Here is a 144,179-nt window from a genome sequence, read left to right on the forward strand (position 1 = left end):
TTAATGATTTTGGAGTATGTTATTGATTGGAATGAGTATGTTATTGATGTAGATAAAGTGTAATATCAATATCTTCAGGCTACATCAATTGGAAACGAAGAATTGAGGTATGTTGCGACCGGATAACATACGACAGGTATCTGTATTATATGATATATTTCGGATTGATTTGATTGATTGGAATGAGAATATGTGTCTATATGCCTTATTTGTTGATTGATGTGGCATACATGACATTGAGATTGAGATATCGATGTATAAAATAAATGTTTTGTTAACACACATCATTTTATACATACATCGATACATGACATGCATGTTGAGCTATGATCCCTGGATACCCTGATATGATTGGATTGGATTCCGGGGTTTGTGAACACAATCGCTATGCCGGTATTATATGACCCGTAAAGCATAGACAATTGTGGCCCCATATGATTGGATATGAGATTTGGGATTTGATGGCGCTTTGCCGACGCTATCATACGAGTATCCCATATTGGCCAGTGTGCCAGCTCGATCATTGATTTGATAGCGATTCGATTGATTCTGATATGTGCTCAGTGGATGGGCATTTGACCTGATACCTCCACGACTACCATATATCATTGTTTAGATATCTGTGGTATATATATGATTGGTTGTTCCATACGGAGCTTTGCTCACCCCCAAGGGGGGCTGTTGTTGTCTTTGTGTGTGGACAATGGCAGGTACTCTAGGATATCAGGAGACCGGAGATGGTACTTCTGGAGGGAGCCACAGCTTGGGCTGAGGTTTTATGTTTATGTCTTGTTCCCAGTATATATGTATATATATCTATATACCGGGGCATGTCCCGAGGATATGAGTTGTTTGTATGTGATTGGCTTTGATTACGTGTGGGCGTGTTTTATGACTTGAGATAAAATACTATTTTCAGTATTCAAATTATAAAAGAGATATTTTTGGGCTCATTGTAAAGAAAATTTAAACTCGTTTTCCGCTGTAATTAGTTAACCCTAATCAAAGTGCATTGTAATAACGATTAGGAGCTAAGGGCCCCACATAGGATGTTGTGGAGGATTAAAATGTAGTGGCTCAACAGAATTTTCTGACGGTCTCCACCCAAAATTCGGATGATTCCTCCAACCTGGATTATATGAGAAATTGTATGGATTATATTGCTGACGACCCTGGTTTCCCACATAATTTACTGAATCCCCTCCAAAGCACTATATTCCCTCACAAGAGATATCTGGCATGAATGGCATGTCACTAGATGAACCACCAACCATTTCAGCACTTCCTTGAATCTGATTCACTGACTTGACTGGTATTGACTTCTGTGCTTGTAACTGTGCCATCTGATGTGTCAATCCATCAAGTTTCGCTGTAATCGCTGTTAAAGCATCCATCTCAAGGAATCCGACCTTCTTCTCCCTTCGGTTATCTTGCCAACCCACATTGTTTTCTGCCATATTCGAGATGATTTCAAGTGCTGCGGTTGGCGTTTTCCTGTATAAGCTTCCGTTTGCTGCCGCATCGAGCATAGATCTCACAGAAGGATCCATCCCATAATAGAATGTCTCAACCTGCTGGCCTATTGAAAAGCCATGTCTCGGGCACATCCTCAACATCTTCTTAAACCTCGCCCATGCTGAATTCAGTGATTCCCCATCTCTCTGTCTAAATGATGTGATTTCGTTTCTCAACTGTGTAATCTTAGTTGGGGGAAAATACCTGTGCATGAAGACCTCAACTAGCCCATCCCATGTAGTAATAGAACCAGCTGGAAGGTCTCGAAGCCACTCCATAGCTTCTCCTTGCAGGGAGAATGGAAATAATCTGAGCCGAATGGCATCAGTACTCACCCCATTGCACTTAATCGTATCACAGATCGACAGAAAGTTCTCCAGATGTGCATTGGGATCTTCAGATGGTGATCCCCCGAATTTAACTTGCATTTGAATCATTTGGATGATGGCGGGCTTAAGTTCGAATGTATTCGCCTGAATTGTAGGGCGGACAAAACTAGAGCCATAACCTCCAAATGCAGGATTATGAAGCTCCATTAAAGTACGATTATCCTCTTCTCCGGCCATGTCTTCAGATTCTGGTTTACGGTCTATTTCAGATTTTGCTTCAGATTCAAATTCAAGAGTCAAGTTGTTATTCCTTCGAGCTCTGCGGAGGGTGCTTTCAATCTCAAGATCAAGTGGCACCAGGTTCCTAACGTCTTGAGCACGGCTCATATAACACGAGCTAACCCCTGAAATCAAAAATTTAAGTGCACAATCTAAGCTCCGAAAGAGTATAAAAATCTGAAACAAAATTAATTAAAATGCTAAAGAAAAAAAATTGAAAAATTTAAAACTAAGAATAAAAGCCTAGTCTCAAACAAATAATTTATCCTAATATTAAATAAATAGTCCCCGGCAACGGCGCCAAAAACTTGACCGATGATTTCGGTTGGGATTAATTCTAGCAAGCGGACTAGGTCAAGTTATAGTAATTGGACGACAAGTCCAAGTATCGATCCCACAGATACTACTATTTAAGTACTAAGATTTAAATTATTTAATTTAATCTAGGAAAGCGATAAAAAGAGATTTGATGATTATTTAAACTAATTAAATCAAACTAATTTATGCTAAATTAATGACTAAAATCAATTTGGCAGAAAAACTTGGGACTTGGGGATTTTCAAATTTAAATAAAATGACCGGGAACACACGACGGTAACAAACTCTGATTATTATCGTGCACTGGAATTATTTAACTACAGATTATTCGAAGTCACGATGCAATCCTCTAATTTAACTATAAACCTATTTCTAGAATTTATAATCCTATTTTCATTTAACAGTCCAATTATTTTTAATTGAATTTAATTAAACAAAAACGCATTTATCAACGATAGAATTACAGCTGTCGCCTAAAATCGCACACTGAAACCGAATACTATTTCTAGTCGGTTTAACCGTGTGTTGATTAATGTTTTTGAAGCTAATTTCAATCTATTCCCTTTCGAGTCAAGATCGAACGACAAACATGCAAATAATTGACCAGATTAAAAGCACGAAGATTACGCAAACATTAATCAATAACATAAAATAATTTTATAAATCAAACAATCCGATGAATAAACAAAATCAATTGTTTGTCCCTATCGTGGTCCCGATCACAAGAAAAACTACTCCATAAACTCGAAACTAAAGTCAAATCTAATATTCGAATTCATGACTGAAAATAAGAAAACGAAAGAGAAGAGAAAATCTCAGTGATGGTGCGCGGTTCTTGCGTGAGAAGTGCGCGAATTCTCTTCCTTTTTTCCTAAGTCGTCGCCGTCTTCAACGATGCCAAAGTTCTCTCCTTTTTGGCTCCCCCGTCCTCGATCTGGAAAAAGTCGGCCCCCTGTAAATAATTCCACGCCTCCCTTTTTTTCTCTAGGTTTTCCCTTTTTATTCTCTTCCAAAAATCACGAGCAAATCTTCGTCGAAATCTGATTCTGATCTCAAGGACACGGACCCCGTGCCTGCATCAGGATAAGGGTCCGTGTAGACTCGGTCCAAACTTTCTTCCGGAATACTGGATACGGACCCCGTGTCGAGGTCCGTCTCTAGGTCCGTGTAGACTCGGTCGATGTCTTCCTTTGGTTTCTGAGGTACGGACCTATACACGGAGTCCGTGTATGGGTCCGGGTGTTCTTTTTGTACTATTTTTCCGGGGGTTTTCTGATATGGCAGTGCGAAGTTTGACTTCTTTCCATTTCTTTGGTTTTTATCATCTTTTTGGTCAAACCTACAAATTGCCATAACGAGACGAAATAAGCGCGAAACTCGGAATAAAAACGCCAGATAAGCACGAATACGACAAAATAAAGTCCCTAAGATGCTATATAATTCGTGCTTATCAGTCATCCATCGAAGAAGCCCCAATCCTAGAGATGAAACATCTTCCTTCGCACTTAAAATATCTGTTTTTGCTTGATAATAATAAATTGCCAGTAATTGTTTCATCTACGTTGACAGGTATGGAGGAAGAAAAGCTGCTGCGAGTCTTGAGAGATAACATCAAAGCCATAGGTTGGAGTATTGCAGACATAAAAGGGATCAGCTCCTCCATGTGCATGCACAAAATTCTGATGGAGGCCGACCACAAGACATCCACCCAACCTCAAAGACGTCTAAACCCGGCTATGCAAGAGGTGGTGAAGAAAGAGGTGATAAAGCTACTGGACGCAGGTACTATTTACCCGATTTCTGATAGTAGGTGGGTTAGTCCAGTGCAAGTTGTTCCGAAAAAAGGTGGGATCACTGTTTTGAAGAATGAAAATAAAGAATTAATTCCTACCAGAACTGTTACGGGGTGGCGTGTTTGCATTGATTATAGAAAACTTAATGACGCCACCCGTAAAGACCACTTCCCCCTCCCATTTATTGATCAAATGTTGGAAAGGTTGGCTGGACATTCTTTCTACTGTTTCCTGGATGGTTATTCCGGTTATACGCAAATTCCCATTGACCCTGAAAATCAGGAGAAAACCACTTTTACTTGTCCTTATGGGACATTTGCATATAAACGAATGTCATTCGGTCTATGTAATGCACCAGCGACTTTCCAACGATGCATGATGGCAATTTTTCACGATATGATTGAGGACTTTATTGAAATATTCATGGATGATTTTTCCGTCTTTGGCTCTTCGTTTGATACATGTTTGTTTAATCTGTCTAAAGTCTTGGAGAGATGTGAGGAGTCAAATTTGGTTTTGAACTGGGAAAAATGTCATTTCATGGTGAGAGAATGAATAGTGTTAGGACACAAAATTTCTGAAAATGGGATCGAAGTTGATAAGGCAAAGATGGAAGTAATTGAAAAACTCCCAGCCCCAACAAACATCAGAGGAGTGCGTAGTTTTCTAGGACATGCAGGGTTTTATAGACGCTTTATCAAATATTTTTCCTGCATTGCTAAGCCTCTGACCAACTTACTGATAAAAGATGTGCACTTTGATTTTTCTGATGAGTGTGTGCAGGAATTTAAGATTTTGAAGGAGAAATTGATCACCGCACCTGTGATGATAGCACCTGATTGGGGGTCGCCATTTGAGGTGATGTGTGACGCAAGTGACACAGCTCTAGGAGCAGTGTTGGGCCAAAAGAGGGATAAATGCATTCATGTCATCTACTATGCTAGCATGACACTGTCCGCTGCCCAACTGAACTATGCTACTACAGAGAAGGAGCTTCTTGCTGTGGTTTTTGCTCTGGATAAGTTTAGATCGTATTTGATAGGGAGCAAAGTTGTAGTGCATACCGATCATTCAGCCTTGAAATATTTGATGGCTAAGAAAGATGCAAAACCAAGGCTAATTCGTTGGATTCTTCTTTTGCAGGAATTCGACCTGGAGATAATCAATAGGAAGGGGACAGAGAATCAAGTTGCAGACCATCTTTCGCGTCTGGAGAATCCTATTCAAGGTAATGACTTTATTCGCGATGACTTCCCGGATGAACAACTCTTTGAAATCAACAGTTTGCCGTGGTATGTCGATTTTGTTAATTATCTATCAAGTAAGTTCATTCCTCCCCATTTCACCTATCAGCAAAAGAAGAAGTTTTTCTCATATTTGAAATATTATTTGTGGGAGGACCCTTACTTGTTCAGAATATGTGCAGACGGTATAATCCGGAGATGTATCCCCCAAGAAAAAGTAAGAGAAATTTTGTTTCATTGTCATGCTGGTCCGACTGGAGGCCATTTTGGGGCAACTAGAACTGCGTCCAAAGTACTCCAGTCTTGTTTTTATTGGCCTACTTTGTTTAAGGATGCGCATGAATATGTCACAAAATGTCCAGATTGTCAGCGCACAGGTAATATCTCCAGGAGACATGAATTACCTCTCAATAATATTCTTGTGTGTGAATTATTTGATGTGTGGGGTATCGATTTCATGGGTCCATTCCCAGTTTCTTTTGGGAACAAGTATATTTTGGTGGCTGTAGATTACGTGTCAAAATGGGTGGAGGCACTTGCATGCAAAACAAATGATTCTAGGGTTGTCGTTCAATTTCTCATGAAAAATATTTTCTCACGTTTTGGCACACCTAGAGCCATTATTAGCGATGGGGATACTCACTTTTGCAATCGTCAGTTTGACAGTCTGTTGGCCAAGTATGGGGTCTGACATAAGGTGGCCACACCTTATCACCCTCAAACTAGTGGCCAAGTCGAGGTATCGAACAGAGAACTTAAACCCATTCTCGAGAAGACTGTCGGTGCTTCAAGGAAAGAATGGTCTAGAAAACTCGACGATGCACTTTGGGCTTACCGCACTGCTTTTAAAACCCCCATTGGCATGTCCCCTTTTAAATTGTTGCATGGGATGTCGTGTCACCTACCTGTTGAACTTGAACATAAGGCTTATTGGGCTACTAAATTCTTGAATTTTGATGCTAAAGCCACAGGTGACGAGAGAGTTCTGCAGCTGAATGAATTGGACGAGTTTCGGTTGGAGGCTTACGAGAATGCCAAGCTTTACAAAGAGAAAACAAAACGTTGGCATGATCAGAACATAGTCCATCGAGAATTTGTGGTGGGACAACTGGTCCTATTATATAATTCTCGCCTGAAATTGATGCCAGGTAAGTTGCGTTCACGGTGGTCAGGACCATATACCATCACGCAAGTGTTCCCCTACGGGGCAGTAGAGATCACTAGTGAAGCAACTGGACCTTTCAAAGTAAATGGGCATAGGCTGAAGGTGTATCATGGTGGTGCCATACCCGATGAGCCGACCACAGTGGATCTGCGGGATCCAAACTGAATCATGGGAGTACAGTCAGGCTATCGACTCTAAATTTAGCGCTTGCTGGGAGGCAACCCAGTGTTTAGTTTTATTTTTCTTTCGTCTTTTATTTTAGTTTTCTTTCTTTTTGTTTTCTGCATTATTCGTGAACTAATCTCAGTTGATGGTGGTGCAGGTCATTTATTCACTGGCGATGGGATTTCTAAAGTGTGGGGATTCTATTAGGACGGGCAGATTCCGAGCGTAAAATAAACCAGGATTTGCTGATTTCTACCTCATTTCCACCACGTACTCGACAGTTTACCAGGGAAGTGTTCGCTTTAACATTCTTAATAGTGCATTTTATATCGTTTTACACCGAGGGCAGTGTCGATTTCTAAGTGTAGGGGTAGGTCAGTTTGTTACACATCGTTGCACACCACTTAACAACACTTTTCACGTAAGATGAAACTATTTTTAGACAAAGAACTCTTGTTTCACTTAATAATCGGATTAATTTGTTACATTGTGGATCACCCGGGACATAGTTTCGTGCCTAGTATTGAATGAGAGGAGTCGTAGTTTTAAGGAGAGAGTCAGACATGAACCAGTTCTGTATCAACATTTCATTCAATGCACATGGTCAAACTTTTACTCATTGATAGTGAATTGGTGAAATGTGAACTTAAAAAAAAAAAAAAATCAAACAACGATCCCTAGAACTTGTCTGATTAGCCCTCGAAGCGAAAATACGAACGATGGTGACTTAGGGATGATTTAGGCGATCTTTGGACCGTTTGAGCCTTTCAAGCCTAACCGATACATCATTTATTGTCTCTAGTAACCCTTTTTAGCCTATAAAAAAATCGAATGATGTGTGTCGATGACACACAATTAGCCCCCATTCGTAAGTTATTCAATGTCCCACATCAACTACCTGAATCTTAGCCTATACACTTTTTCCTACCTACATGTGAGAGAAATAAACCTCCTGTACACATTGACATGTTTGAAATACCCCAATGATTGAAGTAATATGTGTGAAGGAGTCGATGAATCCTTATCAATGAAAAATATATATATATATATATATATATAGAAAAGAAAAAAAAAAGGAGGAAAGTGCACACTATTAAAAACACCCGAAAAATCTGTGGGTGAAGGTTGGTGGACAATGAGAAAGAAAGGAGACGATAGAGCTCTGAAAATGATGAAAATACAGTAATTGGTGATGAGTCAAAAGTTGAATGAATGTGCTGCAGGAATATTTTTATTTTCTCTCACTTTTGATTCCCATATCTTTTGTTATAGCCGTGAACCTTGACCTTACGTTACAAGCTTGAAAAGACCTATTAACCAAGTCATCGTCGTTCAACATTTAGTAGAGAGGGGTATGAAAGTCAAGCATATGGGGCGTCTCGATAACAAATGAAAATAAGTGATCATGAAACCAAGTAGCTAGTAATGAGTACGAGTCTGACCTGCACACTACTCACATCTTGTTCTGTTGATCCTTACTGGGTAAATGTTTGAATCTTAAATTGCGACGAAAACGAATCTTGTGATATGCGAAGCGTGATCTTTTGACCGAGGGTGAAAGAGTTTGACAAATTGAGAAGTTTTGATTGTGGTCCTTGAGTTCTGAATCTGAGATAATTCTCATCTTTATTATTTGTCTGATTTGTTCGAGGACAAACAAAGGTTAAGTGTGGGGGAGTTGATAAGCACGAATTATATAACATTTTAGGGACTTTATTTTGTCGTATTCGTGCTTATCTGGCGTTTTTATTCCGAGTTCCGCGCTTATTTCGTCTCATTATGGCTATTTGCAGGTTTGACCAAAAGAGGATGAAAGCCAAAGAAATGAAAGAAAAGTCGAGCTTCGCAATGCCATGTCAGATATACCCGGAAAAATAGCAAAAGGAGGACACCCGGACCCATACACGGACCCGTGTAAGGGTCCGTACCTCAGAAGCCGAAGGAAGACAATTACAGAGTCTACACGGACCCCCTGACGGACCGGTATCCGGGGTCCGTGTCGGCTATCTTCGAGAGAAGAAAAATCCAGAGTGTACACGGAGCCCGGGACAGACCTCTACAAGGGGTCCGTGTCCAGTATTTCGGAAGAAATGTTGGACAGAGTCTACACGGACCCTTTCCCTGATGCATGCACGGGGTCCGTGTACGTGATATCAGATCCAAAAGTTTGCACATATTTGATGTAGATTTGAAGGAATAAAAAGAAGAAAATAGAAGATAATAGGGGACTTTTCCAGATCGAGAACGAGGGAGCCGAAAAGGGGAGAACTTTGGCATCGTTGAAGACGGCGACGACTTAGGAGAAAAGGAAGAGAATTCGCGCACTTCTCACGCAAGAACCGCGCACCATCACTGAGATTTTCTCTTCTCTTTCGTTTTCTTATTTTCAGTCATGAATTCGAATATTAGATTTGACTTTAGTTTCGAGTTTATGGAGTAGTTTTTCTTGTGATCGGGACCACGATAGGGACAAACGATTGATTTTGTTTATTCGTCGGATTGTTTGATTTATAAAATTATTTTATGTTATTGATTAATGCTTGCGTAATCTTCGTGCTTTTAATCTGGCCAATTATTTGCATGTTTGTCGTTCGATCTTGACTCGAAAGGGAATAGATTGAAATTAGCTTCAAAAACATTAATCAACACACGGTTAAAACAACTAGAAATAGTATTCGATTTCAGTGTGCAATTTTAGGCGACAGCTGTAATTTTATCGTTGATAAATGCGTTTTTGTTTAATTAAATTCAATTAAAAATAATTGGACTGTTAAATGAAAATAGGATTATAAATTCTAGAAATAGGTTTATAGTTAAATTAGAGGATTGCATTGTGACTTCGAATAATCTGTAGTTAAATAATTCCAGTGCATGATAATAATCAGAGTTTGTTACCGTCGTGTGTTCCCGGTCATTTTATTTAAATTTGAAAATCCCCAAGTCCCAAGTTTTTCTGCTGATTTGATTTTAATCATTAATTTAGCATAAATTAGTTTAATTTAATTAGTTTAATAATCTCCAAATCACTTATTATCGTTGCCTAGATTAAATTAAATAATTTAAATCTTAGTACTTAAATAGTAGTCTATGTGGGATCGATACTTGGACTTGTCGTCCAATTACTATAACTGTACCTAGTCCGCTTGCTAGAATTAATCCCAACCGAAATCATCGGTCAATGTCAAACAAAAAAATAAATTGTTGATCCATCGCATTTAGAAAGGGTTCGATTGAAATCCACGTATAGTCAATGTTCTAAAAAATGATAGGTGGTGGGCTGGTGGACGGGCGGTCATCCACCATCTAAATATTTAGACGACCGCCTAGATAGTTTTTTTATAGCCAAAATATCTAATTCTTTGTGTTCAACTTAATATTTCTCCAATAATTTATCTTTATCTAATTCAAACACAAAATTCATGACATACTCTTTATCTTTATTTGATACAAATTGGCGCACAAATATATCATATAATATTTTTTAAAAAAATTAAAATTATTATATATTAATCTACGCAGCCGCCGAAGTAGATTTTGAGCCGCCTAAGTTGCAATTAGGAGGTTTAGACGATCGATTAATTTAATAACACCAGAGACATCAACTGTCTAAAAATCGGAGCGGTGGACAACTGCATAACGCCTAGACGATCCAAGGTGAAGCCTTTTAGAACACTATATACACTACTACAATATTTCCAAACCCCACCATGCACCGAATCAGACAACTTCAATATATGGTGAGAAAGCTGCATTATACATTAGTTTCTCAAGCTTCAATTTTTTAATAATTGTAATTTAAAATGAACGAATCATACTGTCACATGGACAGATATCGAGTGACGATAAATGTCGAAAAAGATAATTAGAAGGCAAGAATTACAATGTTTGAAGAGTGACTGCTGCTTTTATTGGTTCTCCAATTAAAGATTATATCAACTCAGTCCACGAGGTTAGTTCTCAAATCACACTACTAACAATAACATCTAAACTTTAAAACTTTATAACTAACACATGTTTTGTTTTGTGCATGATACAAATGCTTCAACATACTAAATGATTTGAAATGCCTGAAAAAAGGTGAATACAACTTTATTTTCAAATTTAATAAAAAGACTCAGACTAATAATGCAACTTATCTTGAAAATTTTCAGAAAGTCCTTGCAAAAACTCAACAAATCAGGTCATTCAACAAAAAAATCCTCAAACCACATTGATGAAAGTAGGATAAGTTCAACAAAACAAGGTCACACCACCAAATCTCGGAGCAAAAAAACAATTGAGACTCAAAAAATAGAGTATGACCGTGCAAATGAACAAATTTAGATGGATGATAACAAGATTGTTGTTTTTGTAAAGAGAAAAAACAAAAAAAAACAGGTCCCTACGTCCAAGTCTCGAAGCCAACAGAACATAAAGAATTTAGTTGATGATGCCAAAAGAAGTACACAAATCCTGATATAAGACGATGACTAGATTTCTCCTTTCACAAAGAGAAATAGATAAGTTAAAACTAGAAATGACATACAAAATATGTCATTTGTGAAGATCAAACCAGAAAAAATTTGAACACATAATAAATTATTGCATTATGCCTTTTTATCTATGTTCTTGTGAAACCCCATTTTTTTAGAAGATAAGAATTTTTATGATAAGCCTAATTTTGGGATTAACCAATATCTAATATTTGATATGATATTGATACTAGATAAAGATCTAATATTTGATATTATATTGATACCAGATAAAGATCTAAAATTTGATATGATAATTATCCTAGATTTAAAGTTTGATTAAATTTCAAACACAAGAATAATACACGATCAGGATAGCAGCCAACCCCTATAAATAGGAGAGTCATGCCATTAGAAATTTACACCTCCATATTTTTGAAATTTCCTCTCTAGTTCTCCCTAGGAATTTTAGAGATTTTGCTCTCTTAGTGTGCCGAGTATCGAAGCTCTGAAGCAGTCCAAATCCAGGCTCAGTTTCGAAATCCTATCATCACCTGATCTCTTTTTTTCGAATTATTCAAGGTAAGTGAGTTTTTGTTATACTATAATTTGCACACTTGTCCTTCGTAAGTGGGTTTTTGTTATACTATAATTTGCACACTTGTCCTTCGTAAGTGCACTTTTATTATATATATATTCTTTCGTAAGTGAGTTTTTGTTTGCCACACTTGTTCTTTGAAGTGTGCTTGCGTTTAAAGAAATTATAATTAGTGTACGAATCTCCCTTCAGTTTTTGAAAGTTCGTTCGAGCATAATTCCTTGCTCATGATATATTTTCTTCAAGATTTGTCAAGTTATTATGTTCAAAGCACTGTTAGAATTCGATTGGATATGGGAAGGATTTCCGAACTATGACCCTTATACGGTGGGATGGTAACTATTGTATGGCCTCACTCCATAGAAGATTAACATATTGGACATGGCCTCACTCCTTAGAGGATTAACATATAGAAGACTGATATCAGGAAACCATGGAAATGAGATGACTTTCAGTGTTATATGAGTATGCTAAACAAGTATGATATACAGGTATGATATGTGATGACATGTTATGATTATGAAGTATGGGTATTCGTTATTATTCAAGTTACGATATGCTATGTAAAATTTGAATTCAAGTATATGTATATATTGTTTCATGTCTCGAACGGCCCCCACTTGCTGTATATTTCCCAAAATACTCACCCCTTACTTCCTCTCCACCCAGATAAGAACGAAGAGCAAATGGATAAAGAGGAGCAAAAACAATTTTTGGGATGGTAGAAGATCTTGAGTTATTCCAGAAGTTTTAAGGCTTAGTTTATGTTTATCGCTTCCGTACTATTAAAACATTTTTAATCAGTTTATTTTAGTATTTAAGTCGTAAAGACGATTCTTTTGTTGATTATGAGAAATAAACTGGTTTTGGTATATACTGTACTGCAAGGCTTGTTGTTTGATGATTATGTGATTGTTGAGCAATGACAGTGTCGACTAACCCCAGTCTCCGGGCGTGACAGTTCTAAATTACAATTTATATATAATAAATGTTCGTGTATATATTTTTAATACATCTTTTATTTTCATTGATTGATTATATATTACAATCACATTATCTTATGGATAATAATTTACTATTTGATTTAAGTTTAAGTCTACACAAAATTAACTTGGGCATCGAATCATCGAGCAATTATGTGTAACACACGTGCTGCTTTCTAGTACATAAAATAGATAAAAAAAAAAAAATCAAATATAATTAAACAATACAATATTCAAAGAGGATATGAAAATTCAATCATTTCCTCCATTTAATTGCCAGTAGAAGATTAATTATATTTTGCAATATATAAATTGCAATTTTTTTTAACAAATATAAATTGTAAGTGTTGAAATAAGGTTTCAAAATTATTTTACCCAAGTAAATTTTTTATTGTTAAAAACTATTTTTAAATATTTATATTTAAATATAATAGGTAGAATTTTTTACACAAAAATTTATAAAAACAAAAATATGTAATATAGGTTGTAATTGTAAATAATAATTAAATGTTACTAATACATATAAAGTAGATAATATAAAAAATTAAGAATTAATGAATGAAACCATGAACTTAAAAAGAACGAAAAAGAAAAATGGAAAGCCTTCCGCTCAAACACGGCGGCGCCACCACTACTTCCGCCACCCTATAAGATTCTTCTCATCGAATTGGGTTCCCGCACAAAAAGAGGCCCATCATTTGTATATGCTATCGAGGCCCTCGTTTTAGCTTCTTTCTGCTCTCTTTAAGGTACACCTCCTTTGTTTGAGTTGGTAAAATTTTTATTTCCCTGTGTGGTTTAGCTTGTAGTTATTCAGTTTTTTGTTTTGATCCTGAGGGGCTTTGTTAATTTTTCTTTGATTTTTTTTTTCTGGGTAGGATTCTTTTTGTGGAAATACTGCTTTGACTTTTTCCATTTGCTAGATTGAATACCGATCTAAATGATTATGTTATGAAATTAATCAGACTTTCACTTATTTGTTGATTTGTTTTAGTGAGGGTGTTTATCCGGATTTCGGTTCTTAAGAAAGATTTGATCTTTTGTTGGTTTATAATTTTTTTATCTTTATCAGATGTATGATATGACATGGGATTTTGAAATGTTTTGATGTGAAATTTTGTCTAGCAATCTGCATTATTCCTTTACACAAAATAATCCAATCAGATCTATCATTAAGAGATGGGAATTAGAATGGGATTATTTGCTCGTGTTTGCTCGAGTGATGTGTCTTTAATATGAAGTTAAGCTGCCATCTGAAGTTTAGTCATTGGCTCATTGCACTATAGCATTGATTTTCTCCTTGGAACATGCAGGCATGGGAAGGGTTAGTGACACTACAGGCATACTTATTATCCCTTCTTATGGCAATGCAAAGTTTTAAGGGTTAAGGGTGGTTTTAGTGGGTCGAAAACTGAGTAAATGAGTTGCGTAGCTTCTCCAACTTCTCCCACACAAGATATGTTGGGTATGTTTGAGCTCAATGTCTTGCTTGACTGTTTATGTAATGCACTGATTGAAACATAATGTTTCAAATATTGTGTGGTTAAGATTTGAATTACATCATTGCCATTAGTATCACATTTGGTCCTGTGTGGCATGAATGATCCTATAAGTGGTGTTTAGAGTTAAAGTTATCTGCTCAATTTTCATTAGTTTAACGAGCAATTGTTGGGAGAGATTGTTATCAACAATTACTGCCATTGTTTTGTGTGGCTAGTCTTGTGAGACAGTGATAAAAGAGTAGGCAACTGGCGCTTGAGTTACTCGACAACATTAAAGATTTGAGTTACAATGTTGATATAACTGTAGAATACGATACAACAGCAGGTGTCTGATCTTCCAAGATATTAACTGCAGAATTGTATTTTGTGATTTATGTTCGTACAATTGCTTAGAAAGATTGAAGTGAATCAATTTTTTAGTTGCAGATCCAATGAAGCACATTGTAAAGATTTTGACATTGCTGGTAACCCTGTCAGCTCTTTGGGTTGGCCTGCTTCAGGCATCCATAATTCCAAGGAGCTACACTTGGTTGGTAAGCTTCTTACAATCTCTTTTGTATTATTTGATCATACATTATGTTTCATTCTTTTCATTTGCGCGTAACAGCTGCCTCTGTACTTCATTGTATCCCTTGGATGCTATGGCCTATTAATGGTTGGAGTTGGCCTGATGCAATTTCCAACTTGCCCACATGAGGCAATTCTGTTGCAGCAGGTACGTACCAAATTTCACAGGATCATACCATTATGGATCATGATTCTTGTTCTATGGTGGAAGATCTTTTGTTCGTTTAGTTTTTCAATAGTTGATGATGGTTTAGGAGCCACGAGGTTCGTGTAAGTGGTACAAAAATTGAAATTCTGAAAATATATGGTAGGCCAGGTCATATTTGCTTGATTTATTATGGAGTATGTAAAATACCTAGACGGCTAAACCTATAGAATAATTAAGAAAAATGCCGGTTGCCCCATGCCACCGAAGATGAAAAACGGCTTGTGAGTTTCAATTTCTTAACTTTTTTCTTGGGTACAAGCCGAAACTTTGGCCTGTTTTTGAGATTTCACAGTTTGTTTTGTCATGTAGGACATCATAGAAGCAAAGGAATTCTTGAAAGAGAATGGGGTCGACATCGGTTCCGACTAATCAAGAGCATGGAGATTGACAAATGAATAGTGTGATTGTGGTTTCCTGCTGACTTATATTTCCTTTCATCCAGAAGTCCTACTGATATAGTTTCTTCTAATTTCTTGATTGAGCCTGTTTCGACGTCCGCAACAGTGATTACAGGAGAACGTAGATGGGTTAGAAAAATTTGTGCCTCCAAAAAAGCTTGATAAGTACATTTTTTTAGATCATTCAAATTTGTTAGATGTCTCACACCGATTGAATTAAAATCGATTTTGTTTCTCACTCACATGAAATTCACGGGCATGAGCTCTCTTTCATATGGTTCCGGCTATGCTTCCGATGACTAGTTTTTTCGACCCCCTTCCGTATTAGATCACTTCGCAGTTAATGTATGGTGATAAAAATTCCAGTGGCAAATAATATTACATACAACATTTCCTTAATATACACGATCCTAGTTTCCAACTAGACAGCCTAAAGAAGCTTACAAATAAACAAGTAATCCAACGAAAAATATTCTAACAATAATAATTTATTAGTAAAATAAATAAAATAAGTAAATAAATTTCGATGTTTTTTCCCCAAAAAACAAAAATTAGAAGATGATTTCATGAGCTAATTTTGTGACACAAATCTTTTATTAGATCTGAACCATTAAAAAAATATTATTTTTTAATGTAAAAATTGTTCGTTGAGCCACACAGAGAGATCAAAAAGTGTAAATTTGAGAAAAAAAAAAACTAATTTCTATCTAATAATTTAACTTTTACGATTTGCACTGAATTTATAACACTAATTCTGATCCAATATAGTATAAAGTTCCTAATATTTTTCGACAAGATGATTAGTGCTATATATTTCACATTTTGAAAGACCAATTTTTTTTTGTTCTGATTACAAGTTAACCTTCAATAATTTGATCATGTATGAGGTATGAACAAGGTATGACAAATGATTACAAGAAATGCTAAGATTATTATTTTTATAAATGAAGATAATAATGTGTTGTGTCATTGTAATTAAGTATCTACTAAATCAAAAATTATTACATTGTCATATTCGGTTAATGAGATTTTACCTATGTGGGCACTACCCTCACTTCATTTCAACGGGTAAGATCTTGTCACACGTATAATTTCAAAAAAAAAAAAATTGGTCATATATATACATGAGCAAATCTTGACCATCCATCCTATCATGAGACAATACCCACATGGGTAGGATGAAATAAACCGTCATATTCCATGGTATACATACTTCAAATGTTTCTATTTAATTCAACATCGTCTCTACAACTTCCTAAACACGGGGATCATGACCCAACCATGGATTCGACTCTGCGTGGCACGTCAACGGCGAGATGCTCTCAAGATTCAAGCACTGATACAACATTCTGGACCTTGATCAGAACCCTTCAACTTCATCAACCGTGGATGATTCCTACTACAGATGGATACAATATTAGAATTAGTAAATAAGCTAAAGTGATTGTTTCCAAAGGCAACAATAAATTAATTTGTCCAAATTAGAAACAAAAACCAAATTCTGTCTACACCATAGTATATTCCCGAATATTTCCCTTGCCTTCATACTTCATGGAAATCAAGCTCTTCAGTATTGTGCTTGTTTCCGCCTTATAGCTTTTGGCGAAGTGCTTCTCAATCTCATCGAGATATTCCTTAGGTTTGGTCACACTGTCGAACACCGCACCCCTAAAAGCCTCAGGTATGCCGAGCTTAATGATCATAAGACTCAAGCGGTTTGAGCTTTCCCATTTCTCATATCTAGCCATCTATTAAGAGGAACTAGAATTTATAAGAGTGGTAGGTTGCTCTGTGCTGATCGCAAGGTCTAGATCCCCGCATCCAAGAATAATTAGAATGTTTTAATTCCAATCCTTAAAAAATTTAATCCATAAGGATCAACACCGAACTTACATTAGCAGATATAATAGCAACTTTTGCTGAAAAGAAAACATTATAATAAGATAAATAACAACTCATCTCGAATGAAATAAAAATAAATGGTGAATCTCATCTTAAGATGCCTAGTGCAACATCAATATCAAGTCTTTGGACAATAATATTATTTGCAAGTGCCTTGATAATATCCTAATACTTCAAATAAATAAAAAAACTTTATATCAGCTGTCACTTTAAAACTCAAATTTTCGTTTTCGAGTTCATCAGACGGCGCCAATTTCGATTTGATCGAAGTTATCGTGCAAATTTTCCCGAAATTTGATCAGTGTATGCCATTAATGAATACACATTGATCAATATAATTTTTGGAAAGGAAATTTTTTTTTTATCAACTCTTAATTTCCAAATCTTGGCATGGGATGGCCAAAAAAGTCGGATCCATGGAATATCTTATGTTTTCAAATAGCCTCACATTGAACCTTAATTTTCATAAGCCAACCATATTTTAAATTTTACGAGCGAAATACATGTTTTTTTTCTTATGAGTAAATAGTATTTTAGATTTTCATGCACAAAATTTTTATATTTGATATATAAGCTAACGGTATTTTAAATTTTCACGCGCGAAATATATATGTATTTGATAAGTCAACGGTATTTTAAATGTTTACGAGCGAAATTTGATAAGACAAAATGCTGTATCTAGTAGTTACTTGACATGTGATTTAATTTCAACTAGTTTCTATAAAACTCGATCGTAAATGCAGTGTATTTTTATATCTCAGGTCGAGTATTTTTGCTGGGGTGAAGTAGAAATGGCCGCTGAGTATTTGAACAGAGCCGCGCAATTAGACCATCATGGCGCGGCTTGCCTCTTTGGAATCGCGTCGATATTCCATGGAGAGGAGTATAAAAATGATGGGATACAGATGTTGAGTACAGTTAAGAAATCGAGTTGTTTTTACAGATTGGTGACGACTTATCGGAAACTTTTAATCCAGCTTCACAGTGACACCAAGATACAAAGCCTCGGCGTTTCGCATTGTTGTCCGATTTGTTGCGACAGAGGACTTCATGGTTATTGCGAAACTTGCTTCTGCGGTTACGAATCGTCGTATATTTTCAATGCCGACATCATAATTGACCAAAATTTCCGAATCTGCGATCACGAATTGTCGTATATGGATTATGAATTTCCGAATCTGATTGTTGCGGATCATTGGTGTCACGTCGGAAAATTGACTAAAATTGTCGACATTGAAAATCAAAATCGCAAAAAAACAAACAAACGCACGCAAATTGCTATTTTACCGAAAATGGCGTTTTTGTAAATAGCCATGGAAACTCGGATTACATTTGACTACACTTTCAGTGTTTCTGTAACAGATTGTATCCATCATATATGAGAGTATGTTTCCTTTCAGTTTTTGATTGATCTTAGTTGTTCCTGTATAGGACAGAACTATCCTATTCGATTTCTACTAAAATAGTTCGATTTAGACAATTATTAAAATTAGTAATTAAAGAATATTTTGAAATATAATTTATTAACTTTTTAGTTAATTTGATTGATAAACCTTTAACTATAAAATCTAAATGAATTAAAATAATAATAGTAATCAACTAAAAAACTAACAAAAATATACTTAATTCACTAAATATTATTATATAAATTGGATGATATAAACAAAATTAAACTTCGATTTTTATCTCAGTTGATATTTAATCCCAAAATTTGAACCATATAAACATGGATTTAACATTTGTATCCATAATAATAATAATAAAAATATTGGTCTTTGATTTGGTCTCCACAACAATCAGATTTTCTCTCAAAATATTGGTTATTTCTAATTTGTCCCTTCAACAAACCAGAAATATCATATATGATATCAACACAATAATATCATGACAATTAAGCTCTTAAGTCAATTCTTATTCTAAATCATCAATTTATGACTTATTTAATTGATGACATTTAAATATTTATAATTAACCCTAAAATTCCAACATACACAACATTGAAAAAAGGGTCATCCCTGCTTGTATTATATCAAATTAATTAATAATTATTTCTATTATTATCATATAACTATTATGATAAGTAACTACAATATTTATTTTCATTGAGCTTATAAATTATTTTAAATATGTTTTGTCAAACACCCTCTAAGTTGAAATTTGTGTAGCAACAAAACGTTTTATATAGAACAAAATCTAAACAAAACTTCTTTTTTAAATCAAACAACTCTTCTAAATTTAAAATAATTTCGTTGTTGGATGCAATAATTGTCCTTGCTTGGTAGAGCGATCGAACCGTGGTGCTTGAGCTGCCGTGCAGTTTAAAAGATTTGAACTGCACCATTACTGTAACGTTCTGAAAGTCTGAAGGTCCACGTCAACCACATACATGCAAGTTATTAAATTTTTTTGGTATTTTATTAAATTGTTTTAAGGTTTTAAAAGCATTTTTATTTCGTTAATTTGTGTTTAAATATTTTTATGCATTTTATGCATAATTCATGCATGGTAGAATTTAATTCATGAAATTTTAAAGGATCATTCGTTAAAGATTTTTAAGTTTCATTTCGCGCTCGAACGAGGAACGGAGACCGGAGAATTTTCAGGAAAAATTATTTTATTACATGATTAATTTTTATTAATTAATATAAGGTGTTTTAAAGGTATTTTTCAAGAAATGGAATTTTACTGGGTATTTTGACCCGCATGATTTTAAATTTTAATGGTGCGCAAATTTTATCGAATCGGATAGCTTTTCGAGGGTTCGGCTAATATTTTCAAAAACTTTTCAACACGAAATATTTTTCGGGAGTATGTTTGGAACTAATGAACCAACTTTTAAGATCGTTGGGCTTAAAACTCTTTTAATCTTTTAATTAAATCATTTAAGTCTCATTAGCTTTTTTTATTAATAATTAAAATAAATATTATACTTGCTACCCTACACCAATTATTCCACCCACCAGCCGTTTCCCCCTTGCACCAGCAGCATTTGACGTGAGTATAGCAGCACTTTGCTGAAAATCTCGGCCATCTCCATTTCCTCTCAAGCAAGCTCCTTCCCCGCTTCTCGGTCGTCTCCCCGACGCGCGTCTCCTCAAGATTTCGAGCTTCTTATCATCAAGGCACGCTTTGTACTTGTTCTTTTCTGCATCATACACGTTTATTATGTTGGTGATTATATTTGTGCATGAAAGACGAGATCTAGCCTTGTACATGAGAATTTTCTTGGTTTCCATGGGATTATGGTGTTTTCTTGTCCAACTCTCACGTTTTCCTGGTTGCTGTGCAAGGGGCTGCTGCTGTCGGTTGTTAAGGGCTGAAAAAGGGTGTCAAGGAATTTTCGTGGAGTTTAAAACATTGGGCAGATCGTGTAGGGTGAGAGACCAAGAGCAAGGTTTCAATAGGTTGGCTCGATCTTTGGGTTCTATCGTGCTGGGTGCAACCAGCTGAGCAGGGGCTTAGAGGAGACTTAGATCAGACCCTGATGGGTCTGATACGAGGCTTGGAAGGGCTCGGCTCTTGCTGGAACCATCCAAGGAACTGTGGATCGAAATGGTAGAAGTTTGGCTTCGGTTTGGACGTTTGGGGAGAATAGCGAGTTGTAGGGGGCTGCGGCTTGCATGGAGGTGCAGCCGTGGGTTCAGCAGGTCCAGTGGGAGCCTAGGGTGGTCTAGGTGTGGTTGGTTAGGGGCTGGGCCGTTGGGTGAAGGCTAGGAACGAAACTAAGGGAGGTACATGAACTAGAGTTTGAGTTGTGTATGTTCTGAAAATCCAGCAGCATACCAGCGAGATCTAAAGGTTGCTAATGGGTTCTAATTGAGTGGATTTAAGTCTGGTATGGTGTTGTTAAGTCATGTTTTAAGTTTGGTAAAATTTGGGGAAGTTTGGGTTCGATTCGGATTAAAACGGGAACCCCGGTCCAAGTTTTAAAACGAATCGATTAAGTTTTGAATTTTGCTCGAGTTTACGTCTAGGAATGATTATAAATATGTTTTGGGATGTTTTAAGGAGTTTGGTAAGTTTCGGATCAAAATAATGAGTTTTGGTTTTATCCGGGATTTAATCGCCGCACGAAACGTTAATTAAAGGATTAATTGAAACACCTAGATTTAAGATTAATAAAATTATGAGAAATTATATTTAAGCTCAAATAATTATTAGAAGTCTAAGTTTTTAAATTGGGAATTTTATGCTAAGGTTTTGTTTAATTCGGGATTAAAACGCATTAATATGTTATAGTTAAAGATTAATTTAAAAGTCATAGATTTACGCCAAATAAAAATATGGAAAAATTCATGTAGGCTTAAATAATTATTTGGGACATGTTAGAGTCAATGGAATTAAGAAAATGTCAAAGAATTGAAATTTTACGTCCAGGGGTAAAATGGTAATTTTTGGGTTCGAGTGGCAAAATGGTCATTTTGCACCCGGGATGAGATTTTGGTCAAGGCAGCGCCCTGAGCACAAATTTACTATATTTTAAATGTTTATGGATCATGATCACGATTTTAAGATTTTATGAAGATATACGTCGCATGCTTGGATTTAAGAAAAATTGCATTTATTCATGATTTTTATAAGTGATGAAAATGGTAATGTTTTGAATGATGGGAATTAGTTGTGGCTATCGAAGTATATGTAAATGTTTAAGACGTATATGTAAATGATGATGATGATGATGATGAGGCCTAGGCACAGTGGATGGGTAATCCTGTCACTGATGTCCGACAGTCGCCGGGTACCGCGGTTCTATGTATGATGGATCCATCGTAAATGATGTACGATAGTCACCTCTAATGAACTGAATTCACCAATGATAAATGATGAACGATAAAGGATGAATGATGAACGATAAATGATAAACGATGAATGATGATTAACGATGAGCTGTTTTGACACGTCATGATTTTACACGACACGTTTATGTTCATGTTTTAATGTTCATGAAAGGTATGTTGGCATATGATTTTACACAACACGTTTACGTTATGCTTTTAAGTTCATGAAAGATATGTTGAGTATGATATTTTTTACTGTTGTGTGCTATGTATATGTACTTGTTATTCCTGGTACAGGTGTGTTGAGTCTTTAGACTTACTAGGCGTGTGTGATGCAGGTGAGCTTAATGATGAGGGGGCTGAGGTGCGGAACTCTGAGTAGGCAGACCTGGTGCGGTGACACGACCCGAGGATCACATGTTTTCCGCATTACGAGTTATGAGATTGAGAGAAGATGAATATTTTCATACGTTAATAAATTTAAGATTTTAACTCGTTTATGTTTACATATGATTTTGGATAAGTTTGGTTAATTTTTAAACGACGCTATTTTTAGTATCAAATATTTAAGATCATTTTTAAATCTTATATTTTTCTATTGAGCGCATGCATGTGAAACTTTTAAATTTTATTTCGAAAATGCGAGCTTTTATAAAAATTTATTAAAAAAAATGTCCAGTAGAATTTTAAAAATGAGTGAGACGTTACAATTACCACCAGCTATAACTTTAGGTAAAGCGGTAAGCGCTCGATCCTACATTCGTTTTAATTGTTTAGTATTATTTGATCAAATTGAAAATAATAATAATACATACAACGCATGTGCTTCTTTTACTGGTATCTAAATGTGACGAGATTCACAAATGTAATATTTATGCAACAAAGTTCCATAGCTGATTGTTCATACGTAACATCAATTAATGTTCTTGTTAAGCACATCTAGTGTAGCATAGACTGAACCGAGCTACGGGTTACCCTCAGAACCCATCAACTATCTAATTTTGCTCTTCTAGGAAGAAAAGGACCTGATAAATATTAATTTTTTTATACAGTTTTCATTCATTTATATTATACTGATCATAATATTTGATTTTTGTCACGTAACCTGTGAAAGAGATACGTGAGTTCGACTTATGCTACACCTGATATGATTTTATGGAAAAACGTCATGTTGATCCTTACAATATTTTTATTTGAATTCAGAACATCAATTTCCTCGGATATATATAGTTTCTTCTATTTTCTGGATTGAGCCTGTTCCAACTTCTGCAACAGTGATTATAGGAAATTTTGTGCCTCTAAACAAGCTTGATAAGTAGAATTTTTAGATGATTCAAAATGAAATTTCTGGGCAAGATCTCTCTTTCATATGGTTCTGGCCACGATCCCGACCCGAGGACTAGTTTTTCAGACCCCTTCGATCGGTATTATATCACTTCACGATTAATGTATGTTGATCAAAGTTTCGGAAATAAAACATAAGGTATTTTGGCAGTTTACAAATAAACAACTTGGTAGATTCGAATAAGAATCGAAGTTGTATGCAGCTTTGATATAACACAGAATCGAAGTCAGTTTTGTAAGAAGTTGATTCAAGAAAACATCCCATTTGCATTATCTGCAAGTTATTGAATCCATCTGTTCCCTGCTTGAACCTGTTGTTTGGCAGAGGAAAGATTTCGCCGAACATCGTCGAAATGAACATAAAAGTTTCACATCCAACTTTATAGTGGAGATTATTCGATGATAAATTTTTAGATTTCATGTGGATTATAACAATAAGTCGATAACATAAAAGTTTTAGTTCTGTTACTGATTCTTTAATTGCAGTTATTACTTATTAATGGTATTTTCCATTAATGGTTTCAAGGAAATTACAAATACCAACCATTTTCAGTACTCAAATCTTTGAAACTGTGTAATGTGTAGTGAATCTTCATATCTAAGTGAAAATGGGAAGCATTGCAATCTTTATGTCTTCCATTCTTTTCCTTTCAGTTTCATGGAGAGCAACATCCCAAGTGGAAGAGAGGAGAGTCTTTCTCAAATGCTTGTCACTCCAATCAACAGGTCGTGGTGAGATTATGCAAAATATTTACACCCCCGAGTCTTCTAATAAATACATATCGCTCCTGGAATTGGCGTCGCAAAATCCAAGATGGTTCAATGAGACTAGAGAAAGACCTTTTCTAATCATGGCACCCCTCGAAGAAACTGATATTCAGGCTGCCATTCGCTGCAGCAAAAAGCTCGGTATCCAAATCAGGGTCAAGAGTGGTGGCCATGATTACGAGAGATATTTAAAAATATAACCTCTATTTGATTCTCACTTAGATGTATGACCTTATTTTTTTAATTAGGTGGTTGTTACTTTTTTACCCTTTTCAAATAAATCCAATAAAAGATATATGACTTTTTTTTAATTAAGTTATTGTTACTTCTTTGCCATTTTCACGTAAATGCAATAAGAAAATCATTTTGACATAAATCTAATAAGAAACGAATGCTTCTGTTTAAAATTTGAAAAAAATTACAAATGTCAGCAGATATTTTTTGAAAAGAAACGGACTAGAATCACAAATGATGTTTTGTTCTTTTGCTTACGATATACAGTATAAAACGTATAAGATAATTTTCATTTTCAAGTTTTGGAGTGATACTCGCATGGAAACTCAAGCTCGTTCGAGTCCCCGAACAGGTTACAGTTTTCTCCTTTCGTCGTAGACTGGATCTTGGAGATGTAAGTCTTCTCCACAAGTGGCAAAACACCGCACAAAAGCTCCCGAGAGATATCTTTATTCGAGTCCTCGTACAGAAAATAGGTAATGGTCGAGGGGACGCAAGTTTCGTCCAGGTGACTTATAACGGCATGTTTCTAGGGCCTGCTGATCAACTGGTAAAACTGTTGAGAGAACAGTTCCCTGAATTCGGCCTGGAGACCGAAGATTGTTTCCGGGCACCTGTTAAAGACAGTAGCTGCAGTAGTATGCCATGCATCAAGAAAGAATGTTACGAGGTATCCTGGATTCAATCTGCGGTGTTTTTCAGCGGAGGGAAAATCGACCAGCCTGCAGACACATTGCTCGGTAAATTCAAAAACACCCGGTTCTTCAACAAGGGGGCATCTGATTTCTTGAAGGCTCCGATTCCTGATAAGGGATGGAGGATGATACAAAAGATGTTCTTGTCCAAAGATGGTCCTATCATGATAATCGATCCTCTCGGAGGAGTAATGGACAAGATTGGAGAACATGTTTTCCCTTTTCCGCATAGAAAAGGAAACTTGTTCAACATACAATACCTGATAAATTGGTTTGGTGACAATAGTGCCCAAGTTGCTGAAAAGCATCTAGGCTTGGAAGAGATCTCTCTACAAAAAAATGGCTCCGTATGTGGCTAAGTCGCCAAGAACTGCGTGCTTCAATTACAAAGATCTCGACTTGGGCAAAATCGACGTGCACTGTAACTACACTGTGGGGAAAGTTTGGGGCGAAAAGTATTTCAAGGGAAATTTCGAAAGACTGGCAAAGATAAAAGGCGGGATTGATCCACGAAATTTCTTCCAAAATGAACTAAGCATTCCAGTTTTGAAATAAACTCAAAATGAAGCTTAAAGTGGTGTAATTTCTAGTAAAAAATTGTCAATGTTCTGAATGAAGAGAATTCTGAAAATTGTATTATTTAGTCGTGTATCCTTTCGTGTGCTTGGTTGAATTGTTAACTATTGAAAGTTATGAGTGGGAATTATCTTAATACACGAACACATGATAAATTCAGTGAGAAATACCCATATAAAATTATCTAGCTCAGTTAACTTTTAGTGCAAAAAATATTACATTAACTTCTTCCGTTATCCATATCAAAGTCTTTATTGGTGAGGCTCAGGGGAGCCTGACCTAACCATGGATTCTAGGCTACGTGTGCCATCGCACGATGCCCTCAAGATTCAAACACTGATGACAACACTGTGGACCTTGATCAGAACCCTTCAACTTCATCAACTGCGGATTATTCCTACTACAACAGATACTTTCGAACAGAGGAATCCTCCAAACGCCCTCAGGATTCCAGCATTGATGATGACAACCAATGTCGACCCCATTCTCTTTCAAGAATTCCTTTGCTTCTATGATGTCCTACATAACAAAACAAACTGTGAAATCTCCAAAACAAGACACAGTTTCGGCTTGTACCCAAGAAAAAAGTAAAGCAATCGAAACTCACAAGCCGTTTTTCATCTTCGGTGGCATGGGGCAACCGGCATCCTTCTTAATTTTTCTATAGGTTTAGCTGTCTAGGTATTTTACATACTCCATAATAAATCAATCAAATATGACTTGGCCTACCATATATTTTCAGAATTTCAATTTTCGTACCTCATACACGAACCTCGTGGCTCCTCTAACAAACTAAAGGAACAAAAGATCTTCCACCATAGAACAAGAATCATGATCCATAATGGTATGATCCTGTGAAATTTGGTAAGTACCTGCTGCAACAGAATTGCCTCATGTGGGCAAGTTGGAAATTGCATCAGGCCAACTCCAACCATTAATAGGCCATAGCATCCAAGGGATACAATGAAGTACAGAGGCAGCTGTCACGCGTAAATGAAAAGAATGAAAGAGAATGTATGATAAAATAATACAAGAGAGATTGTAAGAAGCTTACCAACCAAGTGTAGCTCCTTGGAATTATGGATGCCTAAAGCAGGCCAACCCAAAGAGCTGACAGGGTTACCAGCAATGTCAAAATCTTTACAATGTGCTTCATTGGATCTGCAACTAAAAAATTGATTCACTTCAATATTTCTAAGAAATTGTACGAACATAAATCACAAAATACAATTATGCAGTTAATATCTTGGAAGATCAGACACCTGCTGTTGTATCGTATTCTACAGTTATATCAACATTGTAACTCAAATCTTTAATGTTGTCGAGTAACTCAAGCGCGCCACTGGCCCACTCTTTTATCACTGTCTCACAAGACTAGCCACTCAAAACAATGGCAGTAATTGTTGATCAAGCGGGGCCTTCTACGTATCACATTGATGAACAGTCAACTCAGACATATTCTGGGATCACCATATCACGTCTCAGACTATGCATAGGGGATGAATAGTCAACTCAGACTATGCATAGGGGATGAATAGAACACGACAATGAGATTTTACTCCAGGGGGTTGGGATCATCATATCACAGTTCTCTCAGGAGTTGATGTTGCATGGGATTCGAATAGAACACGACAATTGGATTTAAATTCATGGGGTGATGAAGAAAATACCACAAATGCTACACATTTCGATAGTTCTATTAGGGCTGCAAATATCCCGCCTTAATTACAGATCACATGTATGAGCAAGATGATTTATTTGGGGACAGTTCTCATCATGTCATGAATAGCGATGATGATTTGTATGCTACATCAATAGACGGAGAAGATGATGACCATTTTGACAATGTAAATGAAGGCACATCGTCGCGTGTCCTGATGTCTGTAATGCACCGGAGCAACATTTACGTGAAATTCCCTATGACGAACAAATTCCAAATTCATTTAGTCTTTCTTCAGCATCACGAACAAATTTTTACAATGCTAAGAGACCAGACCTCGCTGTGAAGATATTTTTAAGAGCGAAAATGATTTAATAGCTTCAATGAAGGATTTTTATGTTCGAGTTTTGAGACGTTAATATATCATTGAAAAAAATTACGCTATTTCATGATCACAAAATATGGTGAAGATCACACATGCATATCTAGCCAAGTGGGTATAGATCACCACAACCTCGACGTCAACATAATAGCCAGTACACTTTTGGGAATCTTGCATTGTGATCCTACATACGAGATCAAATATGTGCAAGAAAGTATTAAAGCAAAATATGGGTACGATAGATCGTATGCTAAGACATGGCAGAGTTTGAGGCGTGCGGTGGAGATCGTCTATGGCACATGGGAAAGCTCTGTAACTTTGCTTCCTAAATATATAGGTGCTTTGTCGAAGTACAATCCAGGAACTATTGGAAGCAACTGCGACCGTATGATCATCCACATAAATTTTAAACTTTGTATTTGGTGCCTTCAAACCATGTATAGATGGTTTTCGACATTGTCAGAACGTAATCAGTGTAGATGGTACCATATGTACACCGAGTATAAGCACAAACTACTCATAGCAGTAACTTTGGATGCCAATAATCAGGTTTTACCTCTAGCATTTGGGCTTGTTGATGAAGAAAATTATGAGTCTTGGCATTGGTTCCTAAGTAATGTTGCACGACATGTTACAAGAGGGTGTAGAGGTGTGTGCCTTATATCTGATAGACATGCGGCTATAACAAGTGCAGTGCAAGATCTCTGACTTCAAGCCTCCCCGTGGTGTTCATCGTTTTTATTTGAGACATGTTCGCTTTAATTTCAACAGTAAGTTCAAAAACATTCATTTGAAAGACTTATGTTGGGAAGCAGGTATGCAACACCAAATAAGAAAATTTAATGTCACAATTGAAGCAATTAGAACAAATAATGCAGCAACTTTCACTTATTTGTCAAACATCCCAAAAGAAAAAGTTCATTGGCTCATGATGGTGGATGGAGACGAGGGATAATGATGACGAACATGTCTGAGCGTATTAATAGTGTGTTGAAAGTGGTTCGACGTCTCCCAATAACTGCAATAGTGGAGTTGAACTTACAGCGATGCGTGCACTATTTCATTCAACGTCGAACACGAAAAATAAAATGATGAAAAAAAATCAACCATGGACTGATTATGTCAAAAAAGTCAAGTGAACATCGAGTAATAAAATTTGACCAAATGGATAAAACATTTGTCGCGAAATGAGCAAGACTAGGTAGTCAACATCATGTACAAGCTGTTAACATCAAATTAAAATACAAATGGAGTGTGTTAACCATACTCATATGATTGAAAGCTTGAAACCATAGGCGGAGTAGTGTATGGAGTATTTGAAGTTGATGGCCCGGGGTCACACTCATTTTGTGCCCACGTCGGTGGAGATTGCATATGATCATGACGTGTCTGTGACATAGATACATATATTATGTCAGCTATATTTACTACAATATATATATATATATATATATATATATATATATATTTACATATGTAGATAAATTAAACAGGTTTTACGATAAATTGTCGGTAGTTTGCATCTACAGGATAATAGCCAATGACGTTAGAAGATATCACTGTTGGAGAGAGAAATATATGTGAAATGCGATGATACCAACCAACATAATTCATTGTGATGCCGAGTGTACCAGGTATGACATAATCTCCATCAATCACAAAATTATATATGTCGTTCCACATATCTACAAAATGTTTGTGATACGTCGCCCAATCACAATTGTTCCGCCCTTGTCGCGTTAATTTATGGAAATTATCGAAGTTAGTAGCAAGTAGAGGTATGCCTTGACGCATTTCAAATTGTCGAAGACACCGCTCTGGTCTATGCATCTCCGCTATATGAAAATTGATCAATGCACATGCCAACCGAAATAGATGAATTTTATTTTCATCAAGATTTCTAGCAACCTCAAGTGACTCCATATCATAAACGATCCATAGAAACTGTAGCAAATAAAATAAAAAATGATTATCAAGTTGCTAACACAACATTTAAAATATATTTTTAAAGCATTCAAAAATTTAAAAAACTAAATAATTTGTCTACATATCCTTCTACCATCATGTCAAGCGTATCTCTCATGATACGGACCGAATGATGGGTCGTCTGTGTCAAAGGGAATCCACCAACTATTTAAAAAATACACAATATAGTCATTAAAAATACATAACAAAATAATATTATATTACAAGTTAAATATTTCTGATTAGTACTGTGCGTCGTATGGAGGGAAACTGGGAATGGTAGACCCTGAAGCACATCTCCAGCCTGCTCTGCTGACATAGATATTTGTTGCACTCTATCAGGGTAAAGAAGAGTAATTCTAGACCAGACCCAAATCTGCAATAACATACAACATAAATTGTCAAATCATAAGAAAAATTAAGTTGAATAAATATAATGAGCGTAGAAACGCAAACATACCGCAGTATCTAAACAAACCCACACAAATCGACCTTTAAACCCATTGATGTATTGCACAGCTCTATGTAAAGATATGCCAACACAGCAGAACATCATCTTAACGTATTCACCATTTTTATGTTCTCGAGAAACTGCAAATATATAAGTTTCACAGCAGCACCTTCTGAGTCCGGATATATACAACCACCAATGATCATTAATGCCGCACAACGGAAATATTGTGTCACGTCTTCTTCAGTGTTGTGATCATTAATCATATTATTTAGGCCGTGGTCTCGCAAAACGATAAGATAAAGGTGTGCACCTTTAATCTGAGAAGATGTAGGCGTAAAACCCAACCAAGTTGTGCAGCGCTGTTATAACATATGTTTGTGGTACGCGGTATCTAAACCTGTGATAGGCATACAATCTATACTCAACCCCCAAATAAGTGCAAAGTTCTGTAGGGTGATTGTTGTCTCGTCAACTGTAAGGTGAAATGTGTGTGTCTCGCGACGCACTCTCTCAACTATGGCTGTAAGCAAATGATTATCATAATTTTTAATAGGACCACACTGAATGACACTATAGAAACTCATCTGTGCTAGACATAAGCGGACACGGAGACGAATCCCAGCATTATGCAATCTACAAAGACATTTGCCAGAACGACGGGGATGTATGAATGCATCCATGTTTTCAGCGTTCATATTATTTGAAATGTGTTTACCTCGCAAATACGACACATTATCCGTATTTTCAGTCATCTTGCAAACAAAAAATCAAGATATAACAAATATTATATTTTTCATCAACAAAATATATATAAAAAATATAATGGTTGTTATATCCTAATTTTTTATTTTCAACATGACTGAAAATACGGATAATGTATCGTATTTGCGGGGTAGACACATTTCAAATAATATCAACGCTGAAAAAATGGATGCACTCATACCTCCCCGTCGTTCTGACAAATGTCTTTGGAGATTGCATAATGCTGGAATTCGCCTCCGTGTCCGCCTATGTCTAGCACAGATGAGATTCTATGGTGTCATTCAGTGTGGTCCTATTAAAAATTATGATAATCATTTTCTTAAAGCCATAGTTGAGAAAGTGCGTCGCGAGACACACACATTTCACCTTGCAGTTGACGAGACAACAATCACCCTACAGGATGTTGCAGTTATTTGGGGGTTGAATATAGATGGTATGCCTATCACATGTGTAGATACTGCGTACCACAAACATACGTTACAACAGCGCTGCGCAACTTGGTTGGGTTTTATGCATACATCTTCTCAGATTAAAGGTATACGCCTTTATCTAACCGCTTTGCGAGACCACGACCTTAATAATATGATATGATCACAACACTGAAGAGGACGTGTCACAATATTTCCGTTGTGTGGCATTAATTATCATTGGTGGTTGTATATATCCGAACTCGGAAGATGCTGCTATGAAACTTATGTATTTGCAATTTCTCGAGAACATAGAAATGGTGAATACGTTAAGCTAGAGTTCTGCTGTGTTGGCATATCTTTACAGAGAGCCGTGCAACACATCGATGGGTTTAAAGATCAATTTGTGTGGGTTTGTTCAGATACTGCAGGTATGTTTGCGCTTCTACGCTCATTATATTTATTCTACTTAATTTTTCTTATGATTTGACAATTTATGTTGTATGTTATTGCAGATTTGGGTCTGGTCTAGAATTACTCTTCTTTACCCTGATAGAGTGCAACAAGTATCTATGTCAGTAGAGCAGGCTGGAGATGTGCTTCAGGGTCTACCATTCCCAGTTTCCCACCATACGGCGCACAGTACTAATCAGAAATATTTAACTTGTAATATAATATTATTTTGTTATGCATTTTTAATGACTATATTGTGTATTTTTTTAAATTGTTGGTGGATAGGTGGATTCTCTTTGACACAGACGACCCATCATTCGGTCTGTATCATGAGAGATATGCTTGACAGGATGGTAGAATGATATGTAGACAAATTATTTAGTTCTTTAAATTTTTGAATGCTTTAAAAATATATTCTAAATGTTATGTTAGCAACTTGATAATCTTTTTTTATTTTATTTGCTACAGTTTTTATCGACCGTTTATGATATGGAGTCACCTGAGGTTGCTAGAAATCTTGATGGAAATAGAATTCATTTATGTCGGTCGACATGTGCATTGATCAATTTTCATATAGTTGAGATGCATAAACCAGAGCGGTGTCTTCGACAATTTGGAATGCGTCAAGATATTCCTCTACCTGCTACTAACTTCGATAATTTCCATAAATTGACGCGACAAGGGCGGAACAATTGTGATTGGGCAACGTATCACAAACATTTTGTAGATATGTCTACATTCCAAGGAAAGGTAATCATTCTATATATATATATATATATATATATATATATATATTTGACTAAATAAAAAAGGTCTCCGTGTGTACTATTTTGAAATACTATACAATATTGAATTCAAAAACAAAGAAAAACGTAAGGTAAAAAAAAAATAATAATAATAATAAAAAAAAGGGGGAGGGAATCAAGATTCAGTATTCACGGACATACCAATTACGTGGGTATCTTCAACTAATAATCTATACAAATATGGTATGTAATAATAACACTAATATTTGCAATGGAGATAAAAGTAAAATAAAAGACAAAAATCCTGCAGTAAATTTCACAAAATCTCCAAATCAACGACACTTTTGTACCAAAATCTGGACATTTGATTGCGTTATTTCTATATGAATTTTATACTCTCCATCACCTCCATTTACCTGCAGCTGCTCGAGAGTGGGGGGCCTATGATGGGTATAAGACCAATTATTTGTTGGATTAATAGAATCGATTGGGCTTAGTTATCTGCATATGTAAATATATATATTTTTTTGTAGTAAATATAGCTGACATAATATATGCATCTATGTCACAGACACGCCTAGATCATATGCAACATCCACCGACGTGGACACAAAATGAGTGTGACCCCGGACCATCAACTTCAAATACTGCATACACTACTCCGCCTGTGGTTTCAAGCTTTCCATCATATGAGTATGGTTACCACATTCTATTTGTACTTTAATTTGATGTTAACACCTTGTACATGATGTTGACTACCTGGTCTTGCTCATTTCGCAACGGATGATGTTTTATCTCTTTGGTCAAATTTTATTACTCGATGTTCAATTGACTTTTTTGACCACATATCAAATTTAGAATATACATAATCAGTCCATGGTTGATTTTTTTTCATCGTTTTATTTTTTTGTGTTCGGCGTTGAATGAAATAGTACACGAATAGCTGTAAGGACAACTCCACTATTGCAGTTATTGGGAGACGTCGAACCTCTTTCAACACACTATTAATACACTCGGACATGTTCGTCGTCATTATCCCTCGTCTTCATCCACCATCATGAGCCAATGACCATTTTTCCCTTGGGATGTTTGACAAATAAGTGAAATTTGCTGCATTATTTGTTCTAATTGCTTCAATTGTGGCATTAAATTTTCCTATTTGGTGTTGCATACCCAACATAAGTCTTTCAAATGAATGTTTTTGAACTTACTGTTGAAATTAGAGCAAACATGCTTCAAACAAAAACGATGAACACCACAAGGAGGCTTGAAGTCAGGGAGATTTTGCATTGAACTTGTTATAGCCACATGTCTATCAGATATAAGGCACACCCCTCTGCACCCTCTTGTAATATGTCGTGCAACATTACTTAGGAACAAATGCCAAGACTCATAATTTTCTTCATCAACAAGTGCAAATGCTAGAGACAAATCCTGGTTATTGACATCCAAAGTTACTGCTACGAGTAATTTATGCTTATACTTGGTGTACATATTGGTACCGTCTACACTGATTACGTTGCGACAATGTCGAAAACCATCTATACATAGTTTGAAGACCCAAAATACAAAGTTTAAAATTTTATGTAGATGGTCATACGGTCGAAGTTGCTTCCAATAGTTCTTGGATTGTACTTCGACAAAGCACCCATATATTTAGGAAACAAAGTTACAGAGCTTTCACATCTGACATAGACGATCTCCACCGCGCACTTCAAACTCTGTCATGTCTTAACATATGATATATCATACTGATATTTTGTTTTAATACTTTCTTGCACATACTTGATCTCGTATGCAGGATCACAACGCACGATTCTAAAAAATGTACTGGCTATCATTTTGACGTCAAGGTTGTGGTGATCTATACCCACTTGGCTAGATATGCATGTGTGATCTTCACCATATTTTGTGATCATGAAATAGCCTAATTTTTTTTCAATGATACTCGAAGTCCCCATCCACAATTGTCACCTTCAGACCAGTTCTTGCATTTAAACTTCCAAATTTTCGAAGAACTTTGGACAACGATATATTCACGTCTCAAAACTCGAACATAAAAATCCTTCACTAAAGCTATTAAATCATTTTTGCTCTTAAAAACCATTTTCACAGCGAGCTCTGGCCTATCAAGATTGTAAAAATTTGTTCGTGATGCAGAAGGAAGACCGAATTAATCTAGAATTTGTTCGTCATATACTTCACTGAAAAATTTGGGAATTTCACATAAACGTTGCTCCGGTGCATTAGGAAAGTTTTGTGTCAGTGTTGCTCCAGACATCAGGACACGCGACGATGTGCCTTCATTTGCATCGTCAACATGGTCATCATCTTATCCGTCAATTGATGTAGCATATAAATCATCATCGTTATTCATAACATGATGAGAACTGTCTCCAAATAAATCGTCTTTCTCAGGCATGTTTTCTGTAATTGGGGCGAGAATATTTACAGCCCTAGTAGAACTATCGAAATTTCCACCATTTGTGGCATTTTCTTCATCACCCCACGAATTTAAATCCAATTTTCGTGTTATATTCGAACTACATGCAACATTAACACCTGAGGGAACTGTGATATGATTATCCCAACCCCCTAGAGTAAAATCTCATTGTCGTGTTCTACTCATCCCATGCATACCCTTCTTCGGTGTGAGGCGTTATATAGTGATCACAAGGACCAGTGTCAATCCCAGAATTTGTCTGAGTTGACTGTTATCAACGTGATACATAGAAGGTCCTGATTGATTTAAATCTACTATTCCCAAACCTTGCATTATTACCGGCATGACTATCTCAAATTCGTAATCACTTACGTTCTGCAACATTGGCGATGAATCAACATACAAGTACATGCAATACAGTGTGAGAAAATCAAACATAAATTGTACAATATCATCATCTGTGATATATAAATACTCTTCAATGTAACGAGACAATGAGCTATAAGAATATTTCGTTGACAATTTGATGCAGAATTTTGATGGGTCGATCTCCAGCATGGGATGCACATAATTCACCAATTGGGAAAATGTAATAGACCGTGGGATTTTCATGGGCCAATGAGCTATTAGAATATTATAGATTATATTAAATTGGACGAAATTATAGCGTAACTATACACTTTTTCATACCAAACATTTAATAAAAAAATTTGACAAATGTAATATAATATTTTAATATTCCATTAATATTAAGTACACTAATATTAACTCATTCTCATACTAAAATAATATAATTATATTTAAAATACTAACCTTGAAAAATATTTTCAAAAATCACAAATTTATATTTTTTTTATTAGTATTCCTATTATTATTTTTATATCGTGATTAATAATAAAATTATAATATTTAACAAAATTATACGTATTCATATAATGCAAGTCAAAAAAATTATAATTATATTAATACAATATAAATAATACAATTAAAAAATAAAAAATTACTTAAATTACCTTTTCAAATGTGGTTGTACGAAATTTATAATAAAATCAACTAACAATGTTAATACCTGAAATAAATGACAAACATTATCAGAAATATTACACAAAACAAAATATTTTCAATATTGAAAGAAATAACAAAGATACCTTACACGAAAAAAGGCAAAAGAACTATTGAAACTTTGATAATTTAGAATTTGCTTGTAAAATTAATAAACACTTTCTCTGCAAGTCTAAATTATATACCACAATATTAAAAAAAATCAAAAAAATTATTTCCATACTAAGAGAAATTTATAATTATGATATTATCAACAAAATAAAAACATTACCTTTTAAGACCCGCTCGAATGAAATGGATGACAAAATCAACGACAATATTAATACCTAACAATATTAAAAATTATAATCATAAAATAAGATTACCAAAAAAATTTATTTCAGCAATAATATAAATATAATAATTACCTATGAAATACCTAAAAAACGCAATCCAAGTTGATAACAAAATTTATAACACACAGCGCTGGAAAAACAAAAATGGAGAATGTTATGTTCGAACATTCATAACTCTATGCTCCCGAATTCATAGTGGTAGACTCGGACATATTCATAGCGTAAAAATAACTCTCGAATTCATTTGAATCAGTTGGATAAACTAAAATGGATTTAGAATCTGTGACAGGCTGTCACAGATTCATTTGAATCCGTGAATCTTTTTTAAAAAAAAAAATCGAATCCGGATGATTGTTCTCCGGATTGTACTACTTTTATGACTCCCAAATTTGCAATATTTTAATAAATAAATTTTTAATTTATATTATTTATAAAAAAAATCCCGATTTCAATGCACAAAAAATTAGGCCAAAACAGGAAAATTTCAGAGCAAGAATCGAAACAAAATGTAGACCTAAATTAGAAAGCAGCTTGCAACACACATTAAACTACTTAACTACGAAGCATTCAAATGACTGCAGAAAGATCAGATTTGCTATGTTGATGATCTTTCTTTACAACCGTACATGACACAATGCTAAAGTTTTGAGGAAATTTTCAAAGAAAATTCTCAGTGGAAAAGGAAATGAGACTGAACATCTCTCTACTTCAGACATGAGAAACATCAAAATAAATTTGGCATAACTTTGCAGAAGATGTGTTTCGGAATCATTTGTTCGGATAGATATACAAAGGTGAATTTCAAATTCATGATCAATCTAACTTCATATCTTGTATTAGTAAGTGATATATGATGGATTCCAAACGGATTCATGATGGATGTCGTTTGATGTCCTAAGTTAAAATCTTTTCTTGAATCAAATATCTTCGTCTAAACAAAATACATTCATCCAAACACAAACTAAGATTATAACTTATTCGACAGATTTCTGTATAATAAAGAGGATGAGGATGAAACTTCAGATACTAGGTTTGACCATAAATCTCATAAGAAAAAAACTCGTATCTCCAAGCCACACCCAATAAATTTTTCTTGGTATGACACAAAAAGTGAAACAAATCAGACAAAATCCCGTGCTATTCATCGGAGCTGATGGGATGTAAGATCCTAAAACTCCTTCCACATTATCAGGAAACAAAGGAAACATCCAAGAACAACCCAAAAGTCCCATTAAAAAAAACAATCTTTCCCCAACTTTACACAGTTCCTCCTTTTAAACCCTACAAAGTTTCAAATAAATTTCAGAAACTCAGTCAAGATTCACACCATTTATTTAGTTCTCAGATAAAACATAACTAGATCTTTTAACAAAAAATTCAGTAACCAATAATTTAAGCATATTTTAAATCTCAAGATTCAGCATCACAAAGCACATACAAAAAAACAAAATCAAGAAATATCAAAAGAACCAGAAAAAAAAAACAACAGTTAAAATCATCGATCCAAGCAAGAATCGTGGTTCCAAGTCGACCTGCCGGGTCCAACTCAACCGGATTAAAATCCAACCCCATGTAAAGCTCACATAATTGCATTCAGAATTCGACAAAAAAAAAACATGTGTCACTAATCAAAAATTATGTTCCACTTACCGTAATCGAGACTGCACATAGAAGAATGACGCTCAAACATTAATTCCACGATACGACACAATTTCGGAAGAGTAAAAATAATAATTTAAGAGCTTACGGTCTGTTTCCTTCAAGAAATTTTAGTCAATTCGACAGAAATATTCATCGGAGAAAGGAAAGTTAAACATTTTCTTACCTCAAAAGAATGAACAGGAGAGCGACGGAGAAAATTGCGAAACCTAAAGCGTGAAATGTGATTTTCCGATAAGGTTGTGCTATCGACATACAGCATATTAAAGCCTAAGATTGACCCATTTCACAGATAAATATTCGTGAGACCGTCTCATTAGAGATCTATGATGAGGTAACAGCATAAGATAGTCTGACTTCCATAAAATTAAAACGAAAATTGTGTCAAAGAGCAATACTGAATCGAAAGCTCGCGGCTGCTTAAGAGATACAATGTGCAATTGTTTCAAAGATCTGTTCAGTTCTCAGGCTAGTAACCACTCTTGATCCGGTCAACCAATGAAGCAACCAAGAAAATAATCGCATTCGTGCTTCGATTTTCTACATTTTCTAGGATCAGAGCAAACACCTGATGGGTAGATATCATTAGCAATATGTAAGAATTTCTTTTCTCATCTTAAAAAAAAAAAGGAAAAAAGACCATCACAAAATAAAATGTGTAAAAAATCTCTGCAGAATTCCTATGCATTCTCGAAGAGAATTCCGACAACATGGACAAGGATGTGATGTTCAAGCTTCCCCCGAAATTATATAAACTCAAAATATCCAATGCAACAAGTGAACTTGTTAGATTACATTCTTGAAGGGAGACAAAAGAGGTCTCCAACAATACGCATACGCGCATGCATAAATCAGCAGCTAGCGTGGAGAGAATTCACAATGAACATATGTTATTTTTTCTCATCGATTCAATACTTTCAGCAATAGTTGATCCGGAAGTCCCAAAGAAACCTAAAGTAGCACAGCTGCATACAGTTTCTTCTAGAAATAAAAGTACATCAGGTAATGAAACAACATTGCACGGCTCCTCTTTCACATCAAAATTACTACCAGCAAATTGAAACTTCATACTATGTCTTGAATGTAAAACTTCCTTAGCAGTTTGGGCAACTAACTCATCTTCCTCTCTCAGAAAAAATAGCTTGAAATCATCAAAATCATTTGCCAACTCCCCCAAATAGCTTCCAGTCCAATTATGAACAGGAAGATCAGTCATCATGAACAAATGAATTGGGAGAAGGCTCTTCTGTATTAATGAACCCAACACCTGCTTAACTCCTAAAAATGTAGCTTTCTGGTGATACTTGAATTGTCCATCCAGTAATCTAAGCTGTACACAAAAAAATGGAGCCTTAATCGTCGCATGAGCAAACTTCTTCCCGGCATTTAAGATCTCAGGCACAAATGGAAGATATTCTATCTTTTGAATCAACCACTGTATCCTCTGATCTTTTGTTGTTTTGTGGATGTCAATATGGGATTCAGAGCCCTTGTATGGTGCTGTAAAAAGGCTACCAAACGCCAGAACAGTCGCCTGACCAACAGAAGAGCCAGGACCAAAGGTCTTATAGACATCTTTTCTTTTCCTCACGAATGAAATTTTCTTTTTCTTCCTAAGTTCATCATCAGCCTGAAACGAATCCAAAATCCCATCTTTGTGGTTGCTCTGGTAAGTCCATACTGTTGTTCGACAATCTTCTGGGGAAGCATATAAACATTTATTCATGTTGCTATAATATCCAGATAAAAATGATCCACATTGATGCAACTTGTCATTTAAAGATGAATGTGCACTCAAGTCCTCACTGCAAATCCAGTTGAAATTCACCTCACACCAGATAGATAGAAAGACTCTGAAATCTATAAATCTCACAGTTGAAATGGATGTTACAGATGAAAGATCAATTACATCAGCCATGGATATATATCTGTGTTCACGAATGAGCTGAATACTATGATTCCACACTTGGAACCTCATCTCATTGGGGCTCAAGACCCTAAATTTAGGGCAACTACCAAGGGCAACAGCATGATGATCAAGAATAGGAGGAATGATCAATGTCCTATTCAAAATTGCAGCCATTAAAACAGCATTCTTGAACTCAGAGAGCTGATTGCTAAACCCACTGTGAGGAGCATAAAAGAGGAACTTTTCTCCGGAGGCAGTGAAGCTCGTGCATCGGGCATGGAGGATGGATTCAGAATTTTGGAAGACAGGTGTAGGAGTTGAAAATAAGACTTTAGAGAAAATGAAAAAAACCATGCAAAAGAGGAATATGGCGGATGTGAAGAGGAGCGGAGTTCTATAATTGTGATGATTCATGGATCTCTTTTTCCATTTGTTGGTGTTGGAGTAAAGAGATAAATCCATTTTCTATGCTTGGAAAACCGCTTTTAAAGCGGAGGGATCAATGACATTAATGCATAGCTGCTCCATTTTGTCACTATACAAAGCATATATCCATTTTTCTCGGATGCTCGAAAAGATAAGAATGTGACTCTTCACTCTGCAGAAACTTTCCCTATCCCTGAGAAACACAGTTGAGAATTCAATTGATCAGATTGACTAATTCATGATGATAATATAACTTAGAAGTTAGAAGTACGATCAATATATCCAGATTAAAAGGATTAAAACTTCATTCATTCAACAAGTAAATAAGCAACATTACCATCATGGATACAGAATATTTCAATTCATTTTCTGTCAAAACAAATACTCTTCGCACGCAACAATTCACCAGATTACAAGCAATCCCAAGCTCAAAAATGGAAGTCGAAATGAGACACTCTAAATACTTGAACTAATACGAAGAACTTAAAAAAGAAAGCAACTGAGCAATAAAATGTCTCTCTTTACCACTTAGCTTAGCCTTTGTATTAACACCACTCTCATCTGGTTTCTTTCTTTTCATGTTTAAAACTAGTAGGTTCATATAAAAAATTGATGACTATATTGCATTAGTCGAGATCCAAAAAGAGAACACGTAAAATTCATAAATAAAAACAAGTCTTAAAGATTGACTCCAAGCAAGAGACTTTAGCCCCAGCCACGCATCCATTTAGTTTGACTAAATCACACTAGCATCCATAAGCCCAAATCACGAGGCGACGTCCATCTGAAATTGTAACAAGAATTGAAACGAGAAACCCTCACCAATCAAAGATAAAACACTCCTCAGACCAAAATTCCCATGATAAGCATACGTCAAATCTGCAGCACCTTTTACGAAAATTGGGAGGTACGGATACAAATTCGCCTGAATTCAATAATAAAAAAACAATTAAATTTATAGTAACACAAAAGGTACATGAATCATGAAATTACCGCCGGGCTAGGACGCTGCCACCGATTCCGCCGCCGCCGGCTACGTTGTTGATCATTGGGATCAATTTAAAAGATCAGGTGGATGTGGATACTTTCGCACGAAACAAATGGGCCTCCATCGGATCAGTTCAATATTAATAGTAATGTTTAGCCCAAAAATCGGAATCCATTGGGCCCGTTTACGAGCCCAAGTTTTTACATTTTTAAGAAACTCCAAATTTTGTAATGACTTTAATTAGGATATGTTTTGAGAATCTCGATATAAAGATTTTATATAATCTTATCTATACAATTTAAATTTGGATTTTTATTCAAAAAATAGAAAATTTTAATATATATACACGCATCACGTGCAAATGACGACGATTCTTTAATGCATATTGATCCTATTATCCAAAGGAAAAGCTAACAATATTAATGCACTACATGATCATGACAAAAATTTGTGTGATACGATCTCACATGTCGTATTTTATGAGACGAGTCTCTTATTTAGGTCATTCATGAAAAAATACCACTTTTTATGCTAAGAGTATTACTTTTTATTGTGAATATCGGCAAGATTGACCCATCTCACATATAAAGATTCGTGAGATTATCTCGTAAGAGACCTGCTCTGTGGTCAGGTAACAGCGGAAGATGGTCTGACTTCCATCAACAACACTAAACTTAAAACACAAGATTTTGGGAGCAGAACAAAAATCTATGAATCATGACAAAATAATAGTACATAAAAAAAAGACCAAATATATGGCACATTCTGTACATCGACGACGAAAGATCGTGCAAAACAGAGGAACACAGCTCCTCCACGGCATAAACAAGCCGAAAAACGAGCACCATAAGCCGACATTTTCACGCATAATCGAAAAACTTCCGCCAAATATGAAAAAGGTTTCTGCTAATCAGACCATGTTCACTCTATCAATCACATCCAATGCCTGGCTTCGGTCAAGCTCGAAGTTTATGATAGGTAGGGAAGATGGTCGTTTTACAGGGAAAGGATCCTTCTCATTTTCACATGCTGGCGAATGGCTGCTACTCTTAGTTAGCCGATTTTGCTTGCATAACTTCATCTTTGAATTGTCGAATTCTTGACTCTTGCTTATTCCGGGTGTCAATTTCCTTTTACCTACATCGCGAAGCATTTCTTGATCCTCGACTGTTAATGACGAATTCGACTTGTGCGTTAACTGGATTATTTTCTGATTTGGGGACCTGATTGGTGATTTTATCGGGGATCTGACCCCATTTGCAGCCCTCGATTGGGTGGTCAGATGATGAAGCCACACCACCAGATCAAGAATGTAAGCTTCGGTTTTCTCCTTATCCGCGTGATGCAGCGTTTCAATACGAAGTAGATCAGTCTGGCCAGTAGGTTTACTGTTCATTTCAGACCTAAGCAGAGCGAAGAATTCGATAAAAAGAAACAAAAAGAGGGTTGCTAAGAAAAAAAAGACAAGAGAATTAAACTCACCCCGTATTCGCCCATTCTCCAACCCAACCAAAGCCATGGTGTGCCCTGTTAAAAAAATTCCGCGTCATAAAGATGTGCATAAGTACCCGGGAAGGGAAAGTAGAATAGAAAACAGATGGATAACCTTCATACAAGAAATCATATGGGAAAGAGAAGGAACAAGAACAGGGATGGAACCAGTAAAGGTAGAACCATAGAAGACAAAGTTTTCACGTCCTGTTTACTTAAAAATGTCAACTTCAGTTCACCTCACTCAAATTGTTCATTTCACCTAAGTGTCGTTAGAAATCAAAGAACATGCTCTGAGATCACAGTCGATATTGTTAAATCTATGTTGTATGTTTGATACGATTATTGCAATTTAGTTATAGAAATATTTCCTAAATAATCATCCAAGATATTTTCGCACATGTGAGAATAGAGATATAGCTCCTCATTGGGCATTGTGTCGTGAATGTAGACTTTGATGATCCAGCCACATAAATCATGTAGTGTGTTGCATTCTCCATTCACTATATTTCTACTATTTTAAACTCGTCGATTATTTAGAAAAGGTAAGGAGGAACTGATTACAAAAGCAGCAGTTTACTTTGTTGTATTGGTGGCCATGGGGACAAGCCACTGCAAAGTTTTCTCCATTTCTGCTTTGATCTGTGGTACTGCCAACTGCAGAACATCAAGAAGCAGAACGCGTAATTTCTATGCAGATGAATAAAGATCAACAAAACAGTTTACAGGCAATAAACAAAAAACAAGTAGCTGGGAAAAAATTGGTTCATCAGAATGATGAAAGTACCTCTTCCTCGATATGAAACGATTGTAATCTGGGGCGCAGAGCTGATTTTATACTGGGAGGGAGTCCTTGGTATAAAGCATCTCTTGTACTTGATGGCACCGAACCTGACCTTGTCACCTGATTAAAATTGGAAACATTATCATCATCCCTTACATCCTCGAAGGAAAACCAAACAAATGTTGGATAATTATTATTGGTAGTTTGTTATTTAAGTCCATCACTTCTTGTAAATTCTGCAATCAACTCATAAATATATAAAATCTAATGAATTCACAAAGAAATGTGACAGCTCACAAGAGTATCTATCTGTGTGATTATATTTGCATAATGCAGAGAGAGTCCAGCGGATCCCAACTTCTGATGGCTGTTTTTCGCTGGCTTATCTCCATCTACAACAATTAACTCCTGATAAATATGGTGTGTTATGAATAGTTCTACCTGGACATAAAATGAACCATGATAACCGGACCATGGATTTTTTAGGAACACACTTAAGTATAAAAATAAGACCTCAATGTACAATTGCATCATTATACAAAGATATTTGATCATAAAAATGACTAGAAAATCATTTTGCCAACAAAGAATAAGAGCAACAGCATCTCTTGTTTTTAACATGTTACTTCATTTAAAAAGGATCGGGAAACATTCCCATTCTGGTCACTAAGTGAACAAGTTATATACCACACTTTTTACGTCTAGGAAGGGCTCTGAAGTAATTGATAGAAGATTCCATTCTTCGATTCCATAACGTTAAAAAAAATCACTTATGGATTAAAAATTCTTACATCAGGAGATATTTTATCACCAACCATCATTAGAGAAGAGTATACCATTTGAAATAATCCATTTTGAGGTCACTTTAAAATCATTGGCATTCCTTGTCCTCAAACTTTATTAAATGAGCCCTCTCAAAACCACTGACCATTTTAAACTTGTTGAGAACATAATCAAATTCACAAGTGAACATTTTGAAACAGACAAAAAAAGATCATCAAAATTTACATGTATACTACGAAACAAATACACAGTCAAGAGTAAATCCTTTCTCCCATTTAGCATAAAAATAGGTAGGATCTACAAAAATTGCTGACAATTAAGGGTTGCAAAGATGCTGAAGTTTCTGAACACATTACCATAGCTACCAAACGCAGAATGGATCTCCAAATGGAGAAATTGAACAATGTCAGCAAGCTTCTCCATTACCTAAAAATAATAGTAAATATGCATGTTATTAGCTCGTGTATAGATTTTTTTACCAGACTTATTAAGTTAACGTTTGTTTTCTGGTTAGAAAGCCAGTAGACATTGAACACCCAGAAGAAAGCTAAAATTACTAAGGCGATACCTCCTCCAAGATTTTAGACCACAGTGACTTCTTTTTCAAACTTTTTACATGTTTCTCTTGACTTTTCAACTCTGCTCTTAAAATTGCAAGGCTCTCACCTTCAGTGCAGCAAAAACGGATATTAAAACATGGTATGAAAAAATGACACAAGTATGAAAAACAATGTAAACTTAATGTAAGGATCAAGAAATAGATATTCATAGCGGACTCCATTAGAAATGTATACTAACGCAACATAAAGCATCAGAAAAGATTCATTAATTAAAAAAAAATGTGCGTGGAAAACTTTGCGCCACTAGGACCAAACATTCAGAAGCCAAGACTTTTCCCCACATGCAAATATCTCTATAGAACATTTCACATCAGTCACTTTGCAGAAGAAAGATATAACCTAGTGATGCAGTGTTCATAAATGTTATAGAAACTTATTAACTACATAAAGAAAAAGTGTGAATTCCATATATTGGAAAATATGATTGCTAAAAATAATCCAGATAAAAAATTACAACTTGTAAAATTTTTAGCAAGAAGGCAAACTCTGATCTTGCATGTGAGCTAGCCAAAACTATTAGTAGCCCAGGACAGTGTTAAAGTAGCCAATCTTCAGCTCGCGAACAAAAATAAAGAGAAACTTCAAGAACTAAAGGATCCATTGACACTTGGAATACTGGGATATTGTGGGATTATAAAGAGATGAAAGATGAAAGATGGGGATGTGACCCTTATTATTGATCATATTAATCTCTTTAAATCAACAGCATGTCAAGTCAAGTGAAAGTAACTGTATTCCTAAAAGTTAACAGCGTCCTAATGTTTCATAAATTTTAGAGCATAATACAGAAAAATAACTCCTCAAATTTCCACCTTGACTCAACTTATTCAAGCACCATTTAGCGGCTAAACTGTGGTGATTCCAAAAGATATAATTAAACATTATACTAAATGAACAGTCAAATCAATATGACAATAATTACCTCTCTGTCCAGTATTAGAGTTCTCCTCTTCTTGAGCCTTGCGCCGACAGTCTTGTTCAAATCGGTCCAGCGCATGCAATTCGTGGTATAGTTCCTGAAACCTAAAAATATTAAGCATACTTTCTGAAAGTAAAAATACACAGCAAAATAGTTGGCACTGAACCTATTCTCGTTCATCATTCAGTAACTAGAACTGAGCTTTAAATTCAAGAGTGAACTGCTGTGAGACTTGACATGAATGTGAATCCAAAAACAGAAAACTAACGATACACATGCATCCGACATAATAATAGCCAATTGATTCCTATCTAAGTCAAGGTTAGGGCATTGCATATTATCAGTATTCTTGAGGGCATTTTTAATGACATCATTAAAGAACTTCAAACAGTTAGTTTTCAATAATTAGCCGTCCCATATACTGATAGATGGAATTTCAATAAAGAAAATGTGCATTTGAAACGATAAGATAAACATGGAACTAAAGTGGTAAAAATATAAATATTTGAAGCGATGAGATGAAAATGGTAACAAGTTGGCAACAATGAGAAAACTTACAGCAGTGTACTGAACCATAGTCATCAATTGCTGAATCTCATTTTCTGCTTCTTCTTTCAATTGGTTTAGAGGCGTGAGTTCCGTCACCAACCTAATATCAAAAAACAGAATTAAGCATCATGCTGGAAACTAGATTGATGGATCAACAAGAAAGTAATTAAGCAACTAAAGAAATGCTATTTGAAATTACTTCTCAAAGTAGCGGTCCAAGTTGTGCCACTGGGGATCCTTACATCGATTTCCGAACCGAACAACCTCTCCAGAAAAGACTTTTAATTCATCTCTGAGATATTTGTGCACTCAAATAAGCCACAACACCCCAAAAAAACAAAGAAAGAAAGAAGAAAGCAAGAAATTCATATTGTGCAGATGCTTAATGGGAATTTATAACATATATAACCATTTATAACATAATACCTCTTGTCATATGCCGCAATTCTAAGGAGCTCATCCACATCTTTTGCAATTAAGTTATTCACACCTTCAGATCGGAGAACCACTTCTTTCAAATGGTTAATATTCTCCTTCGAAAGGGAATGCATTAAATTAGCACCTTTGACTATGGTGTTCGCTACTTCAAATGCCAGAATAGAAATTTTAATTCCTTTTGTTCCCATCCCGGCAGTAAAACCACCACTAAGGTTCAAGTTAGTCATGCTACTACCAAGTGTATCCAACACATCTACTGCTTTTCCAAGCCCAGCAGTGCCTGCTCTGCCCAAAAGCGAACTAACTTCTGAGACCTGGTAAAATTAAAAAGAATACATGTATTATTATATCCAACAGAAACAAGAAAATACTAATTGGACGAGAATCACAAGGAGCCATTTAATTCAACAAGAAAAAGGCTTACACTTTCAAAAGGTTTTCCTATTTCTTTAATTAATAATGTTGGAGTCAATAGTATTAGACAATATGAGAAAAAATGACATTTGTATAAGACAACTTTAACTTCTGAATGCGGTGGATGTTTATTATAAATGCCTTTTATCAGATCAATGTAAAGCCATAAGTCTTGGGTTTCATTTATGTTTCCATGCATTTAGCCACCGTAAAAGAATTCATACGTATGCAATTTGACAATGAATTTTAAATGCCTCTGCCTTTTCAAATAGCTCAAGGTTTAGATGAGGTGATGATTCGACAAAAAATCTGGGATGCCAGTTCGCTTATCAATTATTATACATGGGGAAGTACAAAAACAATCCAAATCATTATTTTCCACCAACAGATCCCAAAACTTTATCGTTCCAGTAGGCCATCAATTAACTAACTGTTTGCAACTCTAGCTTAACTTCTTTCAAAGCAAACTTGTCTTAAAAATGCTCTGATCGCACTGAAAAATAAGTCTTCTTTATAAAATCTTTACTGATTAGACTTGTGGATGGAACTTCATGCACTGAACATGTTCAAGCCTGACGATTTCAATTCTCTCCACGTGACCTCTATTGCTCTCTCTCACCATTTAAAATTGATCTGGACAAGCTTTTGGAAAGCAATTCTAGATTTTAGCTTTCAACAGAAAGAAGAATTCCGAGTAATTTGTCTTCCATATTCTCTACATGACTGTTCAATCTATCAGAAGTGATAGATTGAATTTATCTATGACAGCAGCACGAGACATTATGTTGGGCAAAACTTATTCTTGGTCTTACAGCAAGAATAATCTTTGCTTGCACTGGCAGTTTTTTTACCTTTAACACCAAAAAATTTACATTCGTGTAAATCAGATAATCCAATATAATGTGGCAAGATCCAAAACCAGAATGACTGGCACAGAACACAAAACAATACAAAATAATACTCATAGAGTACAAACCTTTCCAATTGCTACTTGCTTGGACTTTGTTGATCTAGATTTATGTGACAACGCCCTGGATAAACGAGGGATCCCATCACTAATATCATCAATATTTGTTCCATGAGAGAGAGGCCCCACCTCTGGGAATGAAAAGGGTTCTCTCAATGGCTTTTCTCTTACTTCCATATCTTCTGAAACATTATTATCTCGGATATCCAATCCATGAGACTGATAAACTATTCCAGAGCCATAAGAAAAGTGGCCGTTAACATGTGGAATTGCACCAGCCAATACACTGTCCTCGGTGGACCTTCTTGAGCAAATCCCACCCATTGCATACGCAATTATCACAACATTATATCCATCCGCACGATCATCCAAACAATCAGAATTCAAAGGCAGCAAGATACTCGTTCAAAAGTTATACCAGTACCAGAGCCAGTAATTCAAGGAGATGCTGAATTTAGCCCTATCCATTCACCTAATTCAAGTCTTAATTTCACCATCGGGGAAGTTAACCAGAGTTACGACCATTACAATAGGATCCGGCAAGTTCAAGCTGCAAATCAAGAAATGAGGACCGATCGAATAAACATCACATCAGAACTAATATCTAAAAGAAGAAAAGAACGTTTTACATGAATCAGTAAATGCGAGTCAAACTCGTAATACCTATCATCAGCATATGGCAAACCCAAAATCAAAAAGTGGCCTAAAATCACAGGTAAAGTCCACAATACCAGTAAAAAAAATCCAAATCAAGCAACAATCCCCAAGATAAGGTAATAAAAACCCAAACTTTAGTTCAACAAATCGAACCTCAAACAGCACGCAAGAGAAACTAACAGCCTAGAAACCAAAGTTTTCCCACTAACGAATATTTATGCACACAAAAGTTCCAAATGCATTCAAGTCCGCAAAAGGAGGGGTTCTTACTCAGTAAATATATTAATGACACACAAAGAAAGATAAAGATGACGCCTTGGATCAAATAGGGAAAAAGAAAGATTCTTGTCTGCGTCTCTTTCTATTCAACAAGAATTCTTGTACTTGTACATACAGAAGATTCAGGAAAAGAGAAAAAGATAATCACAATACAATGATGATGATGGGAAACGAAAAGGGATCGTAGATCAGCAGTCAATGATATAATATATATATATATAAGGCTTGTATCTATATCTATGCATACTTTAGGAGCAGAAATGAGAGAGACGAGTTTGGGGCCTTGACCCAATTCAAACAACCCATCAAGGGCCTCTCAAGTAAATCAAGAAAATTAAAAAATTAGTAGATTTGCTTCATAGGGGCTCTCACTTTTTCCCCATAGAATCGAACTCACACTGCCAGTAGATTTGCTTCATAGGGGCTCTCACTTTTTCCCCATAGAATCGAATTCACACTGCCAAATCAAATGCATCATAACTCAAGTAGGTTAGAAATTATAGACGCCACCAACTTTCTCTTAATAGCAAAAATTTTATTTTAGAGTTCCTTTTTTTCCCCTTGTTTTTTCACTTTTACCATTTCTTTTTCTGTTCGAGTCAACCGCAAGAAGTGTAAAATATCTTCTCATGTAACTAAATATGATGAGAAGCACCCAAGTCAAGTCTGTCATGCGCGATCACCATTCCATAATCGTCACGCGACCATTGACTATGATTTTCGAGAATAACATACAAAAATTTGGTTCGAAAACTAAAATAACACAAGAATTTGAAATCTTTTAGCATGTTTTATTCTGAGTAAAACAGACATTGAAATATACAATACGTGAATCATTGAGAAACCACTCAAATCATACATTTAAAAAAAAACTAATAAATTGTTAAATTTCAAAATATAATTGACAAATCTTTCAATTTATCATTTCATCTTTTAAAAGTTGCCCAACATGGTAAAGTTTCTTTTCTTCGGTGAAAGAATCGTTTGCCTATTCGGTTTTCTGTCCAAATATATATTAATATCGAACGTCTAAAAAAATCAAAGCAAAGGCTCTGTATGGTCTGGTTATTTTAGTTGCCATTGAAGGTTTATATCATTTTGATGATAACAAATAAATGTTTCGTCCTATCTAATCTTGGCCAGTTTTTCATTTTGAAAAATACCATCTATAACATATTTTAATACACTTGGATGGAGGATCATTTTTTTAACCAAAAAAAGATTGCCCGATTATTTTAAAAAAAATGACCAACTCTAGTTTTACAATAATCAGAATTGAAAAATAATTTTGACATCATTTCCTTTCAATTTATTATATCATTAATCATCTCATCCAAGAGTCGAGTTGTGCCGCCCAATCGTTTGTGATCCTGCTTAAATGAGATGATGCACAAAGGTAATATATATGATACATCTCACCTTGCTAAAATTACCCATGATGTCATACTATATTTCAATGCAATAACTACTAAATGGAATGTACATTGCTCCATTACATCACCCTTACTGTGACATGAAAATAATTCCCAGTAAATAAGAAACCACATAGTTCAAAGCTTCAGGACCTTCTCTTACAGCAAGGTCGAGAAGTTAGTACATTAACAATGAAACGTTCTTTAACAAGACAACGAAGCTTGCCTGGTCTTTATAGAAACTAGAGATCCTTTGATAACCAGAAAGACTATTATTTAACGGTTTGTAATGACATACACGACTATGCAGCAAAGAATATTACACCCAAAAGAAAGAGAAGAAATAGACCAGTTTATTTTCAGTTAACAGAAGGCTGGGAGTTTAACGGACAGTAAATGGAAGTGGAGTCCTCAGACAGTGTACGAGGATGATTTGAACTTTGAAGCATGAAGCTGTTAAAACTTCATCATGCACGACTTTGAGAATTGTTATCTGAAAGCATTTTTTCTAGTTCATCAACAATGACATCATAGCAGAAGAGATACTGCTCCTGCAAATTTAGCAGCCATTTGTAAGCAGAATATGTTATGAATTCACATTAGAATAAGAGATTGCTAGTGTAATACTAATCTTAACAGGGACTCTTATGCAGTAATTTTATCAACATCTCGACGCATAGCAACCCTCGGTACCTAGATGAAAACCAGAGGACTTGAATTTGCATCCGCTTTCGTTTTTAGGAGAGGTAACATTCGAAGTCCCAAATTAGAACGTAAAAACAGCCTCTTAACTTATACTTTATGAGTGTCTGATAATTGATAGTGATACACTCATACATTACATCAAATTTAACAAAGACAGACCAATTTATATAAATGAATTTTGCGTGAATTAAATATCTCGCACTGGGGGTGGTTTTGAGGAAGGAGTTTTGGTAAAATAATTTGGAAGAACTATTCGAAAAAGCTGCAAGTGTCAATTCGAAATAGCTAGAAGTGCCAAATCATGTCAGAAACAATTTTGATAAAATTGATCTAAAATTTTATAATAGAAAATTTAGATTATCATGATAAAATACATGGATGGGGTATTTTTTGAAACTGACGAAAAATTTAGGAACACTAAGAGGAAATTATGGCCAATGGACTCATTGTGTGCTTTGGTTTTAGAAATAGCCCTCCCCATATATTAAAATATACATAGAAGAAGGCTATCTATTGAAAAAAAACACACATACAGTAGGGCGTTTTAAAAAATTCTCTCACACTAACAATAATGCTGGGAGACATAGGTGGGATTGGTTCGGGGAAAGGAGGTAAAAATGAAAGATATATGTTTTCATTTAGGAGACAGGAAATTGGTTTGGAAAATGATGACAAACATTAATTTGATTTCACCCAAATTCGTCTCTCATCCATTATCTGAGATTATGGTAACTCTGAAATTGTGCAAAATTATTGGGTAAAAAGAAGCAACTTATTTCCATTATGCTGACTGCGTTGAATACAAAAAGTTTATAGGTTTATTTACAGGGTTAGAGGGGAAAATAATATAGGGAGTGTACCCATAAATGGTCAAAAGGTTGTTTGAATCGATGAGATAGACAATTTATTTTAGCCTTCATACTAATATTTTTAAATGGCGAGTATGATGAAGTATTAAGAAAATTTTACCAGTGTCTGAACCATTCCTATTCGCTGCGACCTAAAAGTGGTTATGGTGTTCACAAGATCCAAAGCAGTCATGTCTCCAGCAAGAACTCTTTGGATGGTATTGTGAATTGCACAATAAGTACCTGTTCTACCAATACCTGCACTGCAAAAAGGAATATGTGTCAGACAAAATAATTTGTGAAGGTCGCGTTTTAAATGCCACAGCTGAAGGCAGACCTGCAGTGCACGACAATTGGCCCAAGATCAGGAGGAACAGTATATATTTTATTGAAGATTTCACGAACAGCAAAAGTGTCCTTCGGAACTCCATGATCAGGCCATTCAGGATACTGAATGTGCAAAACAGACAACGGAGGCTCCTCTGACTGAAATATTAAGAAGAAACACTTATGAAATGCTTCATTTCAAACGAGAGCAAATTTGTTTTATTGGGAGGGGGACAAGGGCTAGTCTTAATTTTGGTACAGAACATAAATATATAGGATGCTCAGTGATGAAGGCTATTGGGGACAGGATTCCATCATATATTTACTGAAAGGTATAATGTCGGAGCAAACCAAGTCACACGAAATTAAACTCTCAAACATTTCCCCACCTATTTTCATACAGTGGAAAGTGTTTCAAGGTCATTACCAAAACAGTAGAAAAAATGTCAGTGAGGTTGTTGGTCCAATTATGAAATAACAGTTGTAAGTGATGATTTCTCTATCTTTATTTCCAAATCTCATGCCTGGGTGGCTCAAACCCGTGATCATACCAACTCTTCACTTGAGCTAGCCGATTGGCTACCAAAAGTGATGGCTAACGGATGATTACACCACTATGAAACTACAACTTCGGTAACCTTGACAGATGGGCATTCTGGATTTTTCGACTTAACGCTTTTAAATATTTGTATTATATGGTCTCTGATTAACATATCATCACTTGTCTTGCAATATTTTTATAATTGTTGATCACATCAACGCCAATGGGACTTTGACCTCTTTGTAGGACACCTCTAAGCATCGCACGATCAATGAAGCATCGGTCGTTTGCATCCACTTGGTGACGATGCATATGTTTCCAAATTCTTTAGGCCCATTTTCCGCTTGGAAATAATCACCACATTTCACTGTCTGCATGAGTATTACTAAACAATGAGGAATGGAACAGAAAATTTATCAAGGAGGCCACGTGAAGCAAATAAGCATTTGTGTTGATAATCAGTAGGAAAAAATGCCCCTAAACTGACATCATGCTTACAAAAAAAAATATTTTTCAACATCAATTACAAAAAAATCATTGGACAACTATAAAATTTTGTAGACGCTTAAAGAAGAATCTAAAAACCTCAAGTGGATGTCAAACGAACCAACATAACAATGTGCTTCACCCAAGAAAGACATGCATTTTTCTAAAATTCCACTGACAGGCGGAAACAGCTTCGAATGTTAAAGAGGTCCAAGTGGAGAATAAGAAAAATAATGCAACATGATCAATAATAATAACAATATAGGAAAAATCATTTGCGATGGAAACTATAGGGTCTAATCTTAGGTTATGATAATCAGAAAGAATGGATTGTTCACCTGGTAATTGTCAACCAACCGGGTGAGCATAATTATTACAGGGCAGCGGTATTGTATTATCATTTCCCAGAAGTCTTCATAGGTGTGTGGCAGTGGACCTTGAGTCGCAATAAACCCAGAAACACTTTCAGAAGTCTGCAATAATTAAAAAGAATCAATCACAAATGTATACAACTAGATACCCAAGCACTCCCATAAGAGTATTCCACTAAATTGCATGTCAAATTCCAGAAAAGTACCCTGACAAAACTGGCATTGATATATCCCCTTGCAGATGGTCTGTAATGTTTACTTTGCTTCAAAATGACCCGATTATCGTCAACTGCAGCAGAATTTCAGGAATTAACATACCACAAAGGCGAATAGACAACTTTAAGAAACTTAAAATATTGTAGATCAGCATACACGGCAATACATCAGTGTATCGGTTCTTGCTGTGATTTGTGCCGTCCAGAGCCACAGTGCATCTATTCCTCATGTCCAATGCTCTCATCCTATTTGCCTGCAGTCAAACCACCATTCTACATCTTAGAATTAAGCAAAATAACTCGATAAGATACATCAAAATTTCATTGTCCATGTCATAGCAGAAGGAAATGTACAAAGAAACACATAAAACAAAACTGATGGGATTTCCTGTGGCAAGAGATTTTTCCGAAGTGTTTCATTATATGATTTTGGAATCTCCGTCGCAGCACAAAGTCTAGTTCTGAATTGAGTTTCTTCCAGAACAGAACGCAACCAAAGGAACAACTTAAGTTAGCTTAGTTCAGGAATGAGAAAACCATCCATGCTGTGATACACTCATTTCTTTCGTCGACTCTATAACTACTGAATTATCCTTTTGTTCCCCATTTCACTACTTCATAATACCTTCTCATTTTTTGAATTATGGTCAAGGCATATCCTAAAATTTGCTTGAAACTCATATTACATAGATCATTAAAAGTTAAATTTGAGAGTTCCGAGGCCTCCACCGCTGGTATTCTCGCGCTCATCACACTATCGTATATTATCATAATTAGTGATCATTAAGCTTCAAATGAATTTCAAAATAGGCGGAATGAACGAACTTCCCAAGCATATCAAACTTCAATCTCGTTCTTTCCAAAAAAAAAAAGCAAGTGTGATCTTAAGTAACTGAAATTTGAGTACTCAATACTAGCTCAACATCGAGCTCATTAAACCATCCAAATACGATACCATAGATAACTCAAATTCAAGGAAGAAACCATATCCTGAAAGAATGAGAACGAGTAATTTATCTACCTGCAGGATTTGGAACTCCTGACGAATCGATTGGGGAGAGTTGAATTTCTTGGCGCTGAAGCATTGAAGTGCTTCAGAGCAGTAGCGGATCTGGTCGCTGGTGAGGCGGGGTCCCGGCATCGTCAAATCCGGAGAAAAATCGAAGGACTTGGCCGCTGCAGAAGGTAACGTCGCGGTACCAGAGACAGTTGTCTTGGATGAGAGGTCCTTTCCGGCAGTGGTCATCACCGAACTCCACCCACGACGGCACTTCGTGGCGGCGTTACCCGTGGATTGCTCCGAGGATTTGGAATCTACTGATTATCGGATCCTCCGTTTTCAGTTTTTCGGGTCCCCGACCGTCACTCTCTCTCTCTCCCTTGTCCTACCTTTTTTAGGGTTCGGTCGACCCTACCTCTGCGGGCGCCGCCTGCAGGGGTCGATCCAACGGCTCGGATTTTTTCGAGCCAATTTTTTTTTTTTTTTATCGGGAGGTGGGCCCGGATCACTCATGTGGAGTGATCCGGGCCGTTCAACAAACCCTTTTTCAGGGAAATTTAGCGAAACGAGATCGTGACTTATTTTTTAAAAAAGATCTACAAATTAATTTACATAAATGTTTTTCTAATTTAAATGTAAACATGTCATTAACTTAAACACTTTAATATTAAATCAATCCATCTCATTCAATCGACTCCAAATTAAGTTTCTCTTGAGTCAATCCCCTTCCATTTCCTTTCGGATGACGATTCTCAATGCAAATCATCTTCCCCTTCCCGACAATTCTCCACGCATATCCTTCTAATCTAAGCAAACTCAATCGGACAAATGGCTGACAAAAATCTGTTAATGTTAAAGTTTATTACCATTTATTACTTCTGTTTCTTCGACTCGCTTGAAGAAGAAGCGATCGACCCAATGTTTTTTGGTCGACCCAAGCGCTTGGTAGCTTGGTCGACCCACGCTTGGGCGCCTTGGTTGGTAGACCCAAAAGTTGGTTATTTCTGGGTCGATCATGTTGTTTCTGGGTCGATCCATTGGGTCGACCCTTTTTCTAACAACATGTATTTGACAAATATGATCGATAATTACTTAATTTAGACATACAATTAAACAATTTTGACCAATGTTGCATGTTTTTAACATATGAATCGCATAATTTCACGAGTATATTTTATAATGTTACATGATTATGTTATATATTATGACATATGAGTCGCAATTTCACATATGTTATATGTATTTTGACATATGAGCCACAATTTCATTTTAACATATGAATCACAATTTCACAATTATGCTGCATGTTTTAACATATGAATCACAATTTCACAACTATGTTACATGTTGTTTTAACATATGAATTACAATTTCACTACCAACTATGTTACATGTTGTTTTAACATATAAATCACAATTTCACAAATATGTTACATGTTGTTTTAACATATGAATCACAATTTCACAATTATACGGCCCAGCCTACTTGTGATATTGTCCGCTTTTGCCCGAGGGCTTCACGGCTTTAAAACGCATCACAAGGGGTTGCTACACGCTCATTTAAATGCTTAGTATCTCTCCCGTTGTTTAGCAATGTGGGATTTCGCTTAAGGGCCCTCTCACCCCCCCATTCGGGACTAAGCGTCCTCGCTGAGATTTTCCCCACCATCCCAAACTCACGCGAAGTCGCTCTGATACCAAATGTCACAGCCCAGCCCACTTGTGATATTGTCCGCTTTGGTCCGAGGGCCTCACAGCTTTAAAACGCGTCACAACGTGCGGCGCCCTCTCACACTGGCTCTAATACCGAATGTCACGGCCCAACTCACTTGTGATATTGTTTGCTTTGGCGCGAGGCTTCACGGCTTTGAAATGTGTCACAACGTGCGACGCCCACACACCGACTCTCATGCCAAATGTCACGTCCCAGCCATTTGTGACATTGTCCGCTTTGGTCCGAGGGTCTCACGGCTTTAAAACTCGTCACATTGTGCGGCGCCCTCGCAAAATGTCTCTGATACCAAATGTCACGGCTCAACCAACTTATGATATTGTCCGCTTTGGCCCGAGGGCCTCACGAATTTAAAACACGTCACAAGGGGTTGCTACACGCTCATTTAAATGCTCAGCATCTCTCCCGTTGTTTAGCGATGTGAGATTTCGCCTAAGGGTCCTCTCACCCCCCCTTTCGGGACTCAGCATCCTCACTGAGATTTGCCTCAACAGTCAACATCCCAAACTCACGCGAAGTCGCTCTGAATTCTTCTCGGTCAACCAAAATTATGTTGACCAAAAACAAGCGTGACACACCAGGTAATTATGAATTCTTCTCGGTCAACAAAAATTATGTTGGTCGACCAACTTAATTGACTGAGAAGAAAGAGAAGAGAAGAATTAATTAAGTTAAATAGTTTAATTGTAGTTAATATAATAATCAAAAGTCAACTTCTTGTTTCTTAAAAAAAAAGTTAGAGTCCTTATTTTTTAAATAATTTCTTTCTCACTCCTACTTTTTAAATTAGCCCACTTTTTTATTATTTACCTCGTACGCATTTACTAAAAAAACTTTTTTATTTATTTTATTATTAATTATTAAAAAGACATATTTAATTAAATTAACTATATTTCTATCTTATTATCTTATATTTTATTTTCTCTTCCTATATCATTAAAAATATATGACTCATTGTTAAAATGAGAATGCAACATCCATGACATGACATGATTTATTCAACATATTATTTAATTTTTCTTCGTGAATCAGCTCTGATTCTATTGTATTTGTAATTTACAGATTATAAAAGTAAAACAGAGGTTAAGTTTTTGAGAACTTAGTGAAGATATAACTCGAGTTAGTTAATTATTCAACAAGTCAAATAATAATGTATCAATGCAAAAATTCTAATATGTCATGACTTAGACACTGAAATGAGATTGATATATCCATTTATATATTAGTATATCTTAAAACACATAAAATTTAAAAGATTGAAAAAGTCGTCCTACACAATCCTTAATTGGTGAACAAAATATTTTTGACTAATTAATTAATTAATTAATTATTTTGGCACGTGCAATGCACTTCTAGTATTTTATGTCAATACTATATTATTAAGTTTGAAGCATCTACATTAACTAATTTTTGGTATCATAGTCTTTTTTAATATTATATATATTGATAAAGTGTTAAAATTTTAATGTGAGTCATATGTGATTCAGCGAATAAAGTTTTTATTTTCTAAATATTAGGTTGTAGGTTCAATTCGAGAGCCTTTGAAAAACTGTTGACGTGTCATTCACACACCAAAAGTATTTTATTCCTATTTTGCCCCAACATGCTATCGTATTTGTAGTGAATTCATTTTGAAAATTCCAAAAATGCCACATAACCCACAAACCCTTCGAAGCAATAACCACCCATAATTTTTCAACAATGGGTCACTCTTCCGCTATGGTTTTGGTATGCTTAACGAGAGAACTTTCATATAGTTGTTTGCAATATTTCAAAGCTATTGTTACTCAAAGGCATTTGGGGCGAGTGAATCTTAGGAAGTCCGTTTAAAATCACCAGTTTAGATCTTTTGGACCTTTTGTCCCGACAAACTCAATCATTTTTGTTCGTCTTTGTATTTAATTGAGATGATATAAATTGATGCAAGAGGTTTCTGCAAACGATCTTCTTGATAGTTGATTACTTCGTTTATGTTTTAGAATGATTTGGGAGTCTATTGTTGGAAATTTGAATCGAATTTAAAGTTTGAATAAAAATTATGTCTCATGAATCTGGGAGTGTCTTTTGGTTCTCTACATTCTTGAGTTAGTTGTGACTGATTATTGTGGAAGTGTCTTTTGACTTTCCACATTCTTGAGTTAATTCAAGACTTTTGGCTCTTTATATTCTTGAGTTAATGAGAAGATTAATTGAGTTAATTAATTTTGCATGACTCTTTGTGTGCATTTTAGGGCTTATAAATAGTGTTCATTTCCTCATTTCACATACATGAAAATTTTAAAAACACTCTAGATCTCTTTCAAGCTTCTCTTGCATTTCATATTGTTAGCTTTCCATTTGACTTCTGTTAAATTTCGGTAATAAAGTGAAGGTACATTTTCAGTTCGACGTCGTAGCGCCTCGTGCTAAGTCACTGTTGGTTGTTCCGTTGTATCCTGGGACAGACGCCCAAGAAGATCCTCGAAACAGACACAAGAGAGGACAAATCTGTTTTAAGGACACTATACTTCGTACAAGCCTCGATCTGGTTTACTTTAAGCTTTGCTATACTGTGTTTTCTTCATCATTTAGTTCACTGGTTTTTTCTTCTTCTTTTTTTATGAAAGTTTACTGCACTTTATCGTTCGATATATTGTACAACATCTACAAAAGGAAATATTTGTGTTTTCGGTTGATAGAAGCAAAATCTTTGTGTCTTAAAATTGATACATCAACCACAGCCTGAGAGATAACGGGGAGGGGAGAAAGCTGTTGCACCTAGCTAGAAATTGCTATTGGAAGTTAATGTTTATCCATGCACCCACGATCAAGAAGAGCAGAGTGAGCATTTCTTTGCTTTATTTATTTTTTGTCATGCCAAACATACCAACCAGTTTGTATGTTGCCCAAATTCTTTATAAAAAGATAAAATATTTGACGCCCAAGAAATTTAAATGACCGTCTAAAGCACAAGATAAATGTTTTGTGGAAGATTCAATTATCCACATATCGAAGTGAATCAATGAGCAACTACAATGAACCGGAAATTTGTCTTTAAATAACTACCGAACTCCATTTTTACAGATGTCACTCGGTGGCGGAGCCAGGAATCCGATTCTACCCGAGCTAGAATTTTAAACTCTAAAATATTTTAAATTGATCTACTCGGGCTAATATCAAATTTATCCAAAATTATAAAAAAAAATGTACATATAAATTTTTTAAAATTTTTTTGGAGCCCGGGTGAAAAATGCAGTGGCTCCGCCCCTGATGTCACTACTGTTTTTCTTACTTTGAAGTTTGTATTTTGCTTCAGAGAATACAATTTTTTGAGATTATCTGCTCAACTATATTCCTGAGATTGGCAGAAAGCAATAAGTGAAGTAGGTTGGTTATACATCAATACTTGAAGAAATGTTCATACTGGAAAATTATTCAATTTTTACCAAATTTTTCTGTCTGTCGTGCTTTTATGTGTGTAATTGTAAGCTTATTCCTTATGGTCAATTATATCATTGTTTTTTTTTCCATGTTCATGTGGATATAAAATTATATGCTAGAGAGAGGGAGCATAAAAGTGTATCTATTTTCAACAACATTTATTTACTTGATATAAAAATTATATTATGATGAAATAGTTGCTTAATTGAACTTTATTGGTTCTTGAATTGGTTCTGAATCAACTTAACATATTAACCATCAAAATTCATATATGTTGTGATAATTATTTTACATACACAACGCATGTGTATCGTCGACTAGTTTAAAATGAAAAAAACAAAGGCTATGAAATTCAAAATTGGAGGTCAAAAATATTTTTTAAATATGGAAATAAATATCCATTTTCGAAATATTATTAATAATTTAAAATTTGAAGGTGAGGAGAGTTTTTTTTTTTTTTTTTTTGTGTGGAAAAAGTGAAATTGGCTAAATGAATGAAAATAATAACTCGAGGGTCCAAGTGCAGAACCATTCTAAAACCCTGTGATGCATCTATTCCGCCGCTTTGTCTCGGCCCCTCTCCGCCGCGACTCCACCTTCCACCACCACCGCACTTCCACCCGCGCTCTATACGATTCCGCCGCCTCGATAATATGCCCCCGCGACCGCGGCCTCGACTACGCCGTGGCTCGTGAGAGGCACCTCAAACCTGTCATCAACCTCAAAGATCTCATCATTTCCGAGCCCTCAAAGTCTGCTCCACTATCCCTGGTGACACAATCGAAAGAGACCCTCCAAATCCCTTTTCGACCTATAGAGTTCATTCGAAAATATCCCTCGACTTTCCAAGAATTCTGTCCCGGCTCTCTCAACGTCAACCCCCATGTCAAGCTCACCCCTGAAGTCATTGCTTTAAGCTCAGAGGAGAGATTGATTTATCAAAGTGTGAACTACAAGCAAGATATAGCTAGCCGGCTTTTGAAGCTGTTGATGATTGCCAAGGTCAACAAAGTTCCAATATTTTTGTTGGAAAGGTTGAAATGGGAGCTGGGTTTGCCTCAGGATTATGAGACAAGTATAATTCCCGAGTTTCCTGATTATTTTCGGGTGATTGATGGGGGTCCTTTGGGTGATAATTGGAAAATGCTCGAGTTGGTTTGCTGGAGTGATGAGTTCTCTGTATCTGAGATGGAAAAGAAGAGGGATAAGGATGGAAAGATTCATTTTCCTTTGCAGCACTCGAAAGATTTCGAGATGGATAAGAAGTATAAAAAGTGGGCAGATGAGTGGCAGAAACTGCCGTATGTCTCACCTTACGAGAATGCAATTCATTTGGCAGTAAAGACTGATGAATCGGATAAGTGGGCGGTGGCAGTTCTGCATGAAGTGTTAAACCTTTTTGTAGGGAATAAGGCAGATAGGGAGAACCTGCTTTCTCTAGGGGAGTTTTTTGGGCTGAGGTCAAGGTTTAAGCGGGCGTTTTTGCAACATCCGGGCATTTTTTATATCTCTAGTAAGATTGGGATGCACACAGTCATTTTGAGGGACTCTTACAAGAGGGGGATATTGATTGAGAGGCATCCTTTAGTGGATATGAGGTTTAAATATGTCCATTTAATGAATGTAGTGAAAGATGAGATCAAATCCAAAATCGAGCAACAGAAGACTGTTGGTAAAAGGAAAGGCGTAGAGGAATTGGAGGATGAAGGAAATGTGGAGGAAGTTGATTCTGAAGTGGATGACTTATCAGATGATAATGAGGAGGATGATGATGATGACGAGGAGGAAGAGGAGGAGGGAGAAAATAAATCTAAAAGAGGAAGGTCCAAAGAGAAGAATGGAAAATTTGAAGACGAGAATCCTAAAAGAAATTTAGCTAGGAGAGCAAATGGACAACGAAGAAAGGATAGTAATTATAATGATGAACGTGGAAGATCGATAAGATTTTCTAAGAGTAAAAATGATCGTGGTGATCAGGGCATCCGTGGTATGGCATTGCGAAAATCAGACAACGGCGAAAATGCGACTACAAGAGAAAGCTTCAAAAGACAACCTGCAAACTTTGTAGATCGGAGCTTCAAAAGACAACCTGCAAACTTTGAAGATCGGAATTCTAGAAGAAAAAATGTAGGGAGAAGTATAAATGGGCAGAGCAGAAATGAGAATGATCATGACAGTTCAACAAGGTTTTCCAAGCAAACAAATGTTAGTGGTGATCGTATGGTTTCCAGAAGAGACCCAAGAAAATGGGCTGAGGATGAAAATGCAACAAATAGAGAGAGGTTCAAACGACAACCTGCAACTTTTGAAGGCAATAATTTTAAAAGAAGTACTGCAAGGACTCGAAATGGCCGAAGCACCAACGATAGTACCTATGAAAGTTCAACAAGGTTTTCTCCTAATATTCGTAGTGGTCGGAGTCTTCCAAGAAGAACAGCACCAAGTTAGATGACTCAATGAGCAGAGCAAATGTGAAGCAGAGAGGACGCCTTAAGTGCGAAACACAGCTTGCTCGAGCTGGCAATTCGTGTATTCTGTTAGTCCAATCTTGGCATAATTTTTTAAAGCATGATTATGTTTTTTAACAGCTTGTAATCAGTCTTGTCAGTTGCATCTGTTATCTCTATAGGCTGATAACAATGACTCGTTATGGGATCTTCATAGTTAACTTGGAGCAGCAGTTTCGATTGTTGGAGAATTACTTATTTACGATCAACTGATAAGCATGCTTTGACAGATCATTCTTGTCAACCTTTCATGATGTTAACAGGTTCTCAAGAAACAAATTTATTATCAATAACAAGTTGTTCTTGGTTACTATATCGATGTCTAGATCACTAGTATTTGATTTCTTCATGTAAAGCCTTGTGCTGCATATTTCTGGTGAAATAAACTCTGAATCATTAGGTCATTTCAATGTGGTACAGCATGTCTTTGGCATGTTGGGATCACTCATAAGTCGAAATCGTCATTTTTTTTTACTCAGAGAACTCTAATGTCGAAATGATTTGATTAAATATCCAAAGAAGAACATATATTAAAAAAAATTTGTGAGCAAAGAAATTTACTTTGTTGACTTCACATTGGAAGTATTTTAGCTGTAAATTAAAAAATATAGGTAGGTAATATATTTTTTTCATGGAAAATTTCATTACAAACTTGATAGCATTAAAATTGAGTTCCAAGTCTAAGTTCTCATTCAACAACCTATATATTAATAACGATGACAGAATATTACACTCAAGAGAAAGCTTCAACTCTAAGATCAATTTAACTTCCTCTAAGACCAATTCAACTTCCAGTGGTCTGCCTATATATGTACAGCTCTTAAGCATATAGAGGTTGCCAATGCCAAAACACCATTAATCTTGATGGATCTACCATCAGAAATCATTGCCAATATTCTATCAAGACTTCCACGGCGAACCATCATAAGCTGCAAATGTGTTTGCAAGCAATGGGACAAGCTTCTCTCGAGTCCGGAGTTTGTCAAATTCCATCGTTCTGTATCGAAGCCAGACGTACTTGTCCTTCAAACTGATCCAAAGGGTGAGTACCTCTGGAAACTCGTCGAACATGAAGACAACTTTCAACTAAATCAACACGGTTTTTGCAGTGATCCGGGGATGAAATTTGATCCCAAAGCATTCATTAGCTCCCCTGCAGATTACCGAATAGAGATGAAAGGTTCGGTAGATGGCTTGCTTTGCTTGCAATACATCAGCAAAATAGATGATGTGATTTATGTATGCAATCCGATCACACGTGAGTACACCTCTTTTCCCAGACTTGCACGCATTGTGGAGTATACTAACTTTACTCATTATTGGTTCGGGGTAAGCTCGATAACCGGGAAATACAAGGTCGTTTATATGTTCCAAAAGAGCGTCCACAAAGCACGACAGTGCCTAATCTCTGAAAACTTCAAGTGTGAATTCTATGATTACCTGATCTACACACTTGGGACAGGTAATTGGAGAAGCATTCTTAGAAACTCCTCATTTGGGCACGCTCACCTTTCCTTTGGCGTGTTTCTGAATGGAAATCTACATGGTTTGGTACAGAATTCTTCCGATTCAGCCATTTCAATATCATGTTTCGATCTCGAAGATGAATCTTTTAAGCCCTTTTCTCCTCCTCCATATCCACTACTGCTGGTATGGTTTGCTTGCTGTGATACTTTAGGAGTTTTGGATGATTGCTTGTGTATTTGTGACAGTAAAAGTTTGAAAGACGAGGAGGGACTTGTTTTCTGGACGATGAAGGAATATGGGGTCAAAGAATCATGGACGAGGCAATTCATTTTTCTTGTCACACAGAACTTTTCTTCTTTTCCATACGATGTTGGTTACCCCATCAAAGGTAATAAAAATGGTGACATCCTGTTTTCTTGGCAACATCAGATGGTGTTCTATTACAACAACAAGAACCAAACCAGTCATAAAGTTGATATTTCTACCCAGAATTTAGATCCTCTTTTTTGGTTCAAGACAGTGCTTCACAATTCAAGCTTTCTTTCGCTCAAAAATTTCGAAGGAGAAAATGTGATTTCATATGCTGATTTGTGAGGGATTAACCCTTGTTTCCAAGGCAGATCCATCTTCACTCTGAAGTTTTAATTTACTTTCAGCAATAAAATGAGTATCTTTATGAATTGTGAACTATGTGATGTATTCTGGTGTTTATTGAATTAGTACCAACTTTGTTGGTTAAAATCATGCTAGGTTAATGTATTCTATAAGTTTGTTTTTGGAACTCAACCATGTGAGCAGTTTATTTTATAATTTTAATATTTTCTAAGATAAGAAATGTAAGGGCATTGCGAAAATTGGACGAGGGTGAAAAATGCGACTACAACAGAAAGCTACAAAAGAAAACATGCAAATGTGGCAAGAAGTATGAATGGGCAGAGCAGAAATGAGAATGATCGTGCCAGTTTAACAGAGTTTGATAAGCAAACACATGTTTGTGGTGATCATATTGCTTCTAAAAGAGGTCCGGAATAATCGGATGCGGATGAAATGCAACTGATAGAGAGGTTCAAATGACAACCTGCAACTTTTGAAGAATTTCAAAAAGAAGTGTGAAAGAAGTCCCAATGGTCCAATCACAAACCGTAGTTCTTATGAAAGTTCAACGAGATTTTCTTGTAGAACAAATGTTTCGAAGTGGTCAGAGTCCTCTGAGAAGAACCGCACCAAGTTAGATGTCTCAATAAGCAGACGCATGGACAGGATTTGGATCAACATTTGATTCAATCCATCCCTCTGAGAAACTATGATAGTGATGATATTTGGATGTGGAGTAGGGAACGAAAAGGAGTATATACTGTCAAAAGTGGGTATAGATTGTTAGTGCAAGCCCGTCCAATGGATGCTAATACTGACAATGTCGATTGGAAGCTAATATGGAAGTTGAACATCTCTACTAAGGTTCGTAACTTTCTTTGAGATCATTATCCTCTTGCTTACCAACGACGAGAGAACTGCGAAGCTGGAGGATGGAAGTTACAGAGTAGTGCCTGGTTTGTCATGATATGCTAGATGATAGTTTTCATGGGTTGGTTGCATGTCCTTTTGTTCGATTTATATGGAGTTTGACATCTTGTGGCAGTGATCTTACATCGTTGTTTTCTTTATCAGATTGGTGGAATCATTTTGTTTACCATGGAAAACAATCCGAGATACAATTTGCAGATATTCTTTTGTGGTGCATATGGAAAAACAGAAATGAAGTTGGGTGGCAAGGCAAGTGTAAGCCGTCAATCGAGATTTATCGATTAGCGTTCATCTTAGATTCTAAAAAACTTAGGACTATCCTAAAATCATTTTCTACCGAAAATGATTCTTCAAATGATAGTAAACAATGGCTTAAACCTCAAGGAAATGTACTGAAAGTGCAATGTCGATGCATCTGTTTCTGCAAATTCACCGAACATTGGTTATGGATGCATTATTCGAAACTCTTGTGGCATTGTGATTGCAGCAATCTATGAAATCTTGATTGATAATTGTTAGCCAAATTGCTAATAACAAAAATATAGAAGCAGGGAACGAAAGCAATCTCGTAAAGACAAAACACTAAACTAAAATGAATATATTATTGAAAGTATGAATATTGTGTATAAAAGAACAACAAGAAAACAGTAACTCAAATCGAGGCTTGTACGAAGTACAATTTCTTTAAAACAGATTTGTTCCCTCCAACGGTGCATCAAGGATCTGGACGGACAACTGTTTCCTAGGATACAACGGCAAAACCTTGCAGCAACTTAGCATGAAGTAACTACACCAGCGAACTGGTGTGCTGTCGTTGTGCCACCAAACTTAAATTCCTACTCTCTAAATAAAATTAGTGTAATGGTGAGCATGGTCGAATCCACAGGGAACGGGGGGATGATTTCTTTCGAGCAAAATACAATTAAAAATGGGGATTTTACGATATGAATTAGATAAAATATTAAAACTAAAATTAGAAATCAATAAAAAATAATAAATCTAAACGAGAATTAAATTACCAAACTGATTCAAGAGAATTTTCACTATTCAATTGTGTCACTGTTCATCGGCTAACATATTATTTATTCACGCAGTTACAAGTAATTAACCTTAGAATTATAGGGATAGCCGCTAAAATCCTTGCGTTTTCCTAATTTAATTGACCAAACCCAGCATCCATTCAAAACTTATAAATAATTAACTGGGCACGATAGCGTTCCATATTAATTAAAAATAGCATTTTCGTTTTGTGAAAACAGTTAATCCTAAATCTAACAACCGAGATAGCTGCAATTGATATATCGAGTTTCGTTGATTTATTTAGATTAAATATGCTATGATAGCACAACACACCTAATCTATCGCTACTCATGTACCAATCGTTCATGACAATTACGGATCACTGAATTCATGGATAGCAGTAGAAAATTATATATCGAATTAAATTGTCAGATTAACCGAAATACAACTCTCGTATAAATAAATCATAATCAACAAATACTTGAACAAAACACGAATATTAACTTAAAATGCAAAAAGCCTCACAGTGATAAATCGAAATAGTAAAATATCTCTTGAATCAAAAATAAAACTTAGCCTAAAAGTGTGGAGAGAGTTGGAGAGAGAATTGATTGGGAGATTTATTTCTTGCTGCCGCCTCTCTTTTCCTGTGCGTGAATAGTTTTCAAGAAATTAAAAGAAGAGAGTGTCTTGTACGTGAGGTAGGGTAGAAAAGAAAGAAAATTGGGTCCAACAAGTTTAATAGCCCAATAATCTAAAAAAATGATCTAATCACTAAAATTAAAAAATACTAAAAAATATCCTCCAGTAATATAGAGTTTTTTATGGAAAAAACTCTATCTTGTATTTCTTCCTTGATATAAAAATTTCTTATCTCACTAGGTAGCCAAGGAATCGTCACAAGGCGTGGTCACGCCTTATCCAAAAACAACTTCTGAATTTTTCTGTTTAAGTTTTCCACTAAGATCATATCGGCAACTTTAATTGTGATATAAAATCACCCTTTTTAGCTCAAATTTATCGCATGAACAGAAAACTTCATCCTACAATAAAATCACACAAAAATGTGTCAATTAAACACGTTGAAAGTGGTAACAATGAGAGATATGATAATAAAAATACAAACTATTAAGAGCCTATCAAATCTCCCACACCTAAACCATGCTTGTCCTCAAGCATAAAAGAGTTCAATTCATTATCTCAACTCATTATCATCTTTCTGCTTCATTTACTTGTCCGTAAAATATTTTTTTCATGCACCAAAGAAATTTAATTGTTGAGCATCTGACTACCAACATCATGAGCAATTGCTTCCATCCGAATGTGTAGAAATAAAAATGCATAGGGTCCAAACACTCCTCACATGATTCGCTCATTTCTACTCGTAAGTGTCTAGGTATGTATCAAAGAGCTCTCATGTCAAAACACTGAAATTTTTACCATAAGTTTGCAAATATATCACATCCTCCACCAAGTGAATGGATTAAAATGCACATACAAGGGCTACATAAATGGGTTATATCGTGGCTAAAGGTCAGGTAGAAAAGAATGCACAATGGTTTTATGGAATTGAAGAAATCATACACACTTTTCACAAAGATAATTGTATCCAACTAACAATAACATCTTCAATCTCATTGTAACATTCAAGAGCATTTTTTTTCTTCTTCGTTGCTCTTATTTTCCTTCTCACTCTCTTTTTTTTTTCATCATTTTTCTTTTCATTATAAATATATATTTTTTCTCTTTTCCTTTTTTTTTATTTTTTTTTCATAAGGAGTTTTTGAGACAACGATTTCGAGCATGAATTACTCGATCTCAATAATTTACACTTTCTTGGCTCAAAGCGATGCTAAATGCGAAAATTTTGTATGATTCTCCAATTCAAGGTTCAAATAGAGGAATAACCAACAAAAAGGATTTATCATGGCTTGTATCATGGTTATTTTCCAACAAATAGGCTCAGGTTCGAACTTGGCTCACTAGGGGTAAATGACTCATGGTAGGCTAAAAAAGAACGGCACTGATGATGCGAAAAAAAACGGTTTGAACCTAATGCCCTTTACTTTGTTGATGCACCTAATCCATCACAAGTTATCAACAAAGACATGTATAACAATGCAAGTTCTAGAAAAATCAACAATGTATGACCAACACACAATCAAATAAAATGGAGCATTATATAATGTTTGCTCATAGGCTCAAAGCTCACCAAAAAAAAAATGATATGTGTGTTAGACCCTATGCACTTTGCATTTCAACACATCATCCAGAACAACTACCCATAAATGTAGCAGTAAGAATGCAAAATCAGTTGCACACAAAGAAAACATCAGGTTTTTTTTTCATATACTCGCATTAGAGGCATTCAAGATTCAAATGAGAGAGATAACGAATAAACACTAAATGCTTTATGAATCAAACGACTTCACTCTGTCGTACTCTCATTTCCTCTTTTTTTTTTATTTTCATAAATATTTTTTTCGAATAAATATGCAAAAAAATAGAAATTGAAACTAGAAATAAAGATATGTACCCCATCCCACACCTATATGTGACAATGTCCTCAATGACACATAAAGTAGATGCACAACGCAGACAGTAAAAACGCAAGGGATGTTAGAGAACTCCCCTGAAACTTGTTGGGCATCATAGAACAAAGCTTTCTATTGTTGTGGCGAGAGAAATTGTTGATCGATGATGGAAGCTGCTGAAATAAGATGTGAAAGAGGTGAGAACAAATAGGATTAAATAAAAGAAACGTAAATTCTTTTTAATTTTTTTTTATTTGCCCTTGAGACAACATCAGAAGATGTTTTCTTATAAGGCGTGATCACGCCCTGTTAAGAGACATCTTCTTCATATAGGGCCAAAATTTTTCAAAATCAGAAGATGTTTTCTCACAAGGCGTGATCACGCCTTGTTAGAAAATATCTACTGCGTGTTAGACAATTTTTTTTTCAGAAGATGTTTTCGGACAAGGCGTGATCACGCCTTGTCAAAAGACATCTACTGTGTTGGGCAATTTTTTTATTTATTTATTTTTTTGGGTACAAAAGTGATATTCTTGTAAGACGTGGTCACGCCTTGTTAGAAGACATCTTCTGGACAAAGGTAATAAAAATTGTACTATGTGAAAAAAAAATAAAAGAAATTATAAATAATAAGAACAAGAAATTTGGGTTGCCTCCCAAAAGCGCTTGATTTTTAGTCGTCGGCTTGACCCTCAAAAGCACTCATTCAAAGAGCGGCTGACGCCCAAAGTATGTGTCATATGACACCATATATGGGTCTTGGTTCCATGTGCCCTCAAGTTTGGCTTGATGTATGCAATGTAAGCTCGTCTCCTCGACAAAATGTGACTTTAAATAATAGGCATGAGATGAGATTATCATCGTTGGCTCTTGAAGAACAAAATCTGTTGAAATCGGCAATGGAAAGAGACAAGGATCTCCTAGATGTATGTTTGATAATATTATCGACGAGCTCAAATCGATAGTCTCAGGAGCTTGTTCATCTCTCAAGTTCATTGGTGCCTCATCTTCGTGTGATATTTATTCCAAAACTTCTTCAGACTGAGGCTCAACAGTTTCCCCATTCAATGTCACGCGCTTGTTTACCATGTCATTCAATCGACCTATGATTATTTCAAGACTATATCCCTCATCTTCTTGATGCTCGAAAGGTTGGTCTGTAAAATCAGATTGGCTAATTTGTGGAGTGTATTGGTGGCTCCAACTCTGCAGCGAAGGATCCCAATACTGATGGTAGTCAAAGTCGGCCATATCATTTAGCAAATATATCACACTGTCTTCACGTCGACTAAGTAGTGGACTACCAGTTGTTAGTGCTCCATTAAATACCCATCTTCGTGTAACTGCATCCAAAACTTTAAGAAAAATTTGAATAAGAACATAGTTAGCAAAATCATGATTCCTGAATGTTGTTGTTAAATAATTGAATCTCTCCCATGGTGCGTAGAATGGCTCTCCGTTTCGTTGGGCAAAACTTGTGAATACTTGGCGATGAAACATCTCGAAGTATTTCACAACAAAAAATTCTCAAATTCTTCTTTTCTTGATGAATAACCTGTACAAGAAGAATGAGACATAAAAAAAATAATAATAGCAAAACTTGAAAAAAACTAACCTTGCACCGTTCCCCGGCAACGGCGCCAAAATTTGGTGTGCTGTCGTTGTGCCATCAAACTTAAATTCCTACTCTCTAAATAAAATTAGTGTAATGGTGAGCATGGTCGAATCCACAGGGAACGGGGGGATGATTTCTTTCGAGCAAAATACAATTAAAAATGGGGATTTACGATATGAATTAGATAAAATATTAAAACTAAAATTAGAAATCAATAAAAAATAATAAATCTAAACGAGAATTAAATTACCAAACTGATTCAAGGGAATTTTCACTATTCAATTGTGTCACTGTTCATCGGCTAACATATTATTTATTCACTGCAGTTACAAGTAATTAACCTTAGAATTATGGGGATATCCGCTAAAATCCTTGCGTTTTCCTAATTTAATTGACCAAACCCAGCATCCAGTCAAAACTTATCAATAATTAACTGGGCACGATAGCGTTCCATATTAATTAAAAATAGCATTTTCGTTTTGTGAAAAAAGTTAATCCTAAATCTAACAATCGAGATAGCTGCAATTGATATATCGAGTTTCGTTGATTTATTTAGATTAAATATGCTATGATAGCACAACACACCTAATCTATCGCTACTCATGTACCAATCGTTCATGACAATTACGGATCACTGAATTCATGGATAGCAGTAGAAAATTATATATCGAATTAAATTGTCAGATTAACCGAAATACAACTCTCGTATAAATAAATCATAAATCAACAAATACTTGAACAAAACAAGAATATTAACTTAAAGTGCAAAAAGCCTCACAATGATAAATCGAAATAGTAAAATATCCCTTGAATCAAAAATAAAACTTAGCCTAAAAGTGTGGAGAGAGTTGGAGAGAGAATTGATTGGGAGATTTATTTCTTGCTGCCGCCTCTCTTTTCCTGTGCGTGAATAGTTTTCAAGAAATTAAAAGAAGAGAGTGTCTTGTACCTGAGGTAGGGTAGAAAAGAAAGAAAATTGGGTCCAACAAGTTTAATAGGCCAATAATCTAAAAAAATGATCTAATCACTAAAATTAAAAAATACTAAAAAATATCCTCCAATAATATAGAGTGTTTTATGGAAAAAAAATTCTATATTGTATTTCTTCCTTGATATAAAAATTTCTTATCTCACTAGGCAGCCAAGGAATCGTCACAAGGCGTGGTCACGCTTTATTCAAAAACCACTTCTGAATTTTTCTGTTTAAGTTTTCCACTAAAATCATATCGGCAACTTTAATTGTGATATAAAATCACCCTTTTTAGCCCAAATTTATCGCATGAACAGAAAACTTCATCATACAATAAAATCACACAAAAATGTGTCAATTAAACACGTTGAAAATGGTAACAATGAGAGATATGATAATAAAAATACAAACTATTAAGAGCCTATCAAGAACTGAAAATATACCTTCACTTTATCACCGAAATTTAACGTAGGCCAAATGAAAATCTAACAATATAAAATGCAAGATAATGCTTGAGAGAGATATTGAGTGTTTGTAAAATCATTTGTATGTATATGGAATGAGAAAATGAACACACTGTTTATAAGCCACAAAATTAAAACCAAAAGTCATGCAAGATTAATTAACTCAATTAATCTTGTCATTAACTCAAGAATATGAAGAGCTTAAAGTGTTCAATTAACTCAAAAATGTGGAAAGTCAAAAGACGCTTCCACAATCATGAGTCATAATTAACTCAAGAATATGGAGGTCCAAAAGATACTCCCACATTCATGATACATAATTTTTATTCAAACTTTTAATTTGATTCAAATTTTCAACAATCCCCCACATGAATGAAAATTGATACAAATCTTGGTGATAAAGTTCTACAATTGAATCCTGCATAGGATAGGTAGGTGTTACCTTTGAACTTTCCTTATAAAATATATTTGCTTTACTAGTTGAACAGTAGACATGATGTCCTTGAATTGTTATGCAATTTATGTAAATTAAGATGTACTTCACACAAAACTCTCCCTAATACTATTCAGTTCTCATGATCGTGTTCGTTTTGGCCATGAACACACGTCTGGTTCTGCGAGAGGGTCTAGAATTGAGCCTAACAATTCTTTCGAAGCGACCCCACTTCTCTCTTACATAGATGATTCTTTTTTGATTTTATCAGAATCATTAAAAGTTGTATGCTTATTCTCACCATTCACTGTTTCATCATAGGAATGAGCTAGGGATAACCCCTACAGTGATCTATCAAGTCAGTGCGATTAGGTTGTCCCATTGAACCTAGTTATTGGGATCTACATTCATCATAGGTTGAGTTTTTCTTCTCACCAATTTATTCTATAGGCTTAATCCACATCCCCCTAGACGATTTCGCAACTAACTCTCTATTTAATTCATTGGTTTGCGGATCCGCTATATTATCCTTTGACTTTACATAGTCAACAGAGATAACTCCAGTTGAGAACAGTTGTCTGACGGTATTGTGTCAACGACATATATGCCTAGACTTACTATTATACATATTATTTTGTGTCATTCCAATTGCAGATTGGCTATCACAATGTATACATGTAGTCGGCACATGTTTTTCTCGTTTTGGAACGTCTCCTAAGAATTGAAGTAGTCATTCAGCCTCTTGAGTATATTTGTCAAGAGCTATAAACTCAGATTCCATCATGGATCTGGCTATTATAGTTTGTTTAGAAGATTTCCACGCAATTGTTGCACATCCTAAAACGAATACAAATCCACTTGTATATTTTGAGTCTTTCGTATCAAATATTTAGTTTGCATCATTGTGTACTTCAATAACAACGAGATATCTGGTATAGTGCAGTCCATGGTGACAAGTGTACCTTAAGTATCTTAACAATCTGTTAATTGCTTTCCAGTGTTCAACTCCTGGATTACTTGTGAGTATACTTAATTTGCTTACTGCATAAGCTAAGTCTGGTCTTGTACAACTCATTAAGTACATTAGACTTCAAATGACTCGAGAGTATTCTAATTGAGAGATACTCTCACCTCGATTCTTTGATAGATATTGAATGGTATCTATCGAAGTTCTAGTCAATGCAGAGTCATCCTTATTAAATTTCTCAAGGATTTGTCCACATAATGTGACTGAGTTAGAACTAGCCCTTCTGATGTTATTTGAATTTTAATAACAAATATCACATCGGCTAAGTCCAAATCTTTCATGTTGAATCTTCAGTTTAACAACTTCTTGATGGATTTAATCATCTTATTATTGCTACCAATGACAAGTATGTTATCTACGTAAATACATAAAATGACATAATCTTTTTTTATTGTTCTTTACATATACACATTTGTCGCATTAACTAAATTTAAATCCACTTTGCATCATGGCTTTATCCCATTTTTCGTGACATTGATATGGCGCTCTTTTTAAGCTATATAGAGATTTCATAAGTTTACAGACCTTATTTTCTTGCTCAGTCCCAGAAAAACCCTCAAATTGTTCCATTTAAATTTTCTCTTCTAAATCTCCATTTAGAAAAGATGTCTTTACATTCATTCGGTGTACTTCAAGATTCTGCAAGACGGCAATTACAAGTATCACGTGAATAGATGTTATTCTCGTTACATGAGAATAAGTGTCAAAGTAATCAAGTCATTCACGTTGATGGTAACCCTTGATTACCAATCTGGCTTTATCTTATCTATGGTTCCATCTGATTTCATTTTCCGTTTGCAAATCCATTTAAAGCATATTGGTTTGTTTCTCGGAGGAAGATCCACTAATTCTCATGTATAGTTTTGTAAAATGGATTCAATTTTGGAATTGATGGCATCTTTCCATTGAGTCCTCTCAGAGGAATTGTTGCTTCCTTGAATCTTTGAGGTTCATTTTCCATCATAAAGGTGATGAAATATCAGGTATTCATCATAAAGGTGATGAAATATCAGGTATGATGGAAACATATGTTCAAAAAAATGAAGCATTCATTGACACCATTATCGTATTCTTGTAAATATCAGATATTTGAGATTCATGTACAAGAAAATGATAAGCGCTACTGTTTTGAGCATATCCAATGAAAATGCAATCAACAGTTTTTGATCATATCTTTACTTTCTTCAGAGTATGTATTGCTACCTTGGCAAGAAACCCCTACACTCGCAAGTATTGGTAGGAATGAGTTCTTCCTTATCATAACTCGTATAGACTTTTATATTGCCTCTTTCGGGGTAACTTATTTAAAAGGTAATTTGATGTTAGAACAGCTGACCCCACATGTTCTATGGTAAACCAAAACTTAATAACAATGCATTCATCATTTCTTTCAATATGCGATTCTTTCTCTCTGCAATGTCATTTTGCTGAAAAGAATAAGGTGCAGTTTTTTATGTTTAATATCAGTTAAGTACAAAATTCAGCAAATGATGATTCATATTCACCTCTACGATCACTTCTTAGTACATTAATTTCCTTGCTAATTTGGTTTTCGACTTCACTCTTGTAGTGGACAAATTTCTCAATTGCTTCATCTTTACTTTTAAGAAGATACACATAATAAAACTTTGTGATATCGTCAACAAAGTAATGAAATATTTAATTCCACCACGTGTTTGCACACATTTTAAATCACATATATCACTTTGAATTAGATCAAGTGATTCACTATTTCTTTTTGTTGGAAGGAGAAAACTTTCTCCTTTTCGAGCTTTGGACATTCTCAACAATATTTGCCTTGGCAGCAACTAGAGAAAACAATACTCTTCCAGAACTCTTGTTTTCTTCTTCGATGTGAAGTCGAACAATGAGCTCTTCAAAATTTATCTCATTTCGCTTGTGTTTCAAATAGTTTTCGAAATCCTTCCAGGCTGATGGTAGCTTCTCAACAATATCATCCAATTGGAAAGATTCGCTCAAAGTCATTACCTCGGTATAAATATCATGTAGGATCACTTGAAGTTTCTGAACCTGACTGATCACCATTTTGGACTCGATCATCTTGTAGTCCAAGAATCGACTAACAATACATTTCTCGGCCCCGACATCCTCGGTTTTGTATCTCCGATCCAGAGACTCCCACAATTCCCGAGTCGTCTTCTTTTCACTATACACATTGTGTAGCAAATCAGCCGAACCATTCATTTTCTACACAAGAAATATGAGTTGTGACATGCACCAATAGCACTAGCGGTCTGCACATCTTTGTCAACCTAAGCTGGTTTGGGAGCATCCTCAGCGAGAAACCTTGTTAGATTCAAGACGGTGAGATAAAAGAACATCTTCTGTTGCCACCTTTTGAAATTTGAGCCGTCGAATTTCTTCGTTGTATCAGCATGGCTCACAGGCACATCGACAACAATGATTTTCATAATTAGGGACTAACTTTTGGCACATTCAAGTCATTCGAATCAGTAGCAATGTCTTCAACAAATCACGTAATGGGTATAACAGAATCTGTTTTAAGATTGTTAGCCAACTGCTAATAACAAAAATATAGAAGCAGGGACCGAAAGCAATTTCGTAAAGACAAGACACTAAACAAAAATGAGCATATATACTATTGAAAGTATGAATATCATGTATAAAAGAACAACAAGAAAACAGTAACCCAAATCGACGCCTGTACGAAGTATAGTTTTCTTAAAACAGATTTGTCCTCTCCAACGGTGCATCAAGGATCTGGACAGACAACTGTTTCCCAGGATACAACGGAAAAACCTTGCAGCAACTTAGCACGAGGTAACTACACCAACGAACTGAAAACATACCTTCACTTTATCACCGAAATTTAATGGAGGCCAAATGAAAAGCTAACAATATGAATACAAGAGAATGCTTGAGAGAGATATTGAGTATTTGTAAAATCATTTGTATGTATATATGAGGAAACGAACACACTATTTATAAGCCCCAAAATGCAAACCAAATTCATGCAATATTAATTAACTCAATTAATCTTCCCATTAACTCAAAAATATGGAGAGCCAAAAAAAACTATTACATTAATGAGACATAATTTTTATTTAAACTTTTAATTTAATTCAAATTTCCAACATTAATTTTACTCTCACGATAGCAAAGACTTTGAGCATATGGGAAACATTAAGTTAGCTCAAAGATTTGAATGTTGATTATTTAATTGTTGAATCTCATGCCAAGGTTTTGATTGAATCGTTGAATTCTTTGGAATCAGATTCTTGTTTTCTGATTTTAATTGTCAAATATTGTGAGACCCTCGCCGAGGAAATATCATCTTGTACGTTTCATTTTGAATTTAGATCAGCGAATCACGCTGCACATATTTTAGCTGTCTGATCTAGTAGGTCGAGGCAATTTGGTTTAATATGATTACAGTATTGTTAAAAAAAATTGAAAGAAATATTCAAATCTTTGCTCCGGAATGTAAATTAAATAAATATATTTTTGTAAGAAAAAAAGTTTCTATATTTTTTAACAGAAAAAATAAAACAAACAAATTTTTCAAAAGACCTTCAACTAGCTTTTTGTACAAAAAATTCGATGAATGATATTTTTTTTTAAAAAAAGATAGTTATAGATTACCTTTACTTTGTTCAGGTAAAAAAAAATTGCAATGATTAACTTTTATCCAGTAATAAACATAATTTATATGTATAAATAAATGAGACGATTGAAAGTCAGATAGTCTCCTTTTATCTTCAACGGAACAAACGGATTGTGTTGCTTGCTCAAGAAAAAAAAATGAACAAAAAGATTTGAATTTTATTTTTCATACTTCTGAATTTTGATTCTTCTTCTAAAGGTATTGAAATAACTTTTTTTATTTTTCATAAGCGATTCAATATTAATTAGTTTTTATATACAACTTATTCATTAATATTTTAAAACTGATTAAATTTATACATCAGATCGAAAGAACCGAATCATAGTATGCAAAACTGAAGCGAAATAAAACGATTTAGATATCAGATTAGGCATTTGTAAAACCGAATCATCAGATCTGATCCGGGACTAGAGATCTACAAATGGATTTGAGATACCAAAGTAAACATTTGATTTAAAAAGCGGGTAAAATTTGGATCACCTCAACTAAATTCAATAACTCACATTGAATGTAATTTTTAAGCATGCATGTTAAGGTTATAATCAATATTAGAATTAGAACCCTGCAATGGAATATCCCTAGCAACATTTAGAATCAATCAAAAGACAAAATTTCCAACACAATACTTCTTGCTTGTGTCTAAATCTTGATGTGGAAGTATTCCTGATCAAAATGGTGCAGTCTCACATATCCATCTTCACCTCCACTTGAGAAACTAATGAAAGCATCAGGCCATGAGAAAATTAAGGATTATTTATCGAGGCACAACAAAGAACAGTAATAATCAGCGAGATGATCGAAGAAATGCGAAGATTAATAAAATAATAGGTTGCAAATTAATGTGTAGACATGTTAATCATATGAAACCAACACAACATAATCATGAAAACTGAGTTTAACTTGGGAAAAAAAGTTGTTTCTGTTTAGTGTTCAAGTCACAGAACAGTATGTTTCTGGTAATAAAAATAAGTACCAGGTTCAAATTAGAAATGTCCCTATTTTAGAATTTATGAGTGAATGAACCTCAGGTCGATTAGGTTCGAGTGGGATGAGCAGGTTTTAATTTGTAATGGGACAGCTCAAACAAGAAGTAAATGCATGGAAAAAGAAATCTTGAATCTAACCTTTTTCCATCTGGATTAAAAGCCAATGCATTTATCGGTCCAAAGTGGCCTTTTACACCTCCTATTTCCTCTTGAAGGATCTAATTACAAAGAAAGTAGAGCACAAAAAACTTATCAGAGGCCTATACATCGTCAAACTCCATCTGAATTTTTGCAGTGTTTAGTTAGTTTCAAACATCCAAAGCTGTTACCTTGTCGTAGAATTTGGCCTCAAATTTTCCAGCACGATGATCAGTGGTGGTGACAGAAGATGCAACTTGACCACCTCCTAGAACAACCTGAAAATGCAATGTATCAAACAAAATCAATAAATTGAACAGCCTTGACATAGACAAGACAAAAACAGATATTTTTACCATGTCCGCAAATGCACCAATTATAACATAAAAATTGGGTAGAATGTAATTACCAAGAATTAAATGCACATATTATGCAAGCTTCAACATAGTAAAAATGTTCAGAACAATGAAGCAAAAAAAAACTAGTCAAACAACTGCCACGAGCGCCACTTTTGTTCAAGTAAAAAATAGATAATAAATTAAATTGATGGAAGCCAGTAGACTTGAAAACACGGCCTGTATAAACAATATGCAAGATCACGCTAAATAAAGTAAATGAGTGAAAGCAGTTGATATGATCCATTTTGATGGCACTTACATGATCGAGGAGTGGAGACATGGTAACTGCATTTACGGGTCTCCCCGTCACATAGGTCTTGACGAGAGTCAGAGTTCTCATATCCCAAAGCTAATAAATGAGAAGAAATCAGCCAACAACATTGAAAATAACAAATTATAAAACTGGAAAAGGTAATAGTAAAAAGACAGAAGACTATAATACTTTGGCAGATTTGTCCAGGGAACCGGTCAGGAAATGTGAACCATCTGCTGATTTTGAAAGAGATGTAATAGGCTTTTGATGGCCCTCCTCCTTGTCAGACACCTCAAGTATCTTTCCTGTCTGCAGTTTAAAGTGACAACAAAAAAGAATAAAACCACATTGATCCAAAAATGAGTATTCGTATAAAGGAACTCAGAAACAATAAGTAACAAATAATGGACTATGTCTGGGTCATATTTTATGTCATAGAATTAAATCTATCATCTCAATCATTTGAGCACTATAATCACACGCCTTTAAGAAAAATAATCAACCTCAGAATCCCATATTCGAATTACTGAATCTTCACCAGCACTAATGATTGTCTTATTCAGAGGTCCCCAAACAGCTCTATTAATTCTTCCCTGGTGCCCCTTGAGAATGAGAACAGATTCACCAATTTCTGCATTTCCACGAAATCATAAGTTCGCTGTTTAACAGTAAATCAACCAGGTTAGCTCGGCAACATCAAATCGATACCTCTTGTAATGAGGTAAAGGTAAGGATGAAGTACTCACGTTCATCTGGATCTCTGGCAATTGTTTTAACATGCATAGCAGATGGCAATCCCATGAAAGGGTCTGTTGTTATAACTGCAAGTTTATCACCAACTGCAAAATCAACGGACCTAGCAGGTGAATCAAAGTTGAACGTGAAAAAAGGAGCTCCTGTTTGGACATCCCATAGTTTTGCAGTCTGATCTGCACTTCCAGTTATCAACCTGGTGGAATTCCCTGTACATGGAAGAAATCATGTATCATTCGTTCTCACATTATATTGACAACTTCACATGAATCAATGCGATAGTTCTAGTTGAACAAATTTATATTATATGTTATCTAGCATTATTCTAGCAGAAGGAATATAGGGCCTTTCACTCTGCATGCTAACATGTAGAAGGATGCAATACTAATATCTCTCCTACTCTACACGGTCCACTGATTTGCGTTTTGAAGGAGTGTAGCACATTAAACTTTGAGCATGTTTCTAGGTACTAAGGCATTGATTAATTGATTTTTTTTCATGAAAGACCGCAACATTGGCTTAAACACCCAAAAAGAAAACTTCGAGAAAATTTTGCCAATGAATGAATTTTAATTTTCAATCACACAAAAAAATCACTAGTTTAAAAATTATTCTGATAGAACAATTCAACAAATCCCTGGTAAATTTCACTTTCTCGAACTTCAGATATTTCAAAGCGATGCTCTTTGATGAGTTCATGAAAGAAACAAACAAGAGGTTATCTGCTTGAGCGCCCTCAATTCCCCTAGTATAATTTTCTTGTTTCCTCCAGAACACCCCTTCCAAAATTCCCACCAGACAAACCTTCAACAAATCAAAAGAGACACAAGATACAACAAAGAGAAATGAATTAACTGGAAATGTCACAGGACCAAACGGCCCCGTTATGGCCATGATAAGTGCCGAGGCGCTCTCCATTATCAGCGAACCACACAGTGGGGTTGTGGTCTTTCGCACATGAGAAGAGCAAATCCCCCTCTCTGTTGTACTTTATAAACGTCAATGGTCGCTCATGCCCTTTCATCAAAATGGGCCTCATCTTCTATCCTTTTATTGCTGCAAAAGAGTCAATTTAACTGGTGATGGAAAGTTGTGGAAGAACCAAACTCAAACTGAAAAATTACTGAAATTTATCTAACAATGAAAAACAAAAACAACAGTATTATCTCATTTTCTTTTTCAAAAATTCATTCACATATTCTTTTCTCCTCTTCCCAAACATACTCTACTGTTATATTACATTCTGACACACCACAAACCATAAAATAATAAATAACTAGCCAAAAGTTTGCGTGAATTGATCTATAAAGTAAATCTTGCTTCTTCAAACAAACAAAATCAAACATACAATTCATCCCCTAACATATTTTCAAAAACCTCATTTCCTCAAAGAGAAACCTCTGAATACACCGGAAAGAACAAAACATAATCTGCAGCATTCATTAGGAGTGTTGTAGCTTTACTTTTTATTGTTCTAATAGTTATTTAATAAATACAACGGATTTCATCCAAATCAGTTACTTAAATTTTGGAGATCAATTTGGTAAATTCAGGATTCTTTTCTGTTTTCTCATTGATATGAGAAATAATAGTGTTCTTTTCCTCTTATTGTTGTCTGGCACCAGAGCACAGGATGGTCTTTGAGAAATTGCGATGGTTAAAACAGCCATGACCAGAAGTACAACTTCTTCAGGGGCTCTTTGTTTTGGCAACTCTTCAGGTGTCGCTATTATTCTTAATGGATTCAAACATTGCTCCAACTGACTATTCAACTATTTAGAATGGACACTGTTTGTCAGGCCCATGGTTGATGGCAAAGAAAAGATCTTTGATAAGAGAAATAAAGAGACGTGCAAATAATGATTCAACCTTGAATGTGTAGAAATCAGAAAACTCATTGGTAATAGCATGGTCTGTTAATTCAATAAAGCCAGCAGTTGGGAACATTTGAATTTTTTCTCATACTACAAAAGAAGTTAGGAGCCCATGCAAGGAACATATTCAGACCTATAAACTGGGTGCTACTTTCTTAAGTGTTATTCATCGTGCTAATAAATTCCATGCTTTCATCCCAACTCAAGATGAAGAAACTCATTCCACGGTCACTTCTAAGGGCTCTTGTTACCAACCTATGGGATTTCACTTTGCAATAAAAATTAGTTTTTTATGTTATTTTTGTTAGTCATCATTGAAAAAAATTAAAATTTATTATTTTCCAAGATATCCTAGAATATAAAGAATGACCAAATAGACAAATTTACGGAACCAGAAAAATCATCTTCTTAGTTAAAGAAACATTAAAATAAAATATCCAACAAGTTGTTTTTTCACCTAATAAAGAGAAAATTGATTTTCTTAGCTTGCCCAAAAAATAACAAACATGTCAATGATAATTTTCTTGAAAATCAATACACACCATCATGAGGGAACTTAGTATGTCCTATCATATGAGCAAAAGGCTAGAACACAATAAAACTAACAGAATTTAAAAATTAGAAAGCAAAAAAAAAAAAGAAGGAAGTAAATAAAGAAGTCAGACAAGAATAAGTGGATGCAGACTAATCAACCAGTAATACACCTAGAAAAGCAAAGACACAAAACTCAGTTTTACAAAATACGTTATCCTTAATTTAACAACATAAATCCACCAGAAGGCCAAAAATTTATCACATATTCAGCAGAAAACAGACTCAACATACTTCCGATTCATACACTATGTTCAGCAATACAAACGAAACATCTTAGCCGAAAAAGAATAGGTCGATTGATTGAATCGTCAAAAAAATTCAAACCAAAAAATGTAAACCCAAAAACTTACGATGCCGGAAAATGGAAGCAGAAATGATTGGCGAGCTGTGACAAACAAGACCACCGGCGGCGGGGCGTCGGCGGCGGCGTAAGAAGAAGGCAGCGGAAGGGGGAATCAAGATTTAGCTGTGAGCGGTTTGGGAAGTGGTTTACACCGTTTATATCCATTTTTATTTTTAGTAAATTAAATTTTATATAAAACATAATGTTTTTTAACTAGGTCACGGTCTCACAAATCTTTAGATCAATCTTACCGATATTCACAATAAAAAATAATACTCTTAACATAAAAGATAATACTTTTTTCATGGATGACCCAAATAAGAGATCTGTCTCATAAAATACGATATGTGAGACCGTCTCACACAAGTTTTTGTCACGGTTTTTTTTATTGAAATTTAGTTTTATTAGATTCTACTTTTTTATTAATAAGATCCTAGATTTATTTTAACAATTCTCAAAGTAGTATAAAATAAATGAGAAGCCAAAAACACCTGGTTAAATAAATAAATAAATAAAAGGAAAAATAATAGCTTTTGTAATTAATTATACTAGAAGAAATTTTAATTTTTCTCGATTTATATAATTCGAATTATATATCTTTTTATCCCAAATGAGTCTTTTTCTTGAAATTCTCCATATAAAATACATAGATCCATAATTTATTTATTTTTTTATCATATTGAATAATAAATATTTTAATTCATAATTTTAGTTCTATCATGATATTATTAATACAAAAATATATAATTATAATTTTTGTTTTGTTATTACTTGAACATAAATTAACAGATTTATAATTTATAATTTTTAAATTTTTTTACTGTGTATTGAATAAAATTTAAAATTTATATTTCGTCAGTCCAACGAGTCCAATCCGAATTGAACCCCCGCGATCAGTTTCGACATATCTATACATATATATACACTGAAGTGTAATGGAGAAAAGTTCAATCTTTAAACAAATAACATCGTTTACAAAATAAAAATTACTTGTACATCGACTTACACCAGAATGGTAGCAAAAAATAAGCCGAAATAAACCCAAAGCTCCATTCTGGGGACTCCACCCACACCAAAGAACTAGCGCAGAAGTTGGCAAAGGTCTTCGTTTCCCTACTCCTCATGTTCATGATTTTCTCGATTAACGTCCCAACAAGACTTCATCAAAGTTCCAGTCGCGTACAAGGTCCCTTCTAACAGCATGACTTCTTACCAGTCGAGGGGAACCCGAAGCCATCCCAGTATTTGGGACCGTAGGTTGAGGCATCACTTTAGAGGATGTGATGCTCGGATTAGCTCTATGATGTGGTAATGAAGTTCTCTTGATCAAGCAATTTGCGATTGCGGAACAACGTCCCTCATTGTCAGAACTCGAAACAGAGTAGCTCCTGAAGGAGTGTGATGGACTATCTACACCATGGCAAACAAGACACGCCATACTCATATTCGCCTGCAAGAACTGTATCCAAGTAGGCTCGTCCTTTGATGCCCTGTACCTGATGAAAATATTTGAAGGAGTAAATAACTTGCATTGATAATTTTCTAACAAAAGAAGAACAGTAGGACGCGTACTGGGGAAAGACGTCTGTATTGACTAGAATGGATGATAAAAGGAGTAAAGGTTGTACTTGAAGATAAATGATGCAGCTGAGTTCAAGCATTTGGTTCTGTTATTAATGTTGTTAATACAAGAGTGACCATAAAATTTCATTATATAACCATAAAGTCCCAAAGTTTTGATTCGCATTGCTTCATGTTTCCATCGGCCAAAATTCAAAAATACTTCTTCAAATACAAAAGAGAACTCAAATAAGGGAATCAGTCAGTCATCACCGTATAAGCATCGAATTTTAAGATGCGACAAACTAGCAGAAAACCAAGACACAGCGGGTTTCTCGCGATACAACTGCACGTCTCGACTCGACTTGTTTATTTATTTTTAAGGACTACAATTCCCACTACTGGGTCAATCATCAAAAGGCAAGAAACATAAAAAAAGTAGGCTAATTTGTGTATATATATGAATCTTTGCACGTAGCTTTTGGATGGCTAAGCAAACGGATTCTACAAACAGCACACACTTTATATCAATTCTCAGTTGTATAGTATCCATTTCTCATTTCATAAGTCACTCAACTAACTCCCTTCCTCTCCTAAAATTACATTTTTCCCCTTCTCCTCGATGAGGGATGGTGACACAGATTGCGGAATGGATTGAATTAAACAGCTCGAAACTGAAATGACGTTATTTGTCTTACGTCAGTTGGATAAAGTCCTGAGAATTGTATATATGTACCGAGTTAGCATTTGGAGATAAGTTAGGTCCAAGTATCAATTTTAATACGACATAGAGCTCAGACCCACACTACTATATATTGGACTGCTTATAGTTCGGTCATTGATAAAATTCAATGTCCATGTGTTCGAGTTTGGGGTGGCGTTAGGTCAAAGTCTTAATTTTAAGAAATGGACTTTTGGTTAATCTGCAAATCAATTTCACAATGCAAAAAAGCCCAGTTGAAGGACAAAAACACAGCAAAGAATTAATCTGCAAATCAATTTCACAAAGAAACAAAAAGAATCACATATGGCTCACCAAATAGTTCTACCAAAATCAAATAAAATCACGTTTCAAATAATAAAGCTAAATAAAATCAGCTAACCAACAACTTAATCTATCTTCTATCAATCAAGAAACAGAAAACAAAAAGAACCCAGTTGGAAATTTAATACAAGAAGATGACAATGCAAGAAAATTAAAACCCAAGATTGGAAAGGGGAAGAGGAAACATAACTGGGATCTGGGAAACAAACCTCAAACTTCGTGAAATTATCGTCAGTAACTGTCTGAGTGAGTGATGAGTGGCTGTTAGGTTAGGTTTGATTCCTAGGCAGCGCTGAATCTTGGAAAAAGCATAGTCGGATTCAACACCGAATGTAATAATGTGTGTGTATATATATATATACACACACACAATCAGTGAGTGTGTGCGCGTGTGTGACACAGAGGGAGAGATAATTGATACGAAGCAGCATATTGGGGTACAATATAAGCCATTGATCTGATTTTTAAAAATAAAATTGGTCAAGTAGCATGTCTATATAGTGAATGGGAAATTGAAAAAAAAATTCTTAAAAAATAATGATTGTCTCTCATTATAGAACAATCGAAGTATGACATATTGAGTTGTTGTGCAGCTTGAAAGAATTGTGTTCTAATATTAACATAAGTCATAATTTTTGTATAAAGTGACAATTGTTAGATACTAAAAAAACTTGTTGACTATATTGTGTTGTGCTAGAATCAGACGTATACTATTATGTCAAAAATTATAGTTGTTACTCAATGCACAACTTTATTTTCTTATATGTGTGATAGCGCAAGGTGCACCTATTTGAGTGCTAATGGGTCGGGTTGTAAGGTCCATGAGTTCGAGAAGGTGAATGTACAACTGTTGGTGATGTCTCAAATCTCTTAAAGATTAGTTTTACTATTTCTCTAGCTAGAGACAATATTACCGTTAAGATTCGACGTTACTCTTTTACGGCTCACATAACCAACCAGATCAAGCGGCGCAACATCAGCAGCTTGACGCACGATAACTTCTCATAAGATCATTCATCTCAGTATTACTCTAACTCATGCACACTTAACACAACTGTTAGAACTTTTCAAGTTCACAATCTTGATTTTGATGATAACAAAACTTGTTAATTGTGTTACTAATGATCTACCTAAGTGTGCAGCATCTAGGATCACTCACGAGACGTTTACATCGCAAACTGAAGACCCAACTGATCGCACAAAATGAATTAGTCTAATTGATTACGTCAATTGAGCAGTCCAGCTGATTGTCCAGTTGATAGGTGATTCAGCAGGAGAACCTCAGAAGCCTGGCCAGCCGAAGGAGTGTTCAACTGATGAAGAAACCCAGCTGATCAGTTCAACTGAACAAGAGTGAAATCAGTTCAACTGACGAGTCAACTGATTTCACTAGCCCAACTGAAGAACAGTTCAACTGACCAGTTCGAAGCATCAGTTAGAATCTTTCAGTTATGGATGAAGACAAACTCTCTCAATTGGAATCAAGCTGTACGTGAAGATACAAAGCCATTATCCAGTCAAAGTACAATAATGGACGTTGCATCAGAGCATTAAAGACAGAACGTTTCAGAATGACAGTCGAAAAGTCGAGACACAAAGTCCAAGAAACGAATTCAAGATGCAACAGATACAACTAATGAGTCTCACTGTACGATCAGTTTTTCTCGCCTATATAAAGAGAAGATCAATGAAAACTCAAAAACAACAACAATCACAACAAGAACAAGAATAAGGAGTGAAAAAGCTTTTAAGCATATACTGAGAGAAAAGAAAGGGCACACAAATTGCACATCAGCTTTCAGAAGCAATCAGCCCAGAGGGAACTCCTCATAGTTATGTCAGCTTAGATTAGAAGCTTATATCCCTCAGTGTGTGAGAACATCATTGTTCAGTTCTCACACACAAACACTCTCATTCGCTCAAACACAGTCTTGCACAAAGACGTTAAACTTGTGTATGTAGTATTTCTCACATAGACATTAAAGAAGTGTTGACTGGAAGGTGCTGCCTTCAGTCTAGTCTAGGAGTTCAGTTTAGGTAGTGGGTAAGTCCTAGCTGAGTGGGTTTGTATAAAGAGTTGTATAAATCAAAGTCTTCTAGTAGATCCTACGTGGGGCCCTTAGCTCCTAATCGTTATTACAATGCACTTTGATTAGGGTTAACTAAATACAGCGGAAAACGAGTTCAAAATTTCTTTACAATGAGCCCGAAACATTTCTTCTATAATTTAAATATTAAAAATAGTATTTCATCTGACATCATAAACATGTCCACACGTAATCAAAACCAATCATATACAAACAACTCATATCCTCGGGACATGTCCCGGTATATAAATACATATACATATATACTAGGAACAAGACATAAACATAAAACCTCAGCCCAAGCTGTGGCTCCCTCCAGAAGTACCCTCTCCGGTCTCCTGATATCCTGGAGTACCTGCCATTGTCCACACACGAAAGACAACAACAGCCCCCCTTGGGGGTGAGCAAAGCTCCGTATGGAAGAACCAATCATATATACCACAAGTATCTAAACAATGATATATGGTATGCAATGCATGTATGTCGTGGAGGTATCGGGTCAAATGCCCATCCACTGAGCACATGTCAGAATCAAACGAATCGCTATCAAATCAATGCTCGAGCTGGCACACCGGCCTCAATAAGGGATACTCGTATGATAGCGTCGACAAAGCGCCATCAAATCCCAAATCTCATATCCAATCATCGGGGCCACAAATGTCTATGTTTTTAAGGGTCATATAATACCAAACATAGCATTGTGTTCACAAACCCCAGAATCAAATCAAATCATGTCAGGGTATCCAAGGATCATAGCTCAACGTGCATGTCATGTATCGATGTATGCATCAAACGATGTGTGTTAACAAAACATTTATTTTATACATCGATATTCAAATCTCAATGTCATGTATGCCACATAAACTCAACAAATAAGCCATATAGACATGTATTCTCATTCCAATCAGTCAAATCAATCCAACATATATCATATAATACAAATACCTGTCGTATGTTATCCGGTCGCAACATACCTCAATTCTTCGTTTCCAGTTGATGTAGCCTGAAGATATTGATATTACACTTTATCTACATCAATAACATACTCATTCCAATCAATAACATACTCCAAATCATTACTATGAGTTTAAAATATCTTTTGAAACTTCAAAAATTCATATCAAATCATAATCATATCATAATTCAATTCCGACTTCAAATATGAGTTTCTTGTCGGTTATTCTACTACATACAGGAAATTCAACTTCAAATACACGCTATTCCAGCACTTTGATATTTAGAGCTGCTGGAACTAGAAGAAAATTACCTCAGTCAGAAGCCCTCGACGCGAAGATCACAATTATATAATTTGTTTCGCGTTTAGACAGTGTTTCGAAGTCGATTCGGACGGAAGAAAATCGAATCTCTCGTGTCTCTCGAATTCTCTGAAATGTAAAATGAAGAAAACGAATGAAAGAACTCATTCTTATCTCCACCGCCTACGCGCTCGGGCGGTAGAATTCTCGCGCTCGAGCGCGAGACATTCTGTCCTCGAGAAATATATGTACCGCGCTCGGGCGGTCAAATATTACCGCTCGGGCGCGGAGGGTCTTGTCCGCCTAACACTTGCATCGCGCTCGGGCGGTCACAAACTACCGCTTGGGCGCGAAGTGTTCTGCCCAAATACACATTTTACATACCCTGGCGCTCGGCGGTCACTTTCTACCGCCCGGGCGCCACATGTTCTGTACAAATATTGACTCTTGTACTATATTGGCGTCCGACTTCTCCACTCGAGCTCTTACAACGTCAACTCATATTCAATATTCATTTTCTCAATTTTCTTGTCACGATATATATCAAATACATAATCACATATCAAATTCATGAATTATCGATAATCACATAGGATTTACGATAATATGATACACGGTCCTTACATTTTTCCCCCACTTAAAAGATTTCGTCCTCGAAATCTCAAACATCTCTATATACATAACATTGGTAAACATATATATGTCACCAGTTATAGTACATATCAAAACTAAAATCAGTAAACGGATCAGAATACATCGAATACAATGGAACAGATGGACTAGCATCAAATAAATGCGGATATGAATCTCGCATTTTGCTTTCCAACTCCCACGTCGACTCTTCCACACCATGCCGTGTCCATTGTACTCGAACCAAAGGGATCGATTTGTTACGCAATATCTTCTCCTTTCGATCCATAATGCGAACAGGTTATTCAACATAGGAAAGAGAAGGATCCAGTTCAACCTCATCAGGTGCAAGCACATGTGATGGATCCGGTTCATATTTCCTCAGCATAGAAACATGAAACACATCATGAATGGCAGATAAAGCTGGTGGTAATGCCAATCGATACGCAAGATCACCAACTCGATCCAGAATTTCGTATGGACCAACATATCGAGGAGATAATTTCCCTCGCATGCCAAATCGAACAGTGCCTCTAAAGGGAGATATTTTCAAAAACACTCTGTCACCTTTTTGGAATTCCAAGGGTCGTCTTCGTTTGTTCGCATAACTCGTTTGACGATCCTGAGCAGCTTTCATCCGCTGCCGAATCAACTGAACCTTATCGTTCATTTCCTGTATCATCTCAGGTCCAGTCAATTGTCTCTCACCAATCTCATCCCAGAATAACGGTGATCTACATCGTCTCCCATATAGAGCTTCAAACGGTGCCATACCGATACTCGTCTGAAAGCTATTATTATAAGAAAATTCAACCAATGTAAGGCATCTTGCCATCCCACTCTGAAATCCATCACTATCGCACGTAACATATCCTCCAACGTTTGAATCGTACGCTCAGTCTGGCCATCAGTTTGAGGATGATAAGCAGTACTCATAGCCAAACGCGTACCCATCGCTTCCTGAAAACTACCCCAGAATTTAGAAGCAAACCTGGGATCCCGATCAGATACAATTGAGACTGGTACACCGTGCAGTTTCACAACATTCTCAATGTATAAACGGGCCATTCTCTTATAAGGATAAGTCCGTTCATACGGAATAAAATGCGCAGATTTCGAAAGTCGATCAATAATGACCCAAATAGCATCACAGCCCTTGGGCGAACGAGGTAAATGAGTCACAAAATCCATAGCAATATGTTCTCAATTCCATTTCGGGATTTCAAGACTATGGAGTAATCCTCCAGGTTTCATTCTCTCGGCTTTCACTTGCTGGCAGACTAAGACATTTCGAAATAAACTCAGCAATGTCATTCTTCATACATTTCCACCAGAATTGAGGTCTCAATGTCAAATACATCTTTCGGTCTCCAGGGTGAATATTGTATTTGCTACAATGTGCTTCTCGAAGAAGGGCAGATTTCAAATCAGAATCATTAGGAACTACCAGCCGACCATTAAGTCGTAAAGAACCATCAAAAGAAATTTGAAATCCAGACTGATGTCCAGCAGATACAAGTTCTTTCGACTTTTGAATCTGAGCATCGCTTCGTTGGGCCTTTCGTATTTTCGATATCAAGTTCGGCTCAATTTGCAATGCTGAGACAGTGACAGAATTCCAATTCGAGTGAAAAGTCCAACCAAAAGTACATATATCCTCATGTACCTTGGCGACACAAACAGAAGCTAACACAGAATCATGTACTTTACGACTAAGGGCATCCGCAGTAACATTCAGCGATCCAGGATGATATTGAATCTCACAATCAAAATCCTTCAGGAGATACATCCATCTGCGTTGCCTCATATTAAAATCAGATTGAGAAAAGAGATATTTCAGACTCTTATGGTCCGAATAGATAACAAACTTTTCTCCGTACAAGTAATGGCGCCAAATCTTCAAAGCAAACACAATGGCGGCCAATTCGAGATCATGAACAGGATAATGTGTTTCATGAGATTTCAATTGACGAGACGCATAAGCAACCACTTTGCCATGTTGCATCAGAACACAGCCCAAACCTTTACCAGACGCATCTGTACATACCACAAATCCTCCGGTACCTGAGGGAATAGTAAGCACATGTGCTGTGGTCAATCTCGTCTTCAATTCAAGAAAACTAGCTTCACATTCATCTGACCAAATGAATTGCTGATTCTTCTATGTCAGTTGAGTAATAGGTTTAGCTATCTTCGAAAATCCTTCAATAAAGCGACGATAATATCCAGCCAAACCCATGAAGCTACGGATCTCAGGAACATTCGTAGGTGTCGGCCAATTCAATACGGCTTCAACCTTAGCAGGATCAACAGGTATGCCATGTCTCGAAATGACGTGGCCCAAAAATACCACATTGTCCATCCAGAACTCACATTTGGACAATTTAGCATATAAACGACTAGTACGAAGAGTTTGAAGTACCAGTCTCAAATGTTCAGTATGCTCCTTTTTCGATTTCGAATACACAAGAATATCATCGATAAACACAATAACGAACCAGTCAAAATAATCTCGAAAGACACGATTCATTAAGTCCATAAAAACAGCAGGAGCATTCGTAAGATCGAAAGGCATAACCAAGAATTCATAGTGGCCATACCTCGTACGAAAAGCAGTTTTGGGCACATCTTCGTCTCGAACTCGTACTTGATGATACCCAGAACGAAAATCAATCTTCGAGTATACAGAAGTACCTTGAAGCTGATCAAACAAGTCATCAATACGAGGAAAGTGGGTACTTGTTTTTCACATAGCCCGATTCAATTGTCTATAATCGATACACATTCGCATAGTACCATCTCTCTTTCGAACAAATAAAATTGGATCTCCCCAAGGTGATACACTCGGTCGAATATATCCCTTATCGAGAAGATCCTGTAATTGTTCTTTCAATTCTTTCAATTCCAATGATGCCATGCGATAAGGATCTTTAGATATGGGAGCAGCCCCCGGCATAAGATCAATACTAAACTCAACTTCTCGATGACGAGGAAAATCAGGAATCTCATCGGGAAATACATCCGGAAACTCTTTCGCAACAGGAATCTCCGATAAAGAAGGTTCCTTTTTAGAGACATCAATAGCGTAGATAAGATAACCCTCATCTCCGCTAGTCAAAAGTCGAGACATTTCCAAGGAAGATACCAATGGAATTTTGTCTTGGGAACCCTTGCCATAAAAATTCCACTTGGGTCCATCAATCGGTCGAAATCGAACCACTCCATGACAACAATCAACAGTAGCTCGATTTGTCATCAAGATATCCATGCCAACAATACAATCAAAGTCGTGCATTGGGAGGACAATCAAATTAAGAAATATCACATTATCCTCATATATCAATACACAAGTATGCACAACTTTCTCAGACAAAATAATCTTCCCTGCTGGCGTGGCTATCGACAAAGTATCATACAACGGGGTACACTCAATACCGTGAGATGCAATAAATGCATGAGATATGAATGAATTAGATGCTCCTGTATCAAATAAAACACGTGCAGGATAATCGCAAAGCGTGCAAATACCTACAATCACGCCACCAGGAGCTTCTCTCGCTTGATCCTCGGTCATGGCGTACACTCTCACTTGAGGAGGAACTTGGGCACTCTGACCACCCGGTCCTCGATATCGTGGGACACTCGACTGCTGAAAAGATGGAACAGGAACAGCAGGTCTCATCATACTAGGGCCACCTCTAAATCCTGGCTGGGGTTGAGAAGAAGTCGTACCCCTGTTTGGACATACTCGAGAGAAATGGCATTCCTGCCCACACTGATAACAAGTACCAAACATACCTCGACACTGCTCGATAGTATGTTTGCCTCCACAATGACTACAATAAGGAGCAATCACAGGACTCCCTCGCTGTGATCCACTCGAACTCGAAGAAGACGAAGAAACAGAACCAGTCTTCTTAAACTTCTTACCTCTCGGCCGCAAAGTAGGCTGCTGAGCTGACACTGGAGATGGAGGAGTATACTGTGCACCTCCCCGCCTAAGTCCAGCCTCGGCTGCCTTAGCTTGTTCAACTGCCTCTGCGTAGCTGGTAGGCAATCCAGAAACAACATAAGTATATATAGCAGGATACAATCCATTCACGAACATGTTATATTTTGCCTTCGCATTCCCAGCTACGTGAGGTGCATACATCAACAAAGTAGAAAATTTCGAAGCATATTCTGCAACAATTCATCGTTCCTTGCTGCAAATTATTAAATTCATTCTCCTGTGCAGTATAATAAGAAGGAGGGGAATACTGCTCCAAAAACTGGGCCTTGAAGACATCCCATGTGACTTCAATCCCAGCCTCTTTCAATCCAATCTCAGCGGCTTCCCACCAAGATTTAGCTCGGTCTTTCAACTGATAGAGAGCAAGTTTCAGTCTCCGAGCCTTGGAATACTCAACAATATTAAACAAATGCTCAATATCCTTCAACCAGGCCTCTGCTCTTTCAGCACTCTCAGTGCCAAAGAACCTCGGTGGTTTCAAATCCTGGAATCGAGCCATCACTACATCCATGGACAATCCTTCAAATTGTCCAACTATCCTCTGAGTACTGCTACTCGCAGTTTCATTTGTGGGATCCATCTACAATCAAAAGATGAATATCACAATCAATATCAATTTCATAATACCCACATCTCATATCATCAATCTCATCAAATACTTACTCAAATCAAATCAAGTAAGAGCAAGTAATACAAATAGATAAAAAACAAGCGCACAATTCATTTGTGCCTATTCAAGTGTACACAAAACTCAATCGAGCATTCTCAGCTATGCTCTGATACCATCTAGTGTGGAGTCCCTTAGCTCCTAATCGTTATTACAATGCACTTTGATTAGGGTTAACTAAATACAGCGGAAAACGAGTTTAAAATTTCTTTACAATGAGCCCGAAACATTTCTTCTATAATTTAAATATTAAAATTGTATTTCATCTCACATCATAAATATGTCCACACGTAATCAAAACCAATCATATACAAACAACTCATATACTCGGGACATGCCCCGGTATATAAATACATATACATATATACTAGGAACAAGACATAAACATAAAACCTCAGCCCAAGATGTGGCTCCCTCCAGAAGTACCATCTCCGGTCTCCTGATATCCTGGAGTACCTGCCATTGTCCACACACAAAGACAACAACAGCCTCCCTTGGGGGTGAGCAAAGCTCCGTATGGAACAACCAATCTTATATACCACAAGTATCTAAACAATGATATATGGTATGCAATGCATGTATGTCGTGGAGGTATCGGGTCAAATGCCCATCCACTGAGCACATGTCAGAATCAAACGAATCGCTATCAAATCAATGCTCGAGCTAGCACACCGGCCTCAATAAGGGATACTCGTATGATAGCATCGACAAAGCGCCATCAAATCCCAAATCTCATATCCAATCATCGGGGCCACAAGTGTCTATGTTTTTAAGGGTCATATAATACCAAACATAGCATTGTGTTCACAAACCCCAGAATCAAATCAAATCATATCAGGGTATCCAATGATCATAGCTCAACGTGCATGTCATGTATCGATGTATGCATCAAACGATGTGTGTTAACAAAATATTTATTTTATACATCGATATTCAAATCTCAATGTCATGTATGCCACATAAACTCAACAAATAAGGCATATAGACATGTATTCTCATTCCAATCAATCAAATCAATCCAACATATATCATATAATACAGATACCTGTCGTATGTTACCCGGTCGCAACATACCTCAATTCTTCCTTTCTAGTTGATGAAGCCTGAAGATATTGATATTACACTTTATCTACATCAATAACATACTCATTCCAATCAATAACATACTCCAAATCATTACTATGAGTTTAAAATATCTTTTGAAACTTCAAAAATTCATATCAAATCATAATCATATCATAATTCAATTCCGACTTCAAATATGAGTTTCTTGTCGGTTATTCTGCTACATACAAAAAATTCAACTTCAAATACACGCTATTCCAGCACTTTGATATTTAGAGCTGCTGGAACTAGAAGAAAATTACCTCAGTCAGAAGCCCTCGACGCGAAGATCACAATTATATAATTTGTTTCGCGTTTAGACAGTGTTTCGAAGTCGATTCGGACGGAAGAAAATCGAATCTCTCGTGTCTCTCGAATTCTCTGAAATGTAAAATGAAGAAAACGAATGAAAGAACTCATTCTTATCTCCACCGCCTACGCGCTCGGGCAGTAGAATTCTCGCGCCCGAGCGCGAGACATTCTGTCCCCGAGAAATATATGTACCGCGCTCGGGCGGTCAAATATTACCGCTCGGGCGCGGAGGGTCTTGTCCGCCTAACACTTGCATCGCGCTCGGGCGGTCACAAACTACCGCTCGGGCGCGAAGTGTTCTGCCCAAATACACATTTTACATACCCTGGCGCTCCGGCGGTCACTTTCTACCGCCCGGGCGCCACATGTTCTGTACAAATATTGACTCTTGTACTATATTGGCGTCCGACTTCTCCACTCGAGCTCTTACAACGTCAACTCATATTCAATATTCATTTTCTCAATTTTCTTGTCACGATATATATCAAATACATAATCACATATCAAATTCATGAATTATCGATAATCACATAGGATTTACGATAATATGATACACGGTCCTTACATCCTACCCGAGGCGGTAGAAGGGGTGACGTAGGAGCAAGTTGAAGTCTCCGAACATCCATAAACATATCTTGTGTATTTAACTGCTTAACTATTGTTTTCAAACTGTTTGGATCAGTTAGAGTATCCGTCAGTTCAATTGTCACCATAACTGAACTGATGAATGCAAAAACTAATCTGTCCATTTTCGGTTATTCTGTCTACATAAGATAAAATGTTTTCTAATATAACAGTCTTCTTCACGAATGATTACTTCGAGTTTCTTCCGCTTGGTTTTTAACCAAATTCGATTTAATTCATCGGTGTTTATATTCTTAGAACACGAGCTATTACAGCTCATTGGAGAATATTTTGTTTTAAGCATCCCAAAGATGCTCAGCAAACGATCCTTCAACAACATTCCCCCAAGAAGTAAAAAAATATGTTTTTTTGGAGACTTGAACTCAATACCTAGCTTTGTTACCAATTTTTAAGATCAAGTACATACCACTAAATCAAATGTTATAGTTGTTAGCCAAAGCACAACTTTATTTTCTTATACGCGTAATAGCTCAAAGTGCACCTGCTTTGGTACTAATGGGTCGGACCGTTAGGCTCATGAGTCCGGCGAGGTGTGTGTCTATCTGGCAGCTGGTGCTGCTGTCTCATATATCTTTGAGATCGGTCTTACCATTTATTTACTGTCGATCATTTTGAAATTATTAAGCTCGCGAGTAGCTCGAGATCGATTTTTTAATAGCTCATTTAAGGTATATATAGGCTCAAGATTTTATCATGAGGCTCGAGATCGAGTCGATATTGTTCGGTAATTTCAAAATCAAGATTTCTACAGATCTAAACCTAAAAATCTCCCTTTGGGATCCTTTACGAGTCTAGTTTGTATTGCAAAAAATGGTTTGTCATTTAGACACTTGAGCAATGAGTTAAGCCACTTTTCTTACGGTCGCTGCAAGCTGCTCGAAAATTAAATTCTGCATATATATGTTAGAAATAATATGAATTTTTGAATTTAAATATTTAAATTAGTTTCAAATGCTCTTTCAAGAACAACTGTCTCTGATACTAATTGATAGGATCGATTGGGAGATAATCGTTGAGTTACAATTGCTCGATTCTTGAAATATTGAATATCGATTAATTAAATCGAGTTTGGTTTTCAAACCAAGCGGAAGACACTTAAATAATCCTTCGTAGAAAATTATTAAATATATTGGTAAAGCATTTAAAAGATATGCAAGTTGAATAAGTAAAAACATTTTGATTCAACCATTTTATCGAACACTTGATGTCATTATTTTGGTATTTGAAATACACGTAAAATGCTTCAACAATGCAATTTAAAAACAAAAGTAATAACGAGTAAATGTGATAAATAAATAGATACGAATTTTTTTATGGATATTCGGAGGTTAACAACTCCTACGTCACTCATTCTTCTCATTTGGAAGGATTTATTAGAAGATTTTGATTTATACAACTCCTTGTATAAATCCATTTCAACTTAGAACTTATCTATTGTCTAATTGAAACTCTTAGCACACTCTCGATTGTAGGCCGCAACCTCAGAATCCACATAATGTTTAATGTCTCTTATGCCAAGAATACAAACACAATCTTTAATGTTTTTGTGTGAAGATTCATTCATCTAAACTTTGAAGCTCAACTCTCATGTATATGTGTGAGTAATTGTGTGTGATTCTTCATGTAAGCTTGCCCATGATTTGAAATCCCTTCCAAAGCTTGTATTTATTTAATCTTCAGGATATTGTATTTATAAGCTCCAAAAATGATATATACATTAGACACAAGAAAATGATCGTTTGGAAAGTTTCTGTATTGTTTATGATATTGAAACGATCATTTCCGCCTTACTGGTCACTTTTCTTGAGCCTAACTTATTTTGAAGTCCGCTGCCAATGGGGATCGTCACCTAAAATGATCATTCAGTTAAGCTCCTCAGCTAGACTGAACCAAACTGACGAGGTCTGCTGATTTCAGTCTGCGCAGAACTTATATTTTCATTGTCATTTATCAACATCTTAAACTCTGATTCAGACTTAGACTTGTGAATATGATTTGTAGATCGTCATCTTAGCTTATAATGCATACCGAATCGTTTCATTTGGATAACCGAGCTAATCAGCCTGACCAAAATAACGCAATTTCTCATACCCAACTGATCCTTATTGATCAGCCAAACTGACGAGCCTTACTGCAATCAGGTTGCTTAGATAACATCAAGTTGAGCCCAACCGACGTGAAATACGATTTGTCCCAAATTGGGTTTTCTGTTTATTCGTTTTGGTGGTTGGTACGTAGCATCACCGAACTGCGAGATATTATCAAAACACTGCAGCTCGTCAGATTTTGGCTAAATTCGAGTTTCAGCTTCCATCTTGATTTCACAACTTTACACTTGAGTAAATATGTTGGAAACAAAATAACAAGTTTGGTATCATCAAAATCAAGACTGTTAGAGTTTCTAAACCCAACATATGGCTAATATATGAGAATTTAAGGAGATAGAATTTTCATTTTATAATCTTTCAATATCTTTTCTTTTACTCAGATTTCGATGTGGGGCGACGCAACAAACTAGCCGAGTTTGAGCTTGAGCCACATAAACGAGCCAAGCTCAAGTTCGAACTTGCGATGAGGCTAGCAAACTTACGAGCCGAATATACTTAAGCTCAAGCTCAAGCTCAAACTTGACTCAATAATCTTAACGAACGATATCAAACGAGTTTTTTACCTAACCAAGTTCCCAATATCTCTCGAATGGTTTGGTTCTTTCACATCCCTAAAAATGCTATATCGACCAACACTTGTATTAGTTGTATGAAACCAAAAGATGATTTTTAAAATTTAAAAATAAATATTTTGTCTTAAAATTAATATAAATGATATTCAACTAGGAGAGAGAGAAAATATTTCAAAGAGAAAGATAATTATGTGAGACGATCTCATGAAAGTTTTGTGATATTTTAAATATTTAAGTTCAGCTTGTAAGTTATTTAAAAAAATATTATTTCGCTCGTGCGATGCACAGATTGTATCTTATAATTAAAATGATATTAAATGTTTTATTTAGATGATAGTAATTTTTTAAAATTATTACTAGCACTACTATTATTATATTATATTATGGATTCATTAATTTATCTTGGAAATATTTTTTTATTATAGTCTACTATTTTTGTAAATTTATACTCTATCAATTTGTATAATATTATTACTTTTTTTAATAAGGATGTTATCACTACTGTAAATTAAATAACCATATATAGTAGCATGCTATCACTAGTACAAATATAAATTAAATCATCATAATTCATCACTAAGGATGCTATCACTACTATACTGCAATCAAATTTTGTTAGGATTAAGAACTTATCACTATGTCAAAAATTATAATTGTTAGTCAATGTACAATTTTATTTCCTTATATTTGTGGTAGCGCATAGTACACCTACTTGAGTGTTAATGTTTTGGGCTGTTAGGTCCATGAGTCTGGATAGATGCGTGTCTATCTGTTGTTGTCTCATATCTTTTAGATATCAATCTTATCATTTTCCTACTGTCAGTCATATTTCCAACATGGACAGTATTACCCGTTAAGATTTGGTTTAACACTTTTACGTCCCACCTAGCCAACCAGATCCAGAGACACAACATCAATAGCTTAACTCATGAGAACTTCACAAGAAGTCACTCATCTCAGTACTATTCTCATTCATGGACGCTTAACTCAACATCTCCCATGAAGTATGTAAATATGCTTCTTGGGAGACTTATACCAATGACATCACTCTGATACCAATTGTTATAATCAAACCCCACTACAAGAAAAAAGGCGAAAGACAACGGTTTTTAACCGTTGTCGTAGGTCAAAAAAACTGTTGTTAAAGCCACTGTTGTTAAATGGTGCGCTCAAAGACAACGGTGAAAAATCGTTGTCGTAGACGTCAAAGACGACGGTGAAAAACTGTTGTCGCAGGTCTTGTAAAACCGTTGTTAAAGGCACTGTGGTTAAAAGGGTGCGGTCAAAGACAACGGTGAAAAACCGTTGTCGTAGCACTGAAAAATAGTTGTAAAACAAAAATTTTGCGACTGTTTTTCTAAACAATTCCGTCGCTATTAGCGACGGTTTTATTATAGTAGTCGCTAATTAGCGACGGTTTGTATTATGATTACTTTCGCTAATTAGCGACGGTTTTACGTATGATATCCGTCGCTATTGTTTTTCATAAAATAAAAAAAATTACGGTTTTAATTTTATAAATCTAACAATCTTCATAAATTAATATATTTATAATCTTTAACACTTAATATTGAAGTTTAATGAAAATCGTGGAAAAAAAAGAAATTTATGGAAGAGAGAAATTTGATGTGGGAAGAAATTTGTGAAAGTGAAATGAAAGAAGAGAGAAGACTTTGATGTGGGAAGAAAATGACCAAGGATGCGGGTATTTATAGAAAATGTGCGACGGTTTGTGTGTAAACTGTCGTTAGTAGCGACAGTTTTCGTATAAATCGTCGCTAATAGCGACTACTTTAATAAACCCGTTGCTATTTGCGTCGGGTACCTATACCGTCGCTATGAGCGATGGTGTTTCAAAAAATCGTCGCATACATTGACTTAGCGACGGTTGTTTTGTCGCTAATTTAAAACGTCAAGAATTTAAAAAATGTGACGGTTTATAAACCGTCGCTAAATTAAATCGGCGACGGTGTTGAAGAAACCGTCGCTAATATGCGCAACGGTTAAACGAAAACCGCCGCTAACATTTGCGACGGATATGTTTAAACCGTCGCTACGTTTAAATTAGCGACGGTGCTTTATTAAACCTGTCGCTAAATATTAACCGATTTTTTTAAAAAAATTAGAAACTACGATAATGTTTTTTCAAAAACCGTTGTCTTTAACCAAATAAAACACTAAGAAACGACAACGTTTTAAAAAACCGTTGTCGTAGTTAAAAAACCATTCGAAAGACAACGGTTTACACAAACCGTTGTCTTTGACCCTTGACATAATTTATATAGACAACGATTTTTGAAAAAACGTTGTTGTAGCCCAAATAAACCATCCAAAAAACAACGGTTTTTAAAAACCGTTGTTGTAGCCTAAAAAAAACCGCTCATAGACAACGGTTGTTAAAACCGTTGTTGTAGCAAAAAAATAAAGCTCTTAGACAACAGTTTTTAAAAACCGTTGTTGTAGCCGAAAAAAAAAACGCTCATAGACAACGGTTTTTAAAAACCATTGTCGTAGACACATAAAATACAACGGTTTTTAAAAAACCGTTGTCTATAAGCGGGTTTTTTTAGACTACGACAACGATTTTTGTTAAAACCGTTGTTAAAAGAAAAAAGACAACGATTTTAATAAAAACCGTTGTCGTATGAGTGTTGTTGATTTGTATTTTTCTTGTATTGCTCTTACCACTAAGTCACAAACTATTGTTGTTAGCCAATGCGTAACTTTATTTTCTTATACTTGTGGTAGCGCAGAGTGCAACACCTACTGGATTGTTAAAGGGTCAAGCTATTAGGTCCACGAGTTTGGGAAGGTGCATGTGTATCTATTGGTGTTGTTTCATATCATTTAGAGATCAGTATTATCATTTCCTTACCGCCGATTTTCTCCTCAGTAGAGAAAATATTACCTGTTAAGATCTGACATCACTCTTTTACGGTTCACCTAGCCAACCAGATCAAGCGGCACAATATCAGCAACTTGACAAATGAGAACTTCCTATAAGGTTACCAATCCAAATACTTTTTAATCTCATTTAATTTTTTGTGTTCATATATATGTGAACATTTTTAAAAATGCTATATACAATAATATGTCAATTTTCGGTTCTAAATTTGAAATTTGATCGGATGTTATAAATTTTTTTTAAATTTCGTTTTATTTTTGTGTGAATTCAAGTTCATATATATGTTAAGATTTTCACAAATACTATATTTGATAACATACCAATTTTTGGTTCATATATAATAAAGGGCATTTGAAAGGTCATTAAATAAAAATAGTAATAATATTGTAAGAAAGATTATATAAATTTTTATATTAATAAAATTTGATCGGACTATTTTTATAATATTATTACTATATAGTTTGTACAAAAATTTTATTTTCATTTTCGGCATTTGAAAGGTCCTTATTATAGTCTGTACTATTTTTTGAAAATATTATTCCTATTATTATTATTATTATTATTATTATCATTCATTAAATTTATTTTGGAAATAATTTTTTTTGTTTCAAGACATTTAATGTTATATCTTTTTTTTTTGAACATCTCTTCTCTATTATTTTTGAAAAGTTATTTTGGACGGGGAAATACCAATTTTCTATTTTTATCATACTATTCTGTTTTTATATATAGATTATATCAACATTTAGAAATTTATAAGATGTTAATAATTGTATAGTAAAATAATTTTTTTTAAAAACTTATAATACAAATAATTATATAAAAAATAAAATTTCTAATTTTATTTAAAAATTTCCCAAAATATTATTAAGCCCATTTCTTTTATTTTCTAATCCTTATTTCTTACCTTTTTGTCTAAATATAAAATGGAATATAAATAATAACTTCCGAAAATGAAATGACAGCGCCCATGGCCTAATGGATAAGGCGTCTGACTTCTAATCAGGCGATTGTGGGTTCGAGTCCCACTGGGCGTGATCATTTATTTTGGGCCAAGTCAATAATAATTCTTATGCTTTTTTTAGGCCCAAATCTTTTTCACTGGCCCACTATTTAGTTTTTGCTTTACTTGTAGACCCAAGTTTTTATGGGCCCACTATTTAGATTGTAAAAATATTTTACATTTAATTTTGGAAAACAAAGGAAAAAAATTTATCAATATCTTATTGTAGCTAAAAACTTACGTGAAACGATCTCACGAGTCGTATTTTGTTAGAAGAATATCTTATTTGGGTCATTCATGAAAAATACGATTTTTTATGCTAAGAGTAATAATTTTTATTGTGAATATCGATAGGGTTGACCCGTCTCACAGATAAATATTCGTGAGATCGTCTCACAAAATACCTACTCCTTCTTGTAAATATTCTTCGCATGGAAAATTGTATAATTTTATAATACATATTCTTTTTATAATTCGTTGTTGTTCAAAACCAGGAAAGTGAAAATAACATGTATAATATGACAATTCAACGAATTTATCATATAATATTTGATTCACAAAATACTTTTTTTTAAAAAAAAAAATAGGAGTCCTTCCCTTCCATTTTGAATGTCATCTCATATTTTATGTATCGTTTCAACTTCATTTGCATATTTTTACACTTTTGAAATACTCAAATAAAATATTAAAATTTCTCAAAATTAATATTTTTTTGTGATAATTAGGTTCTTGGGGTTTAGAAAGACTAACAATCTTGATTTTGATTATAACAAATTTAGCCAAACTTGATATTTACTCAAGTATAAAGTTGATAACTCAAGATGAAGCTGAAACTCGAATTTAGATAAACTGAAACCATTGAATAGCAAACTCATTGAATAGCAAATGACCCGCCGTCAAAACCATTGAATAGCAAACTCATTTGGGACAAGATGATTGGATCATCAATCAGGCTCGGGAAAAAACGCCGAGCAAGACGAATATGATCGTTTTAATGTCGAGAATCGTGCAAAATCTTTTTAAATGGTCATATTATTGTATCTACGTATATATCATTCTCGGAGCCTATAAATACAACAACGTGAAGATCAAATACACAGCTGTTGAAGGAGATTCAAATCATGAGCATCCTATATAAAGAAATTAGCTAGAATGAGAACAAACTCAATGTATGATGATGATATATTCGAGAGATAAATACACTGTAATTGATTAAATCATCACTCAGACAATCACTCACATGTATATAAGATAATTGAATTTCAAAGTTTAGATTAGTTATAATCTTTACACAAATATATTAAAGATTGTGTTTGTAGCATTGACATAAGATACGTTAAACATTATGTGGATTGTGAGATTGCGACCTATAACCGAATGTGATAAGAGTTTCAATTATGCAATAAATAAGTTCTAAGTTGAAATGAGTTTGTAATAAAGTGTACTAATCAAAGTCTTCTATAAATCATTCCTAGATGGAAGAAGTGGTGATGTAGGAGTTATTAATATCTTAACGTCAGAAAACAAATTTGTGTCTATTGATTCATCACATTTATTTACTATTACTACAGTTTTTTAGATACATCATTGAAGTATTTTATATGTATTTAAAATACCAAATATTGCATATTAATTGTTTGATAAAATGATTCAACCAAAAATATTTTTACTCATTCAACTTGCATATCTTTCAAATCATTTTCTAAAATGTTTAAATTATTTTTCGATGAATTATTTTGAGTGTATTCCTCTTAGTTTGCAACCAAACTCGATTTAATCTTTCAGTGTTCAATATTTCAAGAACCGCGCTATTGTAACTCAATGTTTGTTTATACTACTCATAACTCATTATGTGTAAATGTATCATATCTGTATTATTAATAATTAATAAAGGGAGATGGCTGAATAAATTTGGTGAGACTGCCTTTAATATTTTCAAATCGTCCTTACACTAGCATATTAATAAAATATCAAATTTCTAATATAAAATGTTTGTTTCTCAGTGGATAGAGTGAACTTTTAAGTAGTAATCATAGGTTTAGGTCTTACCTGGTTCATTTCATTGAACTTCATTGAAAAACTCTTTTTTTTTTTTCAAATTCATTATTTCAAAATTTTAGTTAGTCCTTCAGTATTTTTCAAAATTATGATAAGACTCTCATTTAAATATAAACTAATTAATTATAAAAAATAATGTACAAGCACTGTGTCGTAACGTGTACTAAAGATCGTTAGGTATACTATACAAGGAAATGCCTATGGGTGAAATTTTGGAGATCAACCCCCCCTCAAATTTTTTAAAAACACTGACCTAGTGTGTGTCAAAATTATGTTCAAGGGTTAGATTTGTAACAGAACACATTTTCACATGAAGACCGTCTCACAAGTCAATTTTATGATATGAATCTTCAATCGAATTCGACCAATGAAAAAATATTATTTGTTATGCCAAAAATATTTTTTTCACTATAGGTGGATCGAGTCGACTTATTTTACAGATATATATCCGTGAAACCGTCTCACAAGAGACTTACTTTCCGGTTTATAAAGTAACTATTTTGATAAATCGTAAAATATCTATACTTACTCCCCGATTTTATAAAGTAACTATTTTGATAAACAAAGAATGACACTTCTAATCTAAAAATATAATGTCTCATCAGTATGTACATGTCGAATAATGCGAAAGGAAAACACGTTTTCATATAGTTTTTTTTTCTGTTCCTTAAGATGTACACATATATAAGAGTTAGGTGGTGGTTTTTCATCCACTCATTCAATTTTTTTTTTCATATCAATACAATGTCTTTCCTATGTAAAACAATCGAAATGTGGTGATCGAACTAATGTATAATATAAAAATTTGTGTTGTGTCATTACCATCAACTATAGTTTTTGATAAAGCGACAAGCGCTCGGTATAACGCCTACTATTTAAAATTCTACTGAAATATTTTTTTAAAAAAGCTATGACCGAAAATACACACGCTCATAAATATTTAAATAAGTTAATCATGTGTTTTAAAATTCATCCAATCACTGACTAAAAATAACTGCAGTTACACGAAATCTTAAAATGTGACATCGTCGAGTAATTACTGTTTAACAAAAAGAACACCAACGAATATCTAAAATTCTGGCCATCACCGGCATAAACTAAAATCATAAACATATGAAACTACTGTTTAATACCCCTGACTCTTAAACATAATATGCGGAAGAATGCAAGGACCTCGGGTTATCATGTGCACTCCCAACTCCGTCTACTCAGTCTTCAGCGCCTCCAGTCTCCACATCCTCATGATCACCTGCATCAGTCACACATAATGAGTCTAAAGACTCAACACTCCTGATCCATAATAACAAGTACATATAAATATGAAGCAACGGTGAAAAGTACTGTAATTAACATAAGTTTCATGATCTTCAAAAGTATAAACATAAGCGTAAACATATTCATTTCAAATCATGTCATATTGTATCAACATATACGTTTTCATTTTTCCTTATTGAATTCAGATCATTAGTTGTGATTTTCGTATCAGCTCTAAGTCGATGGATCCATCTACGTATAACCGCGGTACCCAGCGGCGGGAACATCAGTGACAGTTTTACCCATCCATTGAGTCGTGGCCTTACGTGTTCGTGTTAATATTCGTGTTCGTATTTGTCACAACTAACTCACATCCTTCAAAAAAATGTCATCGTATTCATAACTTGTAAAATTCATGCATAAACATATATTTTCTTAAAAACAAGCACGCAGCGTATTTATCAGCATTTTCATAAAAATTCATGATCATAAATAACATATAAATTTTTCATATGCAATAATGGTTGCCGGGACACTGCCAGGACTGATAACCTAACTTGGTGCAAAACAACCAATTCTCATTCAAACTTACCAAACGCCTTAAAAACATATTTGTAACCATTTTTAGACATAAACTCGAGTTCAAACCTGAACTTCTATAATTCGTTTAAAACCTAGACCGAAGTCCCCGTTTTAGCCCGAACTTAACTAAACTGAAGCCATAATTCAAAGGCTCCTAACCAAACCCCGTATACCCCAATTAAACCCTCAATAACTTTGGACACATTGACCTATCAACACTCGAAACGAACCACACTCTTTGAGGAGGGATGTATTATAATTTGGACGAAAGATTTATTACAATTGAGTCTCGAACTCGAAATCTCATTCCAAATTTGAGATCTTTTGTCAAATAAACTATAAATAATCGTATTTTTCATTATACTTTGGTCTAATCAAGACATTATTTTACTCAACCAGAAATAGACAATTACTTAAAATGGTGTTCCCCGGATCGCTGACCTTTGGAGGAAGCTATATCTACAATCCTATACTAACTAAATTAGGCAAGAACACAAAGTTCGACTTTAAACAAGGGAAATATAGCTTACACTGATTAAGATTTCTGTATGTATAAAAGTCGATTAGGATAAATTGATCATATTTCATAATATCCAATATTTATATTTTTTTTAAGTAAAATGTAATAGTCTTGACCCAATAAGTGTGGATAATAAGAATTGAAATATTTAGTATAAAAAATATGAAATCATTTTAATATATTGATTTTCATTAAAAATAAATCTATATAGTTTTTAAGTTTTATTAAATCTCATAATAGGAATCATTAACTTCAATAATATTATTTTAAAGTTTTAAATTTGACACAAAGATTAAAATGGATTTTTTTAAATAATTTATGGTAATTATTTAACAAAAATTCTATTATCTTATTTTCCATTCTTGAAAAGACGTTAGATGCATTCTTTTTTTATATCAGTTATTAAAATCTAACAAGGATAGGAAGCAATAGTCTCATGTTTGTAATGAGACAAGACAAAAATTTGTGTGAGACGGTCTCACGGGTCGTATTTTGTGAGACATATCTCTTATTTGGGTCATCCATGAAAAATATTACTTTTTATGCTAAGAGTATTACTTTTTATTGTGAATATTGGTATGGTTGATCTATCTCACAGATAAAGATTCGTGAGACCGTCTCATAAGAGACTTACTCATGACATAATACATATATTTTGAGTCAATATATTCAAATTCTCCTCGAATGATGATGGATACACATGTATTGCACATTGTCCAACAACCATAATTTTTTGTCTAGTGATAGTGCTTAATCCTAACAATGTTATTTTAAATCAGTTTATTCAAATCGGGATATTGTTTTATAAAGTTCAAGAAAATATTTATTAATGTTTATTAAGTTTATAAATAAATATTTTAATTACTAAAATAAAAAATCACCAATAGCAACTTTTCTTCTCGAAATCTTAATTAGAGCCTATTTTTTTTTGGAGAGATTTGCTTCCATTTGTTTAATTACGGGATTTGACTCACTATTTGAATAATTTATGTAAAATGAACGTTTTTCACTTTACCAAAAGTTATAGTTGGTAATAACAATACAACTCAAATATTTTAAACTGTATACAACCCAAGTGACACAGTTCGACCCCTCTCCTAACAAGGACAATTATTGCACTACAACAATTACCCTCGCAATAATTGAACTCCTTGCATCAATGAGAATCAAATTTGCAATCTTGCCTCTGATACCAATTTTAGAACTGAATGCTATTCATTTTACCGAAAGTTATAGTTTGTGGTACTCCAACAATTTAGTTTTGATTTATGCTTGGCTTGACAACCTGTAGTTCTAGTGAACTATAGTGAATGAATAATCACGTAATGAGACATGTTTATATAAACTCCATTGAATCGAATGTTTGTCGAATTTTAATTTGTCTTTTTATCCGTGAGACGGTTAATTTTGTCCATATTTAATGAGAAACTAGCAAAAAAGCACGTGCATCCGCACGTGAACCCATATTCTAAATAACTAAAAAATAAATTAATAGTAAAAATATTTTTAATCTTTGCATAACGTGATCAAATCCATGAAACAACATTTCGTTCGGAAAAAGATAGATCAAAACAAATTATATGAATTTGGAATAATGATTTATCAGATTAAGTACTAAATTGAACTAAAATAACAATACAAATACAATGATGTGAAATGATTTGAATTGATTAAGCAATATAAGAGTGTAAATAGAATTATATGAATATATTTTAATTAATTAAACAATATAAGAGTGGAAGAAAACATTTTAGTATATGATGTTGATATTTATCTACTCATTATATCAATTAATTGATAAATATGTTCTTAAAATGTAAAAATTACATCTTGAAAATCTAAAATAATATTTACTTATAATTTGGAATAATTAAGAACATATGACAACAATTTTTCATTTTAAGTTTTATTCTAAGAGTATTAATTTTTATTGTGAATATCGGTACGGTTTACTCGTCTCACATATAAAAATCATAAGACATTCTCACAAGAGACTTACTCTACACCAACATAACTTCCAATTTAGTTATGTTAACGTTATACTAATAATTATTTGTAAGAACATCTTGCTCTTACTCTTTTTGACTCATCTGTGTCATTTTTTAAAACAATTTTATCATAATTTTATCTATGTACCATTTGACTCTACTTTTTTTTCAACATATAATAGCTAACGTCATTGATTTTTTTTTTTTTAGAAAAATAAGCTGAAAAAGTATCAATTGTGATAAAATTTGTGAATAAGCTCAAATTTTTATTTTATTTTTTCAAATTAAGTGTTTGTTGATTTTTTTTATTTAATGTGTGCTTACTTTTTTGTCAATATAATTGTCATTATATACTTGTATGTAAATAACTCTACAAATACAAATAAAATGTCATGACATTATTGTTATGATTGAATACTATTTGATAATATATAAATATGAGGAGACTTAAATAAAATAGAATCTATGAGAGTAATTAAAACAATTAATCATTCAATTTATTTTATTTATTATCAAAATTAGTGGGAAAAAAACTTATGAAAAAATTGATTGATTTTCTACATATTTCTTTCTCATTTTAGCAATTGTACAACAATATTTTTCTAGCATCACATCATCCGATGTATGTGGATGAACGATTCATTTGTCCACACTTTTATAGGTACTTCTTATTCAAATTTATTTATTTTTTATTAATATTATTTAAATTCACAATTAAATTTAGATTTATAATATATTATATTTGTTCATGCATTTAGAAATTAATAGTTTGACAAAATAAATTTAAAATTTTGATTAAATATAATTTTATTTTCAATTCAAATTTTGTATTTAATTTCAAAGTAATAATGATTATTTTAATTTTTAATTTTTTCATTTGTTAATATTTAATTTAGAATTTATTTGAATGACTCTTTGTTCAAAGTACTCAGATACTTTATCATGAGTCCTTCATATATATAATTTTTTGAAGTTTTTTTTTAAATCTAATTATATTAAAATTTATTTTTAATAATTCATTGAATTCAAATGATAGTGAAATAGAACAATAAATAACATAATTAATTTAATTTAGAATTTAAATGAAAGTCCAAGAAAGTTATTAAAATGGAAAAAATAATTGATATTAATATTAAGTAAATTTAATAGTATGTTTTTTTAAAAAAGTAGCTCAAACATTTAAAAACATGGACATGACTTATTTGCTACATATAAATTAAAATATGAATATAACTCAACTTTATTTACAACAATTAGAAAAATTTTCTGTCATCCACACATTTATATGTATATAATATATAATTAAATAAATTTTTTTAATGAAATATGACTTAATTAAATATTATTAGAATGAAAGAAAGATAAGGAAAGAAAGTCAAAATCACAAAATCATAACCATAAAACGTGGTTAATTATTATTAATTATTAATTAATAGACTAAATGTGAAATTACCACATATGTTACTTAATAATGAAAATAAGTAAGCATGTAAATGATAATTATGTCCTTTCTCAATTGAAAAAGAAGCTATTAACAGAAAATTTGAATTCGTTTTCATTATATATTTCTATTTTAAGGTTCTTTTTTTTCTTATTATCGTTTGAAAAATAAAATCATGTACACTACTGATGAATTCTATATATATTGGACATTAAAAAGTTACTAAATTTGAATTAGAATAAAATATAATTACTTAAGTGTAATAATATTTTTCAATTCAATTGATTATTATTAAAAGGCTATCAATACATTAGATTTATATTGTGCTTAACTTTTTCAAATTTTTCTCCCTTTTTTTGTTAATTAAAAACAATAAAAAAACTAATGAAAAAATTGATTGATTTTCTACATATTTCTTTCTCATTTTATCAACTGTACAACAATATTTTTCTAGTATCATATCATCCAATGTATGTGGATGAACGATTCTTCGTTCACACTTTTATATGTACTTCTGATTTAAATTTATTAACTTTTTTTATTAATATTATTTATATTTACAATTTAGGTTTATAAAATATTATATTTGTTCATGCATTTAAAAATTAATAGTTTGACAAAATAAATTTAAAATTTTGATTAAATATAATTTTATTTTCAATTCAATTCATTTTATTTAGTTTAAAAATAATACTGATTATTTTAATTTTTTTTGTTTCTTCATTTATCAATATTAAATTTAGAGCGAAAATTATTAAAATGAAAAAAATAATTGATATTAATATTAAGTAAATTTAATAGTATGTTTATTTAAAATTAGCTCAAATATTTAAGAATATGGAGAAGAAAGTCAAAAACACAAAATAATAATCATAAAATATGGTTAATTAGTATTAATTATTAATTAATGGAATAAATGTGAAATTACCACATATGTTACCTAATAATGAAAATAAGTAAACATATGAAGGGTAATAATGTCCGTTCACAATGAGAAAACTTTTCTACTATCCATACTTTTATAGGTATATATAATTTATTATAATTGGATCTCGAACCTTAAACCTCGTAAAAAACTTGAAACTTTAGTGTTAGATATACTAGTCGCTTACTTGAAATTTACAATCCTATACTAACTAAATTAGGCAAGGTATTTAATGCATAGATATTTACATGACACTTGACATAACATTTCTTCAAATCATACTATTTTTATCCATGCTGACAGTCTCCAACATTCTCATCATTTCATGGAGAAACTCTCATTTTTACTTGCTTTTTCAGTTCTAACCTTACTCCATTGTCCTAAATTTATCACCTTTGCAAAGATAAATCCGAACTTGACGACAGATGAAGAATCACTTCTTGCATTCAAATCAAGAATCACTTCAGACCCTTTCAATATATTGACAAGAAATTGGTCTACAAACAATGGGGCTTCATTTTGTTTTTGGATTGGTGTTTCCTGTGGTACCAATCGTAGGATCTCATCCCTGGACCTCCATGATTGGAGTCTTGAAGGTACAATTGCTCCACAACTCGGGAACTTGACTATTCTGAGATATCTGGACCTCAGTTACAACTACTTCTCAGGCCGAATACCGGAAGAGTTATCCGGTTTGCGTAGATTGAAAGTGTTCAACTTAGGACACAATAATTTCAAGGGCACTATTCCATTTTTTCTAGGTGCCTTAACAGAACTTGAGCAAATCTTGCTGAATGAGAACAGTCTAACCGGTGTCATGCCTCGTCTATCCAACCTTTCGAAATTGGAGCTGTTCAATATATCGGAAAATCATCTATATGGAACTCTTCCACAGGAAATTGGCAATATTTCTAGTCTACAGATCTTTGTCACCGGGTCCAATCAGTTGACAGGATCAATACCATACTGGCTTTTCAATCTTTCATCCCTCCAAATGATTGATCTTACAAATAATAGCTTTTCAGGCAAGATCCCAAAGAACTTGTGTGAAAATCAGCCTGAACTCAGTACACTCCGGGTATCCTACAACATACTTTCCTGGGTGATCCCTTCAAATATAAACAAGTGTCAATTCCTCCAGTTTTTGTCCTTGTCGTATAATGAATTCAATGGAAGTATCCCAAAAGAGATTGGAGATTTGACACTGCTCAAGGAATTATGCCTCGGTGGGAACAATCTTGAAGGTGATCAGTATTTTCATTCTTGTCCAACTAATGGTTACTAGATCTTGTGCATATATTTGAAAGACAGAGAAGAATATCATACGATGCGATTCTTGTTTTTTGTGGCTTACTTGTAGGTGTTATCCCAATGGAGATTGGCAATCTCTCACATTTAGAGACATTAAGCATACCGGAAAGCTTCTTATCCGGGCAAATTCCATATTTTATCTTCAACTTGTCCTCTTTGATACAAATTAATTTTGCTTACAACAACCTCTTTGGAAGCCTCCCATTAGATATTCAGCTCCCAAATCTTCAGAATATTTTTCTTCAGTCAAAACATCTAAAAGGACGTTTTCCGCCCGGGTTACTTGAGTGTAGAATGCTTTCGGGTCTGAAATTGTCTAACAATGAATTTACTGGTTCTATACCAAAACAAGTTGGGAACCTGACTCAGCTGAAGCTGCTGCTTTTAGATCTTAACAAAATGACAGGTTCTCAATCTTGTTACATATGCTAATATCATCTATGTAGTAAAAGTTCATTTTAACCATTGATTCAATAGTTACCTGCAATATCTGTGCTATTCTTGTCACAGGTCAGGTACCCTCCAAGATCGGCGACCTTAAACTTGAGCTGCTTTACTTGAGAGGAAATACTTTTTTTGGACTTATTCCGGATTCTATTTTCAACATCTCGACACTAATAGAACTAGATCTTTCTGCTAATAACTTCAGCGGTCGACTACCTAGAAACCTAGGGACTTCACTTCAAAACTTGGACCTGGTCATTCTAAATAACTAACCACCTCTCTGGGGCGATCCCTTTTAGTCTAAACAATGCTTCTAAGCTTACTCTCATCGACATCTCCAACAACTCATTTACTGGTATTGTACCAAATCTTGGCAATCTGAGACTTCTTAAGGTGCTTGATGTGGGAGAAAATAATTTCACAGTGGGATATGCTAATCGAGAATTGGAATTTATCTCTTCCATGACCAATTGCCCTCATTTAGATGAGATGGAGTTATCATTGAACCAATTCAACGGCATCCTTCCGAATTCGCTTGGGAATTTATCCAAATCCCTTTGGTATTTTAGCGCATTTGATTGCAACATTAAGGGATCCATTCCTCCTACAATTGGAAACTTGACAGGCCTCAAATCTATATCTTTAGATAGCAATGAGTTAACAGGATCGATCCCAAAAGCAGTGGGGGAACTAACACAACTGGAAAATATATATCTTGAACACAATAGACTGCAAGGACAAATTCCTACAGAACTTTGCCAACTAAGCTTATAGGGAGACTTGTACTTGAGTGACAACATACTCAATGACACGATACCGACATGCTTTGGGGACTTAAAATCTCTCAATAGATTGTTCATAGACTCTAATAGGTTGACTTCTATGGTACCAAACTTGTGGACTATATCAGGTCTACTGGAACTAAACTTATCCACTAACTTCTTAAGTGGCAGCATATCAACAGATATTCAGAACTTGAAGTCATTGTGGAATCTTGATTTGTCTTGGAATCAATTTTCTGGTGATATCCAGGCTCTATTGGCGAGATGCAAGTTTTGGAGAACTTATCTTTTGCACATAATAACCTTCAAGGAATAATTCCTCCTTCTATCGGAAACCTGCGGGGCTTGGTATCTCTAGATTTTTCTGATAATAACATATCTGGTGTTATTCCAAAGTCGTTAGAGAATCTTATTTTTCTAAGTTATCTTGATCTATCTCTTAATAGACTAGAAGGAGAAATCCCAAGTGGAGGACCTTTCTTGAACTTTACAGCTCAATCTTTTGTTATGAACTATGCACTTTGTGGTGATGTTCGACTGCAAGTCCCACCTTGTAATGTTGAAGTTGTTTATAAGTCAAGCTCAAAACATGTTTCCTTGATCAAATACATCATAGCTCCTACAATATCAGTTATCTTAGTGGTGGCCTTATTAATCTGGGTATTGAGAAGGCGTTCTGTAAACAAGAAACATCAAGTCGAGATCTCACCTCTTCTTCACTGGAGACGGATTTCTTACCAAGAACTTCTACGAGCAATGGAAGACTTAGTGAAGACAATAATATTGGAAGAGGGAGCTTTGGTTCAGTATACAAAGGAACACTCTCTGATGGCTTAAACATCGTGGTGAAGGTTTTCAACATGCAACTAGAGCGGGCAATCAAAAGCTTTCAAGTCGAGTGTGAAGTAATGAGCACCATTCGTCATAGGAATCTTGTTCGAGTCATAAGTTGTTGCAGCAACATAGATTTCAAAGCATTGGTTTTGGAGTACATGCCTAACTTGAGCCTTGAGAAATGGCTGTATTCCCCTAACAGTTCTTTGGATTTGCTACAAAGATTGAACATAGCGATTGATGCTGCATTAGCTCTAGAATATCTGCACCATGGAAATCCATTACCAATCGTTCATTGTGATTTAAAGCCCAGTAACATCCCGATTGATGAAGATATGACTGCACTTGTTGGTGATTTTGGAATCGCCAAACTCTTTGGAGAAGGGGAGGCTTTTCATCAGACGATCACATTGGCAACTATTGGTTACATGGCTCCAGGTGAATTTAGCTTTTTAAGTTCTTTCAACACTACAATTTTCTATTAGTTAATCTGAACTGCCAACTAATGAGTGTTTTTGTTTCTAATTCTTGGTATCAGAGTTGGATCAGAAGGGAAAATATCAACAACCTGTGATGTTTACAGTTATGGCATCACATTGCTGGAGTTATTTACGAGTAAGAAGCCGACAGAAGACATGTTTACAGAAGAAATGAACTTAAAGGATTGGGTGAGTAAAGCATTGCAAGAAAATATGGTAAGTGAAGTTGTTGCCACCGGTTTACTTGAAACAGAAGACCAACATTTCTCTGCAAAGGAGCAGTGTGTCGCATCTATTTTCGACTTGGCGATGTGAAATGTCTAGCCAGTTCACCAGAGGAGAGAATCAACATGATTGAAACTGTGGTGATACTTGAAAAGATCAAAGCCTCATTTCTAGCAAGCACAACCACCAGAACCACTAGAAGACATGTTGCTACTCACTTCGGTCATCCTTGACAAGCTCGAGCACTTAGTGAGAAGATTATCATTTCCTTGTTAATTTTGGAAGCCATATAAATTATTTGGGAAAATAAATTTTTTTGGTTCATTATCTTGTCAAAATTTCGATTATGATTATTTTTTTATCTTACTCCTGACATAACGCTAGATATGACATCATATTTGATATCGTATCAATATCATCAAAGTAGTTTTGGTGACACATCATCACTTGAACGACGAAAAGAGATGGAGGTTGAAGAGAGTTTGTGATTTTACAAAAGTGCGGTAATTTTAACACAATTAGAGCAAGGGTTTTGCCATGAAAATTAAGCCTATTTCCAATTTTTTTTTATCTTGTTATATCATTTTTTTTAATTAACTAAAAAAATTTGAATATTAATGTAAATTATTAATTTTATAAAAATAATTGGGGGTTTTGCCATGAAAATTTGATAGACCAAGATACATCTATACTATTAATTAAACTTAACATGTATACTAGCCAACTTGGCCTGTCAATGTGACATCAATACAAATTTATATCTATAGTCCTACTTTAACCAAACTAATAAAAATATCAACAAAAAAGAAGGAAAAACTAACCTCTCTAAAGAAGAGGAAATTGTCCCATTAATATAGCTGAAAGCCATTATATGAGCTTGAAAAACCGGTTTTCCAAAACTAAAAATTGAGTAGGTCTCTTGTGAGACGGTCACATGAATCTTTATCTGTGAGACGGGTCAACCCTACCAATATTTACAATAAAAAATAATACTCTTAGCATAAAAAGTAATATTTTTTCATGGATGACCAAATAAGAGATCCGTCTCTCAAAATACGACCCGTGAGACCGTCTCACAGTCCTAAAAATTGCATAGCACATGCATTGCAGTGTGTCGATCACTAGTTTTTTGTTTTTACAAAAAAGAAGCGGGAGAGTTGACAAAAAATAGTTGACAATGCCAAAACAGAAAGTCTTCATGCACCATTTATTAAAAACACGAGTGAGCTAAAAGTCTTCAACTTAAATTATGAAATATTCAATATCTCTTAATTATGTAGCAATTAATCACTTGAGCTATGCATTATTATTTGACTTCTTCATTTTTCGAACCGGAAAACAGGTTAACCGGATGACAATCTGGGCCGATTCATTTAATTAGACCGGATTATTATTATATAAAACTATCAATTACTAAATAACCCATTTTGGTGAAAATTATAAAATTTTAATAAATATAAAGTGTTATATTATAATTACTATTACTTATGACAAAAACTTCATTTTCTGTGCAATGATTCATTTAGGTTATTGTTAAGCTATAGTTGTTATTATTGCTATTTTATTTTCAAGAATAGTTGTTATTCATGGAGACTTACTAAAATTAAAAATCTTTATTGTACATTATGAGATAGGAAACGATACATGGTTGTGTTAAGTGCTGTTGAAGGGATCTACGTCAAAAACCATATGTTGCGACTGTCTGAGCAGTCTGTAAAACCCGATTGATACATTCCGATGGCATTCCGGTCAAAGAAGTAAAATATTTAATTTATATAGGAAAACATGATGGACTATACAATTAAAAGGATTAATTTGGCTTAGTTATTGCCAAAATCAAAGATTCAAAATAGATCGATAGATATAAGCCAAAGCAAATAAATGACAGGTTTTTTTTTATTCGGACATTTGGATCTTGAACTCAAAACATCGTCATGGATTATATGTCATCGGCAGTGACACGTTTTTAGATATATTTGTAAAACTTTTTTCTGTCCAAAATGACGGGGAAAGCTACATTTTTGGTCCTGTAATTTTGTCGCTTTGCAATTTTGGTAATTTACGTTATCAAATTTAAATTTTAGTGATGTAGTTTTAAATTTTTGGCAATTTCAGCCCTTTTTTTTTTAAATTTAGAGTGTTAACGTGTCAATATACACATCAGTACTGCATTGATTCTACATCAGTGCCAAATAGAAAAAATGACTAAATTAATATTGTTAGAAAAACAAAAAAAAATCGTACTAAAATTGAAATTTGATAACATTTACGACGAAAATCATAAAAATTCATGTATATAACACCAAAAAGCAATTTCCGTATGGAAGCAATATGTGTGATCGAAGACCAACTTTAATCAGGCAAATCATTAAATGAATAGACAAAAACTAATTGAGAATTTGACAATAAAAATTTCTCCAAGTCATTACATGACAATCTGACAGTCACCAAAGCTAAAAAATTCTGAAATTTTCGTGGAGAAATTCCTTTGCTTTCTCCTTCTTGTTATCTTTCTATATGTGCAAAACTGTTCTAAATATATAGTTCTTGGAGAAACAAATTTGAACTTGACTACAGATGAAGAATCACTCCTTGCATTCAAATCAAGAATTACTTCAGACCCTTCCGATATATTGGCAAGAAATTGGTCCACAAGAAACATAGCTTCACTTTGTTTCTGGATTGGTGTTTCCTGTGGTCGGCACCGTAGGATCACGGCTCTGGACCTCCATGGTTGGAATCTTGAAGGCACCATCGCCCCACATCTTGGGAACTTGACGTTTTTGAGATATTTGGACCTCAGCTACAACAGCTTCACAGACCGAATACCGGAAGAGTTATCCGGTTTGCGTAGATTGGAAGTGTTCAACTTACAATCCAACTTTTTCTCAGGCTATGTTCCATGGTTCCTTGGCACCTTCAAAGAACTTGAGCAAATCTGGCTTAATGAAAACCTTTTCACCGGTGTCATCCCTCGCTTGTCCAACCTTTCGAAACTTGAGACATTGGTTATGTCAGATAATTCTCTATATGGAACTGTTCCACAAGAAACAGGCAATCTTTCTAGTCTACAATTGTTGGTCTTCAGCAACAACAAGACGAGTGGATCAATACCGGATGGGATATTCAGCATTTCGTCCCTCCAAGTGATTGCTCTCACAAATAATGGCTTTTCAGTCACGATCCCTGTAAACTTGTGTGACAACATGCCTGAACTTAACGCGATCGGGTTATCTTTAAACATGCTCTCTGGGGTGACACCTTCAAATGTATACAGGTGTAAATCCCTCGAGATTTTGTCCTTGTCGTTTAATCAATTCAGCGGAAGGATACCGAAAGAGATTGGACAGTTGACAATGCTCAAGGAGTTATATCTAGGCAACACTAATCTTGAAGGTGACTTATATATACTTTTGTTTTTCTGCTACTAATGATCACAGTAGGAAAGCTTAAAACAAACTTTACATATGATTCTTGTGTTTTGGTTTCCTTGTAGGAGGTATTCCGACGGAGATAGGCAATCTCTCATGGTTAGAGATATTCATCATGAATGGAACCTCGGTATCGGGACACATTCCATCTACTATCTTCAACATATCCTCTCTAGTTGTGATCGAATTTTCTAACAACAGGCTCTCCGGAAGTCTCCCGCGTAGTTTTCAGCTCCCCAACCTCCGGCGGCTTCTTCTTCAGTCCAATCACCTGGAGGGACAGATATTTTCTAGCTTAGTTGATTGTAGGAAGCTTTGGGATCTACAGCTGTCAGGTAACGAATTCACCGGTACCATACCGAAACAAGTCGGGAACCTGACTCACCTCAATTTCATGAATGTACAAGACAACAAATTGAGAGGTTTTTTTTTCTTCTTACAATTTGTTAAAGATACTAAAAACTTGTGTTCTAACAGGAGTTTCGATATTTTTCATGTTACGTATGATTTCATACTTCTTTGTCACAGGTGAGATACCCTCTGAGCTAGGTGACCTTAAACTTGGGATGCTTAACTTGGGAAACAATACCTTTTTTGGGTCCATCCCTGAATCCATTTTCAACATCTCAACACTAAACGAACTGGTACTTGGTTTCAGTAACTTCGGAGGTACACGGGGACGTTTCTTCCAAATTTAGTATCACTCTTTCTACTCATGAACAACCTCACCGGCACAATCCCGAATACTCTAAGCAATGCTTCCAACCTTCAATTCTTAGGCATCGCCAACAACTCATTTACTGGATTTGTACCAAATCTTGGCAATTTAAGACTGCTTCGGAGCCTTAATGTGAATGAAAATAATCTTACTGGAGAACATCCTAATCAAGAATTGGAATTTATCACTTCACCATCCAATTGTCCTTGTCTGAAGGAATTGTTTTTCTCGTATAATCACTTCAACGGTATCCTCCCAATCTCATTAGGAAATTTATCAACATCCCTCAAGTACTTCTCTGCTGATGGATCCCACATTAAGGGATCCATTCCTCACACAATTGGAAACTCGTCGGGTCTCGAATCTTTGGACTTAACTAACAACGAGTTAATAGGATCAATACCAGAAACAATAGGGGAACTAACCCAACTTCAGAACATATATCTCGAAAACAACAGACTGCAAGGGAGCATCCCCACAGAATTTTGCTAACTGATCAGTTTGGAAAAGTTGTACTTGAGTGGAAACATGCTCAATGGCACTATACCAACATGCTTTGGCGATTTGAAGTCTCTTAGTGGATTGTTCTTAGACTCCAACAGTTTGACTTCAGTGGTACCGAACTTGTGGAATATATCAAACCTTCTGCAGCTGCACTTGTCCAATAATTTCTTATATGGAAACATATCATCAGAGTTTCAGAACTTGAAGACACTGTGGTATTTCGACTTGTCTTGGAATCAATTTTCAGGTGAAATCCCAAACTCTATTGGTGATATGCAATCTTTAGAGATCTTATCTTTGGCACACAATAACCTTCATGGAAGTATTCCGCAGTTCATAGGAGACTTACGAGGATTGGTTTCTTTGGATCTTTCAAACAATAATATCTCTGGAGTTATTCCGATCTCATTGGAGTCACTTATGTTTTTAAGTTTTCTGAATTTATCTCACAATAGATTAGAAGGACGAATCCCAACTGGAGGACCTTTCTCGAACTTTACAGCTCAATCGTTTATGATGAACTATGCACTTTGTGGTGATGTTCGACTACAAGTCCCACCTTGTAATGTCGACAAGTCGAGCTCAAAACATGTTTCGCTGATTAAATTCATCTTAGCTCCCACTGTGTCAGCAATCTTAGCAGTGACATTATCAATCTGGTTTCTGAGAAGGCGGCATTTGGCTAACAAGAAACATCAACAAGTTGAGATCTCACTGCTTCCTTCTTGGAGGCGGATTTCTTACCAAGAACTTCTACGAGCAACGGAAGATTTAAGTGAAGCCAACATAATTGGAAGAGGGAGCTTTGGTTCAGTGTACAAAGGGACACTTTCTGATGGCTTAAACATTCCGGTGAAAGTTTTCAATATGAATTTAGAGAGAGCGATCAAAAGCTTTGAAGTCGAGTGTAAAGTGATGAGCACAATTCGCCACAAGAATTTGGTTAGAGTCATTAGTTGTTGCAGCAACACAGATTTCAAAGCATTAGTTTTGGAGTACATGCCTAACTGGAGCCTCGAGAAATGGCTACATTCCCCTAACTATTACTTGGATTTGCTGCAGAGACTAAACATAGGAATCGATGTTGCACAAGCTCTCGAATATCTTCATCATGGAAATACATTACCAACCATTCATTGCGATTTAAAGCCTAATAACATCCTCATCGACGAAGATATGATGGCACATGTTGGTGATTTCGGAATCGCCAAACTCTTTGGAGAAGGGGAGATTTTTCATCAGACGATCACATTGGCCACCATAGGTTGTTACATGGCACCAGGTGATGTTAGCTTTTCGAGTTCTATCAACATTATAATTTCCTTTGAATTTGACGGCCTTAGCTTTCAACTAATTAGTGTTTTTTGTTTCTGGAAGCGTAGAGTATGGATCAGAAGGGAAAATATCAACAAGTTCTGATTTTTATAGTTATGGCATCACATTGCTAGAGTTATTTACTAGCAAGAAACCAGCAGACGACATGTTCACTGAAGAAATGAACCTAAAGGATTGGGTGAGTAATTCATTACAAGAAGACATGGTAATTGAAGTTGTTGCCACAGGTTTACTCGACCAAGAAGATCAACATTTCTCCGCAAAGGAGCAGTGTGTCTCGTCTATTTTCGACGTGGCGATGAAATGCTTAGCCATTTTACCAGAAGAGAGAATTAACATGATTGAAACTGTTGTGATACTAAAAAGATAAAAGACTCGTTTCAAGAAAGTTCCACCACTAGATGACGTCTTTCTAGTATGTTGGACTGGTTTTTCGGGTCAACTCACTCTCGTGGGATCGCGACCCTTGTCCCAGCCATTGTAGCACGTGTGTCGCCCAGGGGCAGGAGGGGGATTATATTATTTTCACATTAGAGGTTCATAGGATAATATGTGTATTTGAGTAAGGTTTTGGACCTTGTCCTACATATAGGAATTCCAAAAGATTGAATTAGTAACTGTTTAAGTATATTTATTTGAGTTGCATAGCTTCTGCTCAAATTGAGCCATTACAACTGAACTTTCTATGTGAATGTAAATATGTAATGAAGATGGAACGTAGTCGCTACTCTTCGATAGTTAAACCTCGAACTAATACATTAACATCCAAACCACGTTACCTGAGTAAACCGTCTTAAACATCTTGGTAATGCAATAGGATAAGCATGAAAGTTCACCCTGTTGATATTCATTCATGTTGGCCATGGAAATTACAAATGGGAGGGAAACAGAGCACAAAATAAATTACACAATTAATTTAAATTATTATTAGAATTTAATTTTTTTTTTAAAAAAAAATGGAATTTCATATACAGCTGAAATATGTCTAATAAATTGTACGATTGATTTAAATTAGAATTTATGTATAATTAATTAACTATCATTTTATTATAAATTTACTAAAAATACATTTAACAAAATATATAGAGAGAATACTACAAATTAAAGTTGAAATATTTAAAAGCAATTCAAAGAGTTATAAGGGTTATGATTTATTTAAAAAATTGAAATAAAACGTATTACAATCAATATAAATTATAGTGATAAATCATTATCTTTTTTTAGAGTATTAATTGCACATTAGAATTGCATCCAAAACTCGAGTCTTTAAAGCCCATCCAACACATGATATCGTTGTATAAGACTTTACTATATTTTTATTTATTTTAGTATTTTATATTAAAATTAATAGAGAAAAAAAAAATTATAGTATATTGTATTTTAATATTTGATTTTAGCTATATATCTATACTATTAGTAAAATAAGAGGAGTATGTCTCTTGTGAGACGGTCTCACGAATCTTTATCTGTGAGACGGGTCAACCCTACCGATATTCACAATAAAAAGTAATACTCTTAGCATAAAAAGTAATACTTTTTCATGGATGACCAAAATAAGAGACTTGTCTCACAAAATATGACATGTGAGATTGTCTCACACAAATTTTTACCAAATAAAATATACTATTCTATAAATCTATAATGTTAGTTGTGAAAGCCCTATTTGGACACGTATTTTAAAAATATTTTTAGTGTTTTATAAGTGAAAAAACTTAAAATATGTGTTTACAAAATATTTTTGTAAAAGAAATTTGAAAAATATTTTTAAAAAAATGTTATCTAAGTATTGTTTTTAAAGAACAAATGTGATGTATTTTTTGATGTTTTTAGAATTGAAGACAATGATGAGAATCAAATCAAATTACTTTTAAATTGTAAAAATATTTTTATACAATAGTTGTCCAAATACATTTTTATTTTAAAACAATTTATTAAGCCTATGTGTCAGTTTAAATGGGATACTTCAAGTCATGCCCTATTCTCTTGCCCGGTTGTGAAATCTTGTTGAAAATGAAGTTGGATTTGGTGGTCTCTTAAGCAGCTCCGCCACTTGGATGTGTTTGATATTTTTCTAAGGATGAAGGAGAAGCTGAGTAAACCTGACTTCGAGCTGTTTGCCATGCGCACTTGAGCCACGTGGAATGAGAGGCTTCGCTTTCTTCATGAATGTAGTGGCAAGACTCGAGATTTGGATGTTGATTGGTGTGAAAATATGCTCAGGGAATATCGTGCCGCACGTGTTGCAGTTATGAGCGGCACAGAGTCACCTTCAATCAACTCTCCAGGAACTTGGTCTGCACCGTTAGTTCATCAATTTCGTTTTGATGTTGATGCAGCCTACAAAGAGAGATCTCCTAGTTATGCAGTGGGTGGTGTGATCCGTGATGGGACAACCACTTTTGGCTTTCGGAGAATTGATAGATAAGCCCCAATCTGTTACAATGGCCGAGCTTCTTGCCATCCAAGTTGGCTTGAAAGTCGCAATGCAGCACAACATTCAGATTCATCAAATCACCTCGAACTGTCTTCTTGCAGTGCAAGCAGTCACAAGCCCAGAAGAGGATCTTAGTTATGTGGGTTCAATTGCAGCGGATATTAGCATACTTATGGAGGCTCACGATAGGTCTCATCTTATTCATGTTAGGAGATCGGCTAACCGAGTGGCTCACTCGGTTGCTGCTTTTGTTTTTTCATCCTCCTCTCATTTTGTTTGGGAGCATGGATCTTTTTCTTTGTGGTTGATTAAACTTGTAATTGCGGACATATCTTCATCTTAATAAATTACAAGATTTCAGCTCTAAAAAAAAAAAGAGTCACAAGTTAATTTTATGAGACGATTTTTCGACCCGATCCTGAAAAAATATTAATTTTTACATTAAAATATTATTTTTCATTATATATATGAGATCATCTGATCAAAAAAACTTGAATCCAAAAACTCGTATATGTAATTTTTTTATAGACTTATACTTGGGATTTGTTATATACAAAAAATTTTATAAGATCTCGTCTCAATCTTTTAGTCGATATTTTAACTTGTGAAATATATTATAATTGAAAAGGCCATTAATTTTCTTTATAAATGTCGCTGATGTACGATGAATCCCTCAAGGGCGTTTTTGTCAAATCTTTCCACCTGACGTCCGGTCGCTCTCACCCTGAGATAACCGCTAAATTTCAGCTCCTTCCGCGGCGGATCTGGGCGAAGGGCCAGAGGCGGCCGAATCACGCTGGCATACATCGAGAGCTAATTTCACAGAACGCAAACGATGGAGAGAAGAACCACCGGCGGCGGCGGCCGTAGAAACGAGAAAGAGAGCAAAGCTGGGCCGTTCTTTGTGGCGACCCTAGTGATGTGGTGTGTCTCAGTTTTCTTCGAAATTCTCTTCAACAGTCGCTATGAACTCTTTCCGATCCTCGTGGGAATCGTCTTCTTCCAATCCGCCAATTATGCGTTCCGGAATTTCCTGTCGCGCGACCCCGTCTTCGTGAACACTTGCGTCTCGCTTCTCCATTCTTCCATCACATCTGCCTTCGGTTAGCTTTCCCTGGAAAACTCACTCATTTCTTTAACGTTTTGTTGCATTTTTGTGCTATTTGTTATTATGAAATTTTGGAAAATGGCATTGTGATTTTATCTTCTGATTGGTCTTAATCTTGAAGGCGTTTATATTTTTGTTTGATTTACCACTTACATGGCAGCTGATAATATAAAACCTGAGGTTGGACAGCAAAATTTCATGAGCCATTGGTGTTTTTGGATGATGCACAAGAAACGAAATTTATCCATGAATACTCTTGGAGAAATTTTACAGTTGAAATCCCACCCTTCATGTTCAAAGTAAAGTCTTGTGGTTCACTATTTTGTATTAAGCTTGTAGCAAATGGAGACAGAATTTCTAATCTGGTTGATGAGAAATTAAAATGCATTGGTTGTTGGTTGTTTATGATGTTCCACAAACAGAGGGTAAAAGCTCATGATACTATCTGAGAAATTCTTTGTATTGTGAAATGTTACTACTAAGTACTAACCATAACTGAAAAATGAAAAAGGATACATATGAGTCACTTTAATCTATCCACATTGATGGCAAATTGGCAATCCTTAATTAGGCCTAGATCTGGAAGTAGCAAGCTAAGCTATTATGTATTCCAAGAGCATTTGTTATAAATAACGACTTCCATTATTTCTTTTCTGAGAGTTCTTTCGTTAATAATTTATTTCTACTAAGGATTGATTATATTTTACGCGTGGTTTTTATTCGTAGGAACCCTTCGGTGAGTAGTATTTTACACTCTTTCTATCATTTAGATTTCATACTTTCCATTGCCAGATATAGATTATTTTCTTGCATGCTTGAATAATTCCGGTTTTATACTTCTTGTTTGTTCGATCTTTCTTAAGAAAATATGTATACACTTTCTTCTTTGCAGTTGTACTGATTTTCTTCAATCAATGGATGAAAAGCGGCGTAAACAAGATGTTTGAACACTCAGAATTGGTTGACGTTACTTGGCCTTGGGCCTTTCAAACATTGTGCTTTTCATGCGGTTACTTTGCTTATGATCAGTTGGATATGCTGCTCTATCGTTTGTACAGTGGTTGGATCCCTTCAATTTTGGTGCATCATTTGTTACTTCTGGTTTGCTTTACTCTAGCACTGTATCGGAAGGTCACTATTAACTACCTTATCCTAACTCTCATTTGTGAGGTAAAACTTCAATTTTGAATTGTTTCCTACCGCATGTGTGACCATCCTTTCAAAGACACCCACCCCCACATGTAGGCTCTAAAGTAGCTACATTTGTTTGTTTGAGCTTATTTTTAGGTTAATTATCATATGCATGTGTTAGAATCTAAGGGGATGAATTACATTTTTAGTCTACTTTCTTATATGCATCCTATGTTTGCGTGCAGCTACATTCAGTTTTTCTGCATGTTCGAAAAATTCGTCGAATGGCTGGTGTTCGTGATTCGAGAAGCAATTTTGTGAAGGTAGAATGGCTTCTTAACTTGTTAGCCTTCGTCTTCGCAAGATTCGCATCTCATATTCTCATCATAGTCAAGCTTATCAGAGATGCTCCTAAGTTTGACAAAGGTGTGGAACTCCCACTTGCTCTATTCGGAATGGTGGGGATGAATTCGCTCAATCTGTTCCTAGGAATTGATCTCTTTAAGGCTTACAGGAGAGAGAGGAAATCTGAGAAGGATGATCGAAACCATCACGATTGATATTTACACAGTTTAGTGATCTTATTCATTAATTGACACGTTGCTTGTACTTTTTTTGAGTGAATGGTCTGTTGTAAAGTTCTGGACGTATGTTATACAAACGTAGGAATAGGGGAAAAAGTCCAAGACAGAATGTACTCTCTCAATATCTATGCTTCACAAAGTATAAGAGTGTGAAGCATAAGCATGTATCGTAGCATGAATGCATTACAAATAGCAGAATCCAATGTAAACACAATGTAATAGCAACTTCTTACACTAGAAATTCCATTTCTCTACCCTGGTAAAGATATTACGTGCATTGGTCTTGACGATTAACAATTTCTTTAACACTCTTACTTCTTGAGAAAAACTTTCCAAAGCCATTCCGGCTCTTGACGGATGTTGTATGGTTGGCTGATGATGTTGATGAACATGAGTACACCGGTGATTCCACACTTTTTCCATTTTCAAATTGGACAATGGCATCCATTGATATTCTTGAAGGATTTGAATCACATTTTGGCGAGTCCGTTCCATTAGAAGACAGGCCCGGCATGTTTGAAGTATCCATCAAGAAATCTTCCAATGTTGCAAGAGATTTAAGCTGTCTTCCAAGTGATGCAATTGTTTTCTGACATTCTGCTAACTTATCAGCAGCTACGGTTAAATCTTCCTGGAACAGGAAAGATGTGTTATTTGCGGTATTTGTTTACTAAATAAAAAGCAATGCATTAACTCAAATAATTTTATATGGAAGTACCGAGTCAGAGCGAACCTTTTTGAGTTCTGATTCAGGATTTGTTATCTTACTCTGATTTAGTTCACTTTCCTTTGTTGTTCTGCATAGTTCATTCTCCAAATCTTGACACTTGACCTTTAGCTCCACAGATTCCGTTCGTTCCTTTTCGTTTTCTGCCTTCAGCGAATCAACATAGGAAGAAGTGGTTCTTGCCTCTGCTTCCATACCAATGAGTTGAAATTCGAGTAATTCTTTTGCTCCATTCACTGCTGTCAACTCCTTCTGCAGCTCCTCCACCATGATTTCGACCTCTTCAAGCCTCCCTTTTGATGCATTCAGAGAAGCTCCGGTCTCCAGTTCTAATTTCTCTACTTCTAATTTTTCTACACGTTTAATCAATGTCTCAAACTCAGGATTAACAGGAGTATCTGCAGAAACGGCTTCTGATTCAGTCAAAGGCATGTTAAACTTAGCATCATCTAATGCAGCTAGGCGTTCCATCTCTAGAAAATCATCCATCATGTCAATTTCTGTGCCACGGGTAACTGCGAAACTTGTAGATGTAAGCTTTTCATTCTTTAAATTATCAAGCTTTGATATTAATACTGAAGCCCACGAATCAGAGCTGCTTGTTTCATACCCGTTTTTCTCCATGTCACTTCTCTTGTTGTATGCATCAATATCTAGTGCATTAAGCCTCTCCCCTCCATCGGACTGACTATCTTTGGCAGATTCAGCATAAAAAGAAGAATAAGCAACATATTTGTATGATCTTCTAGCTGCAGCTTGAAGTTTTCGGCACTTGGTCTCAAGCTTGGCAATCTTTTTAATGCTATCTAACTGCAACTTGCTAGCTGTTTCTGCTGCTTGGGTGCTTAAATCCCTCTCTATCATCATAGTTTCTAAATCTCTACATCGAAATAAAAGCTTATCCTTGAGGTACGAGTTCTCTTTCTCCATGGCCTCAAGAACAAGTAGAGTGCTGGCATCAATAGAAGCATCATTTTCTACTCTGGCAGCTTCTATTTGGGCCTGGAGGTCTAGTATTTGCTTGTCTAGTTCAGCCTTTGCGATATCATAGTCAGCATCTTTCTTGATAAGAGCATCAGCAATTCTTTGCTCCTGCTCATCTTTAGCTTGTCTCAATTGTCTGACACATTCTTTTAAGGCGGCGTCGAGATGGCTGACTCTTACGTCCAAGCTCGTGTTCTGCTGCATTGCTACGTCAAGTTGTTGCTTTAATGCGTCCACTTCATTTTCTGCCTTTTCCCAGCCTATTAGGTTGGTTATAAATAAGTTACAAAACATTTCATTTAAATCTAATCAAGTTAAAAGATAAGAACATTATGCCAAGAAAAATTGTTTATTAAATATCTCCATATCAAACTCAAACACGGCTAAGTTATAGAATCCATAGCAACATGATATGTTAAACTAATATGATTATGCGAAAGGTATTTAGCTCGTTTGAAGAATAAATATCTCCATATCGAACTCAGACATGACGAATTGAGAGAATCCATAGCAACATGATATGTTACACTGATGTGAATATGTGATTTTAGGAAAGGTATTTAGCTCGTTTGAAGAATAATACCATTACCTGCCACAGCTTCTTCAGCCACTTTAGCATGCTGCTGAACTAGGTCTTCTTTGGCTCTGATATTCACCAGAGCTGCTGATAACTTTTCTGTCAAATTCTTCACGGTGTCCTTCCCTTGATCATCGACAAAAAGTGTAGATTTCGTTGTGACTTCAGGCGATTGTGTGCCAGTGCTTGGAGATTCTCTCAATACATCCTACCACAACAAATCAAGACAAATCACTAGAGGACAGAAACCAACTTATAGAGCCTTTTCTCTTTTTTATCTGTATTCACCACCCGAATTACTCATTTTTCAATTTCACAGTTTCAAATCTTGTTGCATTAACTGAATGCTCAAACAATAGGATTTAGCTCGAATGAACGTCAGAACTATATAATTTGATCGAAACAGAGTGAAACATAAAACTAGCAAAAAACTATATGGACCTGTTCATCTGAGCTTCTCTCTGAATACAAAGAAAATGATCCGGAGCTATCGCTTTCGCCGGGACTCCTCTCAGAGGACTTCCTCTTCCACAGCCATGTCCTCTTTTCCATCTCAATTGTTAATCAAAGGTCCCCAAGAGCTTGCAATCCTGGTAAAATATTGATTTTTATAAGAGATGGGAAAGATACCATAGCAACACGATGTGTAATCTCACTGCTTCATCGCTAAGTCCAGGGCTACACATGGTGCTTCATCGCTAAGTCCAGGGTTACACGTGGTGAAATCCCACTAACCATAAAAGTCTAGAAAAGTAGAGGTTTCAACATAAAAAACCAACATACACACGATATTGCTTACCTTTTTGTCCACTTTCAACAAAGAAAAACCTATAGAGAACATAAACATCGGAAAAAAGAGAGTATGGAATAGCCAGATACAAGTAAATTAACAAAATATAGCCATAAAGAACTGGAAACTAAAGGTACATTAGGCATTATAACCCACATCCAGCATTATGAGATTGAAATCACGACCATTTCAAAAGATATATAATAAAACATACAATAAGCAAAAAGAATGTAATATATGAATAGAATACTTGCTAACCAACAAAAAATCTTACCTGGAAACGAAAAATCAAGAAATCCCATCACAAAGATCCAATCTTGAAGCAACCCATCTAAAAAAAATCACCAAAAGAACATAATATTCATCCGCAATCGATGTAAACTTGAGATCTGTTTTCTGGGCTTTTGAATGTCCAGCTAAAACATGAATCTCGGCAAAGATCTGAAGTATCCGGAAAAATAAAATTTCAAACAACCCACACTACATCTACTGCAATAAAAGAAAAATACTCCCAAATAGTAATAATATTTTAATATAGGAAATCGAGATCATGTGATGTTGAGATGCCTTCAAAGAGAAGATTTTTATGCAAAATTTACCATTTTTGGTACTGCCTCGTCTGTGTGGGTATTAGTTTATTCATTAAATTTGAAATAAAATAAATGCTGTTCCCGCCCATTACGTGATGTAACGTAAGAGCGAACGCTGCTACGCTACAATCGCACAGTTATCCATGAGTCACCATGGGTTCCCACGTTAGAGGTCGCCGAGACCATCTCTGATCCACTTTGTCTTATATACAGCACTCAAAATGGGTTGACTTTGTCGGTAGACCGACCCGTCCCTTCATATAAACGGGTTGTAATGATAATTTTTTAACCTATGCGATCTCGACTTGCTTAATCTATACTATTCTATATTATTATTTACTACGTTTAGAGACATTTAGAGTAACTAACTTTGATGTCATGGTCTGTTTTAATAATTATATATATTAATAAAATGTTAAAATTTTAATGCAAGTTATATGCAGTTCAGTGGATATAGTCATTATTTCTTGGAGTTTAGGTTATAGGTTAAATTTTTATTGAGATCATTTTTTCATTCTTTTATTTTTCAATTTATTTTTTAATTTATATATCAAAATTACAGTGTAGTCCCTCATTATTTCTTATACTTATATTTTGATCTTCATTTAAATATAAATCAAATGAATTATAAAAAATATTATACAAGTACGCAACGCGTGCGTCGGTACACTAGTATAAACAAAAATTGATTGGGTTTGTCGGCCTCCCACCCCCGTCGAACAGTGAGCGATGGTGAGTCGACATGTCCCGCTATCTCATTTTGACAACTCTAATTTAATATTTCTTATTAAACATACAATTCATTGTTAACAAAATCAAAAGTAAAAAAATACAAATTACAGGACTAAAAATATAATTTTTCTCTTTATTCTATGTCAATTATACTATATTTTATGCATAAAATTTAGTTGGGCCGAGTGAAATAGATATTAAGGTCATCTCTAACCCATAAATCTATTTCGGTGCAGTTTCTGCACCGAATATAATATTCATCTCCAACCTATTTACTTCAAATCTTACACTAAAAAGTATATTCCTAGAATATTCTATTTGTTTATTTATAAATTTAACAATATAATTATAATTAATGTTAATATTAATTATTAAATGTATAATTTTTAAATTTAGTGATATAATTATAATTATATTTTATAATTATTGATGATTTAGTTTATTTATCCTTTATTATATTTGCATTTAAATTATCTAAATTCGAATTTGTATTTTTATTTTAACAGTGTACTTGAATGTTTAAATATTATTCAATAAATTTGTGTGTTAGATGTTTAATTATAAAATTATTTAAAAATATATTTATAAATTTATATAATTAAATATTTTAATTTTTATTATTAAATATCTAATTATTAAAAAAAATTATTTAAATATATCTAATTATTAAATTAATATAATAATAATATCATATTATTAGATAAATAATATTTATAATTCTTAAATATTTATAATTAAAAAAACAAAAAAAAAAAAAAAAAAACTTCCATGCGCCAATTTGGCTCCGGGGTTCCCTCGGCGCCAAATATGGCGCAGAGGGAGAGATGCGCTATTTTGAAGATAGCGCACCTTCCATTGGAGCTTCTCCCCTGCGCCAAAATGGCGTGAGCTCCAGGTTTGGAGACGCCCTAAATATAACATAAATAATACCATTTAGACAACATTAAATTAAATTTAATATTTAAATGTATTTTACTTATTGAATGACTGGTTTGACCTGACTAGTACAAGTGTAGCTATTCGTCCAACTGATCCAAGTTGGGTTTGATCGCCCAGCTAGTCCAAGTCTAGCTAATCGCTCAACTTCCTCAAATACATCTTGAACACTTTCAATAAGTCATATTGGGTTGCTAGCAATATTCAAAAGTTGTAACCAATTGTCTTAAGTTTTCATATAATAAAAAAATCACTCGATTTTGAGTTATTATAAGAGATATATGCTCAAAATACAAGAGTGTATACAAACTAAAACTCTTTCATCTTCGGATGCAGAACCAGCAACTTCATAACGATTTATCAGATTCTAAAGGTCCGATAGACTTTGACGAGTGAAGATGATATATAACTCAATGTTTTATCTTTGTAGCGCAAACTGAATAGTTCTATTTCAATAATCGAGCAGAGAGATGAGGTCAAAATATCATAACTGGTTGTATCACACTGTTTTATGCTACAATTTCATCCAGTTAGATATTGCGACCAATATTTTTCCCAGATAAATATGAAACCGCTGAGCTAGTATGAAATATGACTTGTAGCATTTTTTGGATGCAATAATTGTTCATACTAAGAGAGCGATCTAATCGTGATGCTTGGATTGTTCTATGTTTAAAAATATTTTATTTTAACAATTTCTACCAGCTATAACTTTTGGAAAAATGACAAGCATTTGGTCCTACAATTGGTACCAAAGTCAATGTCACATGTTTGATTTCCATTGATTTCAATATGTGAAATTACCGTGAGTGAGATTGTTGGGTGCAATAATCGTCCCTTCTTAAAAATCGATCGAATCATGGTACTTGGGTTGTTATACGATTTAAAATATTTGATTTGCACCATTATCGTCAAATATAATTCTTGATAAAGCAGCAAGCACTCGGTCCTACACATTTTGAGTTGGTTGTTCAACCGTTTTGATGGCTGATCATTGAGCTACGACATATGCTCGAAAAAATCAGTTGCGTCAAAAACTAAGTTGTGCTAGAATTTTTTTCAGCAACATATCACTTTTAATTTGACATTTACCATCTACACACTTGAATAAATATATTATAAACACAATAACAAGTTTTTCATGATCAAAGTCAAAAATTTTGCATTTCCAAACACAAGAAGTTGTATTTGATTTTTTTATTGAAAGTGTTCAAGATGTGAATGAATAGGGAAAGAAGTATTATATTAAGCAACATTGCACTGATGAGGAAGTTGAGAACTTGTTTGATTCAATCAACCTCATGGATGTGTTGGACAATTGAAGGGTTGCAAGAGAAAGAGATACATCTAGAGCTAATGGCGTACCACCCGTCAACCCGAGGAAGTTGTGGCTTTATTCATAACAATCGACACAACGGATGCGTCTTCATATTTTTTCGATGATGTGAAGATGGGTATTCGAGACCATTCATGGCACAAGTGTGATATCCCATCTCAAATGAATTAAAAAAATATTTTTTAAATGAGTTTATAATGAGATATAATAGACTCATTTAGCAAAGCGGGTTAACTATTTTCATAGAACGGGTATGATTATGACATAGTTGTTATATGAGCTCATTGTACAGTCGCACTTACGCGAGCCTGGGCTTGTGGTGTGAAAGAATGGTATCAAAGACATGCACTGTTGGGATAAATACGAATCAACCAAACAATTTTTAACATGGAAACCTATCTGGTGTCGGTGTGAGGAGCAAAAACCATGAGACCGGATTTAACCAAAATAATATCCACTGTAATGAATAACAAGATTACGACCGGTTCACAAACAAAATAAACCAATATACAATCACTCTCAAGATATCATAATTGAGATAACAAGAGAACTAGAAAGATCTCGTCCAAATGTCTATTGTCTGTAACCTAGTCACGTCGATATAGAGATCCAAATCCAATTGTTAGAATCATAATTTCGGATTTTGACAAATAAAGCTTTTGAAGATTGCATAACCGATCGGTTCAACTGAATTAATTCGAATTGAAACTACTCAAACTGAAGTTCCATGAACTGATAATTAACGAGTTAAATAATCGGAGGCAATCCAACTGATCGAAGATAACTGAATAAAGATAACTGAACCATCAGTTGGAACTGATCGGTCATACAGTCAGTTCAACTGATCGGATATATAGTCAACTGACAATCAGTTTGACACGTCATCAGTTAAAGCGTAGCTACCAACCGACAAATCGTATGCATCAGACTACAACTATCAGAAGGAGCGCCGCTTAGCAGAATGCCACATTGTACTATTGTCAGAAGAATGTTGACATATTCAGAAATGACAAATCAACAGATAAGTATTAATTAATGCATTCAATGTTACCGTTGGAAGTAAAGCCTATAAATAGCCAAGGAGTTCAGCTAAGGCAAGAAATTTTCGCACAATTACTCTGAGTGATATTTGAATTCAAGCAAATAAGTTCAGTTACGATATTCATACAGAAAAGCTCGCACTTAACAAAGATATTTGATAGCTTTCAGGCTATCATTTGAGCTAAAACACTAGCACATTACATTATTGTATTTGATCTTCTAAGATCAATTGTGTTAAGAAAAGAAAATCAGTTGCATACTGATAAATTGTAAAGAGAACTAAGAATTTCAGTTTGGCTGCGTCTAAGTCCAAAGTGAAGTGGGTTATTTCAGTTTTTGTAATTAATCAAAGTCTTTTAGAGGAAAACATATCCTTGTGATAGAAGGGGTGACGCAGGAGCATTTGAAACCTCCGAACATCCATAAAATCTTTGTGTTCTTTGTTTCAGTTATTCGTTAAGTATTCAATCTATCAGTTAGTTTATTTCCACATTTATATTAGTTAACTGACTGATATCGACAGCAAGATCATTGGAACAAACTGATTCACCATTATCCAAAAAGAGTCAAAAATCTTAAAGTGTTTATTCAACATCTTTCTAAACACTTTGACCCTTCAAACCGATCCTAACACTAATATACACTGTTCAAAATGTATCATACATCTTGAATATGTTATTCAAATTTTGGCCTAATTCAACTGTTATATATCCACAAACTGAAATTTGGCAAGCAAACTGCACAATCACTATGCAATAAAATAATAGTTTTATGTTCATCCAGAAATTGATTCAAACAACCTCAAAACCCCATATTCACAGTTAACAATTTGCTTTACTTTTTATCTACATGATGTTCAAATTTCATCTTGATCCGACTGTTCAAAATTTTGCAAACTCTTATGCAAGTTATTGATCTGTAAGACTCTAAAAAATCTGAAAATTCTTTCACCCTTTCTTTCCTTTGTGTATTATTTATGTGGCTTGTTATGTGACAAAATAGGAGAACAACAGACAATAAATGTTGTATTGGGCAAATTATTACGTTTGTGAGATCCACCTCTTGAACTCACGGGCCAAAGTGTTAACATAACTGAATCCATTCTTGAACCCTGTTGGAAACAACTATAGATTCCTGTGACATGTGTATCGAGGGATCAGACCTTGACGAGTATCACGTTCTTAAGAAGGGTGATTGTGATATCCGATTCAAAATGAATGCTTAAATGAGTTTATAACTAAAGACAATGGACTTATATGAAAACTTAAGTTAATAATATTCGTAATGCAAGGAAGATTACAGAATAGTTGCTATAAGTGTTCATTGTACAGTAACGTATGTGCGGGCTTGAATCCGAAGTGTAGTTTTTAAATTGTCGTAGTCCATGAACCTTCGAAATCTTGGTCGAGCTTCTCTATTATTTAAAATATTTGAATTTTTATGTAAATGTTAACTTCTAATTATAATATTTGATAAAACAAAAAATACTTGATTCTACGTCATAGATCATCTAAAACACTTTTTTACTGCACACAACAATTTATATTATGATACGACAACACTTTGTTGACTTAATTACTAGAAGTTAAAATTTCTTCTCTAAAAATATATATATGTAATTTTAAATTTGTATTCGTTTGAAACAAACTAATATGCATACTTATAATTCCAAATTATCAAAATATTTTCATAATTTTTATAATTTTTTAAAAAAACCTGAATTACTTAGACATACAATTACACACTTATTGTCTAGTAGGTCCATATTCTCACGCATCGTTTCTCTGTGAGATGAGTCAACTCTGCATATATTTATAATAATAAGTAATATTTTTAACATAAAAAATAATAATTTTTTATAAGTAATCTAAATAAAAAATATATCTCATAAAATTAACTCGTGAGATTATCTCATAAAATTTTTTTATGCTAATTGTCCAACTACGACATGTCAAATGCATGTTAGATGCATATGAATTTTTTTTATGTGAAGCATCATTATTCCACATTGGACGTGTTTTTTTTTCATGTGTCCTTTTATTAAATGCTATTTAATTACACGTTTGACCATCTTTTATTTCATTTTTGTAGTTACTAATGTTTTATTTTAAAAAAATATACTTCGCTTTCTATTTTTTTCCCAACTTTTATTACATTGTAATAAATACTATTTCTCTTTCTTTAAAAAAATAAATATAATTCTCATTTGTAATTTAAAGCATATCATTCAAGAATCATTTTCAAGATTTTGTTCCTCTAATTCTTTCATCTTAAATAGGAAAATCTAGCTATAAAAATAGACTGTTGAGTTGGCAAAGACTCGAACTTTATGTAATTAAGAAGCATTATTTTTCATAAATACCTTTTAGCTATTTTTATACAGATATTTTTGTAATTATGAGCTATTACTACTATATTGAGATCATGTTAGAGTTTATGGCGGGTGAATAAACTCCTTTTAAAACTTTTAAAAACTTTGAGCTGCCCTTAACAATTTTAGACCGTTAAAAAATTATTGACCTGGACCACTAAAAATTGAATAAGTGCGGAAATGGTCCAATTCCACCGGTGATAAATACTTATACGTTATCACTTCTTTTTCTTAGGAAAGATTTCACTAAAAGATTTTGATTGATATAAATCCTTATAACAACTCACTTCAACTGAGATTTATCACTGACTAAGTTGAAACTCTTAGTATACACTTCAATAAATTCTGGATGTTTAAGAACCCTCGATTCACCAGAAAACACAATACAACCTGTAGGACCGAGCGCTTGCCGTTTTACCAAAAGCTATAGCTTGTGGTAATGGTGCAACTCAAATCTTTTAAACCGCACAGCAGCTCAAGCACCACGGTTCGATCGCTCTACCAAGCAGAGACAATTATTGCACCCAACAATCTCCCTCCCAATAATTGCACTTCCTTGCAATCAATGGGAATCGAACCCGTGACCTTGGCTCTGATACCAATTGTAGGACCGAGCGCTTGCCGTTTTACCAAAAGCTATAGCTTGTGGTAATGGTGCAACTCAAATCTTTTAAACCGCACAGCAGCTCAAGCACCACGGTTCGATCGCTCTACCAAGCAGAGACAATTATTTCACCCAACACAACCTAACGATCAGCTTGAACGACTTGAGTTTGTTGAGGTAGCACAAAATGATCTTTGAAGATCCGATATAATCTGATAGGCGTATGCTTAAGTTGAGCAGCTTGAAATATGAAACGTGTGCTCGAAAATCTTTGTAGATTGAAAATGTCTGCATGCTTTAATCGTTTGATATTGTTGTCGTTTTTATCTTTTTTGCACTTTGAAATTTGCAAATTTATAGTTGAAAAGCTCTAACAGTCGGAATTGCTTTTCAACTATCATATGTAATACTATCCGACAAAATTTACAAGTCGCTTTCAGTCACTGAACGTACCAATAAATTCTAATTTAATATTTATTTTGCTTTTACGATTTTAAGCTCCAAGATTTTTGAAAAAACGATTGACCATAGACAAAATAGACTATTTTTGTCATTCAGAAGTTGATAGGATATTGTGTAATCATTTTAAATATGCTAGTTGTTGAATTGATTGACTTACAATAATCTTTTTGAATTTCTCACATATAATCGGTTACAATCTGGTTGGAGTTTAACTATTTCAAAACATGTTCTACATTTAAGTCTTGATCCAATCAGATTAATGAATTATCTCTTGCAGCTAAAGTTGAGATAATATGTGGCTTGAACTCTTGAAGTTCTGTCTGAACTTCTTGACTTGATCTAGTGGTCTGAAAAACTAAAGTTAAAATAGATAAGCGGTTGTATCATGAAACAACTTTATGCAGTTATTTGTCAATCAATAAAACTTAGGGTAATAGAAATATTCTAACAATTTATCTCCTTTTAGTATGACTAAACCAAGCTGCAAAACTAATTACAATTGTTAAAAAAATAGTTAAGTAGCATAGAGTTTTGAAAAACAGTTGTATTTCATTGAGTTGATGAAATATCAATGATATAGGTGCATAAAATAAGATCTTATTACACCTATAAAAGAATGAAAAAAATCATATCTTTTAAAACATGAACTTGAACCGTCGACACCTCTTTTATTTCTTGTTTCCTCATCAAACCTACGCCGATCCTCAGCATTTTTTGTTTATGCTCTTCTCTTCTGCTCTTCCAATCTCTTTATAAGTCAAAAGCTGAATCGGAGCAGCAGAAGCTGATAAATCACGATGAAGTTGTTGGTAATGCACTGAATGAAGAACAAATTCCAGATTGCTAACAACCTTGTCTGTCAAGCATATCTTTCTCTCACGAGCTTGGAATTGAGTGATTCTTGATTCCTAGAAAGCTAAGAGAAAGAACTACAATTCTCATGTTTATTACTTTGCCCAAATATTGAAGAATCAAGAGCTATGATAATAAAAAAAATTCAATAGCTTGTCATGTACTAGCTTGGCAAAATATTACGTAGAACAGCTCATATCAAACCAACAACTCAAACTCATAAAAGACCATGTCAGATCATCAGATCAGCACAATTTGATCAGCTCGATCTGATAACAGCTCAGTTTCAGAGAATGGTCAGAAATGTGAATTTGACCGTAGCAATGTCAAAATCCGTACAAAAATTTCCAAATAGTCATCTTTTTATATATCTAACATGCATATCACTATTGGAGCCATATATACAATATATTGTTGTTAAACTGATAACCGCTATTGGGAAAGAATTGATCAATTCAATTGAATTGGAATGTTCTGTACATGGATTTATAATACGAGAAAAGGAAACGTGTTCACAAAGAGCTAAAGACGTAAAACCAAAATAGCGATTCACCAATTTGGGCTGGATCCTAACTTTAGTATATGGTCAGTGGTACAGCCCATATACTAACACCCCCCTTCAAGCTTGGAATAAGTTGTAGACACCAAGCTTGGATAAGAGAAAATGATGTTGATCGGCACTCAAGCCTTTGGTGAAGATATCCGCGAGTTGCCGCGAAGAAGCTACATATGCCGTTTGAAAGCACCCAGCTTTGATCTTGTCGCGGACGAGGTGACAATCGATCTCAATATGTTTGGTGCGTTCATGGAACATTGGATTAGCGGCAATGTGCATAGCAACATTGTTATCACAGTATAATATAGTAGGACCAGAGAACTGCACAGCCCATATCAGTGAGCAAGCCTTGTATCCAAATGATCTCACATGCGGTAGTGGCCATGGCTCTATATTCCGCCTCAGCCGAGTATCTGGAAACGACACTTTGCTTCTTTGTACGCCATGACACCAGGGAATCACCCATTTTAATGCAAAAACCAGTAAATGATCGACGAGACATGGGACAAGAAGCCCAATCCGAGTCACAATAGGCAGACAAGTGTAATGAACTGTTAGCAGAAAAAAGAATGCCCATACCAGGAGAGCCTTTGAGATACTTGACAACCCGGATAGCAGCGTCCATATGAGAACGTTTGGGGGAATGCATAAATTGGCTCAATCGTTGAACAGCATAGCAGATGTCGGGCCTGGTAATGGTTAGATAAATCAGTCTCCCAATTAAGCGCTTATAGGCGTCGGGATCAGCGAGAATGCCATTCGAGGCAGGGAGTGATGGAGAAGTGAACAAAAGATCAAACTCATGAGAAGTGAGTTTCGGATGTTGTTCAGCAAGGGTATCAAATGGTTTAGCTCCCAGAATTCGAGCTGCAGCAATGAGATCCAAGGCATACTTACGCTGATTCAAAAAAATCCCAGCGGTTGAGCGTGCTATTTCAATGCCCAGGAAATATTTCAATGGTCCAAGGTCCCGAAGCTCAAGTTTAGAATGTAAAAATTTCTTCAAAGCAGTAATGGCGTCTGTGCTACTACCAGTAATGACGATATCATCGACATAGACCACTAAAAGAGTGGTAACATGATCGTCGTGATGGATGAACAAGGAGTGATCATGGTGCGACTGTGTGAAACCAGCTTCAATCATGACAGCAGCAAATTTTTGGTTCCATTGGCTGGAGGCCTGTTTCAACCCATAGAGTGACTTGCGAAGGCGGCAAACCCGATTCTTCCCTTGAACATGATAGCCAAGAGGAAGGTGCATAAAAATCTCGTCATCCAAATCGCCTTGAAGAAAAGCATTGGCAACATCCATTTGAAACAAATTCCAACCACAGACAGCGGCTGTACTCAACAAACAACGGATGGTGGTGATCTTAGCTGTAGGAGAGAATGTGTCATGGAAGTCAACTTCGGCTTGTTGTGTATAGCCCTTTGCAACAAGACGTGCTTTAAATTTGTCAACTTTCCCATTAGGTAAGAATTTCAACTTATACACCCAACGACACCCGATAGGCTTGGCATAAGGAGGTAAATCAACTACATCCCATGTATGATTAGAGTCAAGAGCTGTGAGTTCTAAATCCATTGCATGCTTCCATCTAGGATCTGAGATTGCCTCGTGGTAAGAACGTGGCTCGGTGGTAGAAGAAATTTCTGTGAGAAAACTTTGATAGGATGGGGAAAATTGAGAGTAACTGATATGGTTGGAAATGGGGTATGTACAGGAAGTGGTGTGGACTTGAGACAAAGAGGGACAAGAAAAATCCTTTGTCCAAGTCGGGGGCTTAGTAAACCGAGATGATCTCCGCAAGGAAGGAGGAGATGTATCAGCTGGGGTGGTAATATCAGACAAGTTGAGGTCTTCCAGTGGAGGATAATCAGTAATCGGGCTGGACTCAGGGAAAATAGACCTGGGCTGAAAGTTTGTGGCAAATGGAAAACAAGATTCATGAAACACAACATCTCCGGAAACAAAAAATCTTTTGGTGTCAAGGTCCATAACCTTATAACCCTTTTGAAGGACAGAATATCCTAAGAATATACAAGCCTTAGCTCGAGGTGAGAATTTGTGATTGACATGTAGAGACGTCGCATAACATAGGCAACCAAACACTCTTAAAAAATCATAAGAATGGGGCTTGCCAAAAATGACTTCAAAAGGAGTTTTATTGGTAATAAGTGGGCTGGGAGTGCGGTTTATAAGGTACACCGCGGTGAGAACACAATCTCCCCAAAAACGAAGAGGAATGGATGATTGGAAAAATAAAGCTCGAGCTAAGTCAAGTATATGGCGGTGTTTTCTTTCAACTACCCCATTTTGTTGAGGAGTATATGGACATGAGCTTTGGTGCACAATCCCAAGTGACATAAACAATAAACTACATTCATGCTTAAAGAAATCAGAAGCATTATCCATCCTAATTGTTTTGATTTTGGACGAAAATTGGGTGGTAACCATAGCAACAAACTGGCTTAAGAGCCGAAGAATGTCCATCTTAGACTGCATAAGATAAATCCATGTCCCTCGAGAAAAATCATCCACAATTATGAGGAAATACTTTTCTCCATTATAGGTTGGGGTTCTAAAAGGGCCCCAAATGTCCATATGGACTAATTCGAACAAACCAAACGACTTAGACAAACTTGCTTTAGGAAAACTCAACCGTGTTTGTTTCGACTTAGGACAAATCCCACAGTGAGACAAATGTAATTGCTTTGACAGAAAAGGTAACAAATGCATTCTAGATAAAGACATATGTCCTAGTCTTTGATGCCACAAGTCACTACTCACAGAAGTACAAGAAATGAAAGTGTTACACTGTGGTGTATTATGGTGGATGGAGGAAGGCTGGGACAATGCTGTAGACAAGTAATAAAGTCCATGGCGCTCTTTACCAGTCCAAATTATCCTCCCACTTGTGCGGTCCTGAAATGTGCAACAATTGGGATGAAATGTAACACAACAATTATAGGATTTAGTGAACTTGAAAACGGAGAGGAGGTTGTATCGAAAGTTAGGAACAAATAGCACATCGTGAACAAGAATGTTTTCTGAAATGGCCACAGATCCTTTATCACTAACGAGGAGTTGATCACCATTTGGCAACCTCACGGAACTAGGGGAAGCACACAAAGACGTAGCACCATGTAAGAGGGAATAATTACCAGTCATATGCTCGTTAGCCCCTGTATCGATGATCCAATCTGCTTGAGTTTCTTTGACATGCCCAGCCATGTTAGCAACATTGGTGCTCGATGATGGAGGATTATTGACAACATTAGTGTTTGAAGAATGCAAGGTAGTACTTCCTAGCAACTTTAGTATTTCAGCATATTGAGCTGGTGTAAAACTAGATGTAGCCCCTGCAGTGGCTTGTGGTGGTGATTCATTATCATTTCCAGTCACATTGTGAGCCATAACACCAAGTTTGGGCCTGTCAAAATCTCAATTAGGATGCCTAAAATTTTCTTTCCCTTGCTGTGGTTTATATAATCTGTGTCTTGGCGGATATCCTACCAATTTGAAGCAGTGGGCTTTAACATGACCATTCAACCCACAGTGGTCACACGTCAGCACATCTCTCCTTCGCTCATCACCCCGTCCCTGTCTTGAGTAGAAAATTGCAGCAGGGTGCTCAACTGAAGATAGCAAGCGATGAGATTCTTCTTCAGATAGCAAGGAAAAGGCCTGACCAACTGTTGGCAGAGGCACCATCATCAAAATTTGACTTCGAACATGCATATAACTATCATTAAGCCCCATCAAAAATTGCAATAAACGTTGCTGCTGATCATGCTCAACGTACTTTCGTGCCGCAGCACATTCACATGATGGTAGAGTCACCAAAGAACTATACTCATCCCACAGCTGTTTCAATTTACAAAAATACACCGAAATTGTGTTATTGCCTTGAGTCAATCTTCCAAGCTCTCGGTGAAGAGAAAAGATCATGGAGCCATTAATTTTATCGAATTGATCTTTTAAATCTGACCAAACCGTAGAAGCATCGCTGGAATACACAATTCCTCCAAATATATCTTTTGAAACCGAATTCATGATCCATGATAATACCAATGCATTACATCTTTCCCACTGATGTAATGTAACATGCCCTGTAGCTGGACATTTACACGTACCATCAACAAGTGCTATTTTATTTTTGGCTCGGAGTGCTATCAGCATAGCGCGGCTCCATACGCCATAATTTCTACCCCTGTTAACTGCTAAATAACAATAGTCATACCTGGAGCATCCGACGGGTGCAAGAACAATGGATCATTGAAATTCGTGTTGTTTGCCATAAACACAGCTGCTCGGAGTAAAGAAAATCACTCGAATTTACAAGGAGAAGAAGAAATACTCATCGACTTCAATCGATAGATCACAAATTCAGTTGTGAGCTTGAGCTGGGGACAGGGAATCAATGGTGAAGATCACGATCAGGAATCCCGTATTGGCTCTGATACCATGTTAAACTGATAACCGCTATTGGGAAAGAATTGATCAATTCAATTGAATTGGAATGTTCTGTACATGGATTTATAATACGAGAAAAGGAAACGTGTTCACAAAGAGCTAAAGACGTAAAACCAAAATAGCGATTCACCAATTTGGGCTGGATCCTAACTTTAGTATATGAGCCGTGGTACAGCCCATATA

General features: G+C 35.1%; 13 protein-coding genes, 2 long non-coding RNA genes, 1 other non-coding gene and 2 pseudogenes across 30 annotated transcripts; 10 read left to right on the forward strand and 8 right to left on the reverse strand.

Annotated features, from left to right (window-relative positions):
- The first annotated feature begins 6,367 nt into the window (after positions 1-6,367).
- LOC142521280 (uncharacterized) lies at positions 6,368-6,808 on the forward strand. Its single transcript, XM_075624507.1, has one exon. It carries the CDS (start codon positions 6,368-6,370, stop codon positions 6,806-6,808), a length of 441 nt encoding a protein of 146 aa, XP_075480622.1.
- A 6,584-nt stretch (positions 6,809-13,392) lies between these two features.
- Positions 13,393-15,713, forward strand: LOC142521382 (dolichol-phosphate mannose synthase subunit 3-like). 4 transcript variants are annotated; one of them, XM_075624583.1, is made up of 4 exons: positions 13,393-13,589; positions 14,763-14,875; positions 14,950-15,057; positions 15,427-15,713. In XM_075624583.1, exons 2-4 carry the CDS (start codon positions 14,774-14,776, stop codon positions 15,484-15,486), a joined length of 270 nt encoding a protein of 89 aa, XP_075480698.1. In that variant the 5' UTR covers positions 13,393-13,589; positions 14,763-14,773; the 3' UTR covers positions 15,487-15,713. The 4 variants fall into 4 exon arrangements, with proteins under 4 accessions (XP_075480698.1, XP_075480697.1, XP_075480700.1 ...); XM_075624582.1 differs by having other exon boundaries at positions 14,769-14,875; XM_075624585.1 differs by lacking the exon at positions 13,393-13,589 and adding an exon at positions 14,345-14,667.
- A 4,543-nt stretch (positions 15,714-20,256) lies between these two features.
- LOC142521369 (uncharacterized) lies at positions 20,257-22,700 on the forward strand. Its single transcript, XR_012814143.1, has 2 exons — positions 20,257-20,539; positions 22,534-22,700. It is a non-coding gene; the product is annotated as an uncharacterized LOC142521369 (long non-coding RNA).
- Positions 22,701-24,116: 1,416 nt separating this feature from the next.
- Positions 24,117-25,595, forward strand: LOC142521281 (monolignol oxidoreductase AtBBE-like 13). Its single transcript, XM_075624508.1, has 2 exons — positions 24,117-24,271; positions 24,842-25,595. The coding sequence occupies exons 1-2, from the start codon at positions 24,117-24,119 to the stop codon at positions 25,593-25,595; spliced, it is 909 nt and encodes a 302-aa protein (XP_075480623.1).
- A 210-nt stretch (positions 25,596-25,805) lies between these two features.
- On the forward strand, positions 25,806-27,002 carry LOC142521370 (uncharacterized). Its single transcript, XR_012814144.1, has 3 exons — positions 25,806-25,894; positions 26,017-26,826; positions 26,880-27,002. It is a non-coding gene; the product is annotated as an uncharacterized LOC142521370 (long non-coding RNA).
- On the reverse strand, positions 26,110-38,405 carry LOC142521368 (uncharacterized; annotated as a pseudogene).
- Positions 38,406-38,866: 461 nt separating this feature from the next.
- LOC142520882 (O-fucosyltransferase 30) lies at positions 38,867-41,600 on the reverse strand. 3 transcript variants are annotated; one of them, XM_075624039.1, is made up of 3 exons: positions 41,469-41,600; positions 41,298-41,400; positions 38,867-40,668 (listed from the first exon to the last, which is right to left on the reverse strand). In XM_075624039.1, exon 3 carries the CDS (start codon positions 40,509-40,511, stop codon positions 39,015-39,017), a length of 1,497 nt encoding a protein of 498 aa, XP_075480154.1. In that variant the 5' UTR covers positions 40,512-40,668; positions 41,298-41,400; positions 41,469-41,600; the 3' UTR covers positions 38,867-39,014. The 3 variants fall into 3 exon arrangements, with proteins under 3 accessions (XP_075480154.1, XP_075480155.1, XP_075480153.1); XM_075624040.1 differs by lacking the exon at positions 41,298-41,400 and having other exon boundaries at positions 41,469-41,564; XM_075624038.1 differs by lacking the exon at positions 41,469-41,600 and having other exon boundaries at positions 41,298-41,462.
- Positions 41,601-42,180: 580 nt separating this feature from the next.
- On the reverse strand, positions 42,181-49,835 carry LOC142520535 (protein PSK SIMULATOR 1-like). Of its 6 annotated transcripts, none has more exons than XM_075623550.1 (13): positions 49,737-49,835; positions 48,438-48,978; positions 47,036-47,361; positions 46,809-46,901; positions 46,619-46,709; positions 46,064-46,157; positions 45,090-45,187; positions 44,878-44,947; positions 44,036-44,130; positions 43,742-43,858; positions 43,535-43,611; positions 42,946-42,990; positions 42,181-42,866 (listed from the first exon to the last, which is right to left on the reverse strand). In XM_075623550.1, exons 2-13 carry the CDS (start codon positions 48,750-48,752, stop codon positions 42,374-42,376), a joined length of 1,914 nt encoding a protein of 637 aa, XP_075479665.1. In that variant the 5' UTR covers positions 48,753-48,978; positions 49,737-49,835; the 3' UTR covers positions 42,181-42,373. The 6 variants fall into 6 exon arrangements, with proteins under 6 accessions (XP_075479665.1, XP_075479660.1, XP_075479662.1 ...); XM_075623545.1 differs by having other exon boundaries at positions 49,612-49,744; XM_075623547.1 differs by lacking the exon at positions 49,737-49,835 and adding an exon at positions 49,376-49,570.
- A 1,032-nt stretch (positions 49,836-50,867) lies between these two features.
- LOC142520711 (protein-tyrosine-phosphatase PTP1-like) lies at positions 50,868-55,663 on the reverse strand. 3 transcript variants are annotated; one of them, XM_075623813.1, is made up of 8 exons: positions 55,291-55,663; positions 54,427-54,523; positions 54,261-54,343; positions 54,022-54,156; positions 53,434-53,568; positions 52,667-52,815; positions 52,451-52,592; positions 50,868-51,327 (listed from the first exon to the last, which is right to left on the reverse strand). In XM_075623813.1, the coding sequence occupies exons 1-8, from the start codon at positions 55,513-55,515 to the stop codon at positions 51,244-51,246; spliced, it is 1,050 nt and encodes a 349-aa protein (XP_075479928.1). In that variant the 5' UTR covers positions 55,516-55,663; the 3' UTR covers positions 50,868-51,243. The 3 variants fall into 3 exon arrangements, with proteins under 3 accessions (XP_075479928.1, XP_075479930.1, XP_075479931.1); XM_075623815.1 differs by lacking the exon at positions 53,434-53,568; XM_075623816.1 differs by lacking the exon at positions 50,868-51,327 and having other exon boundaries at positions 52,451-52,587.
- Positions 55,664-63,711: 8,048 nt separating this feature from the next.
- LOC142521006 (F-box protein At2g23160-like) lies at positions 63,712-65,481 on the forward strand. The gene has a single exon (XM_075624186.1). The coding sequence runs from the start codon at positions 63,793-63,795 to the stop codon at positions 64,987-64,989; it is 1,197 nt and encodes a 398-aa protein (XP_075480301.1). The 5' UTR covers positions 63,712-63,792; the 3' UTR covers positions 64,990-65,481.
- Positions 65,482-78,095: 12,614 nt separating this feature from the next.
- LOC142521201 (eukaryotic translation initiation factor 3 subunit I-like) lies at positions 78,096-83,112 on the reverse strand. The gene is made up of 9 exons (XM_075624427.1): positions 82,975-83,112; positions 81,012-81,212; positions 80,150-80,365; positions 79,907-80,034; positions 79,593-79,712; positions 79,410-79,499; positions 78,944-79,030; positions 78,753-78,832; positions 78,096-78,343 (listed from the first exon to the last, which is right to left on the reverse strand). Exons 2-9 carry the CDS (start codon positions 81,193-81,195, stop codon positions 78,268-78,270), a joined length of 981 nt encoding a protein of 326 aa, XP_075480542.1. The 5' UTR covers positions 81,196-81,212; positions 82,975-83,112; the 3' UTR covers positions 78,096-78,267.
- A 788-nt stretch (positions 83,113-83,900) lies between these two features.
- LOC142521388 (uncharacterized) lies at positions 83,901-85,948 on the reverse strand. 3 transcript variants are annotated; one of them, XM_075624592.1, is made up of 2 exons: positions 85,763-85,948; positions 83,901-84,463 (listed from the first exon to the last, which is right to left on the reverse strand). In XM_075624592.1, the coding sequence occupies exon 2, from the start codon at positions 84,409-84,411 to the stop codon at positions 84,109-84,111; it is 303 nt and encodes a 100-aa protein (XP_075480707.1). In that variant the 5' UTR covers positions 84,412-84,463; positions 85,763-85,948; the 3' UTR covers positions 83,901-84,108. The 3 variants fall into 3 exon arrangements, with proteins under 3 accessions (XP_075480707.1, XP_075480706.1, XP_075480705.1); XM_075624591.1 differs by having other exon boundaries at positions 85,782-85,946; XM_075624590.1 differs by lacking the exon at positions 85,763-85,948 and adding an exon at positions 85,131-85,713.
- Positions 85,949-102,834: 16,886 nt separating this feature from the next.
- TRNAR-UCU (transfer RNA arginine (anticodon UCU)) lies at positions 102,835-102,907 on the forward strand. Its single transcript has one exon. It is a non-coding gene; the product is annotated as a tRNA-Arg (tRNA).
- A 9,059-nt stretch (positions 102,908-111,966) lies between these two features.
- On the forward strand, positions 111,967-116,082 carry LOC142521282 (uncharacterized; annotated as a pseudogene).
- Positions 116,083-118,157: 2,075 nt separating this feature from the next.
- On the forward strand, positions 118,158-122,402 carry LOC142521284 (uncharacterized; the record flags this gene model as incomplete). Its single annotated transcript, XM_075624509.1, is given in 5 exon segments — positions 118,158-119,112; positions 119,213-119,569; positions 119,676-119,816; positions 119,852-121,651; positions 121,752-122,402. Coding segments are annotated over 5 exon segments (3,576 nt in total), but the record flags the coding sequence as incomplete, so codon positions are not given.
- A 2,389-nt stretch (positions 122,403-124,791) lies between these two features.
- LOC142520605 (uncharacterized) lies at positions 124,792-127,238 on the forward strand. Its single transcript, XM_075623654.1, has 3 exons — positions 124,792-125,241; positions 126,139-126,416; positions 126,623-127,238. The coding sequence occupies exons 1-3, from the start codon at positions 124,974-124,976 to the stop codon at positions 126,935-126,937; spliced, it is 861 nt and encodes a 286-aa protein (XP_075479769.1). The 5' UTR covers positions 124,792-124,973; the 3' UTR covers positions 126,938-127,238.
- Positions 127,054-130,715, reverse strand: LOC142520604 (filament-like plant protein). The gene is made up of 5 exons (XM_075623653.1): positions 130,314-130,715; positions 129,691-129,839; positions 129,262-129,457; positions 127,695-128,932; positions 127,054-127,592 (listed from the first exon to the last, which is right to left on the reverse strand). The coding sequence occupies exons 2-5, from the start codon at positions 129,799-129,801 to the stop codon at positions 127,230-127,232; spliced, it is 1,908 nt and encodes a 635-aa protein (XP_075479768.1). The 5' UTR covers positions 129,802-129,839; positions 130,314-130,715; the 3' UTR covers positions 127,054-127,229.
- Positions 130,716-142,964: 12,249 nt separating this feature from the next.
- Positions 142,965-143,576, reverse strand: LOC142521286 (uncharacterized). Its single transcript, XM_075624511.1, has one exon. It carries the CDS (start codon positions 143,574-143,576, stop codon positions 142,965-142,967), a length of 612 nt encoding a protein of 203 aa, XP_075480626.1.
- Between the last annotated feature and the right edge of the window lie 603 nt (positions 143,577-144,179).

The sequence above is a fragment of the Primulina tabacum genome, chromosome 12, assembly GCF_025594145.1.
Source record: "Primulina tabacum isolate GXHZ01 chromosome 12, ASM2559414v2, whole genome shotgun sequence".
Classification (NCBI taxonomy): Eukaryota; Viridiplantae; Streptophyta; class Magnoliopsida; order Lamiales; family Gesneriaceae; genus Primulina; species Primulina tabacum.

Coding starts and splice junctions, on each gene's coding strand:
- LOC142521281 (XM_075624508.1), top strand. CDS start 24,117: ATGTGTAGTGAATCTTCATATCTAAGTGAAAATGGGAAGCATTGCAAT. Junction 24,272..24,841: donor ACTCCAATCAACAGGTCGTG/GTGAGATTATGC, acceptor TTCATTTTCAAG/TTTTGGAGTGATACTCGCAT.
- LOC142521286 (XM_075624511.1), bottom strand. CDS start 143,576: ATGAATTCGGTTTCAAAAGATATATTTGGAGGAATTGTGTATTCCAGC.
- LOC142520604 (XM_075623653.1), bottom strand. CDS start 129,801: ATGGAAAAGAGGACATGGCTGTGGAAGAGGAAGTCCTCTGAGAGGAGT. Junction 128,933..129,261: donor GGCTGAAGAAGCTGTGGCAG/GTAATGGTATTA, acceptor CCAACCTAATAG/GCTGGGAAAAGGCAGAAAAT. Junction 127,593..127,694: donor CTGAATCAGAACTCAAAAAG/GTTCGCTCTGAC, acceptor TTCCTGTTCCAG/GAAGATTTAACCGTAGCTGC.
- LOC142520882 (XM_075624039.1), bottom strand. CDS start 40,511: ATGGATTTATCTCTTTACTCCAACACCAACAAATGGAAAAAGAGATCC.
- LOC142520605 (XM_075623654.1), top strand. CDS start 124,974: ATGGAGAGAAGAACCACCGGCGGCGGCGGCCGTAGAAACGAGAAAGAG. Junction 125,242..126,138: donor TTCCATCACATCTGCCTTCG/GTTAGCTTTCCC, acceptor TCTTCTTTGCAG/TTGTACTGATTTTCTTCAAT. Junction 126,417..126,622: donor TCCTAACTCTCATTTGTGAG/GTAAAACTTCAA, acceptor GTTTGCGTGCAG/CTACATTCAGTTTTTCTGCA.
- LOC142520535 (XM_075623550.1), bottom strand. CDS start 48,752: ATGGGTGGGATTTGCTCAAGAAGGTCCACCGAGGACAGTGTATTGGCT. Junction 43,859..44,035: donor TCACACAGATAGATACTCTT/GTGAGCTGTCAC, acceptor AATTTTAATCAG/GTGACAAGGTCAGGTTCGGT. Junction 42,991..43,534: donor ATGGCCACCAATACAACAAA/GTAAACTGCTGC, acceptor TTTTTTTAACAG/GGCACACCATGGCTTTGGTT.
- LOC142520711 (XM_075623813.1), bottom strand. CDS start 55,515: ATGACCACTGCCGGAAAGGACCTCTCATCCAAGACAACTGTCTCTGGT. Junction 54,344..54,426: donor ATACACTGATGTATTGCCGT/GTATGCTGATCT, acceptor ATTCTGCTGCAG/TTGACGATAATCGGGTCATT. Junction 54,157..54,260: donor TCAATGCCAGTTTTGTCAGG/GTACTTTTCTGG, acceptor TAATTATTGCAG/ACTTCTGAAAGTGTTTCTGG.
- LOC142521006 (XM_075624186.1), top strand. CDS start 63,793: ATGGATCTACCATCAGAAATCATTGCCAATATTCTATCAAGACTTCCA.
- LOC142521201 (XM_075624427.1), bottom strand. CDS start 81,195: ATGAGGCCCATTTTGATGAAAGGGCATGAGCGACCATTGACGTTTATA. Junction 80,366..81,011: donor TTGGTCCTGTGACATTTCCA/GTTAATTCATTT, acceptor TTCCATGTACAG/GGAATTCCACCAGGTTGATA. Junction 80,035..80,149: donor TGCCAGAGATCCAGATGAAC/GTGAGTACTTCA, acceptor GTGGAAATGCAG/AAATTGGTGAATCTGTTCTC.
- LOC142521280 (XM_075624507.1), top strand. CDS start 6,368: ATGTCGTGTCACCTACCTGTTGAACTTGAACATAAGGCTTATTGGGCT.
- LOC142521382 (XM_075624583.1), top strand. CDS start 14,774: ATGAAGCACATTGTAAAGATTTTGACATTGCTGGTAACCCTGTCAGCT. Junction 14,876..14,949: donor CAAGGAGCTACACTTGGTTG/GTAAGCTTCTTA, acceptor TGCGCGTAACAG/CTGCCTCTGTACTTCATTGT. Junction 15,058..15,426: donor AGGCAATTCTGTTGCAGCAG/GTACGTACCAAA, acceptor TTTGTCATGTAG/GACATCATAGAAGCAAAGGA.